The sequence below is a fragment of the Phoca vitulina genome, unplaced genomic scaffold (assembly GCF_004348235.1).
Source record: "Phoca vitulina isolate PV1807 unplaced genomic scaffold, GSC_HSeal_1.0 scaffold63, whole genome shotgun sequence".
Lineage (NCBI taxonomy): Eukaryota > Metazoa > Chordata > Mammalia > Carnivora > Phocidae > Phoca > Phoca vitulina.
The window spans coordinates 5,193,579-5,336,843 of NW_022589766.1; the positions used below are offsets into that span (position 1 = coordinate 5,193,579).

The window sequence follows — 143,265 nt, forward strand, 5'->3', positions numbered from 1 at the left end:
ATTGTGAGGGTTGAACACACTGATGTGGGGGAAGCACCTGCCACCCAAACAATGGTAGCTGCTATTATCCTTATGTTTCCACAGTCACCGTTCCCGGTGAGGCGCCGAGGCAGAAGCGGGGCCTGAGCAGTGGGCAGACCCAAGTCACCGGACGACCTCCAGGAACGGACCCCCTGGTTCCAGGTGATGTGATGTGGGGCCCGGGAGTGAACGGTACAGAAAGAATTCTTGAGAATTCTTTTTTGGTGCAAAAAAGATGGTTTTGTTAAAGCACAGGGACAGGACCTGTGGGCAGAACGAGCTGCACCGGGGTTGTGAGGAGCCATTGGTTATATACTTTTAAGTTGGGGGGGGGGGGGGGCCTGGGTTGAGGCAAAGAAAGTTTCCAAAAGGATTTTCATATGTTAAAGAAGACTTACAGGATGCTGGAGCCCTGGCTATTGTCAAGCTGAGGTTTTTTACCTCTAGCAAAGCATCAGCATTAAGACAGTTGGGAGTTCCTGGAGGAACGTCAGAGCTACCTGTCTCAGGTATTTGTCAGTGGGCTGCAAGTTGAAAGGAAATTTAATTTTGTCTACGTTTCCTTTTGCCTTTGTTCTCCACATCACCAAGCAACCGGGTGTTGGCCTTGGAAAGGTCTTCCCAGGTAGCCCTGGGCCCTATTTCAGGATGGCTATGTGAGGATAGCTCAGAGGACAGCAGTCTTGCGGGGGGGCGGGGCGCGGTAGGACTTGGTGGGGCTCAGGGGTTTTAAGCAATTCTGAAAGGTTGTCACCAGCTATTGAATAAAATTGATCACCCTCAGTTCCACAGCAGAGAGATGAATCTGCCGTGACATCTTGAATTTATTTGGTGCTTTTCTGCCAAGAAGATCAAAGCACTTCAAATAGTTTCCGCCAAACTTTTCTGAAAAAGAAGCCAGTGGGAAAAACCCCATTTCACCTATGAGCTATGCTTGACATCAGTCATAATCTCTGAAACTTTATAATTTTTTATGATTTACAAAAGGCTTTTGCATAGATCCCCAGTGGCGCTCTGGAAAGCAGACAGGTGAGATTGACCCCATTTTACAGGTTAGGGTAAATGGGAGCCCAGGAAGCTTGAGTGCCTCTCCAAAGTGAGGGCAGCAATGCACATGTCGTTGCACATTGGTATTAAGTTCCACACAGATCCGAAGCAGGGCCAGGTCCCCAGAAGCCTTTGTATCAGGCAGCTCATGCCAATGCCATAAGCACCTGCTCTCTGAATCCCAAGGAGCCAGCGCTGAATACCACGGAAGCAGCCCTCTGCAGGGCAGGTGGGGGTGGAGGGCCTGGGCTGTCCTGGCCGCAGGGCTCTGGGACCCCAGCCATTCCATTGCCACGTCTGTTATTTTCTCCTTCCCAGGGTGGCCCCAAATTCCTCCTGTATTCTCAATCCTGTCCCCTCTGCTTTCGGCTTCTTGCTCTTCATGGGACATTTCTCCTCACCCACCAACTTGGCCGGGGCCATGTCCTGAAGCTGGAAAAAACCTTCCCCGGTCCTGCCGGCCCTCCTCTTAGCCACTGTCCACCCCACCCGGGCCCCTTCCTCTCCCTGACAGATTTCGCCTGGCCTGGAGCCCGTGCGAGCTTTCACGTCTCACCGCCTCCTCCTGAGCCCACCAGCGGAACTCCACCTTTCCCCTTGACTGCAACTGCTCACCACACACCGTTCTCCTCCTGTGTCATAACCACCCTCTCTGGGGCGGGGCGGGGGGGGGGGGGTCTCCCACTGCAGGCACCCTGCCAGCCACCCTTAAACTCACCTCCAGGGAAGGGTCCTGTTAGCCCAGTTACAGGTGAAGTAGCCAGATTCACTCAGCGTCGTCGGGGTTGGAGCTCCCAAGAGCGGGACTCTGAAGCCGGGGCTCTGTGTGGGATCCCCCACCCTCAGCAGCTTCCCCTCTCCTGTCCCCCACACCCGCCTCAAGTGTCCCAAGGTCCCTCCCTTGCCCCTCTGCCCTCACTCCGACAGTCCCCCAGGCTTCAGCTTGATGTGATCTTTTGATGTAGTTTTTTTGAATGTTGGTGTGTTGGTGGGTCCGGAAACATCTTTGGTGCAAAAAGGTGGTTTTATGAAAGCACAGGGACAGGACCCATGGGCAGAAAGAGCTTCTGCAGCTGCTGCCTCAAGATTGTAGGAGCCACTGATTATATACCTTGGGGTCAGGGGAAGTAAAGATAAGGGAAGTTCCGAAAGGACTTTCATATGCTAGAGAAGATTCAGGTTCCTGGAGGGATGTTATAATCGGCTTATCTCAAGTATTTTTCAATGGGCTGCAGGTGATAAGGACATTTAATTTTATCTTCATTTCCTTCTGCTTTTGTTTCCCACCTCATTCCCCCCTGAACAGTTTTGACCCTTAAATCTTTAAGGTTGTTGAGGGTGGGAGGTCTCATCTTCTGTAACTTCTTTCTGCTGAATAGGGGCGTAGAGTGTAGACCTCTGGGTCAACATTGGTCAGTATGGGAATTTATATATAGGAGTTACCAAAGGTGGAGGCAGCCAATCCAAGGTAGACAATAGAGATGAACCTCCTTGAGTAGAAAGGATCATCTGTCAGCTGGAAGTTATGACAGTGAAGGAGTCTTGGCACCAGCCTGGGAGACATTGGAAAAGACAACAGAAGAAGCTTAATATTATAATAAGATCAAGAACTCTGAGGGGCGCCTGGGTGGCTCAGATGGTTAAGCGTCTGCCTTCGGCTCAGGTCATGATCCCGGGGTCCTGGGATCGAGTCCCGCATTGGGCTCCCTGCTAGGCAGGGAGCCTGCTTCTCCCTCTGCCTCTGCCTCTCTCTCTCTCTCTCTGACTTTCATGAATGAGTGAATAAAACATTTAAAAAAAAAAAAAAAACCATTATATTAAAAAAAAAAAAAAAAGATCAGAACTCTGAATAAAAAAGACCTTTGGTAGTTAACTAAAATTTTCCTCCAGTCCTGTATTGTCCTTTGAAAATATATTTGAGATCTTCCATGGGTTCACAGGAATAAGAAGGCACATTAGTTTGCTCATTGGTTTCCGGTGAAGGAGATCCAGGTTTTATTCTAGATATATGGGCCCAAGAAGAGCGTCCCTCTAATTTTACTGCAGTGGGAGTCCATAATATGACCCCGTAGGGGCCCTTCCATTTTGGAGTTAAATCCCCTGCTGTATTAGACTTCCAATCCTTTAAATAAACCATGTCTCCTGGGTTTATATGGGGTGGGTTGCTAGTGACAGTCAGATCAGGTTTAGGGAGGATATGGTTTGCATATTCATTTAGAGATTTATGAATTAAGCCGGCCTCAAGTGAATAATTTAACAGAGCATTATAGTCTCCATCTATTAATAGGTCTGCAGTGAGAAAAGGTTTTCCATAAAGTAACTCAAAGGGACTTAACCCTGTTTGTTGTTTCGGGGCAATCCTCATTTTGAGAAGCCCTACCAGTAAGAGTAATCCAGTTTTCTTGAGTCTCAATGTTCAGTTGGTAAAATGCCGCTTTAAGGTGTGGTTAGCCTTTTCCACCTTTCCAGAGGATTGTGGATGCCAGGCTGAATGTAAATAGTAATTAATTTTTAAAAATTTTAAATCAATTAATTAGCATATAGTATATTGTTGGTTTCAGAGGTAGAGTTTACTGAGTCATCGGCTGCATGTAACACCCAGTGCTCATCACATCACGTGCCCTCCTTAATGCCCATCACCCAGGTACCCCATCCCCCCACCCACCGCCCCTCCAACAACTCTCAGTCTATTTCCTTGAGTTAAGAGTCTCTCATGGTTTGTCTCCCAATAGTAATTAATCTTTAAGGCCCAAGCTATTTGCTGAGTTATTTGTGCGATAAAAGATGGTCCGTTGTCACTTTGTAGGGACCAAGGGAGTCTAAATCTAGGGACAATTTGCCTTAGCAAAGTTTTTGTTACCTCAGTGGCCTTTTCTTTTCTACAAGGAAAGGCCTCTATCCATCCAGTAAAGGTGTCTACCTAAACCAGTAAGTATTTCTATCCTTTACATGATGGCATTTGCGTAAAACTTAATTGCCAGTCCTCCCCAGGATATGTCCCCCACCTTTGGACTGGCCTTAAAAGTTTGGTGGGGGGCGTTGGGGGCGCGAAGAGCACCCTCCGGATTTGCTTATATGCAAACAGCACAGGACTGACAAACCTGTTTAGTGGTAATGATTAAGTGAATCCCATCAAAGGTGGTTTTAACCATTTGTTCCAGGGCCTTTTTACCCAAATGAGTAATCTGATGTATACCCTGCATTAATTTCCATTGGTTGCCTTTGGGTATAAAGACTTTTCCTCTATCATTTATAAACCAGTCCTGTGCATTTTTTGAAAATTCCCGTTCCTGGGCTACTCAGGTTTCTTGATGTGACTAGACTGGGGATATCTCTTTTGTTGGGGTCAGGACTGGCATGAGACTCGGTATTTGCAGGCTTTGAGCAGCCTGCTTGGCTACATGGTCCGCTGTGTTATTCCCTTTAGATTCCATGGGCTCCGTCCTTCTGATGTTTCCTGAGATGAATTACAGCCACCTCTTTGGGTTCGTGCACAGCCTCTAAGAGATCTGGTTTTTTAAGTCCATATTTAATGGGAGAGTTATGACTTGATAATAGCCCGCTCTCTTTCCAGATTGCCCCATGCGCCTGTAGAACTAGGAAGGCATATTTATAGTCAGTGTAGATATTGATTCTGAGGCCCTTTGCCAATTGTAGACCACGAGTGAGCGCTATGAACTCTGCTTTTGGGGCAGATGTATTTGCTGGGAGAGCTTTGGCTTCAATAGTCTGAGTTAGACTGACAATTGTATACCCAGATTTTCTTATCCCCTTTTCCATGAAACTACTGCCATCAGTAAACCAACTGTCATCTGCGTTATCAATAGGAGAATCTTTTGCCTGATTAGCTACAATAAATAAGATTAATAACCTCTGAACAGTTATGTTCTATAGAAATACAATGGTCAGGTCCAGGTATAATGACAGGTTTTTTTGGTTTTTTTTTTTAAGACTGTATTTACTTATTTGACAGAGAGAGAGACAGTGAGAGAGGGAACACAAGCAGGGGGAGTGGGAGAGGGAGAAGCAGGCTTCCCGCAGAGCAGGGAGCCCGTTTGGGGCTCCATCCCAGGACCCCGGGATCATGACCTGCGCCGAAGGCAGACGCCTAATGACTGAGCCACCCAGGCGCCCCTGGCCTTTAGTTTCTAAAGCACTCTGGACCTGGTGTGAGGTCGTCACAGTTCGGGACTGCCCCGCAGTAAGTTTCGAGGCTTCCTCTACCAGGAGGGCAGTCGTAGCCGCTGCTCAGAGCTGAGCCAGCCACGCCTGTGCTACCTTGTCGGGTGGCTTCGAAAAATAGCCCACTGGTCTGGTTTCATTTCCGGATTTTTGGGTGAGAACTCCCATAGCTTGGCTCTATTTCTCTGCCACATATAAAGTGAAAGGTTTTTCTAAATTTGGTAGAGCCAAGGCTGAGGCTGATAGGAGTTTAGTTTTTAACATTCTGAAGGCTGTCTGCTGGGCTTTAGTCCAGAGTAAACGTTCTTCATCAGGACCTTTAATTGAATCATACAATGGCTTGGCTACGAGCCCCAATCCAGGGATCCATAGGTGGCAAAAGCCTGCCATGCCTGGGAAAGTTCGGAGTTTTTTCTTAGTAGTTGGGGGCTCAAGATCTAAGATAGCCTTCTTTCTATCAGTTGAGTACCGTGACGTGGTGTTAGTTCATATCCCAAATATTGTACTTTCTGCTTAGATATTTGTGCCTTTTTAGGGGAGACATGATACCCTCTGTCTGCCAAGAAATTAAGTAAGGTTATAGAATTTTTGTCAGATTTCCTTTGTAGGACTACAGATTAAAATATCACCCACATATTGAATTACAGTCCCTTGAGGCAGAGTGTTACCACGGAGGTCTTTGCTAAGTGCAGCCTGGAGTAAGTGAGGACTGTCTGTAAATCCCTGTGGCAAGACTGTCCAAGCTCATTGAGCAGGTCTGAAGGGGAGGCCCACTCGAAGGCAAATAGGGGCTGTGTTTCTTCACTTAGAGGGATGCAAAGGAAGGCGTCTTTTAAATCAAGTACTGTAAACCAGTTGGCATCCCCAGGGACCAGGGTGAGAATAGTATATGGATTTAGCACTATGGGATGAATAGGTATGACTGCTTCATTTATGGCCCTTAGATCTTGCACCATTCAATATTCTCCATTTGGCTTTTTTTACTGGTAAAATTGGAGTGTTATAAAGAGATTGACATGGTTTTAAAATATGTTTGAGAAACTTATCAATAAGTGGGTGTAATCTAGCCTTTGCCTCAGGCTTTGAGACATATTGTCTTTTATATGGTCTAGCAGTTGGGTCTTTTAAGGTTACTTTAAGTGGTTGTGCTTTAAGATCCCATCCTGGGACATCACAATCCCAGACCTGTGGTTTAACTTCCTTCCAAATATCAAAAGGAATATCAGGGTAAAGGTTTTGTTCTCCAAGTGTTAAAGAGAACATACCATCCTCTTCTTTCCTAAGAGCAAACCTGCTTCCCAGTTTATACATCAAGCCTCGCCCAAGTAATAGCATAGGACAAGACAGAAGGGCCAGAAAAACATGAGTAACGATTGGCTCTTGTATTGACAAATTAGAGGCTTGGTCTGATGGCACGTTTTCATCTCCCCTTCTATACCAACTATTCTATGGCTAGAAAGACAAGTAGGGCCAGAGGGCTGAACAAGGAGTAAGTGGCTCCTGTATCCACAAGAAAATTGATAAACTCACCTCCCACATCCAGGGTAACCGGGGCTCAGTCATCTTGATGTCAAAGGAGCCAGACCAACCAGCCTCAGGGGTCCCGCCATGTCAGATCTTCCCGTGCTGCTTCCTCTCTCTCTGGGACGAGGACAGTCTCTCTTGCAACGTCCTTCTTTTTTCCAAGCAGGACATGGCCCAAGGGGGAGAGCCCTTCTTGGGGCATTTACTCCTCCAACTGAAGTGGGAGAGCTAGGTTCTTGTCTCACGGAGTCGAAGAATGAATCCCGTGGACACAGGAGAGTGAGTAAAGCGATAGAGTTTTTATCAAGCAAGGGTACAGAAAGAAAAGCTCTCAGGAGTGAGAGGGGTCCCGACAGGGTGGCCACTGCGCACTTTTAGGGTTGTTCTTTTATTGAAACTTAACCAGGGAACTTACATCTTTTTGACTTTTCTCCCTGCAACACCATGGATTAAGGAGTAGCAATAACATCTTTAATGGCTTACTTCTTTTTGGGGTCTGGTTATTTTCTGTTGACCACAGGAGACTGTCATAAATAAGACTCCCCCCTCGGACACCTAGGGCAGGATGGTCTAGAGTGTTCCCTCGTCTCTGGTTTCCTTACACCTCCGCATTTTGGGGGATTTCTGTGAGCCTGATGGTGTAGCCCCCTTACCTATCTCTCCCTACCTAGCTCCGCCTGCCCTTTTCTCACAACGTCCATTCTGGCCGCGTCGGAAGCATGGGGTCTAACTTGATCTTTTGCCGGGAATCGGCCCTTGCCTTGCTCCTGGTTAGCCAAGTGTCGTGAGGAGTTCGCCGTAGCGGCAGCCAATAGTCAAACCTATATCTCACCCTGTAACTTAACCCTCTGGTCCTTTTCCTGTTTTAATATCATGTCCCTATTATTAAAAACTCCCATGGCCACCGCCAAGAGGTGTTGAGTGGGTGTTTGAGGGCCTAAAGCCATTTTAGTTAACTTCCGGTAGATGTCAGGCTCAATTGGTTGATAAAATGTTTAAAATAGTCATGCCCTCAGGTGTCCTTGGGTCCAGGTTTGCATACTTGCGGATTGCTCCTACTAAGTGACCCTGAAACAGAGCAGGATTTTCAACAGCTCTTTGAGTGACTTCCTGAGTTTTGTTAAAATTTATACGTTTAGTAAAGTCTTTTTTCATTCCTTCTATCAGGCAGGTGATCCCATGATCTCGTTCCTCTCTTCCCTGACTATCCTCTTGATAGTTCCAATGTGGTTCAGTATTTGGGACAGCAGTACCCCCCCACCGGATAATGCTCTCTGTCCCTTGTTTCCAGTTCATCAGCAAACTCTTGGATGCCTACCCCAGATATGTTTCGCCCCCCCCCCCAGGGGTACAGCAGCGAGTTAGTGTGATATATATATCTTGCCAGGTCAAATCAAACATAATGGATATTTGTTGAAAACCCTCAAAAAATGGAGAAGGGTTTTCAGAATATCATCCTAATTTTTTATTTGACCCAAGTCTGCCCTGGAGAACAGGACATGGACTCTAATAGTGCGCATTTCTCCATTAGCAACCTCCCTAAGAGGATATAATCCTGATTTGGGGGGAGCTCCGGGGAGATAAGGAGTCCCTCTCCTAATGTGCTCAGCTGGGCTGGGTATAGAAGGGCCTTCAGGCTCATAAGGAGGAGAAGTGACAGGACCAATGTCTTCTTCATTTGGAGAGGCCTGTGCTTCCTCCAGCAACTTAGATTTAATAGGAGGAGGCCTGTTTAGACAATCATCATCCAATATATCAGGAGGGGGTTTGTTGGTCTGATTAGTGGCCAAACATATTCTGCAAGAAGCCCTTAGGTTGGGATCCTGATCTAGAGCCAAGAAAGCCTGAACATAGGGTATCTCTGTCCATTTGCCCTGTTTCTTGCAATAGAGATCTAACTGATAGATCATATGGAAGCTTAATGTCCCGTTAATGGGCCATTTTTCCTGGTCTCCTAAGGAGTACTGAGGACATGCACTGTTACAGAAGAAGATTAGTTTCTTTTTTCTTAAATCTTACAATCCCAGGGCTCCTGGGTGGCTCAGTCGTTAAGCGTCTACCTTTGGTTCAGGTCCTTATCCCAGGATCTTGGGATCGAGCCCCACGTAGGGCTCCCTGCTCAGCAGGGAGCCTGCTTCTCCCTCTCCCACTCCCCCTGCTTGTGTTCCCTCTCTCGCTGTGTCTCTCTCTGTCAAATAAATAAAAAATCTTTTAAAAAAAAATCTTACAATCCAAATTATTTCCAGTGGGTTAAAAGGCCATCCTGAGGGAGAGTCCTTGGGGACTGAAGAAGAATCTCCCATGCTCCTAGGAAAGGAGAAACGGTCCATTACCAAGAAAATCCTTCCACCCTGACTCCTGGGTGGTGTCCCACATGCAGGATATGTCAGAGGTTCCTGGAGTCAGGGCGACCTGAGGCGTCCCTCGAACAAAATCTCTATGATCACCACCTGCCATAAAAGCCCTGTAGGAGGGAGGCGTTCCCTCCCCCCACTTCCCCATCGCATACTAGGCTATGACGTGTGCCGGCAGATGGACTGCCTTTGTCTTGCTGTGAAGGCCCCATTGTGCCTTGGCTTGTCTTGCCGTGAAGGCCCTGCCATGAAGACCACATAGAACCTGCCATTTTTAACCCATGGGACACCCTAGAAAAGTTGTACAAAAGGAAATTACCCAATTTTGTAACTTAAGTAGTTAGTAGAGGACATTGACAGGAAACAGTAAAGATAGAAATCCATCATGACCTAAGTGACATTCCAACGCATATAAACAGCCAACTTCCCTAGGAAACATCCCTAGTTGGGTTTTAATTCAATCGGGTACTGGTTTTGGCCGGCTCCCAGTGGAGGTCCCATGTAGAAGCTAGACCAGGGATGTGGAGGGGATCACATTAGACCAATGAGGAGGAAACCTCACACGGAGTCTTAAGATTGGCAGCCATCCTGGTGGCTTAGGTGGCCATCCTGATGGCTTAGGTGGCCGTCCCGCGCCCAAGACAGACAACTTTGTATAAGGACAGGAATAAAGCGAGGGCATCAAGAAGTTTCTGGGTCTTATTACCATTCTGGCCAGGGTACTAACTTCCAGCCAAAAGGCAGGCTTTCTCCTCCCCATAAAGTAGCCACGGGCTAGAGGATTACAGCCTGAGCAATCGGCATGAAAGTGTTCCAATAAGACCGCACTCCGTGAAGAGCCCCTGGAATGAGAGTAAAGGAAGAGGAGAGAAAGTACTCACCAAGTTTGCACCGAAGCTCAGGGTCCAGATGAAAAGACTCAAAGCTCCACGTTAGGGCGCCCAAGGATGTAGTTTTGGAATGTTGGTGAGGTCCGGAGCCAATGGCCAAGAAAGAATTCTTGAGACGTCTTTGGTGCAAAAAAGGTGATTTTATTAAAGCACAGAGACAGGACCCGTAGGCAGAAGGAGCTGCACTTGTGATTGTTCGGAGTGACTGATTATATACTTTTGAGTTTGTGGAGGGAGGGAAGGCAGAGATAACTTAATTTCTAAGGAATTTCTGTATGCTGAAAGCAGGGTCTGCAGGACCTTGGAGGTATGGCTCTTGGCCAGATAAGGTTGCTTTCAGTCTCTAATAGAACACCAACCTTAAGGCAGCAATGAGGAATGCCACACTCAGCATGTCTCAGGTATTTATCAGTGGGCTGCAAGTTGTAAGGAGATTTTTTTTTAATTTTTTTATTTAAATTCAATTTAGTTAACATATACTGTATTATTAGTTTCAGGGGTAGAATTTAGTGATTCATCAATTGCATACAACACCCAGTGCTGATTACATTAAGTGCCCTCCCCAATGTCCATCACCCAGTTACCGCATCCCCCCCACCCACCTCCCCTCCAGCAACCCTCAGTCTGTTTCATAGAGTTCAGTGTCCCTTATGGTTTGCCTCCCTCTTTGTCTTCCTCTTATTTTTCCTTCCTTTCGCCTATTTTCTTCTGTTTTGTTTCTTAAATTCCACAAATCATATGGTATTTATCTTTCTCTGACTGACTTATTTCGCTTAGCATAATACCCTCTGGTTCCATCTGCGTCATTGGAAATGGCAAGATTTCATTCTTTTTGATGGCTGAGTAGTATTCCTGTGTGTGTGTGTGTGTGTGTGTGTGTGTGTGTGTGTGTGTGTATGACATCTTCTTTATCCATTCATCTGTCGATGGACATTGGGCTCTTTCCATAGTTTGGCTATTGTGGACACTGCTGCTATAAACATTGGGGTGCATGTGCCCTCTCGAATCACTGTTTGTATCCCTTGGATAAATACCTAGTAGTGCAATTGTGGGGTCGTAGGGTAGTTCTAAGGAGATTTAATTTAAGCTACATTTTGTTCTCCTCATCAAGCTGAAGCCTCTCTGCAGATGGCCTCCGAATCCTCCCTCTGGCGCCTAGCACCTCCTATTTCCAAATCCATGAGGACACAGCTTCTTGGCCACTCAACCTCCTGAGATCTCACAATATAAATTCTCTAAACCCGGATTCCTCCTCTTCCCCTCAAAGCTGTCTCCACCTTGCGGCTTCTCCACTTCTGCCAGGGATGCGGGAATTCTCAGTCATCTTGGGCTTTCATACAAGGCGGGCCTTTCCACGGCCTGGCCAGTCACATATCTTTCTCCTTGTAGCTCCCCAAACCACTGCTTCCTTCCTTACTTCATCTCCTTAGAGCTGATCTACCATCACCTTTCCCTTGGCCTTGCCTATGCCTGGGAGACCCTCTGCCCTGAGCTCAAGTCTCCTGTGCATGCCCTGGCTTTTAAAAATCATCCAAGGGTCACCTGGGTGGCTCAGTTGGTGAAGCGTCTGCCTTCAGCTCAGGTCACGATCCCAGGGTCTTGGGATCAAGCCCCACATTGGGCTCCCTGCTCAGCGGGAAGTCTGCTTCTCTCCCTCTCCTTCTGCCCCTCCCCCACCTTGCACACTCTCTCTCTCTCTAAAATAAATAAATAAATCTTTTTAAAAAAAGAAAATCATGCCAGTATACATAATGAGGTCAATCCAGGAAAGGGCCAGGGAAAACCAGAACCTATGGCATCTTGGGAGCTCCCGAACTTCCCAGCACAAGCCAAAAAGCAAAATGTTGGCCTTACATCTGCTCAGACCCTTAATCGTCTCCCAAACCCAAACACTCTGACAGTGTATAGAACTTAAACCCCTTCCTGAGCTGACTTCTCCTGAGTTTCAATTCTCTCATCTGAAAATTTAATCAAGTTATCGAAAGGATTAAATGGGGTAATATGCATAAAGCCCTTAGCATACTTCCTGGGACCTCACTCAGGAAGTGGTGGCCACTGTCTTTACTGGAGACCCAAATACACCCCAGCCCCATCCACCAGCCCTTACACCCCGTGCCTCAGCCTTGGAGACTCCTCTGCTGCAGGAAGGGCAGACATGGCTCCTCAGGAGTCGTCAGCAAGGGGAGAGCATGTGACAGAAAACAGCTTTAATGTCAAGGGGAGATTGAGTACTACTTGCATGGGAGGCAATACCAGGCAACAGGAGAAGCAGAAAAGCCTCAATTTCAGGAGCAGAGAACAGCCCCTTTCTCCCCAGGGCTGTGGTGCTGGCTGAACCTGGGCTGGCCCGTCCAGTTTAGACACAGGTTATGGGAAGAGTTTGGGGGTGGGGCTGGGGCGGCAGGTACTGCCTCCCATGGGAGACGCTGGACATTTCTCCACCCTGGTGCTTTCAGGGGCCCAGCCCTGCCCAGCCTCCCTCCCTCTCCCCTGAATTTACTAGTGCTGACTGTGGCCAACCAGTAAGCCTCTGGCCTGCGTATGAGGGGCGGATGCACGCGATGGGCGGACTCTGGATCCCGTGCCTCTGCTCCACCATCAAGGGAGCCTGGGAACCAGTTGGGACTCTTGGTTTCTGTAGAGGGAGGCTGGCTCTGCTTCGCCTTGCGCTGGAAGGGAATTTGGATGCTGAGAGGCCAAAAAGATTGACAAATGTGCACCGGATTAGGAAATAGATAAAATAAATGATGATACCTGAATAGAAGTGGGATGCTGCTGTAAGGGGGCTGAATCTAAATCTATGAACTTGATTTCCCTAGCTGAACTTGATTCTTATCACAAGTACCCATTCATTGGGGGTAGGAGAAGCAGTGGTGAATTAATCTCAGAGAATTTATGTTCCCCTCCTGTGGGGTGTATCTAAATTCCAGGGGGCTTACCTAGAGTAACAGCAAACACTCTCTGCTCTAGATTTCCTATGCTGTTTGGACAGTCTGTCGTCCCCCCCACCACAGTTTGGCTCAGGGTGGGGGGAATGGACACTCTCTCTTTGGTGTCCACAAACAGCTGTGCTCGGCTTTTCTCACCCTCCCTGTCGCTCTACTCGGCCCAAGTCTGGAAATATTAATCTGACCTCCAGAGCGTGAATAAGACTTGCTCAGACTCCTATATTCTTCCAAGTCTATGGATTACGCCTGAGTTCCTTCTGCTCTCCCTGAGGGCTAGGCTTTGGAGACACTAAAGACAGGAATTAACTCCTTTTTTTCTCTGCTTTCTGCCTCTCTGGAGGCAGTGAATGATGAATACCCTAGCTGACTGAATGGAGAAAGAACCAAGGAAAAATGGAGAAATATCCCTCAGTAGACATTTCAAAATATTATCCCTTCACACTCTGTACCTGGGTGATATCTTTTTCAGAAAGATAAAGTCAGGGGTGCCTGGCTGGTTCAGTCGGTGGAGATGTGACTTGATCTCGGGGTTTTAAGTTCAAGCCCCACGTTGGGGGAAGAAATCTTAAAAATAAGATCTTAAAAATAAATAAATAAAAATAAGTAACCAAAGTATTGAAAATAAAATATGATTTTAAAAAAGAAGGTAAAAACATGACACATAGTAAATAAAATGAAGACATGTTAAAAGTTTTATTTAACTCGGGGTGTCTGGGTGGCTCAGTGGTTAAGTGTCTGCCTTCGGCTCGGGTCATGATCCCAGCGGTCCTGGGATCGAGCCCCGCATCGGGCTCCCTGCTCGGCGGGAGGCCTGCTTCTCCCTCTCCCGCTCCCCCTGCTTGTGTTCCCTCTCTCGCTGTGCCTCTTTCTGTCAAATAAATGAATAAAGTCTTTTTTAAAAAAGTTTTATTTAACTCATTTATTACCAAGAGAACCAGTAAGATATAAAAATTATTAACAGGGAGAATCCAAATAACAAATGCGTATACGAACACTCAGGATGCCGAGATGAATTTGCTAATCATAGAGGCAAGACTGGTCTCTTTCACTGGATGAAATTAATTGCATCTTTACTGGAGAAAATGTATTTATAAGTCTGTAAACAGGAATCATTTACCACATTACATTTTATTCTAGAGAGTTACAAAATGATTAAAGATAATGAAAATTCACATTTTCCACATTACATCAATTCTCCACATTACATTTTATTCTAGAGAGTTACAAAATGATTAAAGATAATGAAAGGCACAGACACAATAGAATCAGGTAAGCCCAGGGGCGCCTGGGTGGCTCAGTCGTTAAGCGTCTGCCTTCAGCTCAGGTCATGATCCCAGGGTCCTGGGATCGAGCCCCACATCGGGCTCCCTGCTCTGCGGGAAGCCTGCTTCTCCCTCTCCCACTCCCCCTGCTTGTGTTCCCTCTCTCGCTGTGTTTCTGTCTGTCAAATAAATAAATCTTTAAAAAAAAGAATCAGGTAAGCCCAGAAAGTTCCAAGCCTGGCTTTCCACAGAAAGAGTACTGTATTAATTTCCTAGGGTTGAGTACCACAACACTAAATGGGTATTATAAAACAATGGAAATGGATATCCTCCCAGTTTTGGAAGCTAAAGGTCCAGATCAAGGTGTCTGCAGGGCTATGCTCTCTCTAAAGTTGCCAGCAAAGAATCCTTCCTTGCCTCTTCCAGCTTCTTGTGGTTCCTGGCAAGCCTTGGTGGTCATTGGCTTGTAGACATCACTCAGCCTCCATTGTCACATGGCATTCTCTCTGTGTCTCTGGGTCTAAATTTCTCCCTTCTTATGAGGACACCAGCCTTATTGGATTAAAGCCCACCCTAATGGCCTCATCTTAATTTGACTAAATCTGCAAAGTTCCTATTTCTCACCGTTCTGGAGACGGGAAATCCAAGATCAGTTTGCCAGTATGGTCATGGTCTGGTGAGGGTCTGCTTCCAGCTCTTCTAGGCCTCTTTTATAAGGTACTTAGCTCATTCATGAAGGCTCTGACCTTATGGCCTAATCACCTCCCAAAGACCACACCTCCTAACACCATCACATTGGGCATTAGGATTTCAAAATATGAATTTGGGATGAACATTCAGCCTATAGCAGAGCCCAGTCTTAGAAGGGCCCTCACCCTTTCATGGGTTTTATCTCCAGGAGCCCTACCAGGTTCTCATGGGAAAGACTAGAGAAGATCCCCTTTATGGTCCTGGCATGGTAACCACTTTGAAATAAGTCCAGAGGGTTCTCCATAATAAGGGCTCTCAAGGGGGAACCTTATCAGAGCCTTGTCTTAGAGCCTTCTTTCAGAGCCTGAAGGAAGAACAATTTTTTTTTTAAGATTTTATTTATTTATTTGACAGAGAGAGAGACACAGCGAGAGAAGGAACACAAGCAGGAGCAGTGGGAGTGAGAGAAGCAGGCTTCCCGCTGAGCAGGGAGCCCGATGAGGGGCTCGATCCCAGGACCCTGGGATCATGACCTGAGCTGAAGGCAGATGCTTAACCACTGAGCCACCCAGGCGCCCCTGAAGGAAGAACAATTAGCCAGACCTGACCCTGTCTAGCCTCCGTGTCTGATGTAAGAGAAGGGAGAAAAAAGGCTGAGAAATGCTTCTAAAGGTCATAGCCCAGGGACATGGGGCTGCTAAAAAAATGAGATTTAATCATAAGATTATGGAACACTTCCCTTTCCAACACCTTTCCACTATATCAACACTCCAGGATAATAAGTGGATTATAACTGGAAAAGCTGCAAATCACAGAGTCTATTTAGGAAGAAGTTCTTGGGGAAACCCAAAGATAACAGAGGAAATAAAAACAAGGAAATTAGAGGAAACAAGCCTATGGTACTCACAGCCATAGCAATTATTAAATATAGCCCAGCTCCTGCCCAGATTAACACAAAGCCTTATACTAAAAACCTACTTACCTCAGTTTCTCTTACCTAATTCATCATGTCTGGCTTTCAACAAAAATTTACAAGGCTTGTTAAAAAAGCATGAAAGAGGGGTGCCTGGCTGGCTCAGTTGGAGCATGTGACTCTTGATCTCGGGGTTGTGAGCTGGAGCCCCACATTGGGTGTAGAGATTACTTAAATAAATAAAACTTTTTTTAAAAAGCATGAAAGAGGGAGGGGGTTGGGAGGATGGGTTAGCCTGGTGATGGGTATTGAGGAGGGCACGTTCTGCATGGAGCACTGGGTGTTATGCACAAACAATGAATCATGGAACACTATATCTAAAACTAATGATGTAATGTATGGGGATTAACATAACAATAAAAAAAATTAAAAAAAAATAAAAAATAAAAAGCATGAAAGAATATCATCTGAGGAAACAAAGCAAGTATCAGAACCACACTCAGCTATGACATAGATGTGGAATGATGAGATAGGGAATTTAAAATAACAATGATTGTTATGTTAAGACTCTAATGGAAAAAGTAGACAACATGCAAGAACAGATGGCTACTGCAAGCAGAGAGATGGAAACTCTAAGAATCAAAAAGAAGTACTAGGAAGAAAAAGTGTAACAGAAGTGAAGAATATCTTTGATGGGCTCATCAGCAGACCTAACACAGCTGAGGAAAAATCAGTGTGCTTGAAAATATGCCAATAGCAATTTCTCAAACTAAATGCAAAGAGAAAAAAAAGAAAAAACAAAACAGAATATGCAAGCATGTGGGACAATTCAAGTGCTCTGAGACTCTAACTTTGAACAGCAGGACACATGGCTCTCTGGGTCCCTCATAGCACACCCACGTGGGGCTTTTCATGGGGAACGTAAGGAGGCAAATTCATCAAAGTCTACAGAATCACCAAGCTGGATGGGATGACCGCCACTCTGAAAATTACACTATGAATCCCCAAAACCCACTATAGATTTGAGAAAAGGGCAAATGTAAATAGAATAATGTTCAATAACAGGCAGTGTGGTCTAAATGAACAAATATGGATCCCGGAGTCAGACCTGGGTTTTGATGTGGCTCTGCCCCTTGGAGTTGATTGACCTTCGGCAAGTTAGTTACCTTTGAGATCCTGTTCCCCTCTTTCATAAAGCAGGTATCATGATACCTTTCTCACAGGTCTGCTACAGGGATTAAATGAATCATTTACATAAAGTATGCAGGAAATGCTTAATAAATACTTGTTTTAATTCTTGAGATAAGTTCTGACTAATGCAACTAAAGGAAAAAATTAGCTGAACAGTAGGGCTGGCTTCATAAAATAACATCAGAAAAAATCAGGTAAAGGCAGTGATGGGTCTTTTTTAGTGTTGTATTTCTTTGGACTCATTTTATAAATGAAAATCCAACTTGGTAGCAGGGTGAGGGGATTCTTTCCAATATTCTCAGCTCTTAGACACTCATCAGGGGTTTAATAAAGCATTGTGCTGTGGAGTGTGACAGGTGGGGAACAAAAAAACGATTAAAGATCTGGTTCTTAGAGTAACTGTTTTGTTCTCTGAAGGTGGTTCTATATATTTAAGTTGTTCCTTGTTGTCACTATTATTCTTGCTAATGCCCAGATGAAGTTGATTTGTTAAGGGAGAATATGGCTTAAAACAAAACATTGTGAGACCATGCAGTTCATAGGTTCCTTTGGGCTTGAAGACTCTCTGTATGTGGGTGTGAAATAAATGTAAAATTCACATTGTAGATTTCTGCTATGGGGCTAGGGTAGCTGGAGTTTCCAGCGATTCTTGCTTTATGTTGGCTTGTGCTATTCTAGTTCCAAGACAAGTTACGCTTGTATTTTAAAATTAAACTTTGAAATTTAAAAATAAAAGCAGAAAAAAAAAGTTTCCTAGGCCAAAAGGAATGATTTAAATTTTTGGAGAGCTCATCAGCATTTCAAGAGCAGTGATAAGCCACTGGAATTTACTTTGATGTTTTCCGCTCAAGCACAGCCACCCCAGCCTCCCAGGGTCCCCTCCCCTGTGTCTCAGTGTTGGGCTGGGTGGCCACAGCTCTGGAATCTGACAATCTCTTAGTCTTATTCCCCACTGCCCTTGTTTGTGTATCTGTTTAGCCCTATGCCTTTATTTTTTTAATTATTTTTTTAAGATTTTATTTTTAAGTGATCTCTCTGCTCAACATGGGGCTCAAACCCACAACCCTGAGATCAAGAGTCTCACGCTCTACCAACTAAGCCAGCCAGGTGCCCCTAGCTCTATGCCTTTAGATCTTCTACAGGCCTCCTCTCTTGTCTTTCTCTCAATGTCCATTTGTCCATCTCCCTGACTCCTTTTTGGTTCCTGCCCTGTGGCACTGACCTGAATAGAGAAGTTTGACTGCTGGCTCACAATTGTTTTAACAGCTAAGTAGACTTCACAATATGTTCTCCACGCTAGGGTTGTCATTGACTTATGGGGAGGGCGAAAACAGAAGGCCGAGGAAGAAATCTAATACAAACCACCTCGGGAATGTTGGAGAACACCCTTTCTCTGAGGACACCTTGAGGAGTAACAGGCTGAAACTGCAGAGGAAGGAACATGACTCCTTGAGAGTCATTCATGGGCACAACAGCCCCTGCACTGGAAAGTCAGCCTTCTGGAAGACTTGTAGGGTAGGCCATGCTGGGGCAGGAAGGGCTCCTCTCTGCTTCAGGTAGATGTGGTTTGGAGCCCTGGTAATGCCACTGTAGCAGGGTGACTTTCTGGGCAAGACACTTGACCTCTCTAAGTCTGGACCTCCTCATCTACAAGAAATGAGCAAGGCTATCTGCTATGTGGTGTTGTAAGGATCCAATATGTTCCCGAAACACCTACTAGTCCTACACCCCTTCCCCCCTTATGATACCCCTTCACTTGCCCATTATTTAGAAGCTTGTTGTTAAGGCAATTTGGAACCCCAAACACATTTACTGATAAAAGCCAGTAGCCTTCAGCTTTAAGAAGTCTGGCCCCAACACCAGCCTATCTACTATCCTCTTTCTCTTCCCATCACCCCCATTCATGGACTTGACTTTCAAGTCATGATGGGTTCCTTTGCTGCCTTCCAAACACTTCCCAGCTTCCCTACCCACCAACTTTTACTGCTTCATCCTAGAATCCAGCAGGGGCGCCTGGGTGGCTCAGTCAGTTGAGCACCTGCCTTCAGCTCAGGTCGTGATCCCAGGGTCCTGGGATCGAGCCCTGCATTGGGCTCCCTGCTCTGCGGGAAGCCTGCTTCTCCCTCTTCCACTCCCGCTGCTTGTGTGCCCTTTCTCGCTGTCTCTCTCTGTCAAATAAATAAATAAAAATCTTAAAAAAAAAAAAAAAGAATCATCCAGCAAATCAATATCCAGGTGAAATCCAAATCAAGTTCCTCTGTTCCATGATAATCTGTTTTAGAACTGACTTCTCTCTCATCTGAATTCCTTTTCTACTTCATCTAAGCTGGTCATATGAACTTTATAAAAATCACAACAAACTGTTTTTTATAGCTGTTATAATGAGAACATCATTTTTTTTTTTTTTTTTTAGAGGCAGCGCACGCACACACGTGACAGGGGGTTGGGGTGGAGGGAAGCAGAGGGAGAGAGAGAATCTTAGGCAGGTTCCATGCCCAGCGCAGAGCCGGAGGTTGGGCTCCTTCTCACGACTCTGAGATCATGACCTGAGCAGAAATCAAGATTTGGACACTTAACCGACTGAGCCACCTAGGTGTCCCAGCAATGTCATATTCTTATATCCCCTCACGCTGTTCCATAACCATTTGTTGAATAAATGAACCATCACAGCTCCATTTGTTGAGTGTGTGCTATGCCCTTTATAGGTATTTCCTTATGTAATCATCAAGGCAAAGTTTTTTAAAAATGCACTATGATCCTCGTGTTCTGTAGGGAGCTAAGGCTCAGGTGGCATAAGTAACTTTCCCAACATCAATTATCCAGAAAGTAGAGCAATGATTCCAACGTAGGGATGTATGACTCCATGCCCTATGCCCTTTCTACTTCCCAGGAGAGATAACCTAGATTGAACGTAAATGAATAAAGCTAAAATCATGTACTGGGGACATTTGCAGTATCAGGTTTGGGTGTGATTTTCATCAATGTCCCAGGCAGACAGATGACCTCAAAGCTGCTCTTTCTCTTAACCAGGGGAGGCAGGCCCAGGAAAGCAGAGTCCAAATTTGAGATCCACTAAATGCTGCAGAAAACGTTTCCTCCACTAGAGGACTCCCTCCCCCTTAGGCAAAAAGTGCAGCTTCCAAGGAAGGTGGTAGCCAGGGATCCAGCTACTGCCAGCCTGTAGGGGGCTTCACTCCACCTCCCTGAGGCTCAATCCATTTTGCCTAAATCCCTGGGTCCCTGCAGAGCCCGGCCAGCTTGTGAATCCGTAGGGCAATGCCGCAAGCTGGAGCAGTGGGAGGGACAAGCCCCTCCCCGCCCAAGTTTTCACAGCTACATCCTGGGCTCCCTGGATCAGGGATACTTTGGTACAGGCCCCAGGCTCATTTGGGGGCTCCTTGCATAAGCTCAGGATGTGTGGGGCAGGGGGCAGAATAGTAAACCTTCCTCCCTGGAGAAGCAGAGACTGCACGTGGGTAATCCAGCAGTGCATTCCCCAACTGCCGGCCTGACCTGCTCCAGGCCCTGAGCCCACTGCAAAGGATGGCCATGAAAGTGGTCCATGGACACCTCACTTTGGCAGGCTCTGCGGGCCTGCCAACCCCTGTAGGTTTTGCTGAGAGGAGGAGGGGGACACCCTGGGGAGTAGTGAAGCACCATTTTGGTTGAAAATAACTTGTAGAGAGGTGTGAACTACCTCTCTGGCCCTCTCCCGAGGAGGCTGGGAACTCCCTCACCTTCACCCCTTCTCTCAAGCTGGGAAGAGATGGGTTTCTGCAGTAACCCATTAGGGTTTCCTGGAGGGACCCTTGGGATGGGGTTGGAGGTGAGGGTCCACTGGTGCATTTTAATCAATAGGAACGCCTTTGAAGTGACATTTAGTGAAAAGAGGCAAATTACTAAACCGTATCTGAGCTATTATTACCACTACATAAAATAAAAGATTAAAGACTTGAGAAGGGTTTAGGTATGTGGTACAAAGGCCGCATGATCCTCCCTCTCTTTTTTTAGATTTGTTGATTCAGTTAAATTATGTGTTTAAAACGTGAAGAAAAAAAGGTGAGTGTAAGTTGAGTTATAAAACATTTCCAGAGACTTCGCCATGTCCTGAAAGGTGGTGTCAGAAATAGGACAGGCAGCTGGATCTGAGAGCTCGGGATGGAGAAGCTCTAGCTCAGAGCAGCCCAGAGAATGAACTCCGAGTTCGAGCCCCAGGAGGGGACAGATGCGAACTTAGTTGGCCCTGAGTGGCCGTCCACTCTGTACTGTACGTCAGAACATTTTGCTACAACGACCACCCCGCCCTCTCCATCCTGCGGTCCCGCCGAGCGCCCACTTCGAAGGCGTCGTACTGGGTCTCGGAAGGAACCAGGCGGCAAAGGGCAGGCCCTGCAGCAGCCGGGTGAGGCGGCCGGGGCATTGTTTCAGCCCCTCGGGTGGGGTTCTGCAGGGGGAGGGGAGGTGGTGTGTCCTCGGGGCCCGCCCCGTAGCCCTCCCAGGGGACTCGTGCATCAGCGCGTCCCAGCGCTGGGGCTTTGTGCAGTGTCGTCAGTCACCATGGAAACCCAAAGGAACGCGGAGAGGGGCGCTAGGGGGTCGGCGGGTTCTCTGGCCTCACTCTCCTTCCCCTCTCGGACCCCGGACCTGCAGCAGGGCCTGTCGGGAGTTGTAGTCCCAAGGCGGCGGCCGCGCGCGGCGGCGAAGATGCGGGGCGCCGCCCGTCCCCGCCTCCCCCTAACCTGCTAGCGCGAGGTGGGGAGCACTGGGGAGGAGGCGTCGGGTCGGTGATTGGCCAAGGCCGCCTCCAGCCCCCACCCACGTCCCCTCCCCAGCTCCCGGCTTCCGACTCCAGAGCCCCGCGCGCCAAGGCGGCGATCGAGCGAGCGCGCGTGCAGCCGCCGCCGCCCCGAGCACCCGCAGCTCTCGCGCCGCGGCGAGACCGAGGAGAGACGGACCGACCGACGGACCCTCGCAGCCGCAGCATCCCGGAGGAGTGCGTGATGGCGGGGCGGGCGGTGGGCTTATTCTCTCGGGGGTGGGACATCCTTCTCACGGCCTCTGTTTCTCTGGGAGGCGCACAAAAGGGCAGGGATAGGGGTGCGCCCAGGGGCCCGGCCGCAGGGGACGCGGCGGGAGGTGTGGTTTGGGATCGGGGCGGCCATCGGGGCTAAACTGGGGCCCGAATCGGGTGCTCTTTGTACGCCCACGGAGCGCCGTGCAGTGCCTTGCTCATAGTAGGCGTTTCGTGTGTGCTCGTGGGATTGCAAAGAACTGGGGTGCGGAGACGGCTTCGTCGAAGGGGATTCACTCTTGGCACACAGTAGGCGCCCAACCTGGCTCGTCGAGGTGCAGTGAATGGCTGGAAGGCTGGGCGGGGGCTTCTCTGGCTACGGGCCCGTCCTGCCCGAGTCCCTAGGTCGTCGCTGCCTCTGGCCCCCCACTACCACCCGTACACACACCCTGCGTCTATCTCGCCTCCGGGCTGGGGCTTGCCCAGCCTGGACCGGACCCGACGGCCCGTTCCACCCGTCTGGCTAACGCAGCGGTCGTCTAAGGACGACTCGCCTGCCGCCTCCGAGGCACCTGCCTGAACCACAAAGGCCGCCTGTGGCTGCCCGGCTCAGAGCGAATGCCGAGCTGGATCCCTTCGCTGGAGCCCAGTGCCGGAGCTCTTCCCGCAGCATCGATCTTGGCGGGCGACAGACACCGACGCCCCAGGCCTGGGGAGGGGCGAGAGCCCGAGCCAGAGAGAAGCTGGGATGGGGAGAGGCGGACACGAGGCCTCCGTCTGAGCAAAGATGGGGAGATGGGGAAGCTGGGTGGGGACAGGTGGACTGGGGGTCTGGGTGGAGGGGGAAGTGGAGACCAGGGTTTGGGGAGGAAAGAGAGGGGGCGGGGGCGGGCCTGAGGAGGGAGGGAAGGAGTGCGGTGCAGGTGGCGCGAGGCGGGGCGAGTCTGGGGCTGATGAAGAATGAGGATGGGAGGAGAGATGCTGGAGGGTGGAGACCGCCGGGGTTTGAGGAGGGTAGACGCCTGGGAGGAGGAGACCCGCGCGGGCCGGGGGAGGGACTCTGGGGAGGGAGGGCTCCCAGGGGAGGATGGTCTCCGGTGCAGGGAGGGGCGGGCGTCTGGGAGGCAGGTCTCGGGCCTGAAGACCCTCGGCTCGCGACGTGGAGCCTGGCGGTCCAGGTGGTCAGCTGGGCGTGGCCCTTGGACAGACGACAGACCCGGGATGGCGGATCGGAGACTGGGCTGAGCTGTCCCCACCAGGAGCTTTGTCTCCCAGCCTGACACAGCCCGTAGGGACTCGCTTCAGGTTTTGCGATAATCCGCAGCGCCGCAGGCCACACCCCTTTCTTCTCGGAGCTGAAAGGCTTGGTCCAGTGGCAGATGCTGGCTGGGAGGCGGGATGGGGAACGTCTCCCGCCGGAGAGACCGGGAGAACAATAGCCGGCACTGGTATCCACCCGACCCCGAACTAGGGCCTCTCCCCCCCCCCGCCCCCCAGAACTCAAGTGTGCAGTTTTCTGGTGCAGAAAATGCTCCCGTAGAAATCTCAGGGCATGCTCTCGTCTTTTGGGGTTTGTGTTGGGGCATCAAGCCCCGCTGTTAATTCCCTGGTGTGAGTCTCAGGACCCCCCAGACTGGGGGTCGGGCAGAAAGCCCCACCACCGGCTTTGGTGCCTGCTGGCCTCGGCGCCGGCCGCCTGCCCCCTTGCTGGTTGACCAGTAGCCCAGACGTGGCGTGGTGGCCTGGCGGCGACCTGGAGGTTGCTTCGGTGCAGAGCGAGCCCCCTGAGCAGTCGGCTTTGTCTGCCGAGACTGGCCACGTCTAAGGTCTGCTGTGTGTTCATAGAGGGAGCAGTCAGGGTTGGTGTGGATTGTGTGCTAAAATCCAGAGAAGTGGTTTTGGAGATTACCCGCCAAGGGTGCGGCTCCTGACTTTTTGAGCCTGCAGCCGGGGTCCAAAGCTTCCCATTGCCAGTGACCACACCCAAGCCAGTGTGTCCATCCTTTGCAGATTTTGCCCATATTGTCTGCTGACCTAAGACGGGGATGGCTCTGTGATAGGAGGTGGCTGCTCGCCTATGGGAAAGCAGATGAGCAGAAATGGAAGCACAAAACAGGGATTCAGCAGAGCTTTCCATGCACTCGTAGTCTTGCTGGCTGTGTAAGCATCTTTCATGTTGGGTTGCAGCATCCTGACATGTGAAAGGACTGCCCAATCCTAAAATTCTGGTTTAGAGGTTTTCTTTGATCATTGTTTAGTTTATATTAAAGGTGACTCTTTAGCATAAGGTTTATACTTTTAAATTGCCGTTCATTTAACAAAAAAGTGGGGAGGGAAGGCAAGGCAGAAGCATTTTTATTCCAAGAGCAAAGGAAGCATGGATAAAAGACAGAGCATCGCAGGACTAATCATTGTGACTTATATTTGCCATTAAGTTAACCGATGAGCTTTGGCTCTGTCTAGCCTTGAAACCTGGGATTTTCTTTCTTAACCAGGTGATGTCACTGTTGGCTCTTGCCCAGAACGTTCAATAGTTGCCAACCTGAAGGCCTTCTATCTGGGCTATACCGAGTGGTCATAGGAAAGCAAGTAGACTATATCTTGCTGGTTTTCAAGGATGGTGTTTTGAGGCGGTGCCTCTCAGAATTTACAAAACTTGTCTGAGAGGATTAGCTGGAATGTTCATTGGATGTTTTAAGCTAAGTTAATAGACTAGACCTATCTATCTCTATGGTAGATGCAAACCAGGAATCTCAATATTAGAAAACCTAAAATCTGACATGAAGGTTTTTTCTTATGAAAAAGCTCCAGTAGGAAATGTTTTTCTGTCATTACCCAAGGGGGAAAGTTTCAGGAGGGAATGTTTTGTTGGTTTATTCTTTTTGAAAGAATTTTATGGATTTGTTTAAGGTTGTAATCCTGTCAAGCACTGTGTGAACATCCAACCCAATATTTTCCTCCTGGGGAGTCCATAGATGAGGAATGCCAGTATGACCAGCCCATTTCTACAGGGAAGATGGAGAGAAAGCAACATCCCCCTCCTACCTCTTATGAAAATGTCTGGGAGACAGAGCCCAGAAGGGAGGGGCAGGTGACCCCAGAATTCTGGAGTGCCATTGTTAACTCCCATCTCCCTGACCTGGGGGACCTCAGCTAGGTATATATAAGATGTTCATAGGGGCACCTGGGTGGCTCAGTTGGTTGAGCATCCGACTTCGGGTTTTGCTCAGGTTGTGATCCCCAGTCCGTCATGGGATCGAGCCCAGCATTGGGCTCCATGCTCAACATGAGTCTGCTTGAGATTCTTCTCCCTACCCTCTTCCTACCCCTCTGCTCCATCTCCCTGCTTGTGCGTGCGTGCTCTCTTTCTCTTTAAAATAAATAAACAAAATCTTAAAAAAAAAAAAAGATGCTCATAGGACATGAAGACCTGGCTGTTTTCAGCATAGCCTCTCCAAGATAGAGATATACACCAGGATAGTTTCAATATGCTGGATGCACGGGTATTTCCACCAATGGGAACAGCAAGGCATGCAGCAAGGCAAGTGTACATGATTGGCCACAGTTAAGTTTGGGGACTTGGTGTAGGCTTCATCTGTGGTACGTCCACCTCTCTCTGTTCTTCTACCATGGATATCTGGGAATTTTCCCTCCTTCATAACAGCTCCTCTGACCCAGGAGTCAGCATAATCCTACATTAGCTCCAGGGAACTATAGGCCAAAGGCTATCACAACTGGACACCTCTCTGGGGTAAATTAGGATTTAGATAATTATACAGAGCCAGAGAAGTCGGTATTATTAGAAAACAATATCTAAGACCCCAGGGTGTCTGGCTGGCTCAGTCAGTAGAGCATGCGACTCTTGATCTTGGGGTGATGAGTTTTGGGTGTAGAGATTACATTTAAAAAAATCTAAGATTCTATCTTTTTGGTGTAAAAATTAACCAAATTCTGATAGAATCTGATCCTGTTCTTTTTTGTTTTCTGAACTATAAGAAAAGAATTTCAGAAAAGTCTTCTAAGACTTAGTTCACAGGATCGTATAGGAGAACAATAATACAGAAAATCTTTGTCAGTGTGAAAAACTATAAGAAGTTGGCATACTGTGAAATCAAATGAGAATAACAAGTAAGGTGTTTGATTTTATTGCACTGCTAGTGAATAAATGAGAAATAATTTCGGGGTCTCTTTGCTTTAAGTTTTTTTTTAATTAATTTATTTCAGAGAGAGAGCTTGAGCTTGAGTGGGGGGAGGGGCAGAGGGAGAGAATCTCAAGCAGACTCTGTGCTGAGCGCGGAGCCCCAGGCTGGGCAGATCTCACAACCCTGAATTCATGACCTGAGCCAAAACCAAGAGTTGGACACTCAACCGACTGAGGCACCCAGGCGCCCCTGCCCTAAATTTTTTATATAAAGATTAAAGAAAGGTTCAAATACTGTGGTAGGAATCTTTAATGAAATTTGATATTTGTGTATAAAGCGGGCACATTATATACTTTAACAAGAGAAATTCATGAATATTGTTTATGATTTCTTTTATTTCAGTCTTTGAAACTCATTTAACTTAAAAGAAATAAATTTAACTGTAGAATCCCCTGAGCCCTCATGCCCTCCCATTTTTTAAAAAGATTGTATTTATTTATTTGAGAGAAAGAGCGTGTACATTCATAGGAGCGGGGAGGAGCGGGGGAGGGACAAGCAGACTCCCCACTGAGCATGGAGCCCCGAAGCCAGGCTCGATCCCAGGACCCTGAAATCATGACCTGAACAGAAGTCAGACGTTTAACCAACTGGACCACCCAGGTGCCCCCCTCATGCCCTCCCATCAATCAGCCTAGTGCTTGTTCCTGGACCCTCTCCTCACAGTCCAGACTCAGAGGCGATGTGCACAAGAGGGAGAGCCTGGGCCTGAGCCAGAAAACCAGGGGTCAAATCCCCACTCTGCCACTTTCTGTCTGTCTATCCTTGGGCAAATTACTTTTCTCTTGGGGACTCAGTGTCTCCATTTATACAATGAGGATTATATGAGTTATTGTTTATATAGCATTGAGAGTAGCGCCTGGCCCCTAGTAAGCGCTCAGCAAATGTTAGTTATCACCACGTTACAATCTCCCCCCAGAATATGCCCACAAAAATAACATTTGGATTCCCCATTTAATCTTTTTTCTGACTTTTTTTTTTTCCTAAGTAATCTCTGTGCCCAACGTGGGGCTCAACTCGCAACCCTGAGATCAAGAGTTGCATGCTCTAGTGACTGAGCCAGCCAGGCGCCCCTTTTTTTGTTAATTGTTTTCTCCATTTAATCTTTAATTGCAACAGAAAGAATGATTAGGACCCCTTTATGAACTCCCACCCTTGCAAATAGTAGGAATAGCTCTGTGCTGAGTCTGAGCCTCTTTAAGCACAGCTGTTGTCAGCAGCTGAGAACTTGCAGTGAAGAATGTTCCAGAAGTGCTCTGATTCCAGCTTTGCCAAATCATCACCGTGTGTGGAGCTCACGTGGCATCTCATCTGCTCCTTCACCATCTAAAAGAACCCCCAGACACCTGTAACCGGTGAGGGGCTGCTGCTCCGAGCTTGTTCTGGTTTTCGTGTGGGAAAGAGCACTCATGTTTGGTTGTTGATGGTTTGTTGGGAATAAAAATATCTCAGGTCTTTCCACTAAGAAATAAACTCGGCACCACAGAATGACTTATTTAACAAACCCTTTCAAAGCATTTACTCTGTGCTAGGGGTTGTTCTAGTTCCTATGAGTTAAGTAATATTATTATCCCCAGTTTACAGTTGAAATAACAGAGCTACAGAAATGACCCAGCTAGTGAAGCGGCAGAACCAAATTTCAAACCCAAGGAGTCTGCTTAGAGTCTGTGTAAGTCGGGGGTCTCCAGAGAACAGAAACAATAAGGATTGGCCTATGTGATTGTGGAGTCTGGCAAATCTGATATGTATACGGTAGGCCAACAGGCTGGAAACTCTTAGCCAGGAGCTGATGTTAAGCTCTTTTTTTTTTTTTAGAGAGAGGGAGAGAGGGGGAGGGGAGGGAAGGAGGAAGAGAGAGACTCTTAAGTAGGTTCCACACTCAAAGTGGAGCCTGACGTGGGGCTCGAGCTCACGATCCTAAGATCATGACCTGAGCTGAAATCAAGAGTCGGACGCTTCACTGACTGAGCTACGTAGGTGCCCCTGATGTTGAGATCTTAAGGCAGAATTTCTTCTTCTTCAGGGAAACCTCAGTTTTTCTCTTAAGGTCTTTCAACTGATTGTATGAGGCCCACCCATATTAGTGAAGAAAATCTCCTTTACTTAAAGTCAACTGATGACAGATGTTAACCACATCTACAAAATACCTTCCCGGCAACATCTATAGATGAGTGTTTGATTGAATAGCCAGGTACTATAGCCTAGCCAAGTGGACATAAAAAACTAACTATCACAGAGTCTACGCTTTTGAATACTACTCCAAGCTAAGAACCTTACCTGGTGGGTGTAGAGTTTACAGTAAACAAAAGAATTTAGCAATGGGCTATTCCATTACAAAATGGCTCTCCTCGCCTTGTTTCAAATAGTATTTGGACCTGTTTTTTGGTCCATGTAGCTTCCATCACAAAATTTTGCTCAGAGTAAGCATTCAATAATATTGAAAGAAAGACTGAATGATTTTGATGATAGGATTTTCCGGTCATTGAGACCTCTGGCTCCCCATTTAAATTTAAAATCATTTGGCTCAAGTGCAGTTGAGGTTTTATGAATGACTAGGTTCTCTTAGAAAAAGAAGAGTATCTGCATTCTGCATTGAGTGTGGTGTCACTCCCCACCCAACACCTGTGCATTTTCATTGGCTCAGCAAAGTTTCTGGGTCTGTCACTGCCTCAGCTTCCTGTGAATGTGTCTCCCACTCATCAGACACCATCTTTGTGTCACCTCCACGTCCATTGACAGGCAGCCCCTTTGTTGATTTCAAATCCGCCATGGGCTCACTCTAATTTCTCAGGCTTTGGGTCTTTATTCTCCCTGCTTTTGTCGGGTCCTGCCCTTGCCTTTGTCCCTCTACGGAGCATGACCTACTATTGACGGAGAAGCCCTCTCCTTTCTCATTTTTACTACTTCATCCAGATTTCTGTCTTTGTGGATTGATAGGTTCATTCTGTTATAAAATTCAAACACAGCTTCTGATTTTTTCATTTAATGTTTTTTAAGCTCTGTTTCCAACACATGTGAAACTCAACTTCAATGAAGTTACTTGGATTATTCTAAGGTTGCCCTATTGCCAAGTGTGTGAGCAATACATATGCATAAGATGGTGACTTTGGGAGGGTGGGGTAGGTGAGGGTGTATTTTTAAAATATTTTTATTTTTAAACTTTTTCGTGAAATATAACACAAATACAGAAAATATACAAATCATACGTGTGTGGCTTAATGAATTTTTGCAAACTAAACATATCCATGTAATCAGCACCAGACCAAGGAATAGATTACCAGTACCCCAAAGCCTCCCCCCCTTTTATTTTATTTATTTATTTATTTTTTTTTTATTTTTTTTTTAAAGATTTTATTTATTTATTTGAGACAGAGAGAATGAGAGAGAGAGAGCACGTGAGAGGGGGGAGGGTCAGAGGGAGAAGCAGGCTCCCTGCTCGGCAGGGAGCCTGATGCGGGACTCGATCCAGGGACTCCAGGATCATGACCTGAGCCGAAGGCAGTCGCTTAACCAACTGAGCCACCCAGGCGCCCAACCTCCCCCCCTTTTAAAGTAATCTCTACACCCAACATGGGGCTCAAATTTACAGCCCTGAGATCAAGAGTCGTATGCTCCACATACTGAGCCAGCCGGGCGCCGTCCCAAAGCACCCCCCTTAAGTCCCCTCCCAGTCACTGATCTTCCTCCAGTGTCACTAACCACCATCCTGACTTCCTACAGCATAGATAAGCCTTGCCTGTTTTTGAACTTTTCACAAATGGGATCATTATAGTGGATACTCTTTCATGAGTGGCTTCTTTTGCTCAATGTTATGTTTATTGGATTTCATTTGCTCATTTTCATTGCTACACATTGTTCCATTGTATAAATGTACCATCGTTCATTTATCCATTATGTTGTTAATGGGTATTTTGGTAGTTTCCAGTTTGGAGCTATCCTGAATAGTGCTGTTGTGAATAACCTAGTACATTTTTTGTTCATGAACATATGTGTATTTCTGTTGGGTATATCCTTAGGAGTGGAATTCCTGGGTCAAGGGTTTGCATATGTTATCTTTTAGTAGACTATGCCAAATAGTAAGATTAATGGTGATTTAAAAACATTTTTAAAAGAGTTTTTTAAAAGACACTCTGAGGGATGCACTTTTGTGATTAAACCATTTTTAGAAACCCAAGAGGCTGACATCATGTCGTGGCTTGATCAGAGTTTGGTTTCCAATTCTTATTCTTCAGCAAAAAATAGAACTTGAAGCTGTGTCTGATTCCACAGTAGCTGAAACGAACATTTTTAAGCTAATGGTTGTGGTTCGACCTTAGTCTTGCTACAACAATTTCCTTACTCTTGTTCTTTAAGGAAAAGATGAGTATCAGATTATAATTGCAACATGGGTCCAAAGATCATTCTAGAGATGTCCTGTCAGCCTTGAACAAGATTAACAAGTGATTTTTTCTTCTGTTAACCATTTTGCGTTTCTTGTATCAGGTCAAATAGCAATTTTGAATTGTGTCATTTCTGTAGGTTACAAAAATCCCTCAAAAGGTGGCAGCTTGGAATCACAGAGTTCAGATTTCTTATTTGGGAATAAGAATTATAGCATATATCCCTTTTTTTTTTTTGCGGGTTTCTAAAAAGATTTAAAATGGACATGATTTTTATAGTTGGATTATAATGGAAAAAAGCCTCTACAACTACTGAAAACCAATAGAGATGAGGCACAAAGAGAGCAGTAGCCTTCAGATTATGGATTTAAGGCAAACCCATCTCATCGCCATGGCTGGTCTTTGTTGATCCATGAGAGATGACAGCGGTAAACATGGCCAGTGTAGATCAAGGACAGCAGTTTAGGTGGGATTACTAGATGATGGTAATGAAGCCTGGACCACCAAGGGAGCATGACAAGGCCGTCATGAATTCCTAACTCTGCAGGTTTTTCCATATGGGACATTCAGAGCCCAAGTTGTTCCTGAGAAAGACTTTTTTCCTTTCATATGAACTGCCATGTTTGTATCTGTCCTTATACAAGCAAGTGAGCAAGACAAGATTTATCATTGCTTTAAAACCTAGGTTTACCGCTTGGACTCTGAGTCCTTTAAGCACTTAGATATAATACAGGATTTGATTTGTACTTTAAAATGTATAATGTTCCAGGGCACCTGGATGGCTCAGTCGGTTAAGCATCTGCCTTTGGCGCAGGTCATGATCTCAGAGTCCTGGGCTCAAGCCCCAACTGGGGCTCCCTGTTAGGCTCAGCCAGGAGCCTGCTTCTCCCTCGCCAGACTCTGTCTCTCCGCACCTGTTCACGCTCTCTCAAATAAATAAAATCTTTAAAAAAATAAATAAAATGTATAATATTCTAATATTTACTCAATTATAAAGCTCCTATAGACCGTTTTGCTAATAAAGCTAAGTAATGATTGCTTGTTCCGTCAAACCTTTATCCATACACTCACATAATTTTTACCGAGTTGTAAGCACAGTATGGATACTATTTCATATAGTTTCTTCATTTGACATTAAAAAAAACCTTTTTTATGTCTCTACCTAATTTAGAAATGTAAACTTTTAAATGGCTGCCTACCATTCCATTAGAAGGTACATTATTGTATTTTTTTTTAAGATCTTATTTATTTATTTGACAGAGAGAGAGCACAAGCAAGGGGAGTGGCAGGCAGAGGGAGAGGGAGAAGCAGGCTCCCCACTGAGCAGGGAGCCCGATGTGGGGCTCCATCCCAGGACCCTAGGATCATGACCTGAGCCGAAGGCAGAAGTTTAACAGACTGAGCCACCCAGACACCCTGGCACACTACTACTGTATTTAAACATTTACTTATTGATGAACATTTAGATTATGTCCAATTCTTTTCTATTATTTTAAATACTGTTCACATCTTTGTGAAATCACATACATGATTTTATCACCCAGCTGATATGTTTTTGAGAATTGAGATTCCCTTTAAGAGTTTTCGGTATGAGATTTTAATCATAGTACCTGCCAGTTTGCCCTTAAAGACAAATGCATGCATGTATGTTAATTCCTTGATTTAAGGACCAACTTCACCAAGTTCCCTGATTGCTTTCTAATCAGTCTTAGTTAGCAAGTTGGTCGTCAAAGAATTTTTGTAAATGTAGGCATAAAATGCTCTGAGATGATCGGTAATTAAAAACAGGACTGCAGTAATAATTTGGAGGGCAGATGACCCCGAGTAAAGCAGATTTTTATCAATAAATTCTGTAAAACTGTGCTGTTTCTTTTTTTTTTTTTTTTTTTACTGATTTTATTTATTTATTTGACAGAGAGAGACACAGCAGAGAGGGAGCACAAGCAGGGGGAGTGGGAGAGGGAGAAGCAGGCTTCCTGCTGAGCAGGGAGCCCGATGCGGGGCTCGATTCCAGGACCCTGGGATCAGGACCTGAGCAGAAGGCAGACGGTTAAGGACTGAGCCACCCAGGTGCCCCAAAACTGTGCTGTTTCTTAATAACAAAGAGCACCCAAAGTTGGCCACTGTGAAAGACAGGACATGGTCTCCAAGTTGTGGAGGGATCACGAAGTTAACGGGAGCACTCCGTACTTAGTTAAATTCTAAACTGGGAGTAGAATGCAGATAGCCAGGAACCGGAAATGAATGTTGGGGCAGCAGGGCAAGCGAGAAGTTTGCTAACCCGGCCATAACCGGACTCGACTTGCGCCGAACTGTATTTGAGATAAGCTCCAACCTCTTCTCGCGATATTTCCTGAGTCGCGCTCAAGGCGCACAGCAATTTCCGGGAAGGAGCTTGCCCTTGGGAGAGAGGTGGGTTTGATCCTGACTCTGCGACTTTCTGGGGGTGGGAGACCTCCGGCAAGGTCCATCTCCCCAAGCCTCGGTTTTCTCGTGATTTAAAAGAATGTTTGTGAGGAGGACTAACGGCATACATGCATGGAGCCTGGTGGCTGCGTGGGAAGCACTCAGTAAGCAGAGCTAATGGAAGTCTCCAGGTGCTAAGTTCGGTGCTTTGAGATATGTAAAGGTATGTAAAAGTATGCTCGAAGCTCTATGACTGTCAGATGAACGGGCTGGACGATATGATCATTGGCGCAGAGGTAATAGAAACCACCCAGGAAATTCAGTCAAGATGGTTTCATTCCCTCTGTACAATGAGGACATGGAGACTAGATGCTGTCCGACAGCTTTGATGTCCTGTGACAGCCATACTGTCCCTGCTGGGAGTGGCACGATGTCTTACCAGCTGAAACCTGCAGGCTGCGGTTGGGCACTGTGTGTCAGAATTAAAATACACACACCTTTTCACCCAGCAAGCCCACTTCAAGGAATTTATCCTGAAGATCTGCTAGCATACGTGCATGATGAGAAATACAAAGGACTATTATTGCGGCATTGCTTATACTAGCGAAAAATTAGACCGAACCTAAATTCCCATCATTGGAGAGCTAATTGAATACATTCTGATACATCCTTTACAAAGAAATATTAAGCAGCCATTAAGAAAACAAGGCAGATATTTCTGTTCTGGTATACAACAACCTCCCAATTTATATCACAATGGAAAGAAAGCAGGCAGAGCAATATTTAATGCATGCTGCTCTTTGTGCAATACAAAATAGATACATAGATGCTTAAATATGCATAGATTGTCCATGCAAAGGAACCATGATGGTGCTGATCTCTAGAGGAGGGGACTATTTATATGGTCTTAAATGTTTGTCATATATGTATTTTACCTGTTCAAACAATAATAATAATTTGGCAGCCCTCACTGGCTCTGGCTCACCCTGTTAGGGACTCAGGAAAACTTGAGAAGGGTTTAGTTCTCGGCCCCATGCTCATGGCTTGTGTTCTCTAATGGGCCCCCATGTGGAGGACCCCCCAAAATAAGACACAAGCATGCAGAGAAGGCTTTTGAGCCACTGAAGAGATAGAATGTGTAACCCATTAAAAAAAAAAAAAAAGGTGCGGGGACCAGGAAGTGAGGACGACCCATTCCTGCAATTAACATATAGCATTTCTAATATTTCCCCTTTTCATCATTTTTATTGAGGAAAATTTGGTGTAAATTTTAGGACACAGAAGATGAGAAGCGCTAACTGGGCCTCATGAGCCTCCCACCATAATGTGTGCTAGTGCTCATTCCTTCATCCCTCCCTTTATGGAACAGGTGCTATTGAACCCCTCCAGTGGGCCAGGTGGCATCATAGGACATGGGGGCTGAGAAGAACCTCTGGTAGCATTTCATCATTTCACAGAGGAGGAACCACCAGGGCAGTTTAACTTCCAATGAGCTGTTTCAGTGCAGAGAAAGCATCTGGTGATTTTTGCTCTCTTTGGTCTCAAATGACAGGTTAAGAAGCCCCCGGATCATCCTGTAGAATTCATTCCATTCTGCTTAACGTTTTGGTTACTTGTAGGCATGTTTTCCCTCGCCAGGATCCCCAACTCCTGGTGTTCATACCTTTGTGTAATCTCTTCCTGTACTTGCTTTTACCAATAGGAGATGGCAAAGGTGACGATGTCATTCCCATGACTATGTAATATACAGGACCCTGTCTTGCTAGCATACTTGCTCTGGAGACTCTCCTTGCTTGAGGAAGTCAGTGGTTGTGTTGGGGAAGCCCACTTGGCAAGAAATTGGGTGGCCTCTCGGAGCTCAGAGTGGCCTTTAGCTGAAAGCCTAGAACCATAAGGAAATGAATTCTGTCAGCAATCTGAGGGAACTTGAGGTAGGTTCCCACAGGTCACCTGAATGTCCCTTTACATTCACACAAAGCCAGCCACCTGCATTGCCCTTGGCCCATCCCACCACTTTGGTTCTCAGCTCTGTAAAGCCACATTCCCCTTTACACCCTGTGGCACAGCTTTGACGTGGGCTACAGATTGGCCTCCAGAACCTGGCTCTGTGCCTTGGGTATCTTCCTTGGTTGACACTGGTTCAGTTACAGCTGCTGACCAGGAGCCGTGGGGCTATTTCTTGACACCTGTACTCTAGATGCCATCTTGGGCACCTGTTTCTTGACTTGCAGACCAGCCTGGAATTTCCATTCTTCCCTATTACTACTTAAAGCTTGCCCTGCAGCACCCTGATGTAAGTTGGAAGTCTTTGAAGCCATATGAACAGCTTTATTGAGATATAATTTACATACCATAAAGTTCACCCCTGGAAAGGATACGATGCAGTGGTTTTTAGTGTATTCACAGAGTTGTATAACCATCACCATGCTCTAACCTTAGAACATTTTCATCACCCCAGAAAGAAACCCCTTACCCATTAGCAGTCACTCCCCATTCCTCCCACCCCCAGCTCCTGGCAACCACTAATCCACTTTCTATAGATTGGTCTGTTCCAGATGTTTCGTATGAATGGAATATAAATGGCCTTTCGTGAGTGTTCATTTTTTAATCTTAAAAAAAAAATGAATGCAGTGTCTACACTCTGATTCACAATATACCCTTTTTTGTGTGTTGACATGAAGTTATAAAGAATTTTGGAAATTACATACTGTTAAAATGTTCAGCCCCACCAAAGTGCTCCAGGAAGAGGTGTCCTGTGGACCCTGAGGCTCACTCATGCCACTCTCTTTGGGCCCCGGTCTGAAAGAGCAGGCCTAGATAATTCTGACAGTATATAGATCTTTCTATCTAGAGCAGATAAAAATCCAGAAGTTGGATTATTTGAGTAGATGCTTAACGGGGAAGATGATTAACGTTCTCTGTGCATCTGCTGCTCACCAGGCACCATGCTAAGTAAGTACTGTGGGAGGAAAAAGGTGGAGGGAGGCCCGGCCTTGCAGATTGTATACTGTCTGAGAAGTGGCAGAATGTAGTTAATGTCGCCCTCATGCTGAGAGAACGATCTGGCTGTTAGGAGACATCAAAGGCCTTTTCTGACAAGGTGTTAGGGCAGGATTTGGGGCAGAGCATTGGGTGTAAAGCTACTGGATGGGGCCAAGGACGTAGAGGGGATGTGTGTGGCTGGTGTCAGAGGGGGGGAGGAGCAGACTGAAGGTCGTTAGGGGCAGCTGAGCACATCCCCACCCCCACACTTCTGTCCCTTCCCGGCTGTTCCCCTCTGGGGGTTTGTGTGCTCAGGGGAGTGACAAAGAGGGGGCCCAGGGGGTGGAAAATGAGGCCTTGTCTTTATCTGCCTGAGTTTACACAGACTGACCAGTGCCCCGGGCCTCCAGACCACCCTCGGCGATTTTCCTTTCCTAATGGAAACCAATGACAATACAATGACAAGGTTGAAAATGTATTATGCTTCATGTGCATGTGTTTAAAGTAAGAAAATCGTGTGAATAAATGCAACGCTTTTCCTCTAAAGATTGTGTTAAAATGCCATCTCTTGTTCTTTTCTTTCTTTGACAACCTTTTGTGCACGCACAGCCAATAAACAGCACAGAAAATGCGCTCTTTCCTCCCAATTGTGGAATCCTCTGTTCTCAGCTAAGATGTGTAAATAGGTTTATGTTTTTCTTTTTTAGTTTATGGTGAGCTTGGAGTAATCCGAGTATTTTCCTGTATAAGAATTTAAGGTTGGGGCACCTGGCTGGCTCAGCTGGTAGAGCATGCGACTCTTTTTTTTTTTTGCAAGATTGTCAGGGAGAATCAGACAGAAGCGACCGGGGTGTTGCGACTCTTGATCTCAGAGTCATGAGTTCAAGCCCCACGTCTGGCATGGAGCCTACTTAAAAAAAAAAAAAAAAACGAATTTAAAGTAATGAGTATGGCCCATGCGAAAGACCCTGTGGGTGAAGAGAACATCAAGAGCCTGGAAAACATAACTCAGGGCTTCTCTGTGTTTTTCAGCTCTTAAGTAGTAGTGAATATTGACAGGATCCTGTGCAACTGGTAGGATCCCAGTTGTTCACACGGAGATATCTGTGATGCCCAGTCCTCGCCCCTCCAGCAGTCCCAGGCTGAAATGCTAACTGAGAGTGCAGTGCAGAGGCGGGAAAGAGAACGTCTGGGAGTTCAGTCTGGGTGCGGATCTTGCCTTCCAGACTTGCTGATAATCTGTGTGATGCCAAGCAAGCCACCTAGCCTTTCTGAACCCCATTGCCCTGATTCCTTGCGGTGTGGCTACGAGGCTTAGAAATGAAGCAGGTCTGGTACAGTGCAGGGCACAGAACAGGGGCTCGGTAAACTTGACCGGCCTTAAAGGTCAGAGAGGTAGATTTCGCTTCAATGACAATGATTTTATTGCTTTCCTCTCCCCCTGGTTTTATAAATAATACATATTCACTGTGAAAAATGTTAACAATATTTAAATGTAAATGAAATAAAGTAAAAGTCACCTTAAGTCCCACCACCTTAAGACAGCTACCCTTCACATTTTGGTGACCATCTTCATCACACACACACACACACACACAACACACACACATCCATCCTGTTTTAATTGTTGGCATTTTTCTTTTTCTTTTTTTTTAAATAGACTTTGCCCCCTCTCTTTTCCACTCCTCTTCAACTAAATGCCACCTCCTCACCCTCTGGTAATCGGTATAAACAAATGGGTGTTTTCACGTGTCTTTTGCTCCCTGCACATTATTGTGTATAAATAAGATACAAAGATATTTTTTGTCCTTGTACATTTTATCAGAATAGGATCCTATTATGTCTGTGTCTGTGTGGATGTTATAGATACATGTATTGGAGTTCGAGTTTGGTAAAATATATTATCTCTACGACTTGTCTTATCATTACAACTCAGAAGAGGCTTTTTTTTTTTTTTAAGATTTTATTTTGAAGTAATCTCTATGCCCAACGTGGGGCTTGAACTTACAACCCTGAGATCAAAAGTCACATGCTTTACTGACTGAGCCAGCCACACATCCCTGGAAGAAGGTTTTTGGTTTGATTTGGTTTGGTTTAGATTTCATTTATTATTTGAGAGAGAGAGCATGAGTGGGGTTGGGACAAAGGGGACAAGCAGACTACACTGGGTGCAGAGCCCCACATGGGGCTCAGGCCTAAGACCCTGAGATCATGACCTGAGCTGAAACCAAGAGACAAAACCAAGAGTCGGACGCTTAACCCACTGAGCCTACCCAGGCACCCCACCCCTGGAAGAAGCTTTAACGCAGTTGGTGTAGGTCTGACTTTTTAAGAGTTGCATGATATTTAAGGCATGGATAATGCGATATTGTGGTATAATATGAAATCTGTATTTGGTCTTCATCCCCATTTCCTGCCATGGAGCTCCTAAAACGCTTGTAACTTCCTGAGTGACAGGGGTGAGAGGAGCATCTTTTGTTATTCATAATAAGCCCCCTTCACCAAACCTGAGTTATGCTAATGAGGTGACTGTCGGGGATGGGTGCTGGTTGCCACGGGAACCAGCCAGGTGATTAGAGGGTTGGAACTTTCAGCCCCCATCCTCTAGCCCCCTCCTGGGTGGGAGAAGGGCTGGAGATTGAGTTAATCAACAGCCAATGATTGAATCAGTCATGTCTTCGTAACGGAACCCCCATAAAAACCCCAAGCAGAGGCGTTTGGAGAGCTTCCAGGTTGGTGAACACATCGAGGTGCTGGGCTGGTGGTGCACCTGGGGAGGGCATGGAAGCTCCATGTGCCCTGCCCTTACCTGGCCCCATGTGTCTCTTCCAGTTGGATGTTCCTGACTTGTTTCCAGTCATAGTAAATAAAGTGTTTCTCTGAGCTTTGTGAGCTGTTCTAGCTAATTATCAACCTTGAGGAGGGGATCATAGGAACACCTGATTTATAGTCAAGTGGTCAGAAGTACAGGTGACAACCTGGTCCATGTGACTGGCATCTGCAGTGGGGGGAGCAGTCTTGTGGGACTGAGCCCTCAGCCTGGGGGTCTGCATTAACTTCCAGTGGTTAGCATCAGAAGTGTTGTGGGTAGGGGTGCCTGGGTGGCTCAGTCGCTTGAGCATCCGACTCTTGATTTTGGCTCAGGTCATGATCTCAGGGTTGTGAGATCAAGCCCCAAGTTCAGCTCCGAGTTCAGTGCAGAGTCTGCTTGAGATTCTCTCTCTTCCTCTCCCTTCCCCCCCACCATGTTCCCTCTAAATAAACAAATAAATAAAATCTTTTAAAAAAAGAAGAAATGTTGTGGGTAGAGGGACAGTTTTCCTTTAGATAGTACCGTTCCCCATTGATGGGCATTCCGTTTGTTTCCAAGTTTTTGGTGGCTTGTTGCCCTACCCACACCGCTGCCATGGGCCTCTCTCTACCCGTCTCCTTATGTTCTCTTGCTTCTATTCCTATGGATAGAGACCTGGCAGTGCAATTGCCAAGTCAGAGAGCTTTTTAATCGACAACTTTTCAGACTGTTCTTTAAAAGCATTGGATAATTTATGTTTTCATTAGCATTTCATTAGCAACACCCTGGCAACCACTCCCAACCCACACTCTTCTCCCCCCTGCCCCCACCAGTCCTGCCAAGGTCAGATGTCACCCTGGAATTGTTGCCAATCTGATGGATGTGGAATGACATTTCATTGTGACTTTTCATGTGCATCTTCTTGATCACTGGAGAAGTTGGACATCTTTTCATATGTTGTGGGTCGTTTGGATTTGCTCTTCTCTGTAGCACTTAGTGATATCCTGAGCCCATCTTTCTCTTGGTTGTATTTTTCCTATCAGTTTATGTTACAGTTCATTGCTGTCACATGCACTGCATATGTTTTCTTAGGATATTTATTGTCTGTTAACTTTTTCTATTTCTGTGATACCATTTACTTTATCAAAACTTTTAATGTGTATAAAGCCAGAAACGTGACCCTTCTTTTATGGCTTCTGGGTTTCCAGACCGAGTTAAAAGGGCTTCCCCACTCCTAAATAATACATGTCGTTTCCTGGGCTTGCTTCTAATATTTTCATTGCTTTATGTTTTACATTTAAATAAATTCCAGATGGATTATGGATTTGGGTATATGCTGTAAGGTAGAGAGCTGATTGGATTTTCTTCCAGACAAATTGCCAGTGGTGCCAGCCCCATCTATTAAGTAAATCATTTCATCTCCACTGAATTGAAGTATCACTTTTGTTAGATTTAATTGAAATCTGCTACCAAGCACTTATTCTGCTCCTTTCATCTATTGTCTAATCATATGCTGACACTATAGTTTTAATTATAGTAATTGCATATAGCATCTTTTAATATTCCTAGGACAGTCCTTTCCCTACCCCACAGTATTCCTTTTCATAATTTTCTTGACTCTTCTCAATTCCATTATTACCCATTTCAAAATAAATACATTAAGAACTCTAATAGGAATTGCATTACATTTATATATTAATTTTGGGAGAATTGACATTTTATGATATTAGCTTTTCCCATCTAGGAATAAATTTGTTTCGTTTTGTTTAGATCCTATTTTATGTACTTTGAGAAGCTCTAGAGGAATCTGTGCCTTCGTTAGCTGTGTGTGTGTGTGTAGCTGTATTTTTTTCTTTTTAAGATTTCATTTATTTATTTGACAGAGAGAGCACAAGCAGGGGGAGTGGGAGAGGGAGAAGCAGGCTCCCCACTGAGCAGGGAGCCCAATGCGGAGGCTCGATCCCAGGACCCCGGAATCATGACCTGAGCCAAAGGCAGATGGTTAACGACTGAGCCCCACAGGCGCCCCTGTGAAGCTGTATTGAGGTGTAATTTACGTACAATAAAATTCACCCACTTTATACAATTCACTGATCATTAGTATATTTAAGGAGTTGTTCAATTTAATCATGCAGTTTACTTTTAGAAAATTTCCATTGCCTCAAAAAGAAAACTCAAGCCCATTTGCAGTCACTCCCATTCCCAACCCCAGTTCTGAGCAGCTACTAAACAAAGTCTATCAAAATAGAGAAAATACTTTCTATTTAGATTTGCCTTTTCTGAACCCTTCTTAGTATTTTACTGTTTATGCTTAAGTATTTCACAGTGTTTTTCACTATTGTGAACACATTTTTTTCCTGTTTCTATTTCTGGCTGGCTGGCTGCTAGTATAGAAAAAAAAAATACTAATTTTATTACATTTATCTTATTATCTGTTACCTTACCAATTTTCTTAGGTTTCCTAGGTATACCATCATAACACACTTTATGTCCTTTTTTTCCATGTTTATCTTGAGGATTTAATTTTCTTATTGCATTTTTTAAGGAAATTGCAAACACTGTTTAATAATCACGGTCAGAGAAGGCATCCCTGGTTTATTTCTGATTATAATGACAATGACTTGCCATCAAAATGTAATATATTGATAACTCATGATGAACTGGTCGAGGCAGAAAAAGTCAAAAGAAGGTTGAGGGGTGGTTATCTTTCCACTGATGTTTGTCTTTTAAGCCTGGAATGGAATATATACTTCCTTAACCACTGGCTGGAGCTGCACTGTGTGTAGTGCCTTAAAATAAATACAATTAAAATTTCAGTTCCTTAGTCATACTAGCCATGCTCAGTAGCCACACAGGGCTAGTGGCCACCTCATCGGACAGCTCAGCTCCAGCACCTAGTGGGCAAACCCTGACCGTAGCCCACAAAGCCTAAAATATTTACTCTCTGGCCTTTTACAGGAAAAGTTTGGTGACCCCTGGTCGAGAGCATTGTCTCCTCACCTAAGTCGTTTGCATATACCTTCCGTCCATTTTTCATAATGCCATCTATGAGCTGATGCTTAATATTTTTCTTTAAATAGCTCACGTTTTGTGCCTAAATTTTTAAGAGAAACATTATATTAACACCATAAATGGGAATATTTGCCATAAATAAATAGCTAGAAAAAGAAATAGAATGAAAGCCAATCAATGTTATTAAATTCCAGTAGCGAACTAGACCTTGCTCTTCCCCTTATTAAAAAAAGGAAATTAACAAGTGCTAGGTATTAGCAGATGCACACCCACCCACTGAGATGTTTTCCTGGATGTAATCAGAAGAATAGAAAGAGAGCTCGTGATTCAACGCCATTTGTGTCCAAGTAGTAGACCTCCTAAAGTCACCTGTACACATTTTCCTCAATTTTGGAACACTGGGCTGAGGGGAGAGGAAATCAAGGAGCATGAATTTGGCTTAGGTGATGGCTGAGGTTCTGGTGGCCCCACTAGAGGAGTAATTTTTTTTTTTTAAGATTTTATTTTTAAGTAATCTATACCCAACGTGGTACTCAAACTCACAACCCCGAAATCGAGTCGCATGCTCTACCGACTGAGCCAGCCAGGTGCCCCTAAAGGAGTAATATTTAGACACCTTTCTTACCATTACCAGTTAAAGGATGGACAAGACATATTTGCATTCTCTTTATAGTATAGGTTAGAGCACCAAATATAAACTGATAATTGGACTATATTACTTTAACACCCCATAGAAATGTCATCACTAAGTAAAAATTTAGTGGTATTTCCTCGACCTTTTATCGATGTTTGGTCTGTATTAAAAATGGTCATTGGAGAATATTTCTGCATCTTCTGCAAAACTGCAGTTGAATATATCTGGCATGTTTCTTACTCCTTAAAAAGTAATCCAGTAAATTCCTTCTGGAATTGTCTACATAGAGAGCAGACCTGCTTTCTCTAAAACATTCTGACCGATACCTTCTCGTAAATGTTCAGTTGGATGGAAGTGAGCAATGAATTATTTGGAAATCAGAAGGCTTTTCCTGGGTAAATCAGAGCCTCCCTTTTATCCAGCAATAGAAAGTTTTTCCTTCCCAAACCATTTCCTCTTCTGTTTGGACTGCCGAGAAGCTTAGCACTAAATGTAATTCCTACTGAGTTCTATCTCATTTTTTTCTGATCTCCCTTTAGCAATTCTCTCTTTTTTTTAAAGATTTTATTTATTTGAGAGAGAGAGTGAGCACAAGCAGGCAGAGGGAGAAGCAGGCTCCCTGGGATCATGACCCAAGCTGAAGGCAGATGCTTAACCGACTGAGCCATCCAGGCGCCCTAGCAATTCTCTTTTAAATGTGTTTTGGTTTGGCATTTTGTTTTTTGTTTTTTTTTAAGTAAGCTCTATGCCCAGCGTGGGACTTGAACTCACGACCCCCAGATCAAGAGTTGCATGCTCTATGGACTGAGCCAGCCAGGTACCCCTTTTTGTTTGTTTTTAAGTCAGCTTTGTTGGGGTGCAATTCACGTACAGTAGACGCAGCGATTTTCAGTGTCCCATTTCAAAGGGTTTGGACATACTTATATAGCCGAGTAATCCAGTGACAGGAGTGTGGGTACGAGGTGTCAGAAGAGTGTGCCAGCAGGTGGAGAGGCCTCAGACAGGGATGGGCAGGCCTCCACTCCCTGGAGAAGGTGATAGGCAACAACCACGAGGCGTGTGCCAGCCTCCTGGCGATGAGATAGTAGGCCCTTTACCAAACAAGGTGTGGGCACAGGGAATCAGGTACCTGCCGTACCTGCTGGGGAGTCTGGGGTCCGACCCTCAGCCGCGGAAGATCTGGAACACAGTTCCAGGTGTCCTAACCTCGAGCTTCAGCATGTTGGACTCTAGTCTTTAGATTTGCCTTCAGGGCTAGGTCCTTGGCCTGGGCTGGGGGTGGGGAGGAGGCTGCCAGGGACAGGGAATCTGGCCAGCTCTTCTGAAAAGTAGAAGGGAATAAACCGTATTTATCAGAGTACTTGCTGTCTGTCATCAGTTCCAACCCCACCTCTCTTCTAGCAGAAGCAGGTGAACAAGAAAAAAACGAAATGCTGACATTCAGGATGAATTAGGTGGGCAGACAACCATTTACTCCCATTTACTTGTTTCAAGAGATGTTGACTTCATCCCTTTTGTTGGCAGTTACTCGGCAGGTGCTCCCTGCCTAGCAAGGGCTCCAGGGAAGGGCTCATTACCTCTTTTTGTTTAAGTGAATGAAGGTATCTCCACATTTTCAGACTCAACCGCCGGGAAAAGCCTTTTGAACCCAATCAGTCAAATTGCTCCATCTCTCCAACCATTCATTCAAGGAAGGCGGCAGCCAGGTAGGCCGTGGTAAAGGGGGTGTTCTGCCCCTTTATGCAGCCATTTGAGAAGACACTGTCTTGTCTGGGGTACCAGTGAACAAAAAGGAGGAAGGGGGCTCTATGCCATCACCTGTGGAGTTATCACTTGCTTCCTCATTGAAAAGGATGCCCGTGCGGGGTGCCTGGGTGGCTGTTAAGTCAGTCAAGTGTCTGGTTAAGTGTCCGACTCTTGGTTTCAGGTCAGGTCGTGATCTCAGGGTCTTGGGATCGAGCCCCCTGTCAGGTTGAGATTCTTTCCCCCTCCCTCCCCCTCCCTCTGTGCTGCTACCCTTGCTCACACTCTTTCTCTCATGCCCTCTCTCTCAAATAAATAAATAAGATTTTAAAAAAAGAAAGAAAGAAAGAAATCAATGCCCTTGCTGCTGGCTTGGTCCTGGCATGAGAGGTGGGGTGTCCGACTGAGACGGGGGACACTAGAAGAGGAGCCAAGTGGAGACAGAGTGTAATGAATCAGTTTTAGATGTGATCAGTTTGAAGGGCCAGTGAGACATTAAAGGAGAAGGATCTAATAGGCCATTGGATGTACACATTGATGGTGGTTAAATAAATGTCCAAGAGATGCTGACTTGCTAGTGAATTGCCTGCCCTGGCCCAGACTTCCTCAGACCTACTCTAGTGCGCTCTGGTGCTCCCGCCCCCCAACCAGAGCTACTGTCGACTCCGCAGCTGGTTTATTATACGAATATTTTTACAGTCAAATAGTGCAGAGAAATTGAGTCCTGCTGCAGTTTGCAATTCTTTTCTCTGAGACAACTGCAGTTAATAGTTTAGCGAATAACCTTCCCAGTGTTTTATGCAAAAATCTCATTTATATGAGTTTTCATATATAGATGAACGGTTTATGTATAAGTGAGATTTCACATTCACATATATTCAACTGTATATGATATCTCACTTATATATACAGAAGTAGATACACATACCATGAGTCCTGTTCTGTAATCTGTTTTCTTCACTTAGTACTGTATCGTGGATAACATCCCATGTCAGTACTTAAACATCTACATGAGGGGCACCTGGGTGGCTCAGATGGTTAAGCATCTGCCTTCGGCTCAGGTCGGCTCAGATCATGATCTCCAGGTCCTGGGATCAAGCCCCACATGAGGGTCCCGACTCAGCAGGGAGTCTGCTTCTCCCTCTCTTTCTTCTCCTTCCACCCCCCTCCCCGCTCTTGCTGTCTTTATCTCTCTCAAATGAGTAAATAAAAAATCTTTAAAAAAAACATCTACGTGATCTTTTTCAACGGCTGCATAGCCTTCTATTGTGTGACTATACCATTATTTATTTAAACAGTCCTCACATTGACACACCTTAAGCTTGTTCTCAAAGTATTTGCTATTATAAACAACACTGCAACAAAATACCCTCATAATATATTTTTGTGCAATGGTCCGATTATTTCCTAGAAGAAATTCTTAGATGTAAAACCCACATTTTAAGTTTTCATGTAGATTTGTAGATTTCCTCCTGGTGAGGTGGTATCAGTTTGAACTCCTAGGAACAGTGTATGGGATGCTTGCTTTTCTCCCTCTGGGCATTGTTCTTCTCTTTTTCTGTGCCATTACGATAGGTGAAAAATGTAATCTCATTGTTTTCATTTGCATTTCTTTGATTATTAATAAAGACAAACATCTTTTCATTTGCTTCTTAGCTATTTATGTCCTCCCCATCACCATGGGTTGCCTGTTTATATCCTTTGCCTATTTTTTTCTACTGGAGTCCTTGTCTTTCTCTTAAGATTTATAAACACTGTTACATATCACAGATATTAATGCTTGGTTTTATGTTGCCAACATGTCATAACCAGTTCTTGTCTTTGTTAAAAGTATTTTGTAGCATCTTTTGATATATTACAGTTTTTCATTGTTATGTAGTCACACCTACACCCCTCTTTTCTGGTTTCTGGCTTTGCATTATGCTTAAAAAGCCATAACCCATCCAAATTTATAAACATATTTTTCTATGTTTTCTTCTAGTACTTTACCCTTTGAATTTTTATGTAAAATGCAAATCTAATGATGTCACTTCTTCGCTTGCCCTACCAGCAAGCCTTACAGTCCACGCTCTGAGCACGTCCCACCAGGCCTTGAATGGCTTGGGCTCTCTTCAGCTCATCAAATATACCAGCCATCCTGAATGCACCCAGCTAGACCACACTGCTCTGCTTCTGTCTGGAATGCTCAGGTTTGGCTCCCCTGTCCCCCCACTTGACAGTCCTAAGCAACTGTCAAGACTCCTCTCAAAGGCACTTCCTCTGAGAAGCCATCCTCCTCATATTCTGGTCCCCAAGCTGCTTGCTCAGCCCAGTGTAGCCTCTTGGTCCTGAAACAGTTGGTCCGCTGGCCGTTCCCAGCCCGTGCCTGCTTATTCTGCCTCTTTAACACTGCCAGTCAGTGTTAAGTGCTTTCCCCTGCCCCCCCCGCCCCCCGGTACTGACACAGCCCTCCTCTTACCTCATATGGGGATTTTTGTTTATGCATCTCTTTCCACTTCAAACTCGTGAGTTCCTCAGGGGTTGGTGCAGGATCTGACACTGAGTATGGTGTAGGTGCTAAGCCTGCCTCCGTGATCCGATTGGCATCTTAGCAAACGCAATATGCTAACAGTGTGGAGGCTGGGAGACCAGTTAGAAGTATCCAGGTAATAGTAGTATCTTAACGCAGGTAGATGATAGGGCCCGAACTGAGGCAGTCGGTTTGGAGAAAAGAGGACTGATAAGAAACAGATTTAGTAGGTAGAACAGATAGTGCTTGAGTACAGTGTTTTGTCTGAAGCGTCTCCTAAATGTTCAGCACACAAGTAAATCAGAATGTTTAGCCCATTAGCACAGTCCAGACCTTTTGATCCTTGTATTATTTGGTGTTTAGAATTACTTCTACTCCTATTCCTTTTCACGAAGCTGTGACCTTGGCTGGTCGTTACCTCCAATCATCGTCTATCAAGTAGAGACGGCCCATCATCTCTAAGAGCAATTGTGAAGTTGTTTCAATTAAATGTCACAGTGATAAGAGCCTTCTCGGCCCCTGGCACTTACTCGCATTTAGTAGGTGTTCGCTCTCTGGTCCTGCCATCTCCTTACCTTGGGTGACTGGGTCAGTTGCCATCGTCTGACTTATCTAAAGGGTTCCTAGAGAGAGAAGCTGAAATCGACTTTCATCACTGGGTTTCCATCAAACCCAGGCATGCCCTGACAGCTGCTCTCCATCTGTCTCCGCCAGCTCTCTGCTCTGTTCTCACATGCTTCCATTCTTCCTGTTTTCCCTTCCCTCTATTCCGTTGGCACCACCAGTTTAACCCACACCATCCTCCTGCCTGGATTACCACCGTCACTCTTCTCCCAGCCTTCACCCAACCTATGCCAGTAAAGAAGCAGGAAGCCCAGCCCCCAGATCATGTGCCCATCCCCTGACCAGCCTCAGGATGCCGCTCTGAGTGCTCCAGGTCATCCTGTGCCCAGTGGGTCTCATTCAGAAGGCTGGGCCTCTTGCTCTGCACTCCTAGACCTTATATCCTGGTCCCTGCTTGCTCGACCCAGTCTAGCCTCTTGGTCCTGAAGCAGTTCATCCGCTGGCCATTCCCAGCCTGTGCCTGCTTATTCTGCCTCTTCTTTGTTTTACAACCCAGACAATGCCAGCTTTGTTCCTTTGCCCTATGCTTTGCACCAGACCCCCTCACAACCAGCATGGAACTCTCTTTGGAGAAGCCTTCCTTCCCATTGCTTACAGCCCATTACTATGGCTAATACTTTGTACACGCCGAGTGCTTTTGCCCCACCATCTCCTTCGGCCAGTCCTTGCTTCCTTCAGCTAGCATTTAATGAGCCCCTCTGCGTGCCAAGCCCTTAGAAGGATAAAATGAAGCCTAGGCTCTGCGGTCAAGGAGCCCCAGTCTTGTATGAATAGATTCTAACCCAGTTTCCTCATCCATAAAATGGGGATAATCCTGTCTAACTACCTCACAGGGGTGCTGTAAGATTGCTTTGAAACTATGTGTGAGCCTGTCACATCGGTGACCGTGTGGTGTTGATGGTGTTGACATCCACTTTACAGCTGAGAAGATGGGTGTGGAGTTAGTCATGTGGCTAGAGGGGCAAAGCCAAGTTCAGCGCTCCCAGCACTGCTCTACCCATCGCCCACTGCGTTTCCTTCTCTTACCCCATTGCACCCTTTGCTGCCCCGTCTGCACTGGAATGAGACACGGTCAGGTGTGGCCTCTCGCCCCAGTTGAGGGAAGCTGATCATTTTCAGCCCAGGCCTGCCTTCAAGTCTCCTAAGAGTGCCCACTTGACCGGTCTCTCCCGGCAGGCACGGTGCTTCTCACACGTGCCTGGGGGTGTCACCCATGAGAATATGTCTCCTACAGGAGGTGATGGAGCTCACAGTGCTCCCCACCTTGCTGCCCATCTCCCCAAAGCTGGGTTCCATCAGTCAAGTGTTGCTTGCAAGCACTCGTGAGATTTGCTCTTCAGGCTCCAGAATTCTGGGTTAAGGTAAAAATACCTATTTGCCTTAGTGATGGAGGTGAGTCAGGTTCATAAGAAGGGAGCTGGGAGAAGTAGGCACAGGAAAGGGGATGACGTTGACCGGGCAGAAGCATTCTGGGTGTAAAATCAATGGCAGGTAAAAACACTGCATTTGGGAGGGAGAGATGGAAACGCATTTTCAACACAAGATGAAGTATCTGGTATCTCTTTGAAGGAGTCTTACATCACAGGGGGAATAAAGTCTGTGTTCTTTTGAAATCTATTTGAGTCGAATTAAGGAAGGAAATTGGTTTGTCCTAAAGCCCAGTCCTTTTAGGAAATTTTCCAGGAGGTGGCAGGAGGATGGCAAGATTTCCTGAAAAGAAGAGGGAACATTTTTCACCTTATTTCAATTTTTTTTCCCAATAGGATAGAGCTATTTATGTGGTTTTAAATTACTGTAGTTATTTTTCATTATAAAGTCAATATAATATTATATAGAAAATTTGAAAAATTAGAGGAGTGAAATCACCTATAATCCCAATCAACACAGACCTTGTTATTTATTCTCACCTGGTCTGTTTTTTGAATGTGATGTTTTTACATAATTGTAGGAACACATGGCATATCATTTTCGTATACTGACGTGGTTCTTTTAAAATTTTTAAATGTTTTATGAGATACATACAGAAAAGTGCAGAAAATATGTCTAATTTAAAGAGTAATTTAAAGCAAACACCTGCATAACTCCCACCCTTTTCAAGTAAGAGACTTGAATATTTGCAGCTCTCAAGAAGCTTCCCACCACATGACCCTTCCCAAACACAGCCCCTCCCTGGCCTCCCAGAGATAACCAACCACCCTGACTTTTCTGATTTTCTTGGGTTTTTTCTTTCTATGACTATATGCCTAAACACTGCAGTTCAGTTTTGCCTGGTTTTGAATGTTATATGGACCTGTCCTGTATTTACTATTTTGTGTCTTCAGTTGTTGTTTGTGAGATGTTATATATGGCTGTAGTTAGTTCATACTCATTTTTAGTTTAAAAGAGAAAATGTAGAATTTTTATGTATTTCCATTCAGTATCTATCCCAAATCTAGACTTTATCGGGTAGCCCAGGTTTGAGACTTCTTTTCTTTTCTTTTGACTTTATTTTTAAGTAATCTCTATACCCAATGTGGGACTCGAACTTACGACCCTGAGATCAAGAGTCCCGTGCTCCACCACTGAGCCAGCCAGGCGCCCCTGGGATGGACACTTTTATAGTTAGGAAGATGCGTTCTTTTCCCCTGCTTGTGACTTTCCCCACCCCCGACCTGCGTCATTGCCCCCTCCGTCCTTCTGGCAGTGGGCACTGGCCCCTCCGCCCTTTGGCTGGCATTCTAGAAAGCAGCCACTCTGTGGGCCACTGGAGGCCCTGGAGCTGCAGCTGCTACCCTTCCAAGAGAGCTGATGGAATTATTTCTGGGGCCTGCAGACAGCTGGCGAGAGCGTGGAAAGCACAGCAGGGCTGAAGAATCCGCCAGAAGGTCCACCTGGGGAAGGGTTATGGTGGCGATGGTGACTACTGGTCACAAAAGCCTGGTGTTTTCTGGCTGAGGCCTCAGTCGGGAGGCCGGGATTCTTGTCTCCAGTGTGCGCACACCTCCCTGCCCTTCTTCCAGGGCCCTGGAGCCGCTGGGCTCATGGAAGGGGATTTACTCCTCTTTACTGGTTTTTGCTGGTACTCGGTCTCCCCCAGCCTCAGATGTAAAGCCTCCTGACCTCAGTGAACAAGGGAGCACTTGAAAGGAGCAAGGTTTCTGCCCCAATGCAAAGACTGCACGCAGGGGCCGTGATGCCCGCCGAGGCGCACGTGAGTGTCACCACGCAGCCGGCCTCTTTGGTCCCGAGGCCACACGCACTCGTGCTCACTGTCAGCTTGGCCTTCCCACAACTGTCCGGTTTCTCTCACGGCTAATCTTGAACAAGTGGTCTGCAGCTCCATTTCTTACCACCCTCTTGGGCTAATCCCTCGGAATTTCACTCTTGCCCTCTGTGCCCTGATGGCGCTTGCGTGTGGAGTCCCCCAGGCTGGGCCAGGCCAGGCCCGATGAAGCCATGGGATTAAGGCTTCTTACTCGATCTTAGCCTAAGGACTCGGCCCACTTGGGTCCATATACACCTTCCCACAAGCCAGGCCCACCTCTCGGGCTCCACTCGTAGTAGCTCCTTCGTCCTTGTTTCTTTATGCTTCTTCAAGAACAAGCCCTTGTTCTCCACATTGACGCCCATCCCACGGACAGATCGGGTCACTTTGCCTGCCTGTCCTCTTAGTGTGGCCTTGGTGCTGGGCTCTTATGGCTTATGACTACCGGACAAAGGGTCCAGTGTGTCTCGTGGTGGGGGAGGGGTGTAACATCGGCCACAGCCTGTGGAGCCTCTCCCCTCCATGTGTGACCCTTTGGCTTGATAGGCCCTTCTTTCTGCCTCCAGATCCCCAGAAGATGCCTGAGCCCCACATGAAAGACAGACTTGCCCTTTTACCTTCCCCAATTCTCCCCATGGCTGGGTTCTGCCTCTAGAATCTCTCAATACATTTTGCACAAAACTCTGGGTGACCCAAACCAGGCCCACCACTCAGACCAGCCCTCGATGCTGACGCTGGCCTGGTTGGAGAGGAGTCTAGAAGAGTCTCAGGTTTCTGGGTGGATGATAAGGGATGGCGCAGCTGGTTTTGGACAGGCTGAGTATGCCTGTGGAACATTCCAGTGGAATGGTCTGTGGGCATTTGAATGTTAAATGCCCTCACACCCTCATTATTGGCATAGAATAGGTTCCAGATTCCTGCTTACCCTGGAAAGCAGGGTCCTAGGTGTTGAAGAAGTCAGTCATAAGGCAGGTAAAGTGTGATCATGGGATGTGGGGAGAGGTCATGCGGCAGAAACATCTGTGAGCTTGTCTTTTTTATTTTTACCTGTCACCTAATTGTTATTTTCATGAGTTCATACACATTGACTAGAAAAGTGGTTGTGTCTGAGGGTGGGGGTGGGGTGGAACGGAAGAGATGCAGGGACGGCAAGGGTGGTAACAATGGTGAGTTCACAGGTGTTTGTCATTTTTCTTTATACCTGACGTGGACATTATAAATACCATTTTAAATCGACTCAAGAGTTGATAAAGCCAGTTAAGAATTATAAAATTATACTTGCTTTAATATTATTTAAGAATTGTTTAGTGCTTTACTGTTTAGAAAGGCAGTTCAGTTTATTACAAAATTAAATGTATTAGCTTAAAGCCTTAGCTGCTTCCCACTCACCTCAAACTTCCCTTTTTGGCTTTTTGTGTTCCAGCGAACCTTTCATTTGTTCTCATTTTTCATTTCCAGAGAGAATCCCATTCCAGAATCATCCCAGGATGCTCTAAGTGCAAGCACCCCCATCTCCCCCCACAACCTTTGTTAGATTCGGCTCTCCCAGCTCTGTTCTATTACTCTTTCCTATGTGTTGATCAGAGGAAGAAAAATAGCTGCATATTTTAGTTTTCTTTTCCTAACCACTGCCATATATCACCTTTTGATCCTTTGGCAAATGTTACCTGCTTGGAGCAAAGGAAAAGCCACATCATTCAGTGTGTCCCCAGCGACCGGAACTGGCTTACCCTGCCCCTCCAGTTAGCGGCCCATCTGCCATTAGGGTTGGCTTACGTGTTGTCCCAGGACACTTGTGTAGCTCTTGCCTTCACGTGCCTTGATTTCACAGTGACCGATGGTCTGTATAGAATCACACGTTCTTCTGTGGGCTGGACCCAAAGAGGAAATGTGAGTCTTAAACCAATGCCTATGAAAAAGGAAATACAGGGGCACCTGGGGGGCTGAGTCATTAAGCGTCTGCCTTCGGCTCAGGTAATGTTCCCAGGGTCCTGGGATCGAGCCCCACATTGGGTTCCCTGCTCAGCGGGAAGCCTGCTTCGCTTCTCCCTCTCCCACTCCCCCTGCTTGTGTTCCCTCTCTCTCCGTGTCTCTCTCTGTCAAATAAATAAAAGCTTTAAAAAAAAAAAAAAAAAAAAGGAAATACATACCATACAAACCAATTCCTATCAAGTTCTTTTTAAGGTCTCTCTGCAAGAAGCGTCCCCTTTGCACCATTCTGGCCCCACGTGTCTTTGTGGAGCCCCAGAGTCCCCCGGCATCCTCCAGCTGAGCTGCCGGCAGGAGACAGCTGTGCAGGCCAGACTGCAGGCTCTCCGCGTCTCGCACCTCCCTGCAGGCACAGGGGAGCTGGGGAAGGTGATGACAGAAGCAGGCGATTGCAAGACACAGTGTTGGGGTTGGCATTTCCTTGGCAGGACCACACTGCGCGCCTTCTAGGAGCATGGAGTTGTGTGCGTTTCACGAACGAGAAGCAGCAGCTGCCATAACCTTGACCATCCAGCCGGCAAGGTGCCCCCTGTGCAGTTCTGCGCTGGAACAGCTCACAGCAGTAAGAAGCAGGAGGGTGGGCGGTATGGGAAATTGTCCTTTATCCAGCAAGATGGTTATTAGGTAGCAAATAGCAGTCATTGTCACTGTTTTAAACAGAGAGAGGCTTTCTCGGGAAAGACCGCACTCCCAGATTATACAGTGCTGTTTCCCCAGCTTGCACATCACCTTGGCTCTCACCCAGCAGGGGTTCAGGAACATAAGGAATCCATGCCACAGGATTAGGAAATTGGGGGAGATAAGCCGCCTACAGTTGGATAAATCTTGGCATATCAAAGATATCCATCTTGCTGTGGAAGGCATCATTTCTTCCCCACATAAACTGTGGAATTCCTAAGATGTGCACATTTGCACTGTCCCAGCCTCCTGTCGGCCCTGGGCTGCCTCTCCTATTCAAGGTCACTGTTGGTGAAGACCAAGGACTGAAGGGAAAGTCAAGGTAGACTCGATGAATCTCCACAGCTCTAGAATTCCATAGTTCTGAGTTACTCCTTCTAATACCATTTAACTACCTGGCATGTTTCCATTTCTGCCTGGGAGGACAGCCATGTGATTTGAATTCTTTCATCTGCATAGACAAAATAGCTGGGTGATCAGCGTTTTTGGTTAGACAAATGGGAATGTGGGATGCAGCCAGAAGTCCTTAAAGGAGGTGACATTTATTTTAAGGCACAGTTGTTACTTAATGATGATATGATTATAACGTTCACTTCTGTCTAATGTAGTATCTTAGCTCACGCTGCTATAATAAAAATACCATAGACTGGGTAGCTTAAATCACAGAAAATTACTCTTCACAGCTCTGAAGGCTGAGAAGTCCAAGATCAAGGTGCTGGCCAATTCACTTGCTGGTGAGGACTCTGCCTGGCTTGCAGATGACTACCTTCTGTCTGTATCCTCATATGGGGTGGAAAGAGAGAGGGGTGAGGGGGTGAGAGAGATCTCCTGTCTCTTCTTATAAGGGCACTAATCCCACTTATGAGGACCCCACCCTCATGACCCAATTCCCTCCCAAGGCCCCAGCTCCAAATACTATCACACTGGGATTGGGGCTTCAACGTAGGAATTTTGGGGGTGATACAAACATTCAGTCCACAGCCTATGTAGTAAGCCAGTGGGCCAGCTATTGGCTCTGTCTACACAGTAACTGTGTTTGGAATAAATGAGTGATTTGAAGCATCATAAATTAGTAAAACTGATACCAATTATGACCACTGACAAGAATGTCTTCTGAATACTGAGAGAGAGACAGTCATAGCTAGGGGCATTTGCGGAGCTTACGAGCATGTATTTCAACAATTGTGCTCAAATCTTTTCCCTTCCAAGGGACTCTCCTAAGAGGGCCAAGGTATCTTCCCCACTCACCCACCCCCTCACCCCATTATGTTCACAAACTCGTACGTACACAGACAGAAGAAGCCTTGCTGCAGAAAATGATGCCAGGAACATGTTTTCTTCATTTAGTTTAGCAAAGACTAGCAGGGAAAGCTGGAGGAATGTGGTGCTAATGAGGTTACTGGAGGAGGTGAGAAGCATAATGAATGTCAGCCGTCAATGGTGAGGGGGACTGGGCGGGATGAGGCATCTTGGCCACCCAGACAATTTGGAAATCTAGAAAGGTGTGGGGGCGGGGATACTGGTGTAGCAAGACCGTCCCACCATCACCAGACCGCTCATCTCACCATTCACAGCTCTGGTGTCTGGTACTCTGGGAGACACCCCCAGTTTAAACCAATCCCTGGTAACTTAGTTTTCAGGCTTTTAGGCAAGAAGTGTCCCGTTACCCATTAGTCACTTTGTAACATAGTTTGGGTCTCTGTCAGCCACTAGACTGAAGCTCTTGAGAGCAAGGCCCGTGTCTTCTTCAGAGTTGTGTCCGGTGCTTGACACTGGAAGAGAGTGAGGTTCCAGAGTATTTCAGTGCACACAAACGTTCGTTTTTGTTCACAATGCAGCCCTAGCGTGTTTTGAGTCCTCAGTCACCCCAAAAGGCTGACAGCCTACAGGCAGTTTTGATGACAGCAGCCCCTAGTCTGAAGCTGGCCGTCTGCCAGAGGGCGGGGAAAGAGCTCCCAGCATCCCTGGAAGTGGCTCCACCAGGCGGCCTGAGATCCCCCTCCATGTGGGCAGTATGGCGCGTGGCCAGGAGCGTAGGCTCTCGTATTAGTCTGCTCCAGCTGCCATAACAAAATACCACAGACTGGGGGGCTTATACAACAAAATGTATTTTCTGAGTCCTGAGGTTGGAAGTCTGACATGAGGGTGTCAATATGGTAGGTTTCCGGGGAGAACTCTCTTGCTGACTGGTAGATGGCTCCTTTCTCACAGGGCCTTTTTTAGGGCTTATGCAAAGGCTGTGGCAGTGGTGGGTGGGGGACTGAGCCCTTTGTCTCTTCTTATAAGGATACTAATCCTGTGGGATCAGGGACCCATCCTATGACCTCATTTAACCTTAAAAACTTCCTTAGAGGCCCCATCTCCAAATGCGGCCACACTGGAGGTTAAGGCTTTTGAGTGTGAATTTTGGAAGAACAAAACATTCAGTCCACAACAGCTCTGGACAGTTGTCTGGCTTTCGGTCCCTACTTTGTTAGAAACTAGCTGTGTGACCTTGAGAATGTTCCTTTAACTTTTCTAAGCCTCAGCCATCCCGGGGCAATAATGGGACATTAATGGTGCCTATCTCAGGGCATTGTAAGGATCAAGTACAATAAGGTGCATGATGCGTTCAGTGAGGACCCAGTATATAGTAGGTGTGCACTGATTGTTAACATTATTTACAGGGTCCTCTAAGTTCTGAGAAGGAGTTCCTTCTGATGTTATCCTGGGAATCCTGTCTCTTCAGAGCCAGGTTAACCTTCAGGGATTTCTACAAGGAAGAAGAAAAAGACAGGTTGGGTGGGGGGCCCAAGTTTATCCTATATAGTTTGAAAATATAGAAAACTATGAAGAACATAAAAATCACCTGTAACTCTTCTACCCAGAGCCAACTCTGATAACCTTTCCTTTAACTCAGACAGACCTGAGTATGAACTTCTCTTAAAAAGGGGGTAAGGTCCCTGCCTTGTTCCTACTTCTCAGGGTTGGTTGCCACGTGGTTAAACCCATGTGAAGTGCCAGGCACGGGGTGTTAGCTTACTAAGAGCGATTGCTCTCATTTCTACTGAAGAAGACACCCTTCGTGTTTGATACCAACATCAAAGCTCAGACAGGAATTCCCAGTAATTCATTATCACATCACCTTTCCAGGACCCCCACCCTCCAGGTGTGCACTCTGAAGCATGTGTTCTAGATTGATAAGCAAATCAATATTCTCCTTTACAACACTGACAAACAATAAGCAGTTTCCCAGCATAAATATTACTATTTTTCCTCTTGCCCTAAAGCAGCTTTAAAAAGTGAGGATTATATATTTGCACAGGGGGCTGGGTCGGGGGGTGTCTTCTTTCGGCCATCTCTTCCACCACCATCACTTCCCTCCTCTAGTGCAAACTGAGAAGTCGCATCTCTCCTTTCATGGTCACACTTGGCCTTGGCTTCGTAACGAGAGAGAGGGAGATTGCATCTGTCAGCCTTTCTGGGCTTCCTTTGGCCAGGGTGGTTGTGTCCCTCACCTGCAAAGAAACTCATTTTCTAATTGCATATTAAATTAAAACTCCAGTTTTCAGATTTTAGGACAAAAGATCAAATATACTCAGCTTCATCCGGGTTCAGACAATAAGCTTATGGCTGGGACTGTCCCATCTAACCATCTCTCCAGCCTGACTCCTCCCCACTGCCTCTTTGCCCACTACCTTCCTCACTAGGGGAGGGGCCCCTTCTCCCCAGAGGTTGGACTGATACCCGGGAGGGGAGGGGCGCAGATGTTCCTGGGAAACAGCTGTTGCTGTGTAAGGGAACAGGGTTCACTCCCACCGCCTGTCTTGTTCCCCAGCATCGCCCCCAGCAACAGCCCCACAAGGGGCTGGCCACCTAACAGCAGGAGAGCCTTGTGGTTGACCCCGAATAGGCACAGCCAACTTTCTTGGTGTGGAGATTCCATGCACTCCAGCCTGGTCAACTTGACAAAAACAAACTGCTTAACCAAGTGTGTCCAGGAGAGCAGGCTAAGATCACCAGATAGCTGACCCATCTCCTTACAAGAGGGTATTCCTTCAACAGGTTCTAGGCCTTTTCATCCTGGGGCACAGCCTCCTCACAGCTTACCTGATGGCAGACAAATGAAATGACAAGAATAAGAGGAAATATGTTTCTTCCTCTGCTCTGTCCACAGTAATTTGCTGTATTGGAAAAGGGATGAAAGCTGAGCATTGTCCTGGACATAGAGTTGCCAGATATCCCAGAAAACAAATATGGAACAGCCTACCACTCACTGCTTTAAGCCATTCGATCCTGTTGGGATGCAACAAGTAGATGAGGCCATTCATTCATTTGTTCACTGGTTTTGAGTATCCTATACTCGGGGCTGGGGCTGAAGAGGGAGCAGAAACAATGATCACTAATAAGGCTTTGGACCTTGAGAACCTCAGTTCAGAGGTGCGGAGAGACTCCAGGGCCATGAAGTCTGTGAAGGTGGCAGAGAGTCAGGGAAGGCTTCTTATAAAGGGGGACAACTGGATTAGGTCCTGAAGAATGAGCAGTTTACCAAGTGGAAAGGTGGGCTTCACTCATGCCCGGGGAGACCCTGCAATGGTGAAGTCTCCCTCCTCCTAGTCAGACTTTGTTGTATCTTTCCTAAGTCTAAATGAAAATCATTTCTGTTCAGATACCTAAGGGTCAGGAGAGTTGCAGATCCAACCCAAAGGTGCTCCCTGGACAGGATTCTGATTAGCTCCATCATGGCAGCTGTCTGAACACTGACCCCTTCCCCTGTGTCCAGCCCGCTTAGTCTCAGGCCCCACAGTGGCTCCTCCACATCTCCCCCACTCTGCTCACATCCTCTTGCTCCTCGCTGCTCCCAGGAGCTCCCCGCCTCCCACTATTCAGAGCAGAGAGAACACAGATTCCTGTGTATCCCCACCTCTTCTGCATCTTCACATAATCTCCTTTCTACAAGCCTTGACCTTAACCTCTCTCGAGTCTGTTTCCTCTGTGGATGGGCATAATAATACCTTTGGAAGGATCAAATAAAATAAACCATCTAAGTCTGTGACAGAGACCTGGCTTCCATTAATAATGGCCATCATTCTTCCATGCTGCAAGACCTTCCATTACAAGTAATCCCTTGTCCTCTTTTATCTTCAATCAATCCTTTGACTCTTTCCTAGCTGTTTGAAAAAATCTTAGATCTGTCTTAAATTGATCTCTTCCTTCAGGCATGCTGTCCTCAGCCCATTTTACGGCTCCCTTTACTCACAAAGGTCTTGACAAGTTTCCACAAACTTGCCTTCAACCACCATTTATCAAAGACTTGCTCCTCTCCAAAACAGTGGCCAAGATCTCCCTGTGGTCCTTATTCCACTCCCCTGCATGGCCACATTTAATGCTAAGGAGAGGGAGCTCCAAGAGGAAGAGAATGGTTAGTGGTCAAATGCGGCCACTCAATGGATGATCCGTTTTGAGTTGATTTTTGTGTAAGATCTGAGATTTAAGTCAAGGTTTATTTTTTGCTTATGGATATCTAATTGCTCCAACATCATTTGCTGAAAAGACTATCTTCCCTCCATTGAATGGTTTTTTTGCACCTTTGTCAAAAATCAGTTGACCATACTTATATGGGCTATTTCTGGATCTTTATTCTGTTCCACTGATTTTGTGTCTCCATCCATACTATCCAGTTTTGACTACTGGAACTAAGTAATAAGTTTTGAAATCCGGTAGACTAATTCTTCCCACTTTATTCTTCTTTGTCAAAATTATTTTATTTTTTAATTTTTATTTATTTGAGAGAGAGAAAGAGACCCAGCGGAGGGAGAGGCAGAGGGAGAGGGAGAATCAGACTCCCCACTGAGCAGGGAGCCAGACGTGGAACTCGATCCCAGGACCTGGGGATCATGACCTGAGCTGAAGGCAGACGCTTAACCAACTGAGCCACCCAGGCGCCCCTGTCAAAATTATTTTAGCTTTGTTTTTTCACATAAACTTTGACAATAAGCTTGCCTCTATCTACAAAAGATTTTTGCTGAGATAGGAACTGCATTAAACGTGTGTATCAATTTGGGGAAAATTGACAATCTTTACCATGTTGGGTGTTTCATTCCATGAATATGGTGTGTCTCGCCACTCACTTCAATCTTTGATTTCTTTCATCAGCATTTTGTGGTTTTTTAGCATATAAATACTGTATATGTTTTTTTAGATTTATGCCTAAGCATTTTAATTTTTTTGCATGTACATGTGTTCATTGCTAGTATATAGAAAAACGAACTTTTTGTATGTTGGTCTTGTATCTTGCATTCTTGCTGAACTTACTTATTTGTTCTAGGAGATTTTTTTTTTTTAGATTCTTTGGAGTTTTCTCCACAGAAACCATCATGTCATCTGCAAATAGGGACAGTTTTATTTTTTTCCTTTTTGATCTATATGCCCTTTATTTCATTTCATGTTTTCATAGCTGGCTAGCACTCCCTTTGTTGAACAGCAGTGAAAATGGTGGGCATCCTTGCCTTGTTCCCAGTTGTAGGGGGAAAGCATGAAGTCTTTAAGCATTAAGTCTAATGTTAGCTACCGGTTTTTCGTAGATGTTCTTTATTAAGTTGAAATCAGTTGACCATACTTATATGGGCTATTTCTGGATCTTTATTCTGTTCCACTGATTTTGTGTCTCCATCCATACTACCCAGTTTTGACTACTGGAGCTAAGTAATAGGTTTTGAAATCCAGTAGACTAATTCCTCCCATTTTATTCTTCTTTGTCAAAATTATTTTATTTTTTAATTTTTATTTATTTGAGAGAGAGAAAGAGACCCAGCGGAGGGAGAGGCAGAGGTTAATAAGTTAACTTATTCCTACTTTTCTGAGAGCTTTTATCATGAATAGATGTTTGAATTTTGTCAAATGCTTTTTCTGCATCAAATGATATGTGATTATGTGATTCTTCTTTAGCCTGTTAATAGGGTGGATTACATTGATTAAATTTTCAAATATTGAACCTGACATTGCATCCCTGGAATAAATCCCATTTGCATGGTGTAGAATTCTTTTTACATATTGCTGAATTCCACTTGCTAATATTTTGTTAAGAATTTCTGTATCTATATTCATGAGGGATATTACTCGATAATTTTCTTTTTTTGGTGCTGTCTTTGTCTGGCTTTGGTATCAGAGTAATACTGGTTTCATAAAATGAGTTGGGAATGTTTCCTTCTCTTCTCCTTTCTGCAAGAGATTGGCATTCATTCTTTAAGCATATGGTAAGGTTCTCTAGCTTTTAAAAATAGTGGTTCTGGGGGCTCCTGGGTGGCTCAGTCGTTAAGCTTCTGCCTTCGGCTCAGGTCATGATCCCAGGGTCTTGGGATCGAGCCCCGCATCGTGCTCCCTGCTCAGCGGGAAGCCTGCTTCTCCCTCTTCCGCTCCCCCTACTTGTGTTCCCTCTCTTGCTGTCTCTCTCTGTCAGATAAATAAATAAAATCTTAAAAAAAAAAATAGTGGTTTTGGGGGACCCAATCCGGAGCAAATAAAGCTGAATCTCTGGGGGTGGAACTTGAGTGAAGGTGCTTTTCCAAAGCTCTGCAGATGAGCTTATTAACGGTGCAGCCTGCTGTGGAGTTCGGTGTGGTAGTGGCCTTGAGGAAGGATGGGAGGGCGAGCTGGAGCAGAATCCATCTGAAGAAGGACATGAATTAAACAACGGGGAGGCTTAGAGAATTTGGCTCTCGGAGACGTGCCCCAGGAGCCCCTGATATCTTTGGGACCATATCGTGTAATGGGGACATTGGTCATCCAAGGCATCTGGGTTTGACTTGGCTGCTTAGAAGCCATCGATTCCTTACTTAGCAATTTCAGCTTTCTTGTTGGTAAAATGCGACTCCTCGGGTGGTTTCGAGAATAAAACAACACAGTAGGTATGAAAATGCTTTTGAACCTACACAGCATTTTGGGAAGGTAAACATTGATGTTTCTTTGGGCCCCAGATTCATCCTTACTGCCACTGTGTCATGATTCCCAGTAAGTCCCACTAGGAGGTCAGTGGGAGGCTTGTGACCCCAGTCGGTTGTAGGGCCGATGTTCTCAGGCTATGGAGGAACTTCCTTCTCTTCCCTGCTCACTTACTCTGCCCATGGAGGTTGGCCTCTGGTGGGAAGAAGTGGGACCTCGGTCACAGTGAAAAGGGACTCTGACCTTGACCAGTGCCCCCCTCTCACCTTCCGTAGGAACATGCTTGCCAATTCAGGCAGCGTGAGGATTCTCATCAAGGGAGGCAAGGTGGTGAACGATGACTGCACCCACGAGGCTGATGTCTACATCGAGAATGGCATCATCCAGCAGGTGGGCCGTGAGCTCATGATCCCTGGAGGGGCCAAGGTGATCGATGCCACTGGGAAGCTGGTGATCCCTGGAGGCATTGATACCAGCACCCACTTCCATCAGACCTTCATGAACGCTACGTGTGTGGACGACTTCTACCACGGGACCAAGGTAATGCTCCTGTTCGCTGAAGGGGCCTTCCCTTTGGCTTCTTCCATTTGTGGGGCTGCTCCAGACTAGACCCATGTGAACAGGATGCCCCTGCTGTGTTGCTCAAAGGAGAAGGGTGCTCTCCTGGGGCCACTGTGGCAACTGACATAGGAAATTCCAGGCTAGATGTCCTAGATCTCCGTGACTACCGGAAAGGAGGTATGTGGGCCTGTTTTACTGATCACATCACTTACCTATGTGCTGAGGCCGGACACTGATTTTATGTTTATATTTCTATGGCATGTAATGCAGACCTAGAAGAAGAGAATTTGCTGGTGTTTGTTATTGTGCATGTACGTGACAGGAGTGAGGTATTGATCTGATGGACTCCTTTATGTGTGATAAGCTAAATTTAATTCCCCAAAGATGGTGACAAATAGATATTTCTCTTCTAGACGATTTTAATGGCAGTAATTATGAAACAGACATAGTGAGCGATCTTGTATTACATCTCTCCTAGCTTGTTCATTATTTTTAAAAACAGCTAGGAAAAAAACATGGTGAGCCTCTTTCAGAGGGCATGGCCATGGACACTATTTACAGTTATTGAGCGGGGCCTGAGCTGCTGGATGTTCCCGAATGCAGAATACAAAAATTCAGGCCTGTGAAACAAATGAATTAGGAGGAAAGAGTCACATGTGGGTTCTTTTATCCCTCTTCTGTGCTCCGGAACCTGTTATTGCTGTCATTCCTCTGCATTGTAATTATCTGTCACATGCCAACCTCTCCGTGAACACCGGACTATGGACTCCTTAAGGCCTGACAGTATTGTTCTGCTTTCCCAGAGCCTGGCCCTGACCAGGAACCAGAGTAGCTACCCAGTAAATGTTTGTTGAGTGAATCAGTGAATGATGCTTAATCTATTTGGGTCTCTGTACCCAGCTATGCATCAGAGTCACCTATGAAGGTTTTTTTTAAAGATTTTATTTATTTGAGAGAGAGAGAGCACGAGTTGGGGGAGAGGCAGAGGGAGAGGAACAAGCACACTCCCTACCGAGGAGGGAGCCTGACGTGGGGCTTGATCCGAAGTCAGACACTCAACTGACTGAGCCACCCAGGCACCCCTGAAGATTTTTTTAAATGCAGAATTGAATCAGAATCTCAAGGACTACAAGTTCCTGACCCGGGAGGCAGCCCCTTACACTGTCTGACTTCCAAAGGCCTTGGCCTCTAACCCTCCCTGGGAGAAAGGGATCCACTAGCTACTGGCCCAGGGGCTATAGTCAGTCCTCTGTCCTACTTTGGCCCACAGCCTCAAATCCCCAATGGCCCTGTACCCTAAAATCCCACCTCTGTTCTACCTGGGGTTCTTGGGGAGCCCTTCTCCCATGCTCAGGTGTCTCCCCCTTTTCCTGGGGGTTCAGGTGTCCTGGCTAGGCGGTGGCTGACAAGGCTCTCCAAACCCGCCTCTGAGGAGCCTGGCTGGGGCAGGCAGAGGCTGGCCTTGCGGTCACAGTTCTAGGGCTGGCCCATCTCAGGCAGTTGGCTATTTAGGTCTCCCTGAGGATATCCTCCCTTTCCAGTCCAGGAGCAACAGACGAGACCCCTGGAAGGCTGGGCTGCGAGGAGTCACAGCAGCTGCGGCCTAGCCTGTTCTGAGGCAAGGGTGCTTCCAGGACTGATACTTCAGCATCTGGGGCCAAATCTGCCTACCCTAGCGGAGCCCAGAGAAGAGAGGCTGTAGGCAGACCCTTCCCACTTTCTCTTCTGAGAATTCCCCCAGGACCTGTGGGTAATGCCTCACTGATGAAATGGGGAGCCCCGTCCCCATAAACTTTTGCAGGGTCCTCCTGCAAGGTACACTAGTGACAGGACCTTTCTGGAGTGAGGGAGCATATCCAGTTCCCCATCGCCATGTACTGGAGCCAGGCCAGGCCCAGCCTGTTTGGTTTGTGGTCATTGTCATTGCTATTTTTATTGAAGCATAGCATAAATACCAAGAAGTGCACAAATTGTAAGTATATAGAATTGTCACAACTGAACACACCCTTGTAACCAGCACCCAAATCGAGAGGCTAGACATTGCCAGACCGGAGTCCCTCCTTATGCCCCCTCCCAGTCACTACTCCTTACCAAGGATAACCACTCTCCTGACTTCTAATACCACAGTTTAAAACAAACAAACAAACATCTTCATTGAGATATAATTCACACACCATACAATTCACCCACTTAAAGTATAGAAGTCATTGGTTTTTAGTATATTCACCGTAGATTGGTTCTGACTGTTTACTTTATATAAATGAAATTAAGTGGTTTGTTCCTTTGCATCAGCTTCCTTAGCTCAACATTATTTTTGTGAAATTCATGTTGTATTTTATTCACTTTTACTGCTTTGTAGTCTGATGTACCACACAGTACTTATCAATGGGTGTTTGGGTGGTTGCCAGTCATACTGTTGCTATGAATGTTCGTATACTTCTTTCAGCAAATCTATGCACACATTTCTGTGGGGCACATTCCTGGGAGTGGAATTGCTGGGTCACAGGGTACACATGTGCTCAGCTTTAGGAGATGCCACCAAATTATTTTCCAGACTGGCTGTCACAAGGTCTACTCCCAGCAATAATGTGAGAGAGGCCATAGTATTTACTATCAGCATAACTCTGATCATCCCTGGGGTCCCTGCTATAGTATGCTCAGGCCTGGCACCCCAAATTGTAGCTTTCTGGCTCCTGTCCCCGCCTGGGAGACCTGTAGTCCAAGGTCGGATGCCATGCTGTCACCACACTGTCTACCCACCTCTCAGAGGGCAGGCTGGCCTTCTTTGTCTTATTTTTCACATTGTCATCTGCCGGGACCTCATTAGCCAGGAGTGACAGCTTTTCCCCTGAGAGCCTTTAGCTCTTTATAGCCAATGAAAACCTCAGCACGTGCATCTTTGTGCAAGGTGGTGAGTAACTCTTGATCTTTTCCAGGTTTCTCATCCATGGGAGCAGCTGCCTCTGGAAAACACATAAAAGCCCCTGTGTGATTTAAGGCCCCCCAATCCATCTCAGGCTCTAGTTGTGGAGTGTTTAAAGGCCCATAGATCCTAAGCCACCCCCCTGGCTACCAGTGTCACCTAAGCCCACTCTTTATTCTATCCATCCCCTAAGCAAGACTGGATCTTGATGTCCTTGTGCCCAGCCCTCAGATTGGACGTTTCCTCATGCAGTCCCTGACTCAGTCTCCCCTGGATCCCATCCGTAGACCCTGCCCCAAGTTCTGCCTCAGTCTCCCAGCCTTCCAAGAGCTGTTTTCCTGCCCTGGTACTCCCACCCCTCCACTCCCGATTTCCCCTTCCCTCTGGTGCTCCTACAGCTGGGCGCTTGGGCATCCTCTTTCCTCGGGGCGCTGACAATCTCCCGGGGAGAGAAAATGCGCTCCTATTGCAGTGCCGCTCCGGGGGATGTGTCCACTAAATTATTCACACGGCCTGTGGCGCTCGTTCAGAGGCTGTGCACCCTGGTGGACCAACGCTGACCTACTTTGTACATTCTAAGGAAGGTAGCGGTTGATTCGCTTTAAGCATCTGGGTTTATAATTGAATAATAATCCTAAGGAAAGGCTCACCCAAGTGATTAGCCTAGAGAGAAAGAGAGATCAAGCTGCATCTTTTTGTTCTTATCTGACAGATCCGCGGGGCCTCGAACTCTGCACCCCCTGAGCTATTGCGTGCCTGTCAATTTGGCAGCCGCAGTCAGGGCTGGGAAAACAAAACAGTTGAAAGCCTGGCTTTTCCGAGAGCATCTGGGTCTCCATTGTACTGGGTCTAAAGGGATTTCTCTAGCACTTTAACAAATGCTTTGCCTGCTTTCAGAGGCTGTGGCAGGCTCTGCCTGGCTCCCCGGGCTCTGCATCCCGTGCTCACAGCCGGGCCCTTGATCCTCCTCCCCGCCTCCTCACACCCTCCCAACCTGCAGGCCCTGCCCTCCCCAGGCCCAGAACCTGGGTTTCCTGGAAGCAAAGCGCCAAGACCACCTGCTTGTTAATAATGCAGACCCCATTGAAGAAGGAGGTTATCTCCCGCGGGGAGGCAGGGGGCGGGAGGAAGGAGGGAGACCAAGTAACACCAACTGTGTTTATAAAGGTCCGGGATTTCAGTTGGGTCATGAGGTCTTTTATTATTATTCTGCTTAACGTACTTATGAGTTATATTTATTCTCTTGTGTGGAGCTAATGTTACCTAATAAAGAATGTTAATGCAAGCTCTGGAGCTCCACCCCACCAATGGCCCTCCGCTGCGCTCTGGGAAGATCAGAATCAGGCTTTTTAACCTATAGGCACAGCCCCTTCACTAAGATGTTGATAGAGGGGGCAGGCATGGGCAATGGGGAAAAGCTTCCTAGATGCCTTTTCTGCCTCCCGCTCCTCCAAAAATATATTAAGAACCACCATCTAGGCCAGTGGTTTTCAACCCTTGGAAACAAATTACATTAGAACAACTTGGGGAGAGGCGCCTGGGTGGCTCAGTTGTGTAAGCGTCTGCCTTCTCGGCTCAGATCATGATCCCAGTGTCCTGGGATCAAGCCCCGAATCGGGCTCTCTGCTGAGTGGGGAGTCTGCTTCTCCCTCTCCCACTGCCCTCCCCCTACTTTCGCTCTCTCTCTCTCTCTCTCTCAAATAAATAAATAAAATCTTAAAAAAAAAAGAACGACTTGGGGAATTTTTTTAAGACACCAGTATCCAGGGCCCATGCCACATCAGTGAAATCTGTATCTCTAGGTCTGTCTCTTCCCCCATCAGTATTTTTTTTAAGATTTATTTATTTATTTTAGAGAGAGAGGGTGCAAGCGGGGGAGGGGCTGAGGGAGAGAGAGAATCCCAGGCAGATACCCTGCTGAGCACAGAGCCTGACGGGGTCGATCCCACGACCCTGAGATCATGACCTGAGCTGAAACCAAGAGCCGGCCACCCAACCGACTGAGCCACCCAGGTGCTCCTCCATCAGTATTTTTTTTTAAAGCATCCCTGATGATTCTAACATTGGCAGGTGGATTAATAAGGAACTTGAAAAGTTCCACTCTTGAAAAGCATGTTGTCCTGGCTGTGACTCCTGCAGGTCTGACCCTCACCTTATGTGTCAGGCTGACATCTGAATCCCCTTTGAAAGCTCAGGCCTCCTTTGCCTTGCCCTTGCCAGTCTTACTTATTTGCTTCTCTCCTTCTATTCACATGCCTGGGTCTGATCAGTGGGCTCCCAAATCCCAGCCTGGGTCCGAGAGCCCCTGTACTTGCTAGATGTCCCTGGCCCTGTGTTCTCGCCTCCTGTCTGTATCCCACCGACATCATCGGGGAGTGAGAAGTTGGCCATGGTAGAGGTGTCATCAAACGGAAGTCCGGCTGGGTCTGTCCCTCTTCTTTGAGGGTCCAGAGATTCCCTCTCGTTTGTGCCAGGACCATCTGTCACAGAGACATGCTCCCATTAACTCAAAATCAGCATCAGCAGGACATCTATTCTTCCCTACAAGGGAAGCCAAATCTAAGAAGAGTGCTTGGCCAGCCTGAGATCAGCCAGGGGGCTGTTCAGTGGCATAGGTTTGGACAGCCTGTCACATCCCGCCCCCAGTGGAGGGTCCTGACCCTCCCTTGCCTTCTCTCACTGCAGAGGCCTGGGCCCTGTCTGGCAGAGTCCTGAGATTGGACAGGCTAGGACATAAATAAATTCCCTTTGGTGTCCGGCCTGCCAACATCCTTACCGAGGAACCCATTTATCCATTGGGCAGACTGTTTTTCTACTTTGCCTTTGAAATTTGCTCTTTTGGAATTAAAACTTTAAATGCTGGTCACTTCCTTTTTTTTTTTTTTTCTTCCTTTCTTGACTCAGTACTCTGTTTCTGTTCAGTTCTGGCCAAAATGTCTTTCCAGTCTTATAGCTCTGCAATAACACTTCCTGCTTATCAGGACCCAGACTCATAGGGTCTTGCTTTTTTTTTTCTTTTTTTTTTTTAAGTAGGCTCCATGCCCAGCATGGAGATCAGGTCTGAGATCATGACCTGAGCCGAGACCAGGAGTCAGATGCTTAACCAACTGAGCCACCCGGACGCCCCTATGGTCTTGCTTATTAATCAATGTTCCCAAGTTCACTTGTGTCTTCATTCCTGTAAAGAGCTGGAAGGGACCTTAGAAATCGAGTTCCACCCTCCCACTGATGGAAAATGAATGAGTTGCCCCAAGTCCCAGCGTTATTTGGACCAGAATGCAGGTTTCTCAGTCTGAGGGTCTTTTCACCATGCCACTCGGGGGACCTGCTGAAACCCCAGAGCAGGATAGTCAGCCCTTTCAGACAGCCTGTGACCTCTTGGTGGGTGCCTTGACACGATGGCTCTACACTTGCCTGGACCAGATGAAGTCATCCCAGAACTGACATGCACTGGGCAGACAGTGGAGCGAGCTCTTTGCCTCTCTGCCATGGTGGCTTTAGCAGACACCACTTGTCCTTGGAGGAGTAACATCCTTAGTTTTCGCCATTTACAAATGGGTGTTGTAGGGATTAAATGAGGATGCGTGAAAGACGCTTCCCCCCGTGCCTGGCACAGAGCATGCCTACGATCAATGTCGGTCCCCAGGCTGTGACGACCCGCGTCCACCCTAGGCCCACCCTTGGCTGTGTCTGCAGGCTCTTAGATCCACCCACTTCGGCTTTGCAATGAAATTGTTCTACTGTCCCATCTAGCGCCCAGGCTGCCTCTGTGTCCCTGGCTTTGCCGGCAGGCCACCCTGACAGATTCTCTCAGAATCCACCCTCCTCCCGGCTTGTTTCCGGGGCCAGCTGCTGCCACACCATGCCTGTCCTTCCGGCAGAGCTGCCACCCTTCTGGTGCGGCTGTGCTAGTGGGGATCCGCACAGCTGGGCTCCACTCCCCTTTCAGAATCACCACAGTCCCACTGAAGATCTCCGTGAGTGCCTCATGAAGTGGCTTCCCCTTCCAAGCCACCTGGAGGTCGTCCCTTCTCCTGCCTCTCCCAGTGGGACCCGGCACCTGTGCAGGGTTGTATTCGTCTTCTGCTGCTTCAGTACAAATTAAGACAATACCCACATGCTAGCTCCCAGTTCTGTAGGTCAGAAGTCTGGGCACAGTGTGACTGGGCTCTCTGCTCAGGGTCTCACAAGGATACAGTCAACGTGTTGGTTGGGCTGCTTTCTCATCCGGAGTTCAGAGTCCTCCGCCAAGCTCACGTGCTTGTGGCAGAATTCGGTTGCTTGACGCTCAAGTGCTGAGGTCCCCGATTCCCTGCTGGCTATCAGCTGAGGGCCCATCTCAGCTCCTTGAGGCTGTCACCATTCCTCGCCACGTGCCCCCTCCATCGTCAAAGCCAGCCACAGAGACTCTTTCACTTTGAATCCCTCTTCTATTTCAAATCCCTCGGACTTAGAATCTCTTTTGCCAGAAAGAACCCTGTCCCTTTAGGAGCTCACCTGATGAGCCTCAGGTCCACTGAGATCATCTCCCTTTCTTTTTTTTTTTTTTTTTTTTTTTTTTTTAAAGATTTTATTTATTTATTTGACAGAGAGAGACACAGTGAGAGAGGGAACACAAGCAGGGGGAGTGGGAGAGGGAGAAGCAGGCTTCCCGCGGAGCGGAGAGCCCGATATGGGACTCGATCCCAGGACCCTGGGACCATGACCTGAGCCAAAGGCAGTTGCTTAACAACTGAGCCACCCAGGCGCCCGAGATCATCTCCCTTTCTTAAAGTCAACTGTGCCATATAACAAAACACATGGGTGGTGGTGCCCCATCTTATTCCCAGGGCCCCTTCCATACTCCTGGGAGGGGACTGTATGGGGCGTGGTTCACTGGGAGTCATCTGCCTACCATTGGGCTGGGGGGATCCCAAGCAAAACCATGGCCATCCTATAGACATTTTGCCCTGGTCCATCTCCACTCCACCAATTTTGCTTCAACTACTTAAATCTTTTGGTGGCGCCTGGGTGGCTCAGTCGTTAAGCGTCTGCCTTCGGCTCAGGTCATGATCCCAGGGTCCTGGGATCGAGCCCCGCATCGGGCTCCCTGCTCTGCGGGAAGCCTGCTTCTCCCTCTCCCACTCCCCCTGCTTGTGTTCTCTCTCTCGCTGTGTATCTCTCTCTGTCAAATAAATAAACAAAATCTTTTAAAAAAAAAAAAAAAAAACTACTTAAATCTTTTGAAGGCTCCATATTTACATATTTTAAATTAAAAATCACCTTGGCCACCCTTCACTTCACAGCTCTCTGCGCCTCGTGTCGTGCTCCTGCTTGAGAACCTGCCGCGACTCCCCGTTGTCTAAGATGTCAAGTTGGGATTTCTGGATCTTCACCCTGGGCAGCTCCCCATCTGACCTTGCCTCTCCCTCCAGTCCTCATTCCCAACACATGCACATGTATCAGCAAGAGGGTTTTCTCTCCCGGTGAATGTCCCACGCTCCCCGCTGCTATCCCTTCCCACCATCCGAGGAACCCTTCAAGGCCTACCAAGCCCACGTCATGTTCTCCCTCCAGCTAATTCAGATCCAGGATCCCGCTTTCTCCTCCCCAGCTGAAATAATTTGTCTTGTTGGGGCTTTCAAATTGTTTCCTGTGTAGTTTGTCTTTCAGCTAAATTGAAGAGTATTTGTGGGGCAGAGACCACAATTTATATTTAACTCATGACCCACCACAGACCCACATAGCTTGAAACATAGAGTAGATGTTCAAGAAACACATGAATGTCAGCACAGTGTGGTGGTGATGAGCACAGACTGGAGTATACCATTAGAATCTGAATTTTAGCTCCATATTGACTGTGTGATTTGAACAAATTAATCTCTCTCTGTCTCTCAATCTCTTCTCTGGGAAATGGAGATTATAATAGTATTTTATGTGTGTTAATCAAGTTACTATCTGTAAAGAACTTAAAATAATACTTGGTGCTTACCAAGCACTATATGAGGGTCCATTAAATCAGTCAATCACTTGATCGTGCTACCAACCCCTGGAAAATACATTTGCACAGTTTCCTCATGAGCCTACATATTAAACTGTTAGGCATCAAATAGGAACTAAAAAGTTTGATTCTGTTCCTACTGTTAGGTCGACTATGTGTGTTTTAGATTTCAAATGGAGTCTAATAGTAATGGTGATGAATTCCAGATAATTTTCTCTCTTCTCTCTTTCTCTTAAAAGCAGAAATAGCCAGTCATAAACTCTGCAGGCATCAGGAGCTATTTAAAGATGTCCTGCTTCAAATCAGTTACCTTGCTTAACAATACCTTGCTGGCAACTTTCATTCTGCACCTGCATTAATTGGTCAGGCAAAATGTAGGCCAGGTTGACCCTTCTTAGAATAAATGTAAGAGGAGATCTATTGTTTCTTATAAACTTTACATCTAGTATTGGAAAAAAATCTCCTATGGTGACCAAGCAGCTCCTCAATTTCTAGAATAGTGTTTGCAAAGAATTTATCTATATAGAGATTATCGCATCTTAAAACCTTTGGTTCAAGAATAGAAATAAACGCCCCCTTCTGTGATCTCAAACATACTGGAAACCTTTCATATCTCGTACAAGAAGTTCTGCTTTAAAAAAAAAAAAAAAAAGTTCTGCTTTTATATTCTCATCCTTTGGGGTTTAAAAAAAGAAAATAAAAAAAATAACATGTGTTGCATGTATATTTCAGTGATACATATAGTACATGAACGATATATTTTTCTTTCTTTTCTTTCTCCTTTTTCTTTTCTTAAAGCCTGCATATTTTTTAATAGTTCAAGAAATATTTGAACATAGCCTTATGGAAAGCCTCAAAAATCTTAATTGTAAATACCTCTTTTCCCAGACCTTGCTGTAGTTGCCTCTGATGTGAGGTTATCATAGTCTTATGTTGAGTGTAAGGTGCACGTCTTAGAATGATGCCCTGACCGACAGGTAGGAATGTGTGTAGATGCCGAATCTTTTCCCTTGGTGGTTTTAGCCTCGTGATTCCTTCAAGTGATCAGTGCAGCCAAGCACATTTTTTCTCCTTCTGATCCTTTTTTATTTCTTATTAATTAAAAATTAGGAGCTATAATGATCCTTAGTGACTATACGAATTCAAAACTATGGGCCAACTATAGGGCGCCTGGGTGGCTCAGTCGTTAAGCGTCTGCCTTTGGCTCAGGTCATGATCCCAGGGTCCTGGGATTGAGTCCCTCATCGGGCTCCCTGCTCGGCAGGAAGCCTGCTTCTCCCTCTCCCGCTCCCCCTGCTTGTGTTCCTGCTCTCGCTGTCTCTCTCTCTGTCAAATAAATAAATAAAAATCTTAAAAAAAAAAAACCACTATGGGCCAACTATAATAAGAACTTTCTCACTGATCAATTTTTCTCTCTCATACTCACACACTTTCATACACTTTCACATTCTCGCACATGCTTGATCACACACACAATTTTAGAGCTGGAAGTACCACTAAAGATTAATGAATCCAACCCCGATCCATAAATAACTTTCGTGTTTAGATTTGAACTCGCCACAGTATTCTCAATTAATATTTAGAAATAAAATTAGGGGCGCCTGGGTGGCTCAGTCAGTTAAGCGTCTGCCTTTGGTTCAGGTCATGATCCTGGGGTCCTGGGATCGAGCCCCACATCCGGCTCCTGCTCAACGGGGGGTCTGCTTCTCCCTCTCCCACTCCCTCGCCCTGCTCCTTCTCTCTCTGACTCTCTCTCTCTCAAATAAATAAAATCTTTTTAAAAAATTAAACAATATATGTTGGTGAACTTTATTTTGGGGAGGAGTATGAATAGAATGAAGAAGGTCATGATTAGGCAACCTAGGAAACCACCTTTTTTTTGTTTTAATCCGTGTATTTTTTTTTTCTCAACAAATTGATTAAGGTATAATTGACATACAATAAGTCACGCATTTTTAAAGCATATATTTTGAGGGGCACCTGGCTGGCTCAGTTGGTGGAGCATGCGACTCTTGATCTCAAGGATGTGAGTTCGAGGCTCACGTTGTGTGTAGACATTACTTAAAAAGATAAAATCTTAAAGTGTGCAGTTTGATCCATTTTGAAATATGTATACACTGTGAAGCCACCACCATTAATATAATAAACATATTCATCACCCCCAAAAGTTTTTTTGTGTCCCTTGTCATCCTTCTCTGCCCCTGATAACCACTGATCTGTTTTCTGGTACGATAGATTAGTTTGCATTTTCCAACATTTTTATATAAATGGAATAATCCAGTATGTATTCCTTTTTTGGCCCAGTTTCTTCCACTCAGCATTATTAAGGTTTTGGTTATTGTAAATAAAGCTACTAGGAACATTTAGGTACAAGTATTTGTGCAGATGTATGCTTATTCCCCTTACATAATTACCTAAGAATGGAATGTCTAGGTCATATTGTAGGTGTATACCTTTACAGTAAGACTTGAAAGCAGGTAGTGTAAGTCCTCCAGCTTTGTTAATCTTTTTTTTAAAAGATTTTATTTATTTATTTGGCCGGGGCCGGGGGGCAAGCAGTGGGGAGGGGCAAAGGGAGAGGAGAGAGAACATCTCAAGCCGACTCACAACCCTGAGATCAGGACCTGAGCCGAAATCAAGAGTCGGACATTCAACCAAATGAGCCACCCAGGTCCCCCTGTTGTTTTTCAAATTTGTTTTGGCTATTTTGTCTTTGGGAGCAAACTTTTTTCAGTACAGGCTATGAGCTGAAAACTTAAGAGAACTGAGTGCATTAACCAAATTCTTGATAAACATTCTCTGCCCTTAGCATGGTCCCTTTCTGCTAGCTAAAAGTTAAGACTTTTCTTTAAAATTTTCTCAAATTATTTGGAGCGGGGGGGGGGAGATATGAGTGTGTGTGTGTGTGTGCGTGTGTATGTGTTAAAAGAAACTTTGTTGGGTGTTGGGGGTCGAGGGGAGGGCCTCGAGGATGTTGTCTTCCGTGAAGCTGGGCTACACACTGATGTGGACGTACTGTCTTCACGTGACGTGTATCTTACTGAACAGTGAACTGAGGACATCATGGGGAAGAGTCCATCCTGCCCCCTCTCTGCCTTACGACTAGTCAGTGGCGAATAGGGGTAGGCTGGGGCGTGTTGAGGGACTAGAGGAGGATAAAGGTTTTGTGGACTGGAATTCTAACCACTGAGCCATTGCCACCCTCTCCTGGTTCCTCTGTCAGGTTTCCATTCTCTTTGGTATCCCTTGTTACCACCAGGCTTGGGCTGTGGCTGTGATTTCTCTTCTGGGTCAGTGCCCTGAGTCACTTGCCAGGCTTAAGATACTCTAGAACTCTAGAACTCATGTTTGGGAGAGCACGCTAGCTCTGAAAATCTCTACGCCCTAGACATAGTGGCCCATCAAAGAGTATATTTTTCCTGCTGTGTGGAAAATACAGGGTTCAGAATGGAGCATATTGAGCCTCTGATGGGCTCTGGGATCCCCGGCCCCCAGGTGGCTCCTGGTGGCTCAGTGGCTCTGCACAGGACCCGCAGATGAGCTTCTGTCCCCTGCCTCCTACGAGAGCGGCGTATGGAGCTGTCCAGGCCCATTTGTCAGAGCACCTGTATATCCATTATTCACTTATTTTGATCTTTAAAGCCCCCTTTGGACAGGTCTTATTATTATCTTACTATCTTTTCTTTTTCCAGGTGGGGAAACTGAGTCTCAGAAAGCGAAATACTTGCCATGCTAATCAGTGCAGGGACAGGTCTGCCTGCCTCCCAGCCTTGACTCCAGCCCCATTCCTGGGCGCCTTGTATCCAGGGAGGCCCCAGGGCCACCTCCCTCGGCAGTTTTGTTGATGATATTGTTATCACTTAGCTTTGGGACAAACACGCGGACTCGCCGACGTCAGGGTAGACCGGGGCAGGAGAGCAAGTTGGGTTACATGTGGTGTATTTCTGGATGGTTGATAAATCCCTCTTCTCTGGCATCCGTGGGCAGCCTGGGCTTTTAATAAAGACAGTCGTGCCCTGCTTGCCTGTTAACTTTCCCACTTGGGGATTAGAAGGGGCTTTGCTAAGGAGGAGGATGACAAAGGGCCCCTCTGTGCGGCTCTATTTTAGAATGGTTTCCCCAGGCCCCTTGGCTTCTTAGAAGCTGGCAGCCACTTTCTCTCCGCCACATAACTCCCTTTGAGGATCATCTCCAGTCTCCATGGCAACTGCATGTCGGGAGATAGCCTGCTCTGTGCTGTGGCTTTGTATTAAACACAATGAATTTAAATTGGATGCTCGGCAGTGAAGATAATCATTCTGGGTTAGAGAGGAGCCCGGAGCTCCTCATTTCACAATTTTGGATGTTGGCACAATTCTCAGATTTAGCCCTGTAATTCAAGCTCTAGCCACACCTACCCCTCTGTTTCTAAACTGCAGTTAGGTCCAATTTCACTTGGGCTTTTCTCTGTCGTGTCACAGAGGAATCTTGGAAACACGGAGCCCCTCAGTCAGGCCAGGACTATCCTGAGCTCTAGAAGGGGCAGCATATACTATAAAGGAAACGTGGGGGCTCTAGAAGCAGATGGACCCTCATTCAGTCTGGCTGTGTGATTTCATCTGAGTCCATTTTCTTATCTATCAAAGGAGAAGAGTAACGTCTACCCTATAGAATCATTTTTTTAAAAATTTAATGTGCTAAAATAGAACATAACATTTACCATTTTAGCCATTTTTAAGTGTACAGGTCAGTGACATTAAGTACATACACAATGTCGCTGCAGTAGTCCATCTCCAGGGGCGGGCGCCTGGGTGACTCAGTCGGTTAAGCGTCTGCCTTCAGCTCAGGTCATGATCCTGGGGTCCTAGGATTGAGTCCTGCGTCAGGCTCTGTACTCAGCCAGAAGTGTACTTCTCCCTCTCCCTCTGCCCTTCCCCCTGCTCATTCTCTCTCTCTCTGTCTCAAATAAAATCTTTAAAAAAAATCCATCTCCAGAATTTTTTTTTTTAAAGATTTTGTTTATTTATTTGACAGAGAGAGACACAGTGAGAGAGGGAACACAAGCAGGGGGAGTGGGAGAGGGAGAAGCAGGCTTCCCGCTGAGCAGGGAGCCGGATGCGGGACTTGATCCCAGGACCCTGGGACCATGACCTGAGCCGAAGGCAGATGCTTAACGACTGAGCCACCCAGGCGCCCCATCTCCAGAATTTTTTTATCTTAACTAGCTGAAACTCAGTACCCATTAAATATGACTTCCCCATTCCCGCCCCCAGCCCCAGGCAGCCACCATTCCACTTTTTGTCACTGTGAACTTGACTACCCTAGGTACCTCATCTATGTGGATTCTTACAGTATTTGGTTCATTTGTGACTGGCTTATTTCATTGAGCATAATGTTCTCAAGTTTCAACTACATTATAACATGGCTCAGAATTTCCTTCATTTTTAAGGCTGGATAACATTCATATATACCACAATGTGTTTATCTATCTGTGCATCACCGGACCCTTGGGTTGCTTCCACCTTTTGGCTGTTAGGAATAATGCTGCTATGGACACATATATCTGTTTGAATCCTTGCTCTCAATCACAGACAGACTCATTTTGAGGATCACACAGGATAAGAAATGTTAAGAACACTGCACGTAGGGATGCCTGGGCGGCTCAGTTGTTAAGCGTCTGCCTTCGGCTCAGGTCATGATCCCAGGGTCCTGGGATCGAGCCCCGCATCGGGCTCCCTGCTCGGCGGGAAGCCTGCTTCTCCCTCTCCCACTGTCCCTGCTTGTGTTCCCTCTCTCGCTGTGTCTCTCTCTGTCAAATAAAAATAAATAAAATCTTTAAAAAAAAAAGAACACTGCACGTAGTAGGCCATCCGTCAGTGTGAACCCCTCTCCTGAAAGTGCGTGCAGCCCCGGGGGTTAACTGCCACAGCGACCTGCTGTTTTCAGTGTCAGTGATGTCACTTGCTCCGGAGCAAGCTGCTTCTCAGTCCCTGCAACGCGCCCATCTGCCATGCCTGGGAATTAACACAATTCATTCCAGGGTTTAAAGGAAATGTCTTAACCGTGAAAATGTGCATCGTCTCACGCATGCTTTAACATTCCCTCTCCAGTTGGTATTCATGTATTCCTCGTTCCAGAAGCAAGAGAATGTTAGGGCTGATGTATATACTTCCTTATCAGTTGACTATTTTAAGTATTCCCTCTAGGAGCCCTGAAGCGGGGCGAGATCACCCCAGGCTCTGAGGTTCTGGGCTTAGTTACTATTTCATAGGTATCAGATGTGTTCGTAGCATTACAGAAGAGAATGGGATTTGGAGTAAAAATATCTAGCCCCCAGTCTTGGCCCAGCTCTAAGACACCGAGGTAGGCAAACCGCTGTCCCACGTGGTGGTCGTGGTTGATGAGGGGAGGACTCTGCTGTGCAGCTGACCCACTCCTGGAGCACTCCGTGCATCGAGGGAGAGAGGGACCAGGTCCTTGGGCTGGGGCGCAGCCCTCCAGGAGATTCTCTCTGGGTGTAGTTTCATCCAAAGCCCCTGGAGTAGGGGTGACTCTCTGCAGCCTTGGGCGCCTCCAGGGATGAGAACCCCAGAGCTCAGGAACCATCATCCTTCCCTGCGGGGTCCTCTGAAATGAGAGGTTCAGCCGCCAGCACCGCCGAGTGAGCAGCCCCCCAGAGAGTCGGCTAGCACCCCTTTGTACTTAGGAATTTGAGACAGAAGGGAAGGAGGAGGAGAGCTCTTGCCAGCCTCCTGACCTGGGCGTGACCCAGCTGCTCCGAGCAGCAGAGCAGCAGGGCCCAGGGCCGTTGGGCTGACGGGAGGAGGGGAGGTGACGATTTGGCACGGAGTCTCAGACCTTTCTCTGCCTTGTCTGCAGTGCTGCTGCTGGGGGCGGTGTGTGTGCCCGGAGTCTACCTGTTGAGCTGATGTCAGGGCTTCAGGAGCAGATGCGTTTGTTCACTGTCCCTGAGACCCCAAAACTGCCCTGGTTTGTTCACTCCTGGGGAGGGGGCGCTTAGGCCTCCGGGGGGAGGCAACTTAACCTCTAGGGTAGTTCCCCTCCTCTTGAAGCCGTTGAGCCAGGGAGTTTCGTGCCTCGGTAGGAGGGTTTGCTCGGCTTCCATAACGCCGTGCCAGACTGGTCTAACTCCTAGACCTTGGCTCTTCTTGGCTCTTCTTCCCAGTGTTCTTCCTGGTCTTATCTCCATCTTAATCCTGTCCCACGTGCTGCCTCTCAGAGCCCTATCCCACATCACCTCCTCCGACTCACCTTGTCCCCCTGGGTGACCTGTTAGCGATGACTCCCACGGTCATAGCTACAGCCTGGGCACCCCTGTGTGCCTCCCCCAGATGCAGCCGTCCACCACAACCCTGCTCCCCTCCCAGGGATCCCACCTTCCAGGAATGGCACCCCCATCCTCTCAAGCTGGAGCTCGCTCGCCCAAGACCACAGGACTCAGCGATACAGCCAGAAGTCGGATCCAGGTCTGCCAGGCTCCAGAGTTCGGGCTTCTCTCACCGGAGAGCCCGCCTCCACACACTGCTAACAAGCATAAAAATGCAAATGTCACCCTAAGCCCCAACCAAACCCTGGGCCAGCCCTGAGATGCCTCCCCCTTTATTGCTGTGCTGGATCTCTGCCCGGACCCTTTTGTGGGCCAGCCCTGCCCCACCCCCCCGGGCTCCCCACTCCCTCAGCTCTCCCGGGCTGCTTCCTCTGCCCCTGCTGCCGGCTTCCCTGGCCCCTCATGATGGCATGTTGATTCCAGCCCTCTCTAGTTGATTCTGCATGCAACTCCCGCAGGAGTGTTGGCTCAGCGCCACACTCCTCTAGTTTTTCCAAACCTTGCCCCTGGGAATTTGACTCCATTTCCTGTTTTGCTAAGAGGTCTGGGACCAAGGGTCCGGGCACCCTCTGATCATCTCCTCCTTTCTCGATTCCCTACCGCTCTTGAGTGGATGGGAAGAGGGGTCCCTCCCAGCCTAATAGATACGAGGATCAACCCTCAGTTTCCTCATCGGAGCAATGGGGACAGTAATGTACCTCTTTCACAGGGTCATTGTTAGAGTTAAAGGGGCACAGAGCACGTGCTCAGGGGGTGTTGGTTATCATTAGTGATGTTCATCTCCACTTGGATGTCCCTCAGTGGGCTCTGTCTTAAGACGAACAAAAACTCCCTTCCCTCTCCTCATACTGTTTTTTCAGCCACACAAGCATGAAACCTCCCTCATCATTTACATCACCTCCCCTTCTAGCATCAAACCTGGCTGTTACCGCTTCTTCCGGAAAACAGCTTTCACGTTTGTCCCTTCCATTCCCGTCCCCAAATTCAGGGCCATGACACTGCAGCGGGCACTCCATGGTCAGAGTATCGGCAGTCAGACTTCATCTTCTTCCTCTGCCCCGCAGCCTGCCGTGACTACAGACCTGTCCAGGGCTGGGGGTGTGGCAGCATCCTCCTATAAACCCCGCACTCCCTCAGCGCCCTCAGGACCACCGCCTCCTCAGGACACAAGTTGCTAAACTTTGCTGACCCGATGGAATCCAGGTTCAGCAGGGTCCTCACAGTCTGGTCCTAACTAGACCTGCCTCGGCCCAAACCAAACAGGTCTACTGTCTGTCCTCCGGCTGTGCCCCCGACTTTGCCCACACTATCATGCCCACCTTCCAGCTCTTAGCCTGCCTACCCAGTATAGCCTTCCCTTCCTTTGGCCTTTTGCACTTGATGCTGCCACCAAAAAAAATACTACTTTTTTTTTTTTTTTTAAGATTTTATTTATTTATTTGAGAGAGAGCATGAGCAGCGGGAGGGGCAAAAGGAGGGAGAGGGAAAAGCAGACTCCCCGCTGAGCAGGAAGCCCGCCCAGGACCCCAGGATCACGACCAGGACCCCAGGATCATGACCTGAGCCGAAGACAGACTGACTGAGCCACCCAGGCACCCCAAGAGGAATGTTACTTTTGATGCCTTGTACTCTCACTGTACTTCGAAATCATCTCTATTACAAATGAACTTTTTTCTTGTCCTGTTTGCCAACCACATTTCTTGCTTCTTCTGGAGCATCTGATACGTGTCCAAGAGGGCACGTAGTGTATGTATTAATGCTACCTACAAATTATATACTTACTGGCCATAAACACTATTTATTAGGCTCCTACTATGTGCAGGCACTGTGCTAAGTGTTTTACATACATTTTCTCATCTAATTAGAGTAACCCCATGGATATATATTATCTTCATTTTACAAATGAGGAAATGGAGCTCAGAGATAAACAACTTGCCCAAGTTCTTACAAGTAAGTGATGGGACTAGGATTTAAACCTGGATCTGCCTGCCTTAAAGTCCAATTCTTGTCCTTATACTATTTTGCCTTTTTTTTTTTTTAAAGATTTTATTTATTTATTTATTTGACAGAGATAGCGAGAGAAGGAACACAAACAGGGGGAGTGGGAGAGGGAGAAGCAGGCTTCCTGCCGAGCAGGGAGCCCGATGCGGGGCTCGATCCCAGGACCCGGGGATCATGACCTGAGCCGAAGGCAGACGCTTAATGACTGAGCCACCCAGGTGCCCCTGTTTTGCCTCTTAATATGCCTGTACATGGCAGCCAGGGTAAGTGTGGGGAAAATGTCCTTTTCCCAAAATATATTGTGGATTGAAGGTTGCCTGTTTCCTCTGCAGAAAATTCAAAGAATGAAATGTGAGTTTTAGATAGGGTAATGCTTAGAGTAAGAGCATTGCAAGGTCAGACGTGGGACCAGGCCCCCCCAGATGGTGTGGGAGAGGCTGTGGACACAGAAGGCGGGAGTGGAAAGTGAAAGGAACTTTGGGAGTGCAATTAATTGCAAATGTACAATTTAGAGAAAACCAGTCAGCTGCAGGATGAGCTCCGCAGGCTGTAAATTACAGGTCAAGAGAAGGCTTGAGAGCTGTCTGCAGCCACAGGGACAGAAAGGGTAGCCCCAGGGAACTGATCACACATCAATCGGATGCCCTGCAGAAAAGCTAGGGGGTTTTTTGGTTTTGGTTTTGTTTTTTCAGAGAAAAGAGGCATTTGATAGAAAGGGGTGGGGGCAACTGCAAAAGAGACTGGAGCAGTGGTCAGTACTCTAGAGGCCTGGAAGGGAATTGTCAGAGAAAGAGTCGGTGTCCCGAGTCCCCCAATGTGAGCTGGCTGAGTTGGTGAAGCTCAGTGTAAACCTGTAAGAGCCGGATCACCCTCGATCAGGCAAGTGTAGCTAATACAAATGTGGTACTCCTTGTTCAAAAATTATGAAGAATTTTAAGATGATGACAGCAAAACATTAAATACCAAGCAGAGAGCCTCTCTACATGCAAGGCACAGTGGGACCCCTCAGGCCACGAAAGATACGGACTGAGTGCCAGGCATGGTTCTAAGCACCATGCATGTGTCATCTCACTTGATGAAATGCTCAGGTCCTTCTTTTGGAGAGCTTCTCAAGTCCGAAGACATGGTGGTGCTTAAGTGCTGGCTTTCCAGAGGGCCCATAAGCAGCTGACAGATCCCTGATGGTGAAGGAAGTTACTCAGAGCAAGAGAGAAACCACCGAGCTAGTGATTTTTTTTCTCTTGTACTTTGGGAGATTGTGAATAAAAGATAGAAGATCATTTTAATGTGCAAAGAAAAAGAACTGGTTCAGCACTTCCATGAGAGACAGATCTAGCTGAACCAGTGCTGCCTTTTTCAGCTGCTTCAGTCAATGTAGAAATGTTTGCATCGTGTTCACTAGTCAACAAAACACATCCAAATACTTATTTGACTCTCCATGCTGGAGCAGTCCCTCTTTAAAGACTGAGTTGCCCTTGATCTATAGGTCTAGGCAAAAGCAGATCCTGCTTTTCTGATTCCAGTCACCTCCCCGAAAACAAATCCCCTTTTCTATGCGAAGTATAGAGCGTTCTATACACTCCAGGAAGCCCCTCCCCCTTCCCCAGTGAAAAACCCCTCGGATTAGCTCTGGCCCAACTGCCTTCTCAACAGCAGAGCACAAAGTTTGTGCCTTGACCTATTGGTTCAGCCTTGGAACAAGCTTCTTCTTTGGGAGAAGGGTTGCGGGGCAGGAAGTGGTGTGGAATTGGAAGATAAAAATCTGATGAACTTCTGAAGCATAAAGGCGAGCTTTCTATCAGGTTTAAGTTGAGTTTCAGTACAAGTTCTGGCCAAGTGTGTGCCTGGAAAGTGGGTCATAAAATGGATTACCATTAAGTATATTGGGTTTTATTAGGAAACAAATGGAGGTGAGCATTACTGAACGTCAAGTAATTCCAGATTTACCCAGCAGAATATCACAAATGTCAAAAACAAATAACAGTAACCCTTTGAAATACTCAAGTTATGTTTCATCTCCTGCCAAATGTGTATCACGATGCTGAGTCTGTTGGTTAAACAAATGGTCCCAATATCCATATTAACTTAATAGTGAGAGATGTGAAGTCCCACATTCACAATAAAAACAAATGCCACATACTCAGTGGGGGGTGCTTGGCTGGACAGCAGTTTAGGTAAAAACTTAAGGACCTGTGTTGGTAAATGGGCAGCTGTGGTCAGCCACGAGGCTCCGGGAGAACCCGGTAAATCGGCTGTTCCCTGGGCCAGGCCGGTAAAATTGGAAGTGCGCATGCGCCGCGAAGCTACACAGCCGCCTCCTGGTTACCCTATACCCTGAACGTGGGGGACTGTTCGTGTGTGAGCGGGAATACTCACGCACCATGTGTGGTGGTAAACGTCCATGAACTCGGAATTGAGTATCTACGTGGAGGAGTATTCATACAGTTAATTAAAGTGAATGAAATAGATCTTAAAGATGTTGAGTTTTGGGGCGCCTGGCTGGCTCAGTCGTTAGGCGTCTGCCTTCGGCACAGGTCATGATCTCAGGGTCCTGGGGTCGAGCCCCACGGGGGGCTCTCTGCTCAGCGGGAAGCCTGCTTCTCCCTCTCCCACTCCCCCTGCTTGTGTTCCCTCTCTCCCTGTCTGTCAAATAAATAAATAAAATCTTAAAAAAAAAAAAAAAAGATGTTGAGTTTTTTTAAAAAGCAAGTTGCAAAAAGGTATGGACAATCCAATACCATTTGTGTAAATTTTTTAAATTCACAAAACAAACATAGTCAAAGCATAAGAACATAGATGGGAGCAATTTATATCAACCTCAGGGGAGAGGGATGGAGAACAGGATGGAGGGCTTTGTTTGGATTGCTTGTATTCCATTTTCTTTAATGTTTTTTAAAAAAACAGCAGAAAGTATTAAATCTGTTATGTTTGACTAGTGGTGGGCTCATGCCTATGTGTTGTATTATTTTCTATACTTTTTTTTTTTAAAGACTTTATTTGACAGAGAGAGACACAGCGACAGCAGGAACACAAGCAGGGGGAGTGGGAGAAGGAGAAGCAGGCTCCCCGCTGAGCAGGGAGCCCGATGCGGGGCTCGATCCCAGGACCCCAGGATCATGACCTGAGCCGAAGGCAGACGCTTAACGACTGAGCCACCCAGGCACCCCTATTTTCTATACTTTTACTGTATGTTTGAATTGTTTCATAACTTTAAAAGAAAGTATTTTGAACACATAAGCATGGTTAACTAAATTTTTTTAAGGATTTATTTATTTGAGAGAGAGAGTGCAAGTACGTGGGATGGGGGGAGCGGGGAGGGGCAGCGGGAGAAGAAGAGAGAGAATCTGAAGCAGACTCCCTGCTGAGCGGGAAGCCCCATGGGGCTTGATCCCAGGACCCTGAGATCATGACCTGAGCTGAAACCAAGAGTCAGACGCCTAACCGACTGAGCCACCCAGGCGCCTCACATGGTTCACTAAATGTTAAATATTTAGCCTCCTCTAAATTTATGTTTAAAAAGGATATTATAAATAAAGTAATGTAGTCTATTAAATAGATTTCAGAAAACTAGAAAAAAATAAATAACTCAGACTCTCATCACTCAAAACAGTCCTTGTTAATGTTTTGGTCTATTTCCTCCTATGTTTTTCCTTGTGTGGGTGCCTGTGTGTTTAAACATACTTCTCAGCATCTTGGGTACACATATTGAATTCTGCCTTTTTCGCTCATTATAGTATCACCCTTTTTCCATGTTATGACTTAGACTCCATGAACATCATTTCTGTTGACTTCCATTAAACATCGTCCACAGCTTGCTCAACCAACACCATTTTTGCATAAAACCAGGAACGTTCAGCAGTCACACAGCCCCGTGTTCGTAAACATAATCCCTTTGAAAGCCTCAGGAACAGGATTGGGTCGTGCTCTCTGTTGATTTCTAAAGGCTGTTTTGTGTGGGATGACAGTAAAAAGGTCTGTCACATCTGTGATATCACACTCCCAGGAAGACAGAGCTTGTCGGCATTCGTCCCGTGGGTTGGAACTGTACATATTTTCAAAGCCAGCTCTGTATATCTTGCCTGACAGGAAACAAGTGCTCGAACATCCTTGTACATCCAGCATCTGGTCTGGATTCCTGAGCCTGCAGCTGGGGGAGTATTTGCTGATCCTGTTAAACTCTTGTTTTGAGGCCGGAGGTTATAGCAGAAATAATTATTCCAGATATTTATGTGCCCCTTCCCAGCTTGCAGGTGCTCTCACATCCATTGCCACTAGATCATCTCTGGGCCCCCAGGAGGTGAGGTGCAGAGCGGGCACACAGTAAGTGGGATTTCAGCCAGTAAGTGGGAAAGTCAGCACCACCGTCCTGGGACACCTACCAGAACTCTTCAGTTACTGTCCTTAGACTCAGGCAAGAGGGGCCATGTCTGCCCAGAGCCCATTGTCCTCTTCTAGACTCAGGATCCCTGGAATTCCCTAACGAACGGTCCTGAGCACTTCCAGGACCTATGCAAGCTTGAATCCGTCCTCTTGGGGGCCAGACTACCAGTGTGTGCACGCCTGGGTCCAAGGGCAGCATTTTGCAGGGAGTGAGCAGATCTTAGACCCGCAGGCTGCAGGATGAACCCCAGGGTCAGGGGTGTGAGCTGGGGGCAGGTGCAAAGGCTGAAGGCCAACATCCCCTGCAATGTAGCTCAGAGCTACAAGGACTCCCAAGAGTTCTAAATTCAGGCCTGGCCTTCTCAGCCATATACTTGTCAGAGTAGTAGGAGGATAGAATGTATTCTGTGTAACAGCTTGATCTGTAACTTTTAACCATTTTAGAGATTCATCACATGGACCTCCTTTTCTACTCTTGCTCTGGGACCCACAGATCTTAAGAAAAGTCTTGGCTCTCTTATCATACTATGCTGTTTCCAGGTCCCCCTTTTTCTATCCAAGGCCACACATACTGAGGGGAGTGCAAAGGAAAACAATCTAGAACCAATAAAACAAGTGTATAAAATAAATAAAACAATTTAGTGTATAAATTCCCAATATCCGACACACCCCATGTCCACGTGTAAAGGCAAGAAATGCATTTCAGGGCAGGATAGAGTACAACCACCTGCTGCAAGGATGAATCAGCCTGGCAGATCCAGCCGGATCACAAATAGAAGCCAACTAGTAAAGCTACAATCTGCTGCTCTTCCCCTTCTCTCATTTCCCTGCCCCCTCACCCCCATCCCGGTTCCCCCTTTGTGTACCGCAGAACTGCCGCCCTCTGTTGGTTGTTTTAAGCCATGCAAGAAGTGGGACCCCTGACATCTTGACAACATGGAGAGTTTTCTCCCTGGCCAAGTCAGGGTCAGCGTGGAAAATCTGTGTTGCAAGAGTTTTCATTTTAATTGTTGTTTGGCCACAGAACTGAATTTTTTTTCAGTTCCCCATTCCCCAGCAATATTTCTGATTTGTGATCAAGGATTTGACTGACTAGAGGAGCATGAAATCATCAAGACAATTTCATTGTCCTGTTTTTCTCCCCTACAGAAAACGGAGATAAACAGCCAAAGTCTGGATAATTAAACACACATTAGGACAGACTTCACTCCGTCCATTTTATTCGAGATGTTTCACTTGACTTTCCCAGCTATCCAGCAAGGAAGCTAATTTAGGTAAAGCTTAGAGAGGTTAAGTAGCTATTATAGTAGCTATTATAGGTAAAGCATGTCAGACGGGTTAAGTAATGTGGCTGAGGTTATCCAGCTGGGAGGTGGCGAGTGGGGACTCAAATTTTGGCCCAAGTTGAAGAACAGGTTTTGTCCAAACTTTTACTCATTGGAAAAAGAGAGTCAACTTCTATCAGAGCACTCACAGAGTAGTGGAGCCCTCTCTTAATTATTCTATTTTGATGAAGTTTTGTTTGGGAACAACACATTAGCCTGGAACAGCCTTTAGTCAATGCTAGTTCTGGAAGCTTGTGCAGGTCACCCAACCAAACTGGTTTAAAAAAAAGTATGTGTGGGGGAGGTGGATCTTTAATACAGATTTGGTAATTATTCCTGGAGGTATGCTTTTTTTTTTTATTACAAGTAGGCTTTTTAAAGATTTCTCTTGAAGTGGTATCTTGTGGAGATTGTGAATAGGATAATTTTTCATTGATAAATCATACAGGGACCTAAAAAGTGCTCTATCTCAAACAAGATAAATGGAAATGAACTTAATGTGCTTGGAAAAACTGAAGACAAAAACACCCATGTGGAAGGTGCATATGAAAACTTTGAATAAAATTGTTTCATGAAGGGGCGCCTGGGTGGCTCAGTCGGTTAAGCGTCTGCCTTCAGCTCAGGTCATGATCCCGGGGTCCTGGGAGTCCTGGGATCAAGCCCCGCATCGGGCTCCCTGCTCAGTGGGGAGCCTGCTTCTCCCTCTGCCCCTCCCCGAAGCTTGTGCTCTCTATCAAATAAATAAAAAATATTTTAAATAAGTAAATAAAATTGTTTCGTGAAATACGAGAGAATAAAACAAAATGATATATCCAAATTAACATTTGCTTCGTTAGGATTTAAATACGTCTGGGTGACTAAATAAATATTATAAATAGACACATTACATTGAGCATTTGGTTGCGTCATCTACGTACTCCAGTTGGCCAGAATCATTGGGGGTGGGGGCAGTCTGCTCTTTGGGAAGGAGAGGCTGGCCTCAGGCTCCAGTAACACACGAAGTGGTTTTTCCAAAGCACCAAGCCACACCCCGAGACAAGGAAGAAGCAGGTTTGTGTGCTGGATCCACAGTGGGGGTGAAGGTTACACACTGGGTCCTGCATGTCCAGCTCCTTACAGTTTCCCAAGCGTTGCTGCACTGGGGACTCACAGCCTCTTGCTTGATAGGGTCTGTGGTTGGCCCCCCGTGTCTCCCTGCATCGGCGACTCCGGTGTGGGAAGGGATGTGACAAGACTGCTCTTCCTGTCCCTGCAGGCGGCGCTAGTCGGAGGAACCACCATGGTCATCGGCCACGTCCTGCCTGATAAGGAGACCTCCCTGGTGGACGCCTACGAGAAGTGCCGGGGTCTGGCCGACCCCAAGGTCTGCTGTGACTACGCCCTGCACGTGGGGATCACCTGGTGGGCACCCAAGGTAACAGTGCTGGCTGGAATCCCAAAAGAAGAATGAAAGCTCTCTGAGGCAGAGGGGCAGTCTGGTCGGAGCCGGCTAGGTTGGGGTGCTCTCCCACAGGTGTGGGACCCCCCCACCATCCTAGCCCCCCCCAAATGCCAAAAGAAAAAAAAACACAGGATTCCACAAGGGGGTGAGAAGGCTTGTTCTTGATTTAAAGGGCCAGTTTTCCATCAGACGCAGAAGGCCTAAGACAGAGGTGTAGGGAGCTCTGAATCCTTGCTCAGGTCACAGCAGCATCTCTCGATGGCAGCGGCGCCTAAGGGGGCTGCTGCTGAGTAGTGGGCAAGAGTCAGGCTCCAAGGGTTGTGTCGTTTTCATGCTGGACGGGACAGCATGGCCCTGAGGGCTCAGAACAGAACAGAGGGTGCTATCCTGGCTCAGTGCTGCCTGGAACAAATGGACAGGGCCCCTTCTTCCCTCTGGGGGCCCAGCCCCCACTCTGAGAGCCTGGAGGCTGCTCCTGGCACATGGCTGAGGCTGCCTCCCACGGAGCCATTTCTCACTTCAGCCTTTGTGGCCTTCACTTCTGGCTTTCCTGTCCTCCCACTGCCCCAGGCCCCAGGGCCATGCCCGATTCCCACCTCCTGGCTCCTCCTAAAAACAGATAGACAGGCGTTTAGATTTTGCTTCATTTCTGGAGTTTTACTGCTTATTACCCCAGGGAAGCAGGCTGGGTGTTCGTTCTTTCCTCAATTCTGTATTAATCACCATGTGCCGGTTCTTGTGTGGGTGCCCTAGAATCATAAAAAGAAGTGAGCACTGAGCCGCCGGGCTGGCTCCGTTGGTAGAGCATGCGGCTCTTGATCTCAAGGCCGTGAGTTCAAACTCCACATTGGTCATGGAGTCTACTTTAAAAAAACAAAACAAGGGGCGCCTGGGCGGCTCAGTCATTAAGCGTCTGCCTTCGGCTCGGGTCATGATCCCAGGGTCTTGGGATCGAGCCCCACATCGGGCTCCCTGCTCAGCGGAGAGCCTGCTTCTCCCTCTCCCACTCCCCCTGCTTGTGTTCCCTCTCTCGCTGTGTCTCTCTGTCAAATAAATAAATAAAATCTTTAAAAAAAAAAAAACAAGCATTAATACATTTTACAAAATCCTTCAGCTGTGGAACCTGGCCTGAAGGGCCTGACTCCCTTCTCAGATGGTAATTAAAAGCCTCGTGTACTTCTGCCCTTGGGTTTTAGCTGTGAGTGTGGGGCTCACCCAGTCTCCTCCGTTATTTCCGACCTGGTCCTTAGGAAAGGCCTCAGAGCCCCCCAAGCCTCACACCATGAAGACCTCCCTCCTGGTATTGGGAAAAGGCGCAGACCACCCTGAATGTCAGCCAGCCCCTACCACAAGTGGGGGTTTTGTTTATTTGGACACCCTCCTGGGTGGACGACCCTACCCCAAGCTTCTCTATTCCCTCCCCCTCGAGTTGGCCTGGAATAGAGCGTCCATTCCGATTCTCAGCCACACTGAGGCCAGGCCAGCCATCCCTAGGTCCCTGGAGGTTGTGGGGACTTCCATGCCTCTAGAATTTCAGATTCTTTTTTGTTATTATCAAAAAATTTCTTTCTAACTATAGATTTTAAAAACAGAAAAGAAGCCCATCATCTGGTCACCCCCCAACACAACCACTATTGTTTTAGCTTATTTCCTTCCAGTCTGTTTTTCACAGGTGCTTTTTACATAGTAACTCTTTCACTTAAGTGGGAGCATTTTTTATTTGGCTGCATGGTCTTCATGGAGATAAACTTCAAGTTATTTTCCTATTGTCAGACCAATGTTGCTTCCATTTTCTCATCCCAGTTTCCAATTTACATCCTAATAATGTTGGAATGAATCTTCTTATTCACATAGCTTTATTCATATTCCTAAATTAGATTTTTCCCAGGGTCTCAGGATTTTTTTTTTTTTTAGATTTTATTTTTAGGTAATCTTCATGCCCAACCTGGGGCTCGAACCCACAACCCCAAGATCAAGAGTTGCATGCTCCACTGACTGAGCCATCCAGGCGCCCCCAGTCTCTGGATTTTTAGCATGATTGTGCCTTCTTTGTAACGCCACTTCCATTATGGGGGCAGGGGGCACAAGCCGTGGGAGTAAAAGCTGTTAGTGCATTCACCAAGAAGGCTGCCTTGGAGTCAGAAACATAAGACAAGCCTCTGGGATAGCAGAAACGTGCCTGGACAGTAACAATATAGGCTATATTTGTGTCACTCCTGACAACTTACCAAGTAGTTCTGCGTCCATTTGCTCATGTAACCATACAGCTGCCTGTGGGAGGAAAATGAGATACTGCGAGGTGGCGGGTGGTCATACAGTCACTCCGCCGACTGGCCCACATCCCCTCCATCCTGGGCCAGCATCCGCCAGCCCGCCTCTTGAACATCTGTACTCACGAGGCATTGCCTTTGCATTTTGCTCTCCAGGTGAAAGCAGAAATGGAGACACTGGTAAGGGAGAAGGGTGTCAACTCGTTCCAGATGTTCATGACCTACAAAGACTTGTACATGCTTCGGGACAGTGAGCTGTACCAAGTGTTACACGCTTGCAAGGACATTGGAGCGATCCCCCGAGTCCATGCTGAGAATGGGGAGCTCGTGGCCGAGGCAAGGCAATAGAGAATATTGGGAAGGGGGGAGGCTGGGCGCCAATACAAACAGTTCTTAGGGGGATTCCTGACCCCCCCATCACCCATCCCACAATTTTGTTCAGAGAAAATAAGTTATAAAAGAAAGTGTGAGATGTTGACACCCCAAATGACAAATCTTAGTCAGAAAATCCAAACTTTTCTGCTGTCTATGAAACAAAAATCTCTTTACAGTCCAGAATGGTATCTGAGTCTTAGATAATGATGTCTTAGTTCTAATGATAGGATATTTAAATTCCATTATAGCAAAAGAATTTGGAGCACCTCTAAAAATATTTTTAATGAGATTTGGCATCAGGATAAATCAGAGTCAGCTCTCTGCTTTCCTGTTACCCCCCGCCCAACCCCCAGAAGAGCTGAGATATTATTAACAATCTCCTCACTGGTAGATGAGCCCCTTTTCACGCCTGGAAATGAAATAGGGTACTTGGGAAGGGTTAATCTAGGTGTTGCTGGAAGCTAGAGATTTGACTAGACTTTCAGTGGGGGCAATTCTGACTTTCAGACCAATTGTCTTGGATGTCCCAAGCCTGTTGGCTAATTACAGAACTGTAATTTTAAGAGGAAAAAATATGTTCAATCCTTATGAAGTGAAACTCAAGAGAGACTTACTGCAAGGGAGCCCTGTACTGATTCTGCCCTCTTTGGAAGATGAATACTACAGAAGTGAGAAAAGTAGCAAGCCTATTGGAATGGGCTACGTCCGGCATATTTTAGTGTCCCTGGGGTTTCTGATTTTCTTGTATCTGTATGGTTCTCTCAGTTTTCTGTCTTTTATTCAGGGTGCCAAGGAGGCGCTAGATTTGGGTATCACAGGCCCAGAAGGAATCGAGATCAGCCGCCCAGAGGAGGTGAGGAAAACTTTCTGTGCCTCTTGTCAGCTTCTTTCCTATGGATTCATAGAATCTTTAGGATAGAAGAGACATCAGTAAATATAAGTTGTGTATTATCGCTTTCTCCATGGGTGAAATTCTCATCTGAAGCTTTTCAGAGAACACCCTCCTCCCTGCTGAGGTTGACATGGCCTTAAGCTTCTTTGGGAAAGACTGTATGGGGGAAACCAGACCCACCCGATTTGATTCTGATTTCAGGGATCCGAGGGAGACAACGTGAGGACAGCGGGAATTGCTTTCCCCAAAATTGAATGGGGGGCGGGGGGGTGGGGGGGAGACAGAGTGAAAGGGCCTTCAGGTGTTAGAAGAAATTCTAGACTATAAGCCAGTGATTCAGCGTTTTCTGAAATCCCTTTGAGCACCTGAGGAAAACTTTGGACCCTTCCCACCAGAAACCAGAGGCACACCCATGTCTGTGCTCTCTGCCCCTTACTACCCCATGACCCACGGCGCTGGTAATGAAAAGCCCTGCCGTCCTTCTAACCTGTGGTTTTATCCTTGCTCAGTGCTGCAGGGCGTCCACACACATCCCCGATAGTCCCCCTCCCTGCTGGAGAATTCTCCAGAGGGACCACATTGCACTTCTTGTCCTGTGACCCTATTCAGACATCCTCCACCATTCGTGAGGAAAAAGCTATTTTCCATTTCTTCAAAGCCTTCAGTGCAGGGTGGTGGCTGCATGTCCCTGAGGGACGAGGAGCCAGAGACAGGATGTGAGGGCGCTGCCATCAGACAGACAAGGCCCTGGGTGTCTGTGAGAACGGGAGTGGGCGGGTGAGCACAGGACTGGGCTTCGCTCAGTTATAGGAGGGCAAGAGCAAGGCTTTGACTGTAGGATATTAATAGCATGAGTCATCACTGTCATGGTCTAGTGGTTAAAGGCTCCACGCCAGGGGAGATTTTGCTCTCCGGAGGACCTTTGGCAACACCTAGCGATGTTTTCGGTTCTCCCACCTGGGGGTGGCACTGCTGGCCTCTAGTGGGTAGAGGTGAGGGATGCTGCTTCTGGATCCTACGGTGCCCAGACAGCCCCCACCATGAAGAATTACCTGACTCAGAACGTCCACAGTGCCAAGGTTCAGAAACCCTGGTCTGGGTTAATTTCCAGTTTGGTATTAGTGAGCCTCGTTCCTTTGCTACCGTGCTGAGGTGGCTGTGGAGAGAAGACACCAGAAAACACGGAGAGATGGGAATCTAGGTTTCCGTTTGCTTTTGTTTTGTTGCCTTTTACTTAAGGCCTGAGTAGCATCCAGCGAGGATATGCCTGGTGCTAAGTTCTCCGATTGCCTCAGGGGGAGCAGAGTGGTTGGAGCTTGGTGCTCTTGGGATGCAGCCCCTGTGGGTACAGTGGACCCTTCCAGCTCTGTGTTGGATATTCCAGAACTTTCTACAAAGTGGGCTCTTGAGCAGATGTGGGCTTGCTTGGGAGAGATGGTGAAGCTTGTTTTCTTCCGGTACTTTGTTTCTAACAGTTGGAAGCTGAAGCCACTCACCGAGTTATCACCATTGCAAACAGGGTAAGTAGACCCCGACTTGCCCTCAACCCATTCTTGACTCTGGGATCAGAAGCCAGACTCTTCAGTCTACACGGCGGAGTCCCATTCTGCCCTGGCTGCCAGCACCATGCCTGACTCGCAGGAACCCAGAACCGTTGGCTGGGTGAATGTTGTTATTCCCACAGACCTGGTGCCTAGGTCCTTCCTGCCAGCTCTCTATTCCACCCCCTTGAGCTTGCTGAGTCTGGCTTCACTGCTCAGGTGGAAATGGCTCCCATGGGAGGCAGGTGGGTTCAGGGACCACAGAACCTCCCTGCAACTGAACTCTGCTTCCTGTAGAGGAATTCGGTAGATGTTTGCTTAAACCTCCACCTCTGGACCACTTAGAAGTTTTCCTTGGTATCGCTCAGGATCTGGGGGTGCAGATGCAGTGTGGTGATGGGAACCGAGGAAGGGATGTGAGGCCTTTACCAAATACAAGCTCTCAGGTGTATGCAAGTCACTCAACCACTCTGCTATACTATTTTGTTACCTAAAATTGGAGTGGTAATATCACTTCTCACGGGATGGTTGTGAGTCTCAAAGGGGGCAGAACAGGAACGGCAGTTTATAAACAGCAGAGCCCTAGACCAAGGTTATTTCTCCTTCTAAACGATCAGTAAAGAGTTTAATTTGCTCAGAGAATCTGAACCGTCGCGTCTAGAACACTGGTTTTCTAAGTGTGGTAACTGGACCGGCAGCATCAGCATTTGTTGGGAGTTTAGAAATGCAGATTCTCGGGCCCATGCAGACCTATTGAATCAGAAACGGGGCATGATGCCCAGCCATCTGTTTTCAATAGCCCACCCCTGATTCTAGTGGGCACTAATGCTCCAGAACCTCTCCTCTGGAAAGACACGGACTCCCTCCAAGGGTGTAAGCCTGAGGGGTGGTGTTAGGAACACCAGGGAAAACACAGAGGTTGGAGGTCCAGCAGATCTCAGAATCAGACAGTAAAGTTGTGCCAAGCATATGACCTGTCGGGCCAGTTCCTAAGCTCTCTGTCCTCTCATTTTGATAAGCAGAGAAGGCATCAGAATAACATTTGGGAAAAGTTTCCCGTTAGCAATTTACAATGGACAGGGACATTGTTTTACTGGCGTAATGAGAGTTACGATATCAATTACTCCCTGATGGAAACTTACCCCAGAGTAAGGACAGATCTGAACAACACAAGTCCAGCTTCCTATTTTTTAGCTCAAACATATGCCCAGAGAAGCGAAGACATGGACCTTTGTCGTCCAGCTCAGCAGAGGAGAAGCTCATCGATACTACAATCCAGGTGTCCATTTGCAAGACCAGTCCTGTCTGACATGGACTCTGAACCCTGAACCTCCTGTATTTTGTTTCTTGTCCAGGGTGCATTCTGTCTACTGATAAAGCAGCCCTCATACAGCAGGCTTTGTCATTTTAGATACGGAGTATAATCCACGACTGTCTCTAGGTCCTCACACCCGTGAACAGAAAACAGTCCCTTGTTTTAAGTTATAAATCATCTTGATTTCGGCTGACCTCTTGCCCTGACATTCCCACTGACTCTGGGGCTGGGTGCTGCCTGCCTCCTCCCTGCTTCACGCAGTCCGTGCTCTGGCCGCCAGCCCTGCATTCCCGGTGGAAGACCCTCCCCCTGAGAGTGGGGCTGAGAGATACAGGGGGAGGTGCTGCGGCCGCATTGGTTTGGCTGGGGCTGTGCTCGTGCTTGGCAGGTTCATGGCGTTGATGCGCTCTCCTTCCCGCTGGGTTTCCTTATTTAGACCCACTGCCCGATCTACCTGGTCAACGTGTCCAGCATCTCGGCCGGTGAGGTTATCGCAGCTGCTAAGATGCAAGGTGAGTCCTGGGGCTGGAATGGACATGGGCATGTGGGGTGGGATTGCAGCCCTACGGGGCCCGCCAGCCCAGGGGCCCAGTGTATGCCCTGTTCTCTCCTGTCACCCTTAGAAGCACTCTGCTCTAGCCTGGGTCCAGTGAGTTAGAACCACTGTTTTCCTCTGCACATCTGTCTGCCTAACAGCTTTACGGAAGTGTCTGTCACCTCTCCTGGGTCTGGTCAAATTTTCCAAGTTTTCAGGCAACTCATTAATTGCTATCTTTTTGGCCTCTTGGGTTTTACTAGCGGTTGCCTTGGTAACCGACATAAAATCCTGGACCAGTTCCAATGGACATTTCAGGGGATGCTTTGGAAGTCCCTGGAGGAATAACAGCATCTGAGCCCAACTTCCCTCACAGCCCCCCCCCCCCCCCCGGCACCCTGAGTACGAGCCCCGGGGCGCCTGTGTTTCTGCTATTGCCGAGCACCCGGCAGCGCCTGGAGGTTTTTATCTGTGCTTGTGGTCTCAGCCGGCTCAGGGTGCCAGCGAGGGCCTGCTAACAGGAGAAACCAAGGCACGATCACAGACCTGGGGCTATAAATCAGAGCAAGGGCTCCCAGCCTTCTGGCCGGATGGCCTGCGAGATCCCGCCCCCTCCCGCCCCCTCCCGCCTCTCCCCTCCTGGGAGCCCCTGGCCTGTCTCACCTGCGCTATTGCCCCTCCTTCCTCCCAGCAGCGCCCCGCGGCCCCTGAGCTCCAGCCAAGCCGCGCTCCTCCAAGTGCGGCGCTGCCCCTCCTCGGCGCCCCTGCCCTTCTGTTCTTCTTGCCTGGAGCCAGCCTGGCGAGATGCAGCACTCTGGCCTTGACCCCAGCTGTGCTCTCAAACACCCTCGTGAGCTCGGGCAAGTCCCTTCCTCTCTGACTTCAGCTCCTTCACCGAGGACCATTCAGACCAATGGTCTCTCAGGTCGGTTGGCTTCCTACTCATGGTCTGACCTCTCTCCTTGCAGGGAAGGTCGTTCTGGCCGAGACCACCACGGCGCATGCCACGCTGACCGGCTTACACTACTACCACCAGGACTGGTCCCACGCGGCCGCCTACGTCACGGTGCCTCCGCTGAGACTGGACACCAACACCTCAACCTACCTCATGAGCCTGCTGGCCAAGTAAGGCGCTTCAGCCGAACACTGTGGCCCCAGAGCACAGCATTAACTCGTGATAGGCGCCTTCCCGGGAATTTATGCATCTTCACCGTGATGTCCTAGCGGCCCCAAATCTGACCTAGAGTTAATTTCATTGTGCCCGTGGGATGACTTGGCCCTGGTGACCCTCTCCAGGGCCCATCAGATAACTGCCATCCTATGGGGCTTCCCTGACCACTCGATTTGGAGTGAGAGCTTCTGAAGTGTAAGAGGCGAGAGCAGCCTATAGAAAAGCGTGAACAGTGGTGATTCAGAATTTCAAGGGACATTGCTTTTTACGCTGAAGACCACTGCAGGGCTGTGGGATGTGGCCTCTGACGTGTCCTAGAATGTATGTGGGCCTTTCTGTCTCTTTGTTCTTCACCTCTCCCTGCTCTCATTGTTTTGCAACAATGTATCTCCCCACATGTGTCTCCCTCCTTTCTTTCCTCTTTTCCCTCTGCCTTCTGCCCTCTCTCCCTCTTTCCCCTCATCCTCCCCTTCCAGATCTCCTTTTCTCCAGCTTCTTTTTTTCTAACACTACTTTTTCCCATGTGATCCAAATCTAAAGGCAAAAGTTTAACCAACAGGTTGAATTCAGAGGGAAACAAACATGAAAAGCTTTTGTTTGCAGCTTCTTTCTTTCCTTTAGTAACATTTTGGGTAGAATCCATTGCTTTCTCTCCCTTTTGGTTACTAACGTCCAGTCTAGTTTAAATGTCCATCTCCTCCCTTCCCCACGCCCACTTCCGGGCTGGGGGATTCTTCTCCACACCCAAGCACCAGCCTGTACTCCTGCTTCTCAGGCAGAAAGTGGCTGGCCTTTGGGGCCCTCTCTGGGCAGGGCACATGCCCAGTGTGGGCTCTCTTGTGCCTCCCTCACATAATCCCCTGCTCTGGGAGATGGGGTCCAGCTTGACCTCTTCCTCCTGCATCTTCCTAGCTTCCAGAGCTAGCGGTGTCCCTGCAAACAAGGACCCTGGAAGGCAGCTCAAGCCTGGCCACCTTCTGCAGTGTCTGGGGCCCAGCAAAAGCTCACCCAGCTTTGCCACTCTCCACAGTGGGAGGGCAGGCTGTCCCCATCCCAATGGCTCTCCTCACCCAGAGGCTCGGGGCAGGTCCACCAACCCACCTCCCAGGCAAAGGCCCACTGCGATCACCTCTGCTCTCTGTGGGTGAACCTGTTGAAATGTGCCCTCCTTGACTGCTAGGAGAGAGAGTAGGGAAGCCCACTCAAACCATGAAAAGAAGGAGGTAGGAAAGACAACAGGACTCTCCATTCTACAACACCTCAGTCTCCCTGCCTGTCCTCTGCTTTTATACACCTGGGGGTGGTGATAGGCCTCTTCTCTTCTAGGGTGATGGTGGGGATAATTGAGGGAAGTGGCCAGCCCCAACTGAAGACGGCTGAGAGGAGAAATGCCAGATCAGCTCTTACTTTTAAAGATGCTTTTCAGGGGCGCCTGGGTGGTTCAGTCAGTTAAGCGTCAGACTCTTGATCTCAAAGTCATGAGTTCAAGCCCGTAGAGCCTACTTTAAAAAAAAAAAAAAAGCTTTTCATTGGGAAAAACCAGCCTCCTTTTCATCATTATCAACACAACAAAAACAAACATGTATCATGAGCCCACTGTAATACTTTGGGCTCAGTTCCAAGGTCAAAGAATCTTTTGAAATACCTGCTTGCCATAGGCAATTTAACTGAAAGAACAGAAAGGTGGTAAGTGCCCCCACCCACCCAAATTCAACTAGGCTGGGGGAAGAAGAGTATTATTAATTGAATAATTTAAGTTTTTATGTCTAGCCTATTTTTAATCTAAATTATGTAAATAAATTCGCTCAAGTCGAATTGTAATTTCATGTGAACTATTATGAGAATAGTTTCAATCCCTTTTTAAATCAGTGCATATTATAAAAATGTGCAATTTTATAGAATTTGGAGCATTGTTTTAACATTCTCGTGATTGACAGGAATTTATGGTTACTTTCTTTTTGTCTTTAGGGCGCACTGTTGGTGATAAATGATATTATACAAAATACCTGATTGAAAACCCAGACACCAATGATCATATTCCTATAAGAGAATCTGTGCTGCTTCATCGTGATCTACTTTAGGATATGATTTCTTATATGTCAGTGTAAAAAGCATAATCTGTGGATGGGAGGATTTATCTTTTATTTAAAAGCTAATTTCTTTTTCCTTTTTTTATTGAAGTACAGTTGACACAGGATGCGACATTAGTTTCGGGAGTACAGCAGTGATCCGACAGCTCTGGGGCTTCCGCTGGGCTCACAGTGTAGCTATGACCTGTCACCATGCACCCCACCATCACAGTACCACTGACTAGGTGTCCCGTGCTGGGCCTTCCTTCCTGGTGACTTACTCATTCCAGAACTGGAAGCCCATACCGCCCCTACCCTTCATGCATTGTGCCCATCCCGCCACCCCCCTCCCTTCTGGCAACCATCAGTTCATTCTCTGTGTAAAATCTGATTTCTTAAAGGGGCCAGAAGTTTTTTCATTTGAATATGTAAAATTTTAAAGGACTTCACAAAGCCAGTCATGTTTGAAAGTTTGTTTTTTTTTTTTTAAAGATTTTATTTATTTGACAGAGAGAGGCACAGTGAGAGAGGGAACATAAGCAGAGGGAGTGGGAGAGGGAGAAGCAGACTCCCAGCTGAACAAGGAGCCCGATGCAGGGTTCGATCCCAGGACCCTGGGATCAGGACCCGAGCCGAAGGCAGACGCCTAACGACTAAGCCACCCAGGAGCCCCTGAAACTTCAGAGTATGGTTGGTGTGTCCTATCTCCTAGATTCAGGGCAGCACTAGGTGACCTCAAAAGCCCCTTTGGAGGGGGCACCTGGGTGGCTCAGTCAGTTAAGCATCTGCCTTCGGCTCAGGTCATGATCCCAGGGTCCTGGGTTACAGCCCTGCATCATCCTCCCTCTCCTTCTGCCGCTCCTCCCCCAACCCCTGCTCATGCTCTCGCTCTCTCTCAAATAAATAAATAAGAAATCTTTAAAAAAAAAAACAAAAACCTTCTGGAATGTGACCACATTATTCACACTTGCCCCAAGGGCACCTACTTGTGTGGGAATCTTTTTTGAAGGTGGGTGCTCAGTAAGACCTGGTTGAAGAATGGGAGTTGAGGTCCCTAACCCTCCGCTGGTGACTCTGACAGGCACCTCTTCTCATCTGATCCCTGCCTGGGCGTCTGGAAGACCCCTGAGAAGAAGGTGAAACTCTGTTGGGTTCGGCAGGCCCAGGGAACATGGGCAGCCCTGAGACACCCTAGAACAAACCGTCTGCTGTGTGGAGAGTCCCTCCCGCAGTCTCTGAGAAGGTCCAGAGCAGCAGCTTTGGCTAAGGAAGACACCAGCCCATGCCTCAGGAAGAACAAGTCATCTCACTGTGGATCTGGCCAAGGACATTAGTCATTTGGCAACAGCTGTGACTGATGAGCCCTGCCAGGCCCCCGCTAGAGACAGCCCAACATGCAGCCTGACCCCGAATCATCTGAGGGCCTTACAAATATGGTCACCAAGCCAGTGAATGCCTTCTCCCAGAGTCCCCTTCTGACTCGAGCAGCCATCACAGCCCACGGGCACTCCCAAGGCTTTTTCGCCTCCTACAAATTAGATTCTCAGGGCTCCTGCTGTGCGGTCCCAGCAGTTGTCCCCCTCTCCCACATGACCCCCATGCTCCAGCCTGGACCTGCCTGCCCTCCAACAGTGTTTCTTCCTGAGGTTGCCCCAGCCTGGGCAACGTGGGCACCCTTCCTCCTCCGCCCCACACCATCTCTGAGCCCTCGGCCTACAGAGATCTCTGAACGTGGCCCGGCTCTCTGCTGCCCTCATTTGGCAGAGTCTGCCGCCTCGTGCACATGTTCTCACCGTCCTGAGTTTCTAGCGAGCCCAGAACCCCCAGAGAGCCCCACCGCGCCATAGCCACCCGCAGCCTTGCATGGAGGCCAGCCTCAGTAACCGTCTGATGCTCACGGAGGGCAGGCGTGGTGAACTGGTTGACTTGCACATCATGGCTGGGTTATGAAGGCAGACTTCTCTTCCGTCTTGTACCTCCTTTCCCCAATTCTGCGCCATTGGAGCCCCCACATCCAAGAAAGCTCCAGCTGCAAGTTATTTAGCAAAGCTTAACACTGAACCTGTGAATGTTTTGCCCAGCACATGCTTGTCGCCAGCGGGAACTGGTGGGGGTTGAGGAAGGAGATGAGAGGAAGTTGGCATCTGGGCGTGTGGCAGTGCAACCACCTCACACGAGCAAAATGCTAAGTTCAGTCTTTCTCTGGCCGCGGTCTTCACTCTTAAAAGTTGACGTCCCAAAGGCTCCTATCAGTGTCTCCTGTGACGTTGACAGGTGGTGTCACACTCAGCCCGTATTCCCATTCTGCATATGAGTCAACTGAGGTTCACACAGATTAAGTAACTTGTTAGAGGGGCGCCTGGGTGGCTCAGTCATTAAGCATCTGCCTTCGGTTCAGGTCATGATCCCAGGGTCCTGGGATCGAGCCCCGCATCGGGCTCCCTGCTCCTCGGGAAGCCTGCTTCTCCCTCTCCCACCCCCCCTGTTTGTGTTCCCTCTCTCGCTGTCTCTCTCTCTCTCTGTCAAATAAATAAAATCTTATAAAAAAAAAAAAAGGTAACTTGTTAGAGATCATACTTCAGAGGTCAGCTTTGCCTGGGTCCCAAGGGAAGGCTTTTCTCCTGCATCTGTCCCACCCTCTGGGACCCTGGCCTCCCTCCCTTACTGGTCACATCCTTCTCTCTATCCAGTGATACTCTGAACATTGTGGCATCAGATCACCGGCCTTTCACTACGAAGCAGAAAGCTATGGGCAAGGAGGACTTCACCAAGATCCCGCATGGAGTGAGTGGTGTGCAGGACCGCATGAGCGTCATCTGGGAGAGAGGAGTGGTATGTTCCAGGGACCCCTCCCTGCTCAAGTCCTAGCAAGTTTTCACTCTTTGGAGGGCTGCATCAATGGCTCCTTGTTTCACTCAAAAACAAAACCAAAAAGGTCTTCCCCGCCCCAACACCCCCACCCCCATGCCCCCACAAACAAAAAGGTAGTATGGCCTATTACAGAAATTTGGAAAATACAGAAAAGTATTAGGGGGAAAAATCCCCATAATTCCATTCTGAGAAATTAAATGATTAATATTTTGATATATTTCTTTCTAGTTCTATGTATGTGCTACATGTTATTTTAATAACTGGGTTCATCTTTTTTTTTCATATAACAGTCTATCTTGAGTGTTTGCCTATATCAGTAAAAATTCTTTTAAAACATCTTTTTGATTAGCTAAATAACATTTCCTCCAATGGAAGTACCACATTTGTTCATCCTTCCCTGATGTTTGGAACTTTGAGCTGTTTCAAAATTTTGCACTTACAAATAATGCTGCAGAGAATTTCTTTGTTCATGAGTATATGTACTGTCAGCATTTCTAATTATTTCCTTAGGATAGATTTCTAGAAGCAGATTTCTGAGCCAAAGGATATGGACATTTTTAAGGCTCTTTATATATTTTGTCTAATTGCTTTTCAAAAAAGATAGGGACTAGGACTTCATTTGAATACCACCTGTTCTCCCCATGAAGAATAAGTATTTTTGGTCAAAGTATGAGCCTAAGGAGATCTGAAGTCCTCAAGACTAAGCCACCAGCTCAGGGGGGCACAGGAGTGGCTGAGGAATCCTCCTTGAAGGGAGTCCATGGTTCTCTCCCTGCTGGGTGAGGCAGGAAGATGTTTTTGAAGAGAACAGAATATATGTCCCTTTGTGGATGAAGGGAGGCTACCGACCCATCCGTAGTGAGCATATGAGAAGAGCTGGTTGTACAAACAGGAGGTAGATTTCCACTGGGTAGACAGCCTTTTGCAAAGGGCCCACTCACCATTGTTGCTGGATGAAGGAGTAAGGAGTGAGCAAGGGCTGGGGACCAAGCCAACCAGGTTGGCTTGTTAGACATGGTGCCCACGTCATTGTCCTTCTAGGCACCACTGACCTGACCAACTAAAAGGCCACAGGCCCGAGGCAAGGGTGACCAGGGGTTTGAGGCACACGCAGGGTTTGGTTGACTTGACACTCCTGCAATGTTTCAGGTTGGAGGAAAGATGGATGAGAACCGTTTTGTGGCCGTGACCAGCTCCAATGCAGCAAAGATTCTCAACCTGTATCCCCGCAAAGGCCGCATCATCCCTGGAGCCGATGCCGACGTGGTGGTGTGGGATCCAGAAGCCACCAAGTAAAGCCTGCTGCTAGCTTCCAGGATGAGAGGGACATGGGGTTTTAAGGAACTTATATTACAAAACTCCACAAGCTTATTGTCTTTGCCCTGCGTTTAGCATAGCGAAGTCTGACCCTGAGGACCTGCCGTGGTCTGGACACTAGGAATGCAGCAATGAACAAGACAGTCTTTTTTTTGAGAGAGAGAGAGAGAGAGAGAGCAAGTGGGGAGGGGCAGAGGGAGAAGGAGAGAGAGAATCCTAAGTAGGCTCCACATGCAGTGCAGAGCCCGATGCAGGGCTCGATCTCACAACCCTGAGATCATGCCTGAGCCAAAATCAAGAGTCAGATGCTTAACCAATCCCGAACCCGCTACAGTGCATCTCCGTGCGCACAGCTCTTTACAGTATTTCAAAGCGGCTTCACATCAGTGAGCGCATTTGATTTCCATGCAGCCCCAAGAAACACTCATGCTGGAGTTTTCATTTCCATTTTCCTATTGAAGAAGCTAAGACCAGAGAGTAGAGGGCTCCCCACATCACAGAGCTAAGAAGCAGTTGAACTGGCCGGATACCCTGACACTCCAGGCTCTCCCACCCGCCCCCTGCTTCCCTCCTAGAGGGTGTTGGGAACTCCTGAGTGCACAGCGCTCGACAGCCGCAACATTAATGGCCACGAGCTGAGTGAATATATGGAGTGTCTCAGTAGTCACCATGCCACAGGATGCAGAACATGGTTTTTACTCAGAGATTCGGGCAGGGGAGATGGAAACCGTTTTTTCATATTAAATTTCATTCAATCACTCAACAGATTTTTAAGTGCCACTCTTCCCAGGCACTTTTCCAGGTGCACAAGCTAGAAGTGACAAGATAGGCAAACATTGAATGGAATTTTGAAAATACAAAGTTGAATTGAAAAGAAAGCCAGGACTGTGTACCACCACCCGCCCTGATGCCAGGATACCCACGCTGTCTTCTCCGTAGGAGCATTCAAGAAGCTGTGTTCTGCATCCTGATGCCTGGGGCTGGTCCCTGCTGCTGTAGAGGTGTGGCTGTCATTGATCGCTAGTGGCAGAAAAACCCCTAGAGTTTGGGGGCACCTGGCTGGCGCAGTTGGTTAAACGTCGGACTCGGTTTCGGCTCAGGTCGTGATCTCAGGGTCGTGAGTCTGAGCCCCGCATTGGGCTCCATGCTCAGCACGGAGTCTGCTTGAGATTCTCTCTCCCTCTCCCTCTGCCCCTCTGCTCATCCTCTCTCTTTCTCTCTCAAAAATAAATAAATAAATCTAAAAAAAAAAAAAAGCCCCCCCCGCCCCCACACACACAAACAACACTAGAGTTCAGCCCAGTTGATTAATTTCCTGGGGCTGCCCTAACCCTACCTCAGACTGGGGGAGTTTACACACCAGAAATTTATTTTCTCACAGTTCTGGAGGCTAGAAGTCCAAGATCAAGGTGTCTGCAGGGTTCAGGAGGGTTGGTTTCATCTGAGGCCTCTCCCCTTGGGTTGTAAATGGCTGTCTTTCCCCTCTGTCTTCATATGGTCTTTCCTTTATGAGTGTCCATGTCTGGTGTCTGAATTTCCTCTTCTTATAAAGACATCAGTCAGATTGGATTAGGGTCCACCCATATGACCTCATTTTACTTTAATTAGCTCTTTAAAAGCCCTATCTCTAAATGTAGGCACATTCAGAGACTGGGGATGAGGACTTCAGTATATAATTTTGGGGGGTAATACAATTCAACCTGCAACAACCAGCTTTGGGGGATCATTCCTTCCCACTGAGCATCCCCCCCATCCCACTGAGCATCCCCCCTTCCTACTGAGCATCACCCTTTCCAACTGAGCATCACCCTTTCCACTGAGCATCCACCTTCCTACTGAGCATCCCCCCTTCCTACTGAGCATCACCCTTTCCAACTGAGCATCACCCCTTCCCACTGAGCATCACCCCATTCCACTGAGCATCCACCTTCCTACTGAGCATCCCCCCTTCCTACTGAGCATCACCCTTTCCAACTGAGCATCACCCTTCCCACTGAGCATCCACCTTCCTACTGAGCATCCCCCCTTCCTACTGAGCATCACCCCTTCCCACTGAGCATCACCCCTTCCCACTGAGCATCACCCCATTCCACTGAGCATCTCCCCATCCCACTGAGCATCTCCCCTTCCTACTGAACATCTCCTCATCCCACTGAACATCACCCCTTCCCACTGAGCATTTCCCCTTCCCACTGAGCATCCTCCCTTCCCACTTTGAGCATCACCCCATTCTACTGAGCATCACCCCATCCCACTGAGCATCCCCCCATTCCACTGAGCTGAGACATCTTTACCTCTTCTCAGAGCTTTCTATCCCACCACTGCTTCTCCCGCAGGACCATTTCATCCAGCACCCAGGTGCAGGGAGGAGACTTCAACCTGTACGAGAACATGCGCTGCCATGGCGTCCCGCTGGTCACCATCAGCCGGGGGCGAGTCGTGTACGAGAATGGTGTCTTCATGTGTGCTGAGGGCACTGGCAAGTTCTATCCCCTGAGGTCCTTCCCGGACACTGTCTACAAGAAGCTAGTCCAGAGAGAAAAGGTAAGATGAGGGATGGAGAAGAAGGGTATGGGAAGAGGTTGAGGCCCCCTGTTGGGGATTCTATAATGACTGTATTAAATCTCAAAGATGGTCTCACTCTCTTCTCCCACTGAATCCTATTGCCTGGAATGGTCACTTTAGGAACAATTGAAAGAGCAGAAAGGGGTACCTATAACAAAGTAAAACGTAGTGGGAACAGTCACTAATTCCCCTGGAGCTAAGGGAATACTAAAGGCTGCTCACAGATGTCCCCAGCATCTAGTCTCTGCGAAGATTCTTGCCCATCCTCCAGTGGAATTCCTGGCTTGGCCTGGGTTACCATATTTGCCCTGGAGTTGCTCTTTCCCTGAACCCTCCCCCTCCCTTGTGACTGTAGTAAGGTGGGTGGGATTTGCCAGGTTTGGACCCCCCCCTCCCCCAGCACTGCTAATGGTCAGGCCAGGTCTGGAACAGTTCATATCTCAGGGGTCCCACCCAGTCCTTGGATTCCATAAGCACCCTGTTCACTAAAGTTTTGGGCTTCTCCTCATCCCCAGGGGTTCTGTCCTCCGAGTAGACACAGTTACCCAAAGGAAGACTGGCTGTACCTTCATTGCTTGGGGATTGATTGTCCAGCCTTATCTTTGAGAGCTGGCCTGGAGAATCTGGCCCGAGTTCTTGCTGACAACGCCAGGTGCTGGGGACTGCAGGCCTGGCCTCTGGGCAGAGGTCGCAGATCATCAGGAGAGAACAGCTCTGACACCCTGAGAGCTGAAAGCATCATGCTGTTTCCTCTCCCCTTCCTGTGGCCTAAGGCAGCATTAGTGTGGCTTCAGAAGGCTCCTGTCTAGATAGGGCGAGCATTCTTCTAGCACGACCGAGGGCCCAGCAGCTCTCCTGCCTAGGCTCTGGGATGCCGTGGTTGGAATCATGGCACACTTAAGAGATGTTGATCTTTTTTTTTTTTTTTTTTTTTAATTTCCTCACCCAGCTTCCCCGGTGTTCTGTTCTTCTGTTCCTTTTGCCCAGTACATCCCAGTCCTCTGTACACAGCAGGTGCTCACTGTGTGTTCTGAAGAAAGTTCAGTGCAGATTTCTGGTAAACTGCTCAGCTCAGCCTTGTCTGTCAGCCGCTTGTCTGTGCAGGGGTGAGGCCCAGTAAAATGGTCTGTGTGTTTTTCAGCCAGAGGCCCTAAGTAGCAGCTGGTAGGGGCGCCTTTTCTGGACCCTTCCAGGTGACCTCCCTGCCCCCACCCCACCCCCCATATTGTGGTCACTGTCCCAGGCCAGCATCAGCTTCCTACTCCCAGGCCCCGTGCTCTCCACTCATCATCAGCTCTGGCTTCCAACAGGGACCAGAGATATAAAGGACCCTGACTGAAAATAGACTCAGCTGCCATATGACTGAGCTCTAGAAGTCTGCTCAATAGTATCTCAGGAATAGGGCTTTTAAGAGCTGCCTGGGGCTTGGCACACTTGCCATAAAATGATCATATGACCTCTCATCTTCAGCCAGACTTTCTTAGTCTCTTGGTTCTCTAGTCCTTTATGCCAAAGCCAAGCTTCTTTATTCGGTGCCTCAGACCTCCCCTCCTTGTTCCCCTTCTCATTCCTTCCTGGAACCACCCAAAGGCTTTCAGGAGCAGCTGCTTCAGCCTGTGCCCTCCCAGCTGTTCTCTGAACACCCACTACTCTGGCTGGCCTGTGAAGCCCCAGCTCCGGAAGGAAGGTTCCACCGGGTGGGATGGGAGGCAAGTAGGCCTTCCTGCACTTTTCGGGGCCCTCACCAAGACTTCGTTCCACCCGAGTGTCGTCCTCAATAGAGCCCCTCTGTACAAGTGCATTCACAAAAACTACAGCTTTCTTTCACAAACTATGGTCCAGGCCTCCTGGGCTGGGAGGGGTGTGTGTGACGGGACAAGGGAAACGCCAGAGCAGGATAGTGCCAGTTTCCATTCCCCATCTTTGATTATCAGATAGAAGTTTTTTTTAAGTATTAGTTATTTAAGTCATCTCTACACCCCACGTGGGGCTCAAACTCCCATCCCCGAGATCAAGAGTCACATGCTCCTCTGACTGAGCCAGCCAGGCGCCCCTGATTTCCAGATAGAATTTTAAGTGATCGGGCAAACTGGGAGTTCCGGGTTCCCAAAGGCACGGGAGGCAAACGTGAGCGTGTCTGTGACCGCTGAGTTCCTCTTGATTCGCTGGCTTGTGGGGCCTTCAAGGTTCCACCATTGCCTGGTTCCTTCCCAGTCTCGATGAAGTAAGGGTGTGTAAGACTGATATTTGAGAAGCAAGCATCTAGAGCATCAGAGTAAATAGGGCATATGAACACCAGAAGATCAATCCTGCTGGCTTTTTCCATGTGTGAGGGCCCAGAGCTCTCAGGATGACGATTGATCCTTCTCTGCCCAAGGCTAACAAAGGAAGAAATCCAAAGCCAGATCTGCTGTGGGGGAGCAGACTTGGGTTACATGAAAACAAAACAAAACAAAACCATGACTTCAGTTATCACAGTGTTCAATCCAAAAGCAAGCTCAGGGTCTGTTGGGAGGTGAATAGTCCCATCTCCAGTGTGCTCCTCGGATGTGGACGGTGGCAGAGGCCTCAGCCAGCCTCTGGAAGGCGTACCGACAAGAGCCCGAAGAGGGAGGCATTCATACACCAGAATGTCTGACAAAGGGTGGCTGTCATTTTAAAAAGGAAACTGGAAAATAACATGTGCCGGTTAGGATGTGGAGAAACTGGGACCCTTATTCATTGCTGGCGGGAATGCGAAATGGTGCAGCCACTTTGGAAGACAGTTTGGCAGTTCCCCAAAAGTTAGATATTAGAGTTACCAAATGAGCTCTACTCTTGGGTATAGCCTCAAGGGAAATCAAAATATGTATCTACACAAAAGCTTTACGTAATGTTCATAGCAGCATTATTTGTAGAGGGCAAGAAGTGGATACAACTCAAATGTCCATCAGCTGTTGAATGGATAAACAGAATGAGGTATATCCATAGGGTAGAATATTATTGAGCCAGAAAAGGAAATGGAGTGCTGACAGATACTACACACCATATACGTGAGCCTCAAAAACCTGACGCTAAGTGAAAGAATCTAGTCACAAAAGACCACATATTTTATGATCCCATTTATAGGAAATGTCCAGAAGAAGGAAATCCGTAGACAGAAAATCCATCAGTGGTTACTCAGGGCTGGGTGCTGGGGAATGGGTGTGGGATTGCTTTTGGGGTGATGAAAATGTTTGGGAATGAGAAGGTTGTGGGAGTGGCCCAATGTTGTGAATATACACACCTCTGAAACATCACTGAATTGTATACTCCATTAATTTTTTTTTTTTTTTTTGAGGAAGAGAGAGAGAGAGTGCGAGTGGCGGGGGGTGCCAGAGGGAGAGGGAGAGAATCTTAAGCAGACTCGGTGCTGAGCACAGAGCCCGACATGGGGCTTGATCTCACGACCCGAGATCATGACCTGAGCAGAAATCAAGAGTCGGACACTTAACTGACTAAGCCACCCAGGGACCCCTGAATTATATACTTTAAAATGGCAAGTTTCGTGGTACATAAATTATATTGCAATTTGAAAAAAAAAAAAGAATATCTGATGACAGTTCTGTGGTCTTTCCAAAAAAAGATATTTTAGTCAGGAAATAGGATCAACAAGGGTCACAGAAAGTACTGTAAGCCCCTCTAAAAGGCAGCCTCATAAACGCATGAGATGGATACCAATTCACAACGTGTGGGCTCCTCAGGCCAGCCGAGGTGGAGGAGCACCAGCTTCCAGGACTGATGGAAATTCAACCCAGGGTCTCTGTATCTGAAGCATTTATTACAATGACAATGTAAGGTTCCCAAGCAAAGGCTTGTTCTATTGCCTGTTGTCACAGCCTTTCTGTAAAAGAATGCACGTATGCAGAAAAAGGAAACTAACAAAAAAATCTCATTTTCCAAAAATGATGAATGATCGGCCCCTAAAGAGCATGGGCCTCGGGGAAGAAAGCATCTCGGTGGAGGGTTCGGTGTGCAGCCAGTAGTGAGGGGGCTGCCAGCAGCCGGGGTGTGGCCTGCCAGGGTCACCCGCTCAGGATTCAGCCAGCCCGTGCTTCTACGAACCCCACCCCCCCGCCTGGGACCCCGGCCTCCAAAGCCGGGATGGCAAAGTGCAGCCCCGTAAAGGCCGAAACAGTTCAGACCAGGCTTGACGTTCTGAGGGTTGAGCTAAACTATGGCTCTGTTGTGGGAGAATATAAAGGAATATGTATGTAGGCGGAAGCTCCTTCAAGAAATTCCCCGTATGTATTGTTTCAACAAGATTTTCAGTAAGCAGCAAGCAGCAAGGAGGTTGAGGTTCTGTCCCTGACGAGTGCCTGGGGTGTAGATCATCTACACTGCTGCTTCAGACCCTGTGTGCCCACTCCAACTCACTCTGTCCTCCTCACGGTAGCACCTTCTAACGTGAACAAGCACACGTAAGTGACCTCTGCCGTAATTAGGGCTGCTGGTCCTTTATGTCACTTGCCACGTGCCAGAGCTGTTCTGAGAGCTTTATGTATATTAATCCATTTGATCTCGTAACAATTCTATATGTAATACTAATAGGTACTATCTTCATCCTAATTTGACAAATAAGGAAACAGACACAGAGAGATTAGATAACTTGCATAAGGTCGCAGAGCTGGGATTGGAACCCATACTGGATGCAGAACATAGGCTCTTAACTTTACTGCCTTTGTGAGTACAAAACTCATTAGTATTGCCATGGGGGTCGGGGGGATTCTCATCTCCAAATCAGCTCTATTTTGCTTCTGTCCCCATAGAGTTGTCAGGTCACAGTAAAAGGCATGGCCTCTTGGGAGCCTGGCAAGAGAGGGGATAGCATTGCTCCAGGTGAGGGGAATACCCCAGAAATCTGCCCGCTACCTTGGAAAGGATTCTACCAATATTGAGGGGGAGCCCACAGGGGCCCCCGTATGCAAGCGTGCATGCCTGCGCTCACACACACTGTTTAGGAGGTAAGAGAATCCTCCACTCCCTGAGCTCCAGATGTAAGGAACTTTTGTCGCATCCAGTCATTTGGGTCCTGAGCAGAGTGGCGGCATCCAACCTCCTGTCAGCCATGGAGGAGGCTCTGGTGGCGATGGTGTCTGGGCTCTGACAGTGTCCTCTTTTCCCGTTTTCTCCTTCTCCGTCCTTCACTAGACCTTAAAGGTTAGGGGAGTGGACCGTACGCCCTACCTGGGGGATGTAGCCATCGTTGTGCATCCTGGGAAAAAGGAGATGGGCACGCCACTCGCAGACACCCCCACCCGGCCCGTTACCCGACACGGGGGCATGAGGGACCTTCATGAGTCCAGCTTCAGCCTCTCTGGTAAGAGCAGGGGCCACTCCGCCCGGGACCTGCGTCTCTCCCGCAGTGGGGTAGCAGGAGCTGAGGGACTTCCGCAGCGTTTCCTCTCCATCTTCTCCCCTGCCCCGGCCCCCGCATGTCTAGAGATGAGTGCCGGGTCCCACAGTAGAGACACAGCAACATTAGGAGGGGCGGGAGGGCTCTCCAGGTCACGGGGCACCAGCCACTCCAAGAGGCCACAGCTTGTCTGGTGCTCCTCTCCCCATGGCTTCTAAGTCCAGATACTTTTTTTTTTCCCCTTGAAACATCTTGAGGGCTCTGCACACAGTGGGTGCCCTGGGGATGATCAGAGCTCAGAAGGGTTAACCCTCTGTGCTACGTGGGACTGGACCCCCACTGCGGTCTCTCCGTCCCCATCCCTGCTCCTCACCAGCCTCTGAAAGAGGTGTTTCCCTTATTCCCTTTCCTCTCTCACCCCAGCCCCATGTTTGCCCCTCCAGCACCTTCTTTTTTGCCAACAATTGTAATGCATGTGATACCATAGATGATACATGGGGTGTGTCTGTGCTCTGGGACTTTATTTATCCCAGGCACTCTGCAGTAGTGAAAGGTGGGGGTCATTGCCACAAAAACGGTAGCCCTCCCGGAGAACGAGCAAGGCTATATAAGGTGGCCTGGTCCTGCAGGCAGCTCTGACGGATGCTGGGACCCCCGCTTGAAGAGGGCAGGGCCAAGTCTCCCTGAACTCGCTGAGTGGCCTTCGGAACCAGACCAGGTGGAGGCCTGGCATCGCTCTGCAAGGGCCACACTGGGGCCTGAACAGTGAAAGGAGCAAGATCCAGATCCTTCCACACAGGGCGTGGCATTTACTGTACATACAAGCTGTCCTAATACGAGAGGCCGAGGAGTACCAAGGGAGCAGGGCTGCCCCCCGAGCTTCCTCTGTGCCCCACTATGTGCTGGGGGCAGCTCAGGTCAAAGGACACATGCTTCCTGTTTTGAGGACCTTGCGGTTAGGGTGGGGGTCCTCTCCATCCTCAGAGCCAGTCTCATTGCCATGATAACTGTTCCCCCACCCTGAGGGCCACAGTGACAAGACACGGGTGCTGGGAGTCACAGGAATCCGTGGTGTGGAGTGCATTCCGCCCTTCAGGCGTCAGCCACCCCCGGAGAAGCCTCAAGGCGCTCAGAGCTGTGGGTGCACCGGCCGTTGGCTTCTGCCACATCTCAGGGCACGACGTCTCTCAGACTCAGCAAATATCAGGCGTCCTCCCACCTTCCTTCCACCCAGCCTTGTCTGTTCTGGATGGGCTGGACTGAAGAATGTCCCACTCACTCCCTGGGACACCAAGCCTCTTTTTTCTAAGTCTTGGGATTTCAAGACGCTGGGCCCTTGGGGTGTGGTTCTTTGGTTTTCCAGAACAATGGAGTGCCCAGCCTTCTCCCTGTTGTACTCACCGGGGCGTGTGTACAAAGGTCCACATGCTGACGGGCTGATTCGTGGTCTGTGTGCACCACAAAAGCCCACATTCCCAGGCTTGGGAGCGAAGGTGGCAGAGGCCCTGAATCAGAAAGACCCGGGTTCAAATCCAGGCGCTACCACTTATACACACTGTAACCCTGGGCGAGCCACTTAACTTCCCTGAGCCTCGGTGTGCTCATCTGGAAAATGGGCTGGAGCTGTGAGGCTTCGGTTAGAGCATACCCACAGAGGGCTTACCAGCCTCCCCCGCTAGATGGTGGCTGTGCGCTTATAACCCGGGCGAGAGCCGCCGAGCTCACCCTCTGCTTCCTTCCCTGCAGGTTCTCAAATCGACGACCACGTTCCAAAGCGAGCTTCGGCTCGGATCCTCGCTCCCCCCGGAGGCAGGTCAAGCGGCATTTGGTAAAGGCACTGACCAGCCCCCCAAGTGAGGACGCACCGCTGCCACCAGCCCGCACACCCTCCGGCCACGGCTGCAGGGGGCGGGAGAGGCTGGGCCGGGCGGCACACCACCTGAGGGGGCCACGGGACCCGGGGAGCCCTCCCCATGTCTGACCCGTGATTCACTGTGCTTCGAGCCAACCCTAACAGGCACTTTGAGATGTGTTCCTCCCGCTGCAGTCCTTTCCTGCCTTGGCCCCGGCAGGCTTTTTTGGGGGCCCAGGAAAGCCACACTATGCACCGAGCCCACTGCATAGAGCCCAGCCCAGCCCCTCCTCTCACCCCCCCTCCACGTGCTGGCCTTTAGTGCCCTGCCCCCTGGCCGACCCACCAGCTGTCCGGAGCACTTTAGCAGGTGGGTGTTGGAGGAAAAGGACCCCCTCCCCCGCAGGAGGCCCTGTGGTCACTTTTCCCAAGTCAGACAGCTGTTGGCTCCCCAGCCATGCCCAGGGTGTCCCGTTCCTCCTGACTCAACGCTGGCTCCCGTGTGCGTGTGGTGGGGACACTCTGCACCCTTTGCCAGCTTCTTCCTCCTCCCACCCCAGCCTCTGGGAGTCACAGGCCCCGAGGGGCTCGCTGGGCGGGGCACGGGGCTGGTGCCAGGCGCGTGTACATGATTTTGTTTTGCACGTTTGGTTTGCGCAGTGGTTTGGTTTGACTTGTTTGTGCATCCTGTGAAGAATAACGGTGCTTCGTGTCACTAGCATAGCATAGAAACAGGAGTAGATGTGGACCTTAAGAGACGCTGCACTCGACGCCGACCAGACAGCCTAGGGCACAGACGAGGAGCGGGGCGAGGTGCCGGGCTCACGGGCCCTTCTTCTCCCCACCCAGAGTCTTCCAGGCTGCCGTGGCCCTGTCCCACGCCCTCCTCCCGCCCCCCCACCAATCCTGGGGTAGTTGTCTACATTCTGGGTGGGGGGCCCAGTATGCCAGCCCTGGGGACCTCCGGGAAGCAGAGTCGCCCCTCCCAGCACTAACACCCCCAAACACCCAGCTTCCTGTAAACTCCCCCCACTGGACAGAGGCCCAGCCACTCCTCCCGTGTGATTGGCAAGAGGCCTCACGCCTGCTGAGAGAGGGGGAGCAGGACTCGGGAGTGAGCAGGCTAGAGGCCGGGGAAGGAGGCCAGGCCAGCAGCACCAGGCCGGAAAACCCACCTTGCCGCACAGGTGCTGTGGCCTCCTGGGGTCAACACCTCCCCTTTCCCTGCTCGTGGCCTCCGTCTCCTCCCACGTCCAGTTGGGCTCTCCCTGCCTCGGATGCCCCGGGAGGTTTCCAAGGAAACGCTAGAGGCTGGGTGATCATCCACCCTGAGTGAGCCGGGAGGCATCCCAGCTGCCTGCCCTTCTTAAGCCTTGCCCTCCGGGCAGGGAAGTGATTTCATGTTGCACATTCGCTTTGCGCACCCCGCGCTTGCCCTGGGGCTCTTGGGCTGGTGGTCCTACCCTGCACATTTCTTCAGTGCTTTACATGCTTTCAAAGCACTTCCATATACGAGCTCTCGATTGCTCCGCCCGACTGCAGAGCATATGTTATTCTCCCCATTTCACAGATGAGGCCCAGAAAGTTTAGGCCTTCTGACCCCACGAGTGTCCATGACGACCCTTAAGAGCTTGGCTCGTCTACCCTAGTTGTGGAAAGGAAGAGTGGGGGGACGTCTCTTGTAGATCCCACCTGAGAATTGAACCATCCAGAAGACTTACTCCCGTGGTAGGCATTCTGCTTTGTTTTGCACAGGTAGATAGATCTTTCTCATAAACCAGCTAACGCCTATTCACTCTCTGAGCCAGCACTAGTTAAATGTTGGGGGGCTTGCCCTATGACTTGAGTTGCCTCCACATCCTCCCTTCTTGCTCATCTTCCTCACTTAGGAACTGAAAGGACAGAGACGGTACCCCAGGGAGCAGAGGCAACAAAGGCACTCATGGGGGGTGGCAGCCACGGGGACAGTAGGTAGAGATCTGGGCCTAGGAGACCATGACACGGACCCCTCGGTACAACGCACATCATCCTGTTTATCCCAGCCCGTTGCTGGGTCGTGGGCCTTGGGCAGATGCCAAAGAGCCGAGCAGTGGTGGCAGCCGGAGGGCACAGCATCCCTGCTTGGGCTAAGAAAGCTTTACCTTCTCTGAGTGCCTCCGCCCGAGAGATGCATGGTCCATGGGATGGCTCTGGGAGACCACATCTTGGAGTGGTCCACAGTAGGCCTTCCACTTCATCTTACCCCCCCCTCCACACACACATACCCCCCGATCCTTTCACAGACCCCGCCCTTGCCCAGGAGCTTCTAGATGAAAATCAGAAGGAGGTTCAAGGGACCAAAGGAACGGTCAGCCCCACCCCCCCCCCCCCCCCCCCCCCCCCACTCCTTGCCCCTGTGCAGAGCTCCAGCCAGCTCCATCAGCAGCCCCACTGCTCCTGGTTGGAATGACAAGGGTCTCTGGTTGCCCTGAATGCAGCTCTCAAACTGGTCTTGTACTTGCTGAATAAATACTGTTGTTCTTGCCTTAGCTGCTCTCTAGGTTTGTGGGATTAAGTGACCAGAAAATTGTGCTACCGTGTGTGCGTGTGCGTGTGTGTAGTGCTAGGAGTCCACAGTAGGTCTGTCAAGCCAATGCCGTGATGAGGGCTTTTCCAATACTGACCCAGAAACCACAGAAGCACGCGAAAACCCCAACCCCCTCCAGCTGCCCCGGGCGGCAGGCACAGCCTGGGGTCGGGATGGAGCCTCCAGCACCCAAGTGACTTCTCACTCCTCTGTAAACGTCATGGTGCTAAGATTGTGTCAACCCCAAGACGACACATGGTCCTGTGCTCTGGCCACCTGTTTGAGGCAAAGACAAAACAGCCCGACACATTGTGTTCTGGTGCAGGTTTGTATTAAATTGTAGCTACTTCTCACTTGGTCTCCGTTGTGTTTCTTCCAAAGAAGAGAGAGTTCGGCAGGGGACCTCCTCCCCAGTGGCAGGGGCAGACCTCAGTTGCTAAGAAAACTCAGCTTTGGTTCTTCACTCGTATTGGGTGTCAGGTAGCCTCTCACCGGGAGGCCTGAGCAGAGTCTGCAGGGAAAAACAGCTGAAAGGTGAGAGCCTCAGTGCCCAGTCCTCCTGGTGGGAACAAAACCAAGGCTTTTGGTGCCAGATTCCCAGGACAAGGTTGCTGAGTTAACCGAAACAGGGATAACTGGGGGAAAGCATTACATACAAAAGGCGGGGAAACTAGGCTTTCCCCACTTACCCGTTGTTGCCTATTCTTGGCTACCATTTTGGAAACCCATAGCCCCCTCTTCACACAGTGGAACTCTTGGCCGATGGAGCTGTGGCCTCATAAGATCACAGGACAGAGGGCTGTCCCAAGGCCAGTGTGTCTTTGAAGGACCTCCAGGCTACTCTCTGGTTCTCCAGAACCGCCCCGCCTTTGGATTGGTCTACTGTACCCTCCAACCCCTTCCACCTGCACCAAGACTCCTCTGCCTTCTCTCTAGATCTCAGCCAGCTGTTGGAAGGGATTACTGGATCAAACTCCCACACTGAAGAGTGAAACTGTTGCTTCCATTACTATAGGGTCACTTGTACTTATTTCTTAGCCCCTGAAGATAAAACCCTAATGAGGGAATTTTAGGCAGTGTACGAAATCGGTGGTGGCAAGGGAATTTTCCCAGCTTTCACCAAATAAACAACTCTGCAAATAAGACCACGACCAAAAGTAATACCCCAGGTGCTGCATTTGGGGCAAAGTAGTTGGCTATTATGAAATGAGCCGTATGTACTAGCTCCAGTGGGGTTTCTGAGCCAGTATTACCTGGCTTGTGAAGGATGCCGAGTCCCTGGGATGGGACTGGGCCAAAGTGTCTGTGTTAGCCTGATTTCCCATAACGTGAGAACACACCAGAATTTGATTAACTGCCAAAAATACATGGCTTCAAGCGTTTGGATGAAAAATAATGTGGCCATATGTTTGCCAGGCCATGTGTACCGTATGGGGTGATTGATAGAGAAAAAGAATAAGACACCCAGAAAGACACAGCAGGCCTTTGTGTGCATGTAGTTGAGGGAAAATAAAAAACCACAGACTTTAAAATAAGGCAGTCTACTAAGATCATTTATAGGATTATCTGCATTCAGGGAAACCTCACCAGCCATGGGCTGGGCAACTTTCACCCTCAGTCTCTTTACTCAGAATTACAGGAGGACTTTTTTTTTTTTTTAGATTTTATTTATTTATTTGAAAGAGAGAGCAAGAGAGCGAAGCACAAGCAGGGGGAGCGGTAGAGGGAGATGGAGAAGCAGGCTCCCTGCTGAGCAGGGATCCTGATGTGGGGCTCGATCCCAGGACCCTGGGATCAGGACCTGAGCCAAAGGCAGACGCTTAACTGACTGAGCCACCCAGGTGCCCCCAGGAGGACTTTTTTACAAAAGTATAACCCAACACTAAGAATTGCCTTGTAGTTGGTGGAGATGGGAGAGTCTCATAACACCCCAGGTCTAAAGAAGAAACCTCGTGATACACAGGGAGGGGAGACCTTATAGTGCTAGGTTAATAAAATATTATTTGACAGTGTTGTTGATAACATATTTGAAAGGGTTTTAGTGCTTTCCCACTAAAACGAAAGGATCTAACATTCTGTTGAGACTTGATACCATCTTAAAATGGAAGCAGACTTCTTCATTTCTTTCCCTGGTATATTTATGAACCACACATTTATACCTGCAGGGATCTTGTCCTGGTTGTCCCAGGATAGTTCTGGGTTAAGTCTATTACTCCAGAATAATTATGAATCATGCCCCCTTTCATATATGTCGTGCTTTGGGCAGTAAATCCTATAGCCACCTCATGCATGCCTATTTATTCGTCAGGCCATTCATATGCCTGTCCAGGAGTTAAAGAGTTATCCACCACTGAAAGATGAGGGGCAGGGCATCGCGGGAGGTGGGGAAAATGGGTCCTTCTGCAGGGAGTGGGGACAAGGGTGTCCTGTGACAAGCCCTGAGTCTTCACAGCTCCAGGAGGTTTCATGAGGTCTCAATGGCTGTGGATACAGCAGAGCGGTGAAGGTCAAGGGCACTTCCCTAAGCTTTTCAGTTTAGCTTATAAATTTACTGTTCCATTAAAAATGGTCAGTCTAGGGGCGCCTGGGTGGCTCAGTCGTTAAGCGTCTGCCTTCGGCTCAGGTCATGATCCCAGGGTCCTGGGATCGAGCCCCGCATCGGGCTCCCTGCTCCGCGGGAAGCCTGCTTCTCCCTTTCTTGCTCCCCCTGCTTGTGTTCCCTCTCTTGCTGTGTCTCTCTCTGTCAAATAAATAAACAAAATCTTTAAAAAAAAAAAATGGTCAGTCTATCAACTTTTATCATTTACTTTTAAGGGGACTTTGATCCCATTGATCCACTTAATTGGACACTTTACAACATTTACAACATTTCTAACTACATTTGAAATTCTACTTCCTTTTTAAGAATCTTTCCTAAGTGCTAAATAATTACTGCTAGTCTAACCAATGAAATCCATAAATATAGTGAACTTAGAGGTTCATTAGCTATTTCGGTGCCAAACATAAACTTAGATTCCATCTCGAAGTTCTAAATCTTAAGGTACACATTTTAAATTAGTTATGGGGCGCTCACTCTACCAGGCCCTAATTTTTTTACAAGTACACAAAATACCTAACGTGCAGATTCTCTCAACACAAAATTGTTAATACTATGGTTTGGGTTTGTTAAAGTCTTTCTTTTCTCAATTCTATCCTTGTGCCAAGTCTAAGTTCCCACTGGGCTTTGGCTGGGAGTCCTGGCACCTAAGAGGATGTGAGGGAGGCCTGCTTCCTCACTCCACTCAAGTGGTTCAGATTTCCAAAGTGATGTACCAGATTTTCACTTTACCACTACCCGGCCCATCTACACCAACCAAATAGTTATTAGCACAAGATTTACATGTAAGTTCCAGCCAAATGAATTCTGCTTCCTTTTACATTTTTTTGACTACATTAGATCCTTTGTATTTTAAGGTTTCTTTAAATTTTTTTTTTTTAAAGATTTTATTTATTTATTTGAGAGAGAGAATGAGAGAGAGAGAGTACATGAGAGGGGGAGAGTCAGAGGGAGAAGCAGACTCCCTGCTGAGCAGGGAGCCCGATGCGGGACTCGATCCTGGGACTCCAGGATCATGACCTGAGCCGAAGGCAGTCGCCCAACCAGCTGAGCCACCCAGGCGCCCCCAAGGTTTCTTTAAATTTTAACTTAACAAATTCTGGCCTTGTAGAGCTTTCTTTTAAAAATAGGCTTTATTTTTTTTAGAACAGTTTTTGATTTACAGAAAAATTGAAAAGATAGTACAGAGAGTTCCTGCACACCCTCCACGCAGCTTTCCCTATTATTAACATTTTACATTCATGTGGCACTTTTGTTACAATTAATGAACCAATATTGATACATTCTCATTCACTAAAACCCATACTTTAGGGGCGCCTGGGTGGTTCAGTTGGCTAGGCGTCTGCCATCGGCTCGGGTCGTGGCCCCGGGGTCCTGGGATCCAAGCCCCATGGCCGCTCCTTGCTCAGCGGGGAGCCTGCTTCTCCCTCTGCCTCTACCTGCCATTCCCCCTGCTTGTGCTCTCTCTCTCTCTCTCTGTCACATACATAAATAAGTAAATCTTTTTTTAAAAATGCAACTTTCGTAGCAACTAAACACATATGGCATACTATGTATTGTACTAAATTTTGTAGGCATTTGCTAAATGATTCTCCTAGCTATGACTTCTTTTTTATTCCGTAACCGCTGCAAAGTCTTTAATTTGACTATGGGAGATCAAGAAGATCCTGGTGTCATAGAATGGCCCATGATTAACAAGAAATATTCACATGAAACACAGGCTCTTGAGGTTTTACCTGAACTCTTGACTCGTGTGTCAAAATGTAGACATCTACATACGCACAGATGCACGCATGCACACACACACTATTTTTATTTTCACTATATAACCCCAATTTCATGAAGTCTTTGGAAATACTTTTGCATAAATACAAGGTATCTATTACCTTAATGCTACTTGAATTCAAATTTCCAAAATCCCGTTAGAAATTCTAGGACACCAAGCAGATAAAGTTAATAAGCTAATGTTGGGGAAACATGTATTATTATTATTATTTTTTTTTAGAAGTGGGGGGTCAGAGGGAGAGGAGAGAGAGAATCAAGCAGATTCCCCACTGAGCGGGGAGCCTGATGCAGGGCTTGAACTCATGACCTTTGAGATCATGACCTGGGCCAAAATCAGGAGTCAGATGCTTAACCGACTGAGCCACCCAGGCGCCCCAACATATATTATTCTTTTAATGCTACACAGGAAGTTAAGTTGAAACTTTTCTATGGATTTATATAATTTTGGATTATATGAGTTTTAGTGAATGAATTGATAAAAGACACATTCTTCCAGTTGTAGCACATTTCAGTCTCAATATCTTTCACTACTGTCAAACCCCGTGTCTTACATCATATTTACAAAAATGCTTTAGCTCTTTCATTTTAGAGCAGAAATTCAAATTCATGTTGAAATCAGTTATGCCATATCCAAAATCCCTCATTTCACATTGTAGATTATCACCTCGGGGGGGGAAAGCAAAATTACATTTAAAAAAAACGAACTCATTGAATTTCCCAGCTGAAACATTATATAGTATGTTTTAAATACCTTTTGAATTTATGAGGCAGTTAATCCTGAATTCCCAAATTTGAAACAGTACTTTATTTTTATTTTATTTTTTTTTAAGATTTTATTTATTTGACAGAGAGAGGCACAGCGAGAGAGGGAACACAAGCAGGGGGAGTGGGAGAGGGAGAAACAGGCTTCCCGCAGAGCGGGGAGCCCGATGTGGGGCTCGATCCCAGGACCCCGGGATCATGACCCGAGCCGAAGGCAGACGCTTAACGACTGAGCCACCCAGGCGCCCCTGAAACAGTATTTTAAAACAGCTATAAGAGTTATAAATGATCCTCTTACCAACAAAAGGAGTGGAGGTCACTGGGTCAACTACCAACTTTCTATTAAAGTCTTTGCCTTGCGGCGCCTGGGTGGCTCAGTCGTTAAGCGTCTGCCTTCGGCTCAGGTCATGGTCCCAGGGTCCTGGGATCGAGCCCCGCATCGGGTTCCCTGCTCCTCTCCCACTCCCCCTGCTTGTGTTCCCTCTCTCGCTGTGTCTGTCAACTAAATAAATAAAAATCTAAAAAAAAGAAAAGAAAAGATTTCTGTCTCTCTGCAACTTGTGCCCCTTTCCCCTAGCTCTTCCCTCTGGGGGTACACAGAACAAACAACCATCTCATTCAACGCATCTTATCTCTAAGAGTTCTGGAAGCTTTATTTAAACACAGCTTGCCAGGCTTCACCAACCCCCCACCCCCACCCCCAACCCACAGTTTCTGACTCAGTAGGTCTGGTATGGGGCCTGAGAGTGTGCATTTCTAACAAGTTTTCAGGCGTGCTGAGAACCACTGCTAAGCAAACAGCTCCCCTTCCCTCGGCTGTTCTCCCAAGGCAGTTTCTACACTCCGCTTACCCTCATCTTAAAACGTGGCACCAAGCCTCAAGAATGGAGGTTACGATCCTCACAAGCCAAAGACTTCCAGCCTGGGGAGGAGCAAGGAACAGCCGAAAAGGCAAAGGGTGGTGGGAAAGTGAATCTCTAAGCAATGACCTCCTTTGGAGGGCAAGTGCCTTCAGTTCCTAGGCAGCCAGAGCAGCAGCTGTAAGCTGAAAATGCCAGGAAGCGATATCTTCACCTGCCCCTCTCCACTGCTAGCCTGGCCTCTTTCTACCCTGTCTCTGCCTTGTTTGGCTTTTACCGGCTCCCTAAAATCCTGAGTCAATGGGATGGCCCCTGACCACCGTAGTAGTACCCATAAGGGCCCCCCAGGTGGCGCTTTAAGCTCATCAGTGGCTGCTTTTTCCTCTTAAAGGTGCCACGCCGACCTAACCTAGAGCAGGTAAGACCCCCGGAAAGGCAGACACATGCAGGTTACCATGGCCTCAGTTCCAGCCCCCAGAGTAGCTGGGGATCAGGTCAGTCTTGAGTGTGAGTGAGGGGTCAGAGCGGCACTTCTCCCAGGAGAACCCCTGGGGCCAATCTCACGGTTTAGGTTAAGGTTGCCAGATTTAGCAAATAAAAATACAGGATGTTCGATTAAATTTGAGTTTCAGATAACAAATAATTTTTAGGTTTTCCTTCATGTAGATGTGTCTCAAGTAGTGTGTGTGGCATACTTATACTAAAAAAGTATTTGTTGTTTAACTGAAATTCAAATTTAACTAGGCATCTTGCATTTATTTATCTGGCAACTCTAGTTTAGGTTTACTCACCATTTTCCGCCTTCTACAACATGCATGCTTGTGGAATACGTGCCAGGCATGTGTTAAATACTACAAAAAGGAAGCAAGTGTGGTTCTTGCATTTACAGATTAGTTTGGGGAAAAGACATATTGACAAATAATTATAGTACAGAAAGTGTAGGAAGCAACGTCATAATGGAAGAAGTTCGGGTTTTGGTTTTGGCTTTAGGTTCAAACCATGCTTCTAATGTTCACTAGCTGTGTGATCTTAGCCAAGTTCATTAACCTCTCTGGGCTTCAGTTGTTTATTGCGAAATAATCCAGTGAATCCCAGCCTTAATTACCCACCTGATCGTCATGGTGGGCATTTTCCACAAAAAGCAGGGTAACATCTTGCAATCCAAGCCACTGGTCTAGAGTTGCTGTTCATTTTGGATACAATACATCAGTAATGTTCACAGGAGGTTTGTCTTAAGACCTTTGCAAATTCTACATTTGCATATTGGCTTCCATATAATTTAATAGGCTATAACTGATGGGGAAATCAAGTGACCTCCTGACCCTCGTGAAAGTTTGCTTATTACTCATAGTTACCATTTATTTGGGTATTTATTGTGTGTGCAGCACTGCTAGGCATTTTTCATACATTATCTCATTTAACCATCACAACAATAGACAAGAAAAACCATAGCCAGGAAGTATCAGCCCCAGTGCTTATGCAACGCCCCCAGGGTAGAGGGCTAGAGTCACTCCCTAGATAAGGACTCAACTGCTCAGGTCATGTGATTAGAATTCATCCCTCAGCAAATTTACATATTACTTTACACAGTTGTAAATTTTAAAACCACGTCAAGGGTTTCCTATGTGTGGGAATCAGTCCTATTTGAGAGCCTGTTCCACTTTCAGCAAGTTTCAAATGAATCATGAATATTGAGAGCTGGGAGAGCTGCTTGGGTTGGAGATACAGCCCCAGGAGTCACAGGAATAGATGAGACCACTCAGGGAGTATGTATAGAAGAAGGAGAGAGAAAAATGAGATGGGAATCATCAGTGTCCAAGAGCAGATTTAGGGAGCAAGGGAAAATGGAAAAAGAAACAACAAAAAATCAGGAGGACCCATGGTTCCCTGGTGAACGGCCAATTCCGGCGGGGGGGGCGGGGCGGGGCAGGAAAGGTACAAGATGAGCCTGGAACATCTTGTGTCAGAAAGCAAGGAAATGTTCAAAGAATGATGAAAACAAATCCAAAGGGCACAAGAACCAACTTGGAATTTCTTCCGCTGGCCAAATCTGTGACAAATTGTGTGTCAAAACAAATAATTATAGGACAGGATTATAACCCACTGGGAGAAAAAGATCCCTGGCGATGCTAATGTAAGTAAATGGGGGAGTGGGTCTGAGCCCCAAACCAGGAACTGGCAACATGTGCCCGGCTGCTCTTCAGAATTGCTATGAACTGTAACTGATGTGTTTGCCTTCTGCTTTTCTCCTTTTTGAGATGATAATGGCCATAGCAATAACCCCATGCCTGTGCTGCTAGTGTTTGCTGGGGTTATATGAGGCACGTGATGTGTTTCCTTACTTTGCAAGTTCTTCAGATCAAGACGATTGATACTCAATGAGCTACACCCAAGGAACTGGACCTGAGCAGCCATACCCACACGGGGATTTAAGTGATGGGATCCTGGATTTCAAGCTGGTGCTGTCATGGAATGAGCCTTGGGGTCTTGGGGGAGGGGATGAATATATTCTGCATTGAACGGGATGTGGACTGTTGTCATCAGACGGTAGGGTGTGGCAGATTGTCATTTCCAAAGATGACTTCAACAGTCTCTCCCATCCATATGCTCTTATTATATGACTTGGACATCCCTCCCATTAAGAGGTGGGGTCTATGCTCCCTCTCCTTGATCTTAAATTGCCTTTTGTGATTTTTTCCAAACAAAAGGATATGTCAAAAGTGATGTCTGAGGCTAGGTTATAAAAAGCCATGCATGATTTCACTTATTCACTATCATACTCATCCTTGAAAACTTCAGCTACCATGTAAGTAGTCCAACTGCCCTGAAAGCTGGCTCTGAGACTGCAGGATGAGAGCGGGTTGTCTAGCCGGCCCCCTGCTGTTTAAGCTCCTGCCACCATCTGACTGCACTCACAGGAGAAACCCTCAGCCAGAACCACCCAGCTGAGCTCTTTTTGAATCCCCATCCCACAGAAATGGAGATGATGAAATGGTTATTGTTTTAAACCACGAAGTTGCAGTGGTTTGCTTTGTAGCAATAGATAACTGGCACACGGTAAAATGTTAACAGGGAGAGTCTGGGTGAAGGGGATGCAGGAACTCTTTGTGAAGTGGGCCTCTATCCCATGCGCGGCCAATAGATGGAGCTACAAGGACACAGTCTCTTCTCAGGATTACTCAGGGCAGTCTACACCACCCAGGTCTACACCTACAACCATGGAGCTGAGCTGGAACTTCAGAATGGGGAAGCAAAATAAACTGAATCTGAAATTTTCCCCTTGTCTTTATAGCATCCAGACGCGCTGAGGATACAGTTAGGAGGAGATTCCGTTCTCCAACTCTATGGCTAGGAAAAGATATAGGCTGGGTTTTCACTCTCCTAACCCCTTGATTTGTCCTGGGAATTATCCTCTACAAGGAGTCCTCTCCTTTCTGAGAGTTACCTTGGATAGGAGGAGAGGGTCTTGACTCAGCACGCTGTTTTCTTACTCTATTTGTGATGGGCTGCCTCCTCCTTCTCCCCCAAGACAGTGGGTTCAGTCAGAGTCCTTTGGCACCAACAGTCCTGGGATGGGATCTCTAGGAGCTAAACAGGGAGATTAGGAACAGAATGAATTCTTACTTCTGAGTCATTCAAAGAGAATGCAGCATCTCCTGTGTGCCAACAAACCCAGCAGAATCCAGTGATGTTCACCTAGAGGGCTCAGTCCAAGCTGGGTCAGCAGATGACGGAATGGTAAGGTGTGAAGAGCTTACACTGATTATAGAGGGTGACAGGAGTCACAGAGGAGGTCAGTACCCAGTGAGGAAATTTACTCTAGTGGGTACATTTGGGATGTGTAGAAGGGAGACTAACTAGAAGCGAGGATTCAGGAAATACAGAACGCCAGAGTCTCAGATAATAGATGACTAGAATTTTGGCATTAAGATGGAGAGTTAAGGGAGTGAGAGCGTTATAATAGTGGCAGTAGTATTAAAGATTAAATATGTATAAAGATCATAGGGAAAATGCTGACAGACTCGGAGGCAGCTCGGTCAGAGAAAGTGAGGAAGAACGAAAATCTTTTTTCTTTTTTTCTATTTACCTTTTTACCTTTTGACTCCCTTCACCCATTTCTTTGGGGTCAAAGAAAATCTTGAAGAATCTTTGAAGAAAATCTTTTTTTTTTTTTTTTAAGATTTTATTTATTTATTTGACAGAGAGAGAGACAGCAAGAGAGGGAGCACAAGCAGGGGGAGTGGGAGAGGGAGAAGCAGGCCTCCCGCGGAGCAGGGAGCCCGATGCGGGGCTCAATCCCAGGACCCTGGGATCATGACCTGAGCCGAAGGCAGACGCTTAACGATTGAGCCACCCAGACGTCCCTGAAGAAAATCTTTCTCCTCACTTGATTCAATTACATAAACACTTACTGGAACTCTACTGGGTCACATTCTGTGCTAAATGCTGAGGGAGCTGATGAATAAGAGAATTCCTGTTCACAAGGGGCATATAGTCTGATTGGGGAGACAGACATGTAAACTAAAGACGATACTGTAGGATGTGTGTAATAAAAGAGATATGTATGTTCAAGGTGGGTACAGAGGTGACCTCAGACATCTGTGGGAGTGAGGGCTGAGGGAGGGAGAGCCAGAAACCATCTGCGGGAAGAGAACCAAGCTGATGAAATCACAAAGGGGGTGAGCATAGTGGAGCCCTGGGTAGAGCATTGAAGGACAAGGACAGTTGGTGTGAACAGGGAGAAGAGGGATCTAGAAGAACTGGGGAGATCCATAAAAGCAGACTTGGTATAGGGAATTTGGGAACACCAGTGAACAACACATCGGGGAGGGAACTAGTTATGAGGAGGTAGAATGTCAACCAGCTAATGGGCAAGATGAAGAAACAAGAATTGCTTACAAATGCAGTGGGAGAGAGACAATACGGTTGATAAAAACCCAAGTGATATGTGTATAGACGATTTTGTTAGCTCAATTTAGGGTTAAAGGTATAGACCTGGTAGGAGATGAAAAGGTATGTTTAACACAGGTAGGAAAAAAATTGAATTTGGAGGTTAGAGTAACGGGCTGTGATTAAAAACCATAAACCGCGAGGAGATACTCAGCCTTATTTCTCTCGTGTTGCTGAAAGAGAAGAAATATGCTCCAGTTTTTCCTTTGCAGTAGCCGTGAGGCAGATAGGAATCCGTCATCTGGCTACTACGGAATCAGGTGTAAATGGTTGTTCCTTCTGTGATTAGTTAGACAGGGTGGAGGAATTGTTACCCTGTTGCTAAGGAAAAAGGAAGGGGCTGTTCCCAGTTGCCATGGTGACAAGGTAAGAGCGTTCCCTCGGTACCACCATAAATTTATGAGGCGGTTTCTTCTCCTTGTTGCTATGGCAATGTAGAGGGACTGTCTCGTCGCCCCCCGCCGCCCCCCGCCGCCGTCGCTAAGACAAGGTGGAGGTTGGGGCTGTCCTTCCCTCGCCGCCCAGTTGCCTTGGAGACGGCGGGTGCCCTGGCCCCGCCCCGCTCGGACTGACAGCGGTGGCCGCATCGCGCCTGCGCAGTGCTCTCTTCCCCCGCAGTCCCTGTGCGTTGAGCCGGAGACCGCGGCGGCCTCTGCTAGGACCCTTCGCCCCGGAGCCGCCGGCCGGAGCCGCAGCCTCAGCCGCAGCGCCCCCGCCGCCTGTCCCCCGCCCCGCCGCCTCCGCCGGAGCAGCCTCGCGCACTGTGAGTCCGGGCCGAGGCGACCGACGCCGTGGGGCTGAGTCAGCGGGAGGCCCGGGCCCGGGCTGGGGGAGGGGAACCGGGCTGCCCCCCTCGCCTCCCCACCCGCGCCCCCGCCCCCCAACCGCGCCTCACCCCCGCCGCCTCTCTCCCTCCGTCCCTCTCTCCTGGGGTTCCCGCGGCGGCCGTCAGGCCTTCGAGCCACTCCCCCTCCTTGCCCTCCCTCCGGACCCACCTTGGGGGCTCCTTCCCCACTAGATGTGGCGCCACCGCACCTCCACCCCGGACTGATCCCCCCGCATCGCCCCCAACTGCCTCCGGTCCGCCCTTGTCGCTTCTCCTTACTCCTCTTGGGCCTGACACCTCCGGCCTCTCTGGTTTTCCCCAGTGATATGCCAGAAAAAGAGTGACAAGGGAGAGGGCGAGGGGAGACTTGGGGGAGGGGGGAACATTCTGCCTGCCCAAACCTTGGGGCCTCAGGTTTCTTACCCACACACTCCTGCCCTGACTGGTGTGGGGAAGCAGGTCTGGACAGTTCTGACTGACTGCTAAGAGCTCCTGGGGCTTTCAGAATAGATTTTGCTGAGAAGGACTCAGCCCCGTGATGATCAGCTACTGTTTAGTGAACACCCGCTGGTGCACGGTGGCCTTCTAGTGGGCTGGGCTGTTGCCTTGGCAGGTGCTACGGAGAGGGACTAGAGGGAGTGGGGGGCGGGGGAAGGTTGCGTTGGGGAGCTGAAGTTCCTGCGCTTCCGGTGTGTTGTGAAGAAGCATCTTGCAGTACTCTTTAGTATGCATTTATTTATTTATTTACTTACTTACTTACTTACTTTGCAGTACAACCCCGGTATAATGTGAGGCCTGATATCACCCATAGCAAGTGCTTACTGTTTGTTGAGGGGCTGTGGCAGGACTTCATCTCTGATACCTGTAAAGTCCATGCAGCAACCAACTGGGTGACAGTGAGTTTTAACATGTGCAGAGTGAAGAGGAAGGAGAAGAACCAGGATTTCTCTGGGGTATAGGTCTGCGGCCTGTACCCCCTGCCTCCTGCAGCTGGGAGTCTTTGTGGGGGCTGTCACCCCATAGGGGTTCCGGCATATGTGGACAATTCCCGGGGTTATGTTTGCTACCAATCCACCTGCCCACCCTGCATTCCCTGATCTTGGAGGATCCCAGACTGTTTTCTTTTTCCAGCAGAAATTGAGCTCAAGTCAGAATTGGTGCCCGCGGCCAGAAGCTTTCTTAATAAACGTGCCTCAACTCGAGCGCTCCTAACTACTGTGCATGTACCTCACTGCCAATTTCCTTTGATTCTTCTTTTTTTTTTTTTTTTTTGGCTTCCAGATTCCAGTGTACTGTTAGCAAATATGTGTAAATATCAGGCAGTTAAACCCTACAAGAGGCTTTGCATTTTTTACTCCAGGCTGCCAAAGGAGTAGATAGTTTACTTCTAAAAAACATGGCGAAGGACCCACTAATTTGCAGTTTTGGGGATTGCAAACAGTGAGAAATAATGATTTTGCTCCTTGACTTTGCTCAATCATGGCCTATTGGCAGCCTCCTCAGAGCCACTCCCCACCCCCATGCCCATCAGATTAGTTTACAGTAGCAAAGACGGCTGTCGCCCTAGTTTTAAACATAGAGATGAAGTTCAGGAAAACTACAGCCCCCATGCAGCAATGCAGTTTCTTCTGTTTCGAATGCCAGTCTGGGGTTTGGCGGGATGCACCTGCCTGCGGGGCGATGGGAGCTGTGGGGCCTGAGAGTTACATTCCTTCTGTGTGGTCCTCTGTGTTGCATAGCTCACCGAAATACCCGGGCAGGGCCCGAGCAGACAGCTGTGCCGGAGAGCTGCTCCTCCTGGGCTGAGTGTATTTTGGGAATCAGCAATAGTACTGGGGTGGAGGGTTGTGAATTAAGAAGCAAGAAAATGTGTCAAGGCTAGATAGATGAGGAGGGTGTGAGTAAAATGTTCCCTTTCCAGTTTGCTCTGGGACTGAACATTTTCAGAGCATCACAGTAGTTTTTATATGGGTTAATTTGCCTTTGAAATCCGTACCAGTGTTTTATGAGACAATGATGGAATGCTTTTTAAATGGCTACTATTGGGAAACAGACTAATGCCTGTGTCTCGCATGTTGCCTATCCAGTTGTTACTGAATGTAATTGTTAAGATCAGGGAGAGGGACACAATTTGAATGAAGTTAGACCTAAATCTATGTAATCTATGTGGTGGTTTTGTAGCATTATATCCCTTTGATTCTAAGACACACCAGCAATTTACCAACGGTTTTTAGTAAAACAATTTAACACAACCAGATCAAAATATATGTGTTGATTCTAAGGCACATCTAATTTCGGGAAGAGTAAAGTAGCCAGGAAGTGGCAAGACTTGAAGGAGGGATTTGTGTGTTTTAGAACTGAGGAAGGGTGATATTTATAATATTTCTGGGTATGTGATGATGGCATTCCTGACCTACCATCCTGAGAGTGCATGCGTTGTGAGGACGGATTTCTTCCAAGTCCTTCCTCCAAGCTAGCCCACTTTACGGGGTTATGTGTGTAAGACAATTGACTGTCATTAGGCACAGTAGTTGGCTACTGAACAGAGGAAAGTTCCTATGTGGGAATCCAACCCAAGGCCTTATTATGGTACCTTCCAGAAGCTGAGCCAACTAACTGGCAGCAAATGTCTTATGAGCTATACATGAATTTGGCTGGGGTAACATCTTTCAGAGGCTGAACAGAAAATATTATTTTTCTCAAGCAGAATGCATTTGCCCTGATTTGTTTACAGATACATTTGTAAAGATCCTAAAGTACACGCCCAACCCCTGTACAATGTTAGAAGTAGAGGGGACTTCGGATGATATAGCTCAATGTTCTCATTTCCAGCTTCTAACATGAGACACCAATAGTTAAGTGATTTGCCTAAAGTCACCCAGCTAATGTAAAAAGTGTGTGAAAACACTTTGCAAACTGTGTACACCGTACAAATGAATGTTGGTGGTTATTAGTGGCTGAGTCAGGATTAGCACCCAGATTTCTAGAACTAGTCCACAATACTACATTGTCTCATCCCTCGTGTTTAGTATTCCAGAGGATTTTAATAAAAATAATTTAGTAGTCTGTAATTAGTCCTGTAGACAAGGACTTGTTTTATTGTCAGAGATGTTGCAGAGCTAGGTAAAATCTAGTGTCACACTGTCTAACTGAATATTCTTGCTACCTTAAAAATAATAATTTTGCCTCACACACTCTGACTCTAGGAAGGTTTTCCTTTCCAAACTTTGCATCATCTACTCTAAAGCAAACGTGAAGGTGGCGGCTTGTAGGCCTCTCAACTTGGCATTTGTGAGGCCCCTGCATCCCAAGAGGCAGGGTGCAGGGGGCCGGGAGGGGCCAAGAGGAGCGGTAAACTGGATTATCTTCCAGCTGCCAGCCTGGAACCTTCTATAGTTCCCGGAAGCCCCAGGGAGATTTCTAACCTTTCTCCTGGAGAAAGTGAGGCAGTCTGGCCTCTGCAAGCAGACAGACCTGAGTTCAAATGCTGGTCCTATCACCTCCTGGCCATGTGGCCTTGGGGGGCTGTGGAACCTCTGCGTGCCCATTGCTCCCCTGAAAGCCTGGGATGATAACTGTCTGTTTTGCAGGGTGGTCATGAGGGTGAAATGAAAGAAAGTATGTAGCACGCCTGCTTAACAAGACGTAACAATCACGATTTCCTGTTGCAAGGGTATAGAATTAAAAAAAATACTCAAAAATTTGTATCATGTCTTAAGTCCATCTTGGACCCTCATTTCAGTAGCCCCCACCACCCAGCAGCACTCTCCTGGTGTTTGACACGCCCAGAGAGAAGATTTGTCCCGTGAAGACCTGGCACTTACAGTGTTATTCCAACTGCCAGAATAGGAGTATATGAAATGCCCCTTTGTATCCATGTATTCAGCTGACCTGGTTATCTGAAAGACTAGCAGGGCAGGAGCACTTGCCCAGGAGAGCACAGACTTGGTGTGTTTGTGTATGTCATGGGGGCGGTTAGTCCTCCAGTTGGGGAGGCCAGTCTGGGGAGCGAGCTTAATTGGAAATGAAAAAGCTGCTGAGCTCTCCCTTGTGACTAAAGCTCCCATGGCCTTCATTCACTTTCTCTTCTGTTAGAGGTGTAGCTCTCCTCTGTGACTTTGCTTGGGTCAGCTTCTGCATCTGTCCAGGAAATCTGGAGGGCCAGGCAAAGGAGCTTTCCATCTTAGCAGGGAAGCCTCCTTTCTAGTGAAGAGAAGTAAAGGGAGGTTGTTTGGGATGGCAACATTTCCAGATGGGGTCAAAGGCAGAGACTACCCAGTAATTAAGGAGCCAGGCAAGCCATTCAGGTGGAACACAAATGAACTTAAATTCGTATAAATTTCATTTGGGAAGAAAATACCAAGGTATAGGCATCTAAAGACTGAAAAGATTAAACACAGTAGGTTTTACCTCTTGGAAGTAGAATTTGGGTGTGGAGGAGAGAAAGGGAGATTCAAAGGAGAACTTTTACTTTATATGCTTCTATATGTGAATTGTTATAAGCAGCATGTATGTTTTTGTAACTTCATGCAGACCAATAGAGTTAGCAGTGGCTGTTTTTCAGTGAGTACATTTTGATACAAAAGAAGCTTTGCCTTGGGGCACCTGGGTGGCTCAGTCATTAAGCGAGTGTCTGCCTACAGCTCAGGTCGTGATCCCAGGGTCCTGGGATCGAGCCCCCTGCTCGGCGGGAAGCCTGCTTCTCCCTCTCCCACTCCCCCTGCTTGTGTTCCCTCTCTCGCTATGTCTTTCTCTGTCAAATAAATAAATAAAATCTTAAAAAAAAAAAAAAAAAAAGAAGGCTTTGCCTTTACTTGAAACCTTCAATACATGAGGCAGATAGGGTTAGACTGCTTCCCTCAGGCAGGCCAAGCCAGTTTGCACCAAGTCAGTCCTAAGTGAGGGCAGGAAACTCCAAAGTGGCTACTTCCCTGGCAGCCCAAGATGCTTCATTGACCTGCTACCTACCACCTCTTTCTCCTGTTTTCCTTCCCTTCTTAAGAATAGTCCCTTCCCAGGTGCCTGGGTGGCTCAGTCGTTAAGCGTCTGCCTTCGGCTCAGGTCATGATCCCAGGGTCCTGGGATCGAGTCCCACATCGGGCTCCCTGCTCGGCGGGAAGCCTGCTTCTCCCTCTCCCACTCCCCCTGCTTGTGTTCCTGCTCTCGCTATCTCTCTCTCTGTCAAATAAATAAATAAAATCTTAAAAAAAAACAAACAAACCTTAAAAAAAAAAAAAGAATAGTCCCTCCTCTTGTCCAGTTGAAGTCATCATTACTATTCCAATATGCTAATTTAATTTTCAACTGTTGATGAAATGCCATCTGACCAGATGACCTTTATGAAAAATCCACGCCCCTTACTTTACATCAAGAAGGCTTGAAGTTTAGGGGCACCTGGGTGGCTCAGTCGGTTAGGCATGGGCCTTCCTTTCGGGTCATCCCAGGGTCCTGGGATCGAGCCCTGCATCAGGCTCCCTCCTCGGCAAGGAGCCTGCTTCTCCCTCTCCCTCTGCCTGCTGCTCCCCCTGCTTGTGCTCACTCTCTCTGTCAAATAAATAAATAAAAAATAAAAGAAGGCTTGAAGTTTAAAGGACCTCCAGCTAAAGTGCTGACGCACTGTGTAGCATTAGCACTAGGTCTGTTTTCGATCAGACCTAGCCGATAGAGCCCCCAGCTCATTCAGGAACTGCTCCTCCTAGGAAACAGATGATCTTTGACAAAATAATTACATATCATTGAGCTTTAATCTTCCCATAAGTTGGTCAGTTGTGTTTCCTAGCCAGGTGTCCTATTTATTACAGAAAGAAGACACAACAATCATTTGGACATGTGCTTTGGCTTGCTAACCAGGAGTGAGGATGGGTTAATGCTGAGTAATCCACATTCCATCACCTAATCTTCCCTCTGGCCAAGAGTACAAATTTGTGACAGTTGGCCAAGGTTGGTGAGGCATTCTGTTGACAAGGATGTTTTTTCCTCTGTGTTGAGTTGACCAGCCAATACTAGCCTAAGCCCTGTATCTTTCTCACTAGCATCATGTCCTACCAACTTTGCTAAACAGGCATGACATAACATTAGCGTTTTGAGCTCTGAGTGCTTTATTTGCCTGAAGTAAATAGGACTTGACCTATTAAAATATTTCAATTCCAAGTAAAATTATTTTTTTTCCTGAAACTATTTCCTGTATATGGGAGATACATACCACTGTGTGATGTTTAAAATAACTGAGCAAGAAGCATTGCTTCAAATCTGACCAGTAATTTTGACAATGTTTATCAAAAGCCTTAAAAGGACATACATCCTTGAATGGAGCACTGGGTGTTATACGCAAACAACGAATCATGGAACACTACATCAAAAACTAATGATGTAATGTATGGTGATTAACATAACATAATAAAATAAAATTTAAAAAAAAGAACATACATCCTTAAATCAGAAATTATGATTCTAAGAATATTTAGAAAATCAAGGTGTTTATAAAAATACTGTAGAAGGATTTTTATTAATGTAACATTATAAATAATATCTAACAGCTAAAACAACTAAAGGGTCAACAATTAGGGCTTGGTCAGGTTTACCCAGATAAAATACTACACCAGTGCGCGTGCGTGCACACACACACACATAAACTGAACATACATTAAAAATCTTTTAGAATATTTGTTGATACCAGAAACTTTTGATATAATAAGTGAAAAACAGATGCAAAATAGTATGTTGAGAATGATACCATTTTTATAAATAAAAATGTGAAAAAGTACTAGCAGAGCATTTGCCAACCATACCTGATAATCTTGAAGTAATGGGATATAAATGAACAGGTTGTTTTGGTAGTGCTTTTCACTATTTTCCAAACTTTTCTGTGTTAAGCAATTATAACTTTTATTATAAAACCTTTTTTTAAGATTTTTATTTATTGGAGAGAGAGATTGAGCATGAGCGGCAGGGTTGGGGGGCAGAGGGAAGGGGAGAAGCAGGCAAGCAGGGTCCCCTAGGAGCAGGGAGCTCGATGGGGGGTGGGGCTGTACTCGGGGCTCCATGCCAGGACCCCAGGATCATGACCTGAGCCAAAGGCAGACGCTTAACCCACTGAGCCACCCAGGCACCCCTATTATAAAACTTTTAAACCAGTGCTTTATAGATTCCATATAGTAGAGTAATCTCTAAGAAAATCACAAGATATTTAATTTATTTATTATTATTTTGTTTCACCATTGTCAAGATTAATGAAAAACACATCTCAAAGGTGTTTCTTTAGATACTACTTTATTTCTTCTTTGAAAGAGAACATGGAGTACTATTGTGTGGGTGTGTGACTTAAAAACATGGCCTAGAAATGCCCAAGTCCATCATCCAGAGAAGTAATCTCTCTTGACTCAAATGAGATGTAAAAAAAATTTATGAAAAGAAAGTATCTTAAGATAGTTTTCTTTGCCTCTTACCTTTTGCTGTTTAAATTTATCAGAAGGTTTCAGTAAAACCCTGTATAACAGGGCTCTGTTTTGGGTGGGCTTTCTTCCCCCATGTCTATTCAGATTCTCTGGATTCCCAGTTCCCCCGTGTCTTGGGGACCTTATCTGAGGCTTGCTCTCATGTTTTGGCGGTTGTATACCTATCTGAACTCTTTTTGAAAGACTGTGCTCAAGCCTGCTGCAGGCTCCTTCCTCCCTTTGCCTTTGCCTTTGGCCATATTCTGTTCAGCCATCAGCTCAGAGGTCGTTCTTCCTCCAAGGATAGAGAAGGTTGGATGCCTGCCAGTAGCCACCTGATGGGCAGAAGCCGTCTGCAGGGACAGCCTGGGCAGTTCCCTCTTCACTACACCAGGTCCATGGAGCTCCTAGCTATGAAGGGAGGGGTGGCCCAGTAGCTGTCCTCTCGCCTCATCTTTCCCGTCCACACACACATTGTATGCTGCCTCCATGGCCCAGCCCAGAGGACTGATTCCTGTCTTCCACCAGTGGTGGTGTCTGCTTACCTCGGAGCACTGGGGATCCAGGTTTTAGAGCTGAGGGACGTGTGGCCTGTCACACAGCTCGGCCTGTCACACAGTGCTGCCATAAATGTTTGCTGAGCAGAATCTGCCTCTTTTTCCAGATGGTTCTGCCTACCCAAACATTTGTCCCAGATGGGGTGGAGGCCTTCCTAGCCTCCTGGGATTATTAGTGAACAACTCTTTGGGTATGGCTAGCTGGAGACGCTCCCCGCTTGGTCAGAGTGATTGTCAGAGAGGCATTCATCTCCTCTTGAGGGTGTGGTTGTCTTGGTCACCTTGTCATTTAAGTGGGGTTTCCTGATTGGTAGGAAATGAAATCTTAGCTGCTCTGAGTCAGCAAGATCGTAGTTGGACTAACGTGTGTTGTGCCATGTGAAAGGGGCAGGCCTTGGACCACTCGATGAAATTAAATATCTCTTCCCATGTGAGGAGTGTTTCCCTGAAGGCTTATCTGCCCTGGTGTAATATGCACTGTGTAGCCAGACTTCTGTGCAGCACCAGACTCTTGGCAGGCAGCCGCCACCCCGAGCCCCTTCCCTGTGGATTATTGCCACTTATCAGGGACTCTGATTTAGTCTCTGATTCGTTCTGATTTTAGATGGGTAGAGTTCACAGTTGAAAGCTTCCAGTTTGGGCATCCTATTAACACCTTTAAGTGACAGGACCACTGCTAAGTACAGAGATGTGTTATGCTGGCCCCAAAATAGCAAGGTGCAGTGTTTTGAGACTTGATAAGACTTGTATTCCCCAGAAAGTATAGTTTCCAGGTTTATAGGTTATTCATATACATTTACATATTTTCTTCTCAAGGCTTTATTCTAAGTATACCCTCAACAGGTACTCCCCAGGTCCTTTCTGTTTTGTATTCTTAGTCACCACGGGATTTAAAAGAAATGAGTCTTAACCCCTGTCTCCATGAGGAGATCATAGTGTGGCTTGGAAGATAAGATGCATGTGTGGAATGACCAGTATATTTGACAACATCAGATGTCAGCCACACATCTGTGGTGCTTTGTTGTGTAAGAAGTGGTCTTTGTGCTTAAGGAACTTGGCTAACATTCTGCTGAGAGTTGGACAAAAATGATATAAGTCACTATAATACAAGGGGATGGAAACTCCAGCAGCGATGGGAAGGGGTGCTTTGGTAACCCAGAAGGAGGAGTGACCCTGAGCCTGTGACAACTGGGAGGGCTTCGGAGAGGGAGATGCCCTGGGGCTGGCTGAGCTGGCTGATGCCAGATCCTGTCCAGCAGAGGACAGACGAGTAAGAGAGTTCAGGTGAAAGAAATGGAAAGAACAGTGCATTGTGTGTCATTAGTACTGTAGAGTCTAAAGTCAACAAGGATTCTGAGAGGAAAATAATCATTGTGAACTGACTGAGGTAACTGGAAAAGACTTCACAAAGGAAGCAGAGCCTGAGCTTGCCCTGAAGGTAAGCAGGCTTTCAGGAGACAGGACAGCAGAGAGGGCTTTTCAAGAGACAAGGTGTCCACCAAGGAATGACTGGGAGTGAATGTGATGAGGACCATAAGCAGGTCACCCTTACCAGATTGAGGGTGTGACAGTCTGGGACAACATTGGTGACATTACCCAGAAGTTAGGTAGTTGAAGAGATAGTTTGGGGAGAAGTTTCATTTCAGACGTGCAGAACTAGAGGGGACAGTTGGAGGCCTCTCAGCGGAGTGATCACATAGAACCAGAAGCCGAGGGTGAGGCTGGGATGGAGCTACGGAAGTGAGAGCACGCGGCGCAGAGGGATGGCTGCCCTAAAGGGGCTCTGTCCAGGGGTACAGAGCACCAAGACCAGTGCTCCAGGTAACAGGCTTCAAGAATTGTCCACAATTAGGAAAAAAGCAAAGAGGTGTGGGGAAGTTAGGATGGCTCCGCAGCAAGGGAAGAGAAAAGAGAAAGATGGCAAGAGGAGAGAGTCAGTGCCACTGGCTTAACTAGACTCAAGGACCTATCCAGAAGAAAATCATGATGATTGCTGAGGGTGGGGGTCTAGTAAAACACTGAAGATGGAAGCCAGATTGGGTAGTGCAAAGGGCGGAATTGGGTAGAGAGACAACAGAGGCAGTGGATGGTCATCAGAGAGCGGCAACAGGAAAAGGCAGAAAAGTAGTTACCCGAAGCAGCAGCAAGATCAAATTTTTTATTAGTGTAATTCTCTTCTTTATCAGCAAATGCATATAGAAATTTAATGAGTGTATTTTTTGCTTATATAACTTGTATGTATTAAAATGTGCTTCATCTGCAGATTTCTCTGTATCAACATAATCCATGTATGTGTCACTTCAAATATCCCATTCCAGTACACTTATCTTGATGAGCACTGAGTAATTACATGGAAGTGTTGAATCACTCACTATATTGTACACCTGAAACTAATGTAACACTGTATGTTAACTACACTGGAATTAAAGTTAAAAAATAAGTAATAAAAATAAAATAAAATAAAAACAAATATCCCATTCCTCCTGTGGTGTTCCATTATATTGATACCAAAATATGCTGAACCATCCATCTATTATTGGGCAATTGGGGTATTTCCGACACTTTGCCAGTTGCAAGTATAAATATCTCTGCTCTGAACATCACTGTACAAGCCACTATTTTTCTTTTGTGGGTTATTTCTTCAGAGTATATCCCATAAAGTGGAATTCAGAGGCAAAGGGTACAAACAATGCTGGATTTTGTTTTGTTTTGGTTTTGATTTTCCCATTTGGCCCATTCCCCCACCCCTCTTCCTCTGGCAACCTCCAGTTGCTCTCTGTATTTGTGGGTCTTTTTCTGCAGGGGTTTTTTAATTGAGATATAATTGACTCATAACACTGAAGTGGTTTCTGGTGTACAACAGAGTGATTCGATATTTGCATGTATTGTGAAGTGATCACCAGGACAAGTCTAGTTAACATCCATCACCACACATAGTTACAAACTGTTTTTTGTTGTGATGAGAACTTTTAAGATTTGCTCTCTTAACAACTTTCAAATATACCATACAGTAAATAACTACAGTGACTGCACTGTGCATTATATCCCCAGGACTGACTTTTTGACCTTCATTCATTTCCCCCACCCTCCATACCCCATCTCTGGCACCCATCAGTCTGTCTCTGTATCCATGAATTTGGTGCTTTTAGATTCCACATACAAGTTTTTGTCTTTCTCTGTCTGACTTATTTCACTTGGCACCGTGCCCTCAAGGTCCATCCATGTTGTTGCAAATGGCAGGGTTTCCTTCTTTTTTATGAATGAACGATAGTCCATTCTATGTTACCCCATTTTCTTTATGCATTCATCCATCAGTGGATATTTAGGTTGCTTCCATGTTGTTGTTGTTGTTATACTAGGCTTATTATGCATTGTTCTCCATGGTGATCCAGCCAGCTTACAACTTGAGTAAGAGTTTGGGATTGACTTAGAATGCTTGCTGATAATAAAGAGATCTGAACACGTGTAATGGCAGAAGGGAGAAGGAGTTATTTGAGAAAAGTAATTTGGGTGCAAGAGAGAAAGGGAGCAAATGGGGAAGATCTTGGGGACACCAGGAAAGGGGTAACCTTGCAGAGGAGGGAAGGGCTCCCTTCCACTGAGACTGGTAGGAGGAGAGGGTGTGGCTCTTTCTACCCATGACTTGCAGGGTGAAGCCCAGGGGAGATGACTGGCGTTCCTGCTAAGAAAAGACCTTTTCCTCAGTGAAATGGAGCCAACGCCACTTGCTGAGGTACGGCTGAGGTCTTGAAGGTCTGAATTAAACACTGTTAAGAAATGAGCCTGGGCGTATGAGAGATGAATAGAAGTCTTGTTCAGGGCCGAGGGCTGACTTGGACCCAGGGATCCCTAACAGGCTCAGTCTCTGAAGTCCTCTACCCCAGGGAGCAGCAGTGAGTGGGCAACAGCAAGGGCAGGGGCATGTTCGGCCAAGGTTTCTGAGGAGGCAGAATTTAAGATGGCATTGAAGCAGCTGGCCCTAAGGTCAGAGGTGGAGGGAAGCGCTACAAATCTAAGAGAGGCGTTGGTTGTCAGCAGAAGGAGGGGGCAGAATAATTACAGGCTCAAGTGAGAACAGAAAGCAGGTTTGGAATATGAGGGAGGAGTAGTAAGGAGGTTATTGACAGAAGAAGATTTTAATTTTAAAACTTGGAAGAGACTGCTTTTACTTTTCCTTATTTACCTTGGTGTAATGTTTGTGGTGTTTTTACATGGGCATGTATTACCACTAACATTTTTTAAAAAGACTTGTTTATTTATTTGAGCGAGAGAGTGAGAGAGCGAGCAGGGGTTGGGGCAGAGGAAAAGGGAGAGAGAGAATCTCAAGCAGACTCCACACTGAGCAGGGAGCCCAATGCAGGGCTCGATCCCACGACCCTAAGATCATGACCTGAGCAAAAACCAAGAGTCAGACGCTTAGCTGACTGAGGCTCCCCCCTCTCCCCAGGGGCCCCATCAGTAACATTTTTTTTTTAACTAATTTAACATCTCAGGAGTTGTGCCTCCAGAGTGTGGCTGGACCACTCTGAGATTGATGAAGGAGAAATGAAGATGCAGGAGGATCCCAGAGTCTGGCTTGCTAAGTGTTAAAACTGCCAGGTGTCTCTGCTTATCAACCAAGAGCTCCTGTGGTCACAGCTCATCACTGCAGGGCGGCCCCCAGCCACCAGCCTATAAACACCCACACACCAGTACTTTTTCAAACCGGAGGATGCCGACCTTCGCTAGGCTTGGCAGCATTTTCAACGTGATGTCCTGTGGTTCTGGCTGTTTGCGACCCTCTGACCAGGTGCCGTACAGAGCCATTCCTCTCCGGCCTCTGTCAGTGAGGGTTCTTCCTTCAGGCAGATCAGCCCCTTGCCAGGAACACAGTTTTGTGAGTGGAATGTGGCTTCTTTGTCCACCTCACAAATCCCCTCCCTGCGCGCTTTGCGCAGTGTACCAACTTTGTATCTGTATGCGCAGCCCTGTTTCTCTTCTTGCCTGTTTTGAAAGAGGCCCTTCCCTCTTGACCCCTCTTTTTCTCATGTGCTCCTGGATCATCCACTTTGACCCTGACCCTGACTGACACCCATGGCTGTGGGCTGTCGTTCACTTGCCGGATTCACATCACCTCCAGGCTGCACAACAGAGCCATTTACGCAGCTCACCCTTCACAGCAGTCACGGGGGCTGATAGCAGGGAGCTGAGCAAGGTGGAAACGCGTGGAAAGTCAGGTGCTGGCGTCAGCATGGGGAGATGGAAAAGCGGGGGCCAGTGCTCTGCATTCTTTCTGGGGCCTTCAGCTAAGACTAAATTTTGCCTGGCCATTTTGTAAATGATGTTTTGTTAAAGCCAGCACTGAGCAGGAGTATGGCTCCCTGCCAGTCCCTACCAGGAAGGAACAAACAGCTTGCGGTGCAGGCCTCAAGCCAGGTGGGGTAGGAGCTAACGTGCATTGTTTTGCATGTAGAATTTAATGGAATCTTTGTAAACATAGCCTCCTGCCGTTGCTCTTTTCTCTTTTCTCCTAGGCAGCCTAGGTGAGAATACTTAGTCCTTGGCCCATAACTACTAACTGAAGAGGAAGAGGACAACTGATAGGCTGCAGCCCATGAAAGAGCCTTGAACCTGGAGTTGGGAGACCTGGGCTCGGAGTTATGTGACCACGAACAAATCACATCTCTCCTTGATCCCTTTTCCTTTCGTGTAAAATGAGGGTCCTTTACATATGCTGTTCCCTTTCACCCAGAACATTCTTCCCTGGACTTTTTGGGCTGACTGTCCTTAACCTCGAGTGTCTGGGCCTAAGTGTCATTCCCTCAAGGAAGTGTCTCATGACCTCCACCCCAACTCCACTACAGGCTGGGGCCCCCCTGACAGGCTTTTTTAAATTGTGGATCACAAACTTTAATTGGTTGTGAGATCAATTTATTGGGTTGTAACCAGCATTTTGTAAATGAATAGACCAGAAAATGTCAGAGTGCAGAGTTCATAGTAAGAATAAGAATTGTTTAATGAAACTTTTGTTTTATTAAACATGTCTATATGTGTACATATATTTCTTGGATTATAATGTAAAATATATTTTTTTACTAAATGGTTGAAAGCCATTGCTTTCAAAACACTCTAGTTCTGTATTTTTCCTCTTAGCACTTAATGTGATTATAATTATGTATGATTGTTGTGTGATTATTATATTACTATTTGTCCATTTCACTAGACAACAAGTTCCATGAGTCAAGGATCAAGACTGACTTACTCATCCACATCAGACCCAGAAATAGTTGAGGCTCAACAAATAATCGCTGAATGAGTGGCTTTCTGAGGTGTGTTTTATTGCCCTCAGTCCTATGTAGTCGTTCCTAGGAGTGAGTAGACAGTGACTGTAATGATAAACTAATGAGCCTTCGCATTCATCCCTAATGGACAAGAGGACCAGAAAGAGCAGATCTCTGACTGCTCCTCTCCAGGTTGGGAGTGGCACTGGAAACCGAGAAGGCTCAAACCAGCTCCTCTCAGAGGGAACTAGGAAGCAGATACCACAACCACCACTCTATTCAATAAGGCCTCACTTGGGCAGAGTCAGCTTTCCAGTAAGGTAGAGACGGAGACATTCAGGGAGCAAAACCCACCACATAATTTGTGCTTCCATGAAAAGAAAGTTGACTGGTCTAGCACTGCCTCTCCCAAGGGTGCGTTTCTGGCTCTCCTGGGTGTGGGTGACCAGACCCTGACTTAGGAGCCCGCCAGGTTCCCAGGGTAGACTTCAGAAAGCCTTTTCTCTCTGTAGCACCTCCACTCTGCCCACCAACACTTCCGGAGAACTGATCTGCTTCGCGGGGCATCTTTCTGAAGCCTGCCAGTCGAACGGCAGATACACTGTGCCTTCCCTGATGCAACAAGCCTCTGATTGTAGCCCAGAGAACTTCTTATGGCCGGGAAGGCTCCATTAGCGAGACCCAGCCAGGCACCGCTCTGCCCAGAGCTCTTTGGGGATGTGCTAAAGGTCATAACTCAAGAGGACTTGTGACTCTTGAGGGCACTAGGAACCCAATGATAATACAGGCCCTGTGAGGAGTATTTAAGAAGGTCCAATTTGCCCCTTTATCTTTAAAGCTTATCCTTTGAACTCAGATGGTCCTGCCAGCATCTAGCTGTTTTGTGGAAATTTTTTTTTTTTTAAAGATTTTATTTATTTATTTGAGAGAGAGAGAATGAGAGACAGAAAGCATGAGAGGGAGGAGGGTCAGAGGGAGAAGCAGACTCCCCGCCGAGCAGGGAGCCCGATGCGGGACTCGATCCCGGGACTCCAGGATCATGACCTGAGCCGAAGGCAGTTGCTTAACCAACTGAGCCACCCAGGCGCCCTGTTTTGTGGAAATTATGTTGCTTGCTGTCTGGAGCAGATGACCTCTGGGGGGGGGGGGGGAACAAGGGAATAACTAGCTGTCTTAGAGCTCCCAGAACTGTTAGCTGAAACGTCTCAATGTGTACATTGTGTTCAGCTTGGTTTTCTGGAATTGGCAGCCCCTTCTAACTGCCTCTCCAAAGAGGCTGCCTCTCAGCTTCTTGCAGAAGCTTTCCCAGGTATCTGAGCCGCAGTTGGGTTGCTGAAGACAAGAAGCCAGCTGAGAGAAGCAACTGAGAAACCTCTCACCCCCGTCCCTTCCCCAGAGGAGGCTGGGGGCTTGGACTGCCGGCTCGTCAGCTATTTCTCCGAAGGACACTCTTGGGAATTTTGGATCGCTTGTCCCATTCTCACCCTAGTTAGTAATCCATGCATTCTCACTTGTATCCATGCATTAGCTTTCCCATGAATTAAAAAGAATTCTTGAAAATCACTATTAACTTGCCCATATTTCAGAGAAATGTCTAAGAGTAATGTATGTTTAACTAATAACTTGAGTGTACAGATCTGATATCAAAACCCCCTTTTTTGGATAGCAAGTGTAAGTCAAAATTGCCTGTAAAAGTGTCTTAAAATTAAAGTGTTATGGGGGCACCTGGGTGGCTCAGTCAGGTGAGCATCCAACTCTTGATCTCAGCTCAGGTCTTGATCTCAGGGTCGTGAGTTCAAGCCCCCCACTTGGCTCCACACTGGGCATGGAGCCTACTTAAAAAAAAATTAAGGCATTACAGAAACACACTAAGCAGGAAGTAGACGTCTTCCATGATCTTGTCCCCCAAAAAGAATCGCTGCTATTTTGTTGAATATTCCAACTTTTTTCTACACACATATTATTTCTTTTAAAAAACATGGGATCTTACTATTTTTAATATACAGAAAACTGGAAAAGATAGAAACAAGTAATTGAAACATGAAAGCCATTTATAATTCTACCACTCGGATGGTAGTGGTAGCAAAGGGTCGCTTAGGCGCTGCCCCTCTCCCAGAGCCACCCCAAAGAAACCTACAACCCCAATGCAAAGGTGTGCTGGTTCTGCAAAGGCAGCTTTAAGACCCTCTTCTAGCACCCCTTCCCACCAGACCACCAGCCCTAAGCCCCCGCCCATTGGAAAACCTGGTGCTGTCATCGCTATTTACTACAGTGACCGTATCGTTGCCTTTCCTCCCAGTTTTTAACTAAATTAGAATCCTATCCATTTACAGTTTTTCTAGCAGTCATTTTTAAATCCCAATGCAGGACCCATGTGCAAAGCACTTCCCGTTGCTCCAGATAGCATTGCATTTGGCTTTGTCCCCGGTAGCACTATTTCCAAGACACTGACATAACATGTTGGGGGACTTTGTTTTGAGCTCTCCCCTGGAAGACATTCTCACTGTGCTAGTGGAGAAACAGAAATATAGGGGCAAGGACTTGTTTTAGAGCAAAATAAAACTCTGGCTTAGTTCAACTTACCTACAGGTGTCTAAATGCCCAATATCACTGGCTGAACTGCCTACGTTTGCTGAAACTTCTGGAAAGAAGTAGAAGGGACATCCCTAGGTCCTGAATTCTTCCTTTCCCAGCCTGGGTATCAGCTGCTTAGTACCATTTAGATAGATGTGCTTCAGCCCTGAGACAGGTTGGTAAGACATGTGCTGTGGAAACTCTTTTCCTCCCTTTGGGGAAGGATCCTGGCCTTTCCCCAGTCAGTCAGAATCCCACCTGGGCCATCCTCCCAGTTCATGACATGTTTCACAATATTCTCGTTCTCGATTCTCTTCTGTACATCTCATTTCTTCATGTGCAAACACAGCCAGGGAGAGTTCTGACAGTGTGGATCTGAGCAGGTGACGCCATTCTCATAGAGGGAACCTGGCAGAAGTAGGCTCTGGAGACCCACTCTACCACCTCAAGTTCAGCCCAGGTCAGTGCCAAGACCACCAAGCAATCAACATAAGCCAGAGCAACCTCCGCGAGTGAGAGCAAAGAGGGACTCACAGCTGAGAGTGCAGGTGAGGGCAGGTGGGATGGGTCTGTGGAGCAGCTTCCTAAGGCTGCTACAATGAGTCTCCATGCACTTAGTGGCTTAGAACAACTCAAGTCTTTTGTACAGTTCTGGAGGTCGGAAGTCCCAAATGCGTGTCAGTGGGCATAGTGGGCTGAATGGTAGCTCCCCGAAAGTCCCACTCCCCAGAACCTATGAATGTTACCTTATATGGTGAAAGAATGAATATTACCTTCTATGACAAAAGGTGTGATTAAGGATCTGGAGAGGAGGAGTTTGTCCTGGATTATCTGGGTGGGCCCTAAATGCAATCACATGTATCCTTGA

The 143,265-nt window shown here is 47.4% G+C and overlaps 2 protein-coding genes across 5 annotated transcripts in view; both read left to right on the forward strand.

Annotated features, from left to right (window-relative positions):
* Positions 1-21,760: 21,760 nt before the first annotated feature.
* On the forward strand, positions 21,761-113,582 carry DPYSL5 (dihydropyrimidinase like 5). 3 transcript variants are annotated; one of them, XM_032391504.1, is made up of 13 exons: positions 21,761-22,015; positions 61,419-61,683; positions 86,896-87,054; positions 89,508-89,687; positions 90,511-90,579; positions 92,094-92,138; positions 93,911-93,986; positions 94,978-95,134; positions 99,940-100,081; positions 101,270-101,412; positions 103,774-103,981; positions 109,172-109,340; positions 111,123-113,582. In XM_032391504.1, the coding sequence occupies exons 2-13, from the start codon at positions 61,423-61,425 to the stop codon at positions 111,206-111,208; spliced, it is 1,695 nt and encodes a 564-aa protein (XP_032247395.1). In that variant the 5' UTR covers positions 21,761-22,015; positions 61,419-61,422; the 3' UTR covers positions 111,209-113,582. The 3 variants fall into 3 exon arrangements, with proteins under 3 accessions (XP_032247395.1, XP_032247397.1, XP_032247396.1); XM_032391506.1 differs by lacking the exon at positions 21,761-22,015 and adding an exon at positions 22,325-22,368; XM_032391505.1 differs by lacking the exon at positions 21,761-22,015 and adding an exon at positions 23,132-23,321.
* Positions 113,583-125,363: 11,781 nt separating this feature from the next.
* MAPRE3 (microtubule associated protein RP/EB family member 3) overlaps positions 125,364-143,265 on the forward strand; it is a 53,046-nt gene continuing 35,144 nt past the window's right edge. For both annotated transcript variants that reach the window (XM_032391475.1, XM_032391474.1), the window contains exon 1: positions 125,364-125,510. The gene's annotated coding sequence lies outside the window, so the exon portion shown is untranslated. The remainder of the gene's footprint in view (positions 125,511-143,265) is intronic.

Coding starts and splice junctions, on each gene's coding strand:
- DPYSL5 (XM_032391504.1), top strand. CDS start 61,423: ATGCTTGCCAATTCAGGCAGCGTGAGGATTCTCATCAAGGGAGGCAAG. Junction 95,135..99,939: donor CTCATGAGCCTGCTGGCCAA/GTAAGGCGCTTC, acceptor CTCTCTATCCAG/TGATACTCTGAACATTGTGG. Junction 103,982..109,171: donor AGCTAGTCCAGAGAGAAAAG/GTAAGATGAGGG, acceptor GTCCTTCACTAG/ACCTTAAAGGTTAGGGGAGT.